The following is a 104,988-nucleotide window of genomic DNA, read 5'->3' on the forward strand; positions in this document are numbered from 1 at the left end:
GTAGTATATACCACAGAATAGATCTGTTAAAACACCAGGCATCAAACCATTAGACATCTTTAAATGTCTCAGCCTAAAAAGCTGCCTTACAGATTATTCCATAGCCAAGGGGCCACCAGCTAGAAGGCCCTTTCCTTGTTGCTGCCCTTCAGGTCTCCCCGAGCTTGTACCTGGAGGAAGACCTCTGACACTGATCATAGTATGCAGGTGGATTGCAGTTGGGAGAGGTGTTCCACCAGCCCTTATAGCCCTAGGCTGTGTGGGGCTTTATAGGTTGAAACCAGGAAGCACACAGGTAGCCAGTGCAGGTTGCCTAGAATTAATATTATGTATTCAGAGCTTATGGTCCCAATCTGACTGATGCATTTTGCTCCAGGTGCCAGCTTCTGAACATTCTTCAAGGGCAGCTCCATCTCTACTAATTTAGAGGTTCACTTGTTTGAAGTAATCTAATTTAGAGATTACCAGTGTAGTTTGCTGCAACCAGGCTATCCCTGCCCAGGTTTGGTGTGAGCAGGGATGGGGGGGCGGGGGGGGGGGTAGTAGAAACTGGTAGAAGGCAGTGGGGCCATTTAAGCCTCAAGAGATGTGGTGGATCAAAGAGAACCTGTTCTTTTAAGAGAGTAGGCTGAACATCTTCTATCTGGTCAGAAAAACCACCCACTAACAGTGTCTGAGTCTTTTCTCAGCTGAGCTTCAGTTTGTTAGCCCTCATCCATTCCATTGTTACCAAGCACCAATTCAGCACATTCACACCCTCACATGGAGATGAAAAGGGAAAGTAGAGCTGCATGTCATGTGTGTACTGATAACAATGCACTCCAAACCTCTGGATGACTCCATTCAGTGGCTTCATGTAGATGTTACATTAAACCAGGCCATCCCTCCAGAGTCTTGTTCCCAGCATAGATCATCATGCAGGACAAAGTTTTTTTCAGTGCCCAGACCTGGCTCAAAATAGATCCAGGCAATGAGTCTCATCCAAGAGTGCTTGGAGCTGGTTGGTCACCACCTATCTGAGAACCTTGCTCAGAAAAGGAACAATCGCTACCTATCTAAAGTTAGCAAGAACTTCCAGATCCAGAATGAGTTTCTTCAGGAGTTGTCTCACTGCTGCCTTTTTCAGGTGCCATGGGATTATTCCTTCTCCCAGGGAGACACTGATTACCTCCCTGGGCCAGCTGGTTGTTCCTTCCCTGCTGACTTTTATAAGGAGGTGATTGCACAGACCTTTCAACATTCTCCAGCTGTACAACTGAAATTAATCCAATACAACAACTAGGTGTTGGTCTGGGTACTTCCCTTGCTTCAACTGTTAAATCCCTCAAGTCTACATCTCAGCAAATGCAAGAGATTTTGTCACAGAAATGCCCAGCAAATACATTACAGTGGGCCTCAGATGGGTCTATGATGCCCTGCTTGTGGGCATATAGTAGCATCTAGTTGCATCTACCGGGAGTTTTTCTCCATCTGCACTCTCCTGCTTTTCATCTCTCTTGGCTCTGGGGTGTACCACAGAGCTGTACTACAGAGAGGAGTGAATATTTCAGCGGGCTGGACCATCTCTGTATGCCACAATCTGGCCAGGGCTTCTTCAGGAGCAGCAGCCATACCAGTCAAAAAATCCCCCAGAGCTCTCTGGAAACAATCTGGCTCCATTAACCCCTGTGGGCAGATCATATTAATAGGTCCTCCACCCTAGCAAAGGAGAAGAGCCATTGTCAGTCTAAAGCTCAGGTGGTTATCTCAACATGCCAAAATCACTAAATCAAAGTCCTTCACTTTCAGAGCTTCTTCCTCATGTCTAGCAGAGAAAACTAAGACTATTGTGAGCCCTGCTAGGTGTATCGGGCCAGTGACAGGATGGAAAAGCCCAGTGGTTATCCAGGAGGTCATGAAAGCCCGAGCTGCCTTAGACAGGGCACTCTCAGCATGAATATTGACACCTGGGGGACCTCAGCATCATATCTAAGACCACCTCTGTCAGCCCAGGTAAGGAATCTGATGGTTTGCACTCCAAACTGTGCAGGTGTCCTAACCCAAGGTGCAAACACCCCAGACTAGTAGTTGGGCACCTAGAGAGAGGGACAGCAACATAGCAACATCCATTCCAAGGCCCCAAGTCTACTGACTCTGTGAGGCACCCTGGTGGGTACAGCTGGGAAAGACAACCTCCTTTTTGTTCACTGACGCGGGACTCTGTTATACATACCAGTTCAGCCACCTCATCTATTCAGTTGTGGAGAAGGGAGGTCATCTTCTGCACTGATCTGGCTTTTAAAAGCAGCATCTTGGAGATGCAAGGGCAAGCTGGGAGGGCAACCACCAAACCTGTAGACACGAGGAGGCTGGAATGCTTTCCCGGAGACTGTTCTGGCGGCATTCTCCGCACCTGGCTAGTCCTCCTCCCAGGACCATTATCTTCCTCTGCCATCACACTGATTCCCCACCCCCCACAAGATACCCCAGTTGGCCCTCATATCCTCCCTCCTCAGTGCATGCTGAGGTTCTATGGACAGGCAACTGCCTCCCCACAGGATTCTGAAAGAGCAGAAAACCCACCAGACTGGCAAGGATGTCTGGGGGTAGCCCTTATCCAAAGGGCTCTTGCCAGCTCACTTGGGCCAGCAGACAAAAGGCCTACTGAGAGTCCAAGCCAGGTGGTAGGGGCCGCAATTAGCCTAGCCTCAGGGGAGTTTCCCTCCTTTTGATGGACACAGGAGCTTCTTCCAGGAGAAGAGCCCAATCCAGCCAGCAACAGCACCAGCCAGGGCAAGGAGGGAGGCAGGCGGTCAGCTAGCATTTTCATCTCCCGCAGAAGTGTCTCAACCTGCCTGTTGGTTGCTTCAGGCCTCTTGCCAGTCTCCCAAACTTGTTAACTGTAACTTTACAGGTAGCTTCCCCCTAGAATTACAGCTCAGACCTTCAAGCTCAAAGTTATCAATGGCATTTAAGTAATGAATGAAGAGTAACCTCCCTTGGTTTGCTCCATTCATGGATGAAGGACACCTGTTCACTAAGCAGTGCAAAACTGGTCTCAAGATCTAGTGTGAGAAATTGGCTTCTAAAGCAGCAGATACTCTGGCTGCACTGAACTGTTCAGCATACCTGCACAGATACTTCCCCCTTACCTGGCCGGGTGGGAGTCCATCTAGCCCAAGTGTGTAGCCTCCATTCAGCACAAGCCCCGAATTCCACTTGGGAGAAGCTCTCCTGGGTGGAGGGTGGGGCTAAAAGAAAAATGGGAGGACCTAAAATGCCTTAAATATCAGCCCACTGTAGTTTAAAGCTCTGACAGTCCTTATACCAGCTTTTTTAGAATGGACGAAAAGCTGCAACAAGGCCAGGAAGTCACAACACATTCAGCAGAGGAAGTGGCTGGTGTTGTCTGGGGTACCCCAAATGACCAGATTTGGACCTTAGGCAGGCATGATTTGGTTAATGAGCCTGAGGTTCATCACCCCTGTTCTACCCAGTCTTTTGTTTCCAACAACAGAAGGCAAGCCTTCTCCGAGATGTTCACAAAGGGCATGGAGGCAACTGGTACCCATTTGCCTCAGTTTCTGGAACTCAAGCAGACGGCTTCTAAACATGCAAGTTAAACTTAGTTCTCATACTCTTTGTTTCTGATAGACGTATTTCTCCATGGATTTTTGTAGTCCTTTTAAATTCATAAGAAAGGAAACCTGTGACCTTCCAGATATTATTGGATAAGAACTCCCATCAACTCCAGCTATAATGGCCAATAGCTGAGGATGATAGAAGCTGGTGGAGGGCTGCAGGTTTCCTTCTGGTTTGAAAAGACCAGTAGCCATCATGCAAAGGTAAATTCTGCAAGTTAATTTGCAGTGGATGAAGTACTTGTCTATCTTAACTGGTTTCACCAGATAACAAGAGTTCCACTATTTAGGGCAGACTTCCTAATCTAGTACCCTCAAGATGTGCTTGATTATAACCCTCATCATCCCCAACTAGCATAGTTCCCCATCCCCAGTTTAGCCGCTCCCCACCCCCCTGCACACTGGAATGACTCTCCAACCTCTTTGTAATTTCGGTAACTTTTCCAGCTGTACCATACCATGTTTGGGGTGACAATAGATATCACTGCAAAGACAGCCACACCACATACCTGGTTTCATTGTCAATCTTTTCCTGAATCATTCCTAACACAGACTTTGCAAATTCTTGCTGAAAGCACATGAGATCGTGTTCAGAAAATTTCCAGCTCTTACCCATAAATCTTTTTTTTTTTTTGGCCAATCACAAGCAAATGTAGACCCTATCAATGTATCAGTATCTTAGAACACATCAAATATTCAGACAGGAGAAGCAGTTGAACCAGTGGCTGTGTGGGTGAGCGAAACTGCTAATTCCATCACCTGTCTAATTGCAGTTTTGAAAAAGTTGGATTGATCAAAGGACCTATCTTGCTTTGAATTCCTTATCGCCCACTAGCAATACAGCAACAACTGCTTGTGCTTTATGGTACAGAAAAAGGCAGAGACTGTTCTTATGGGTTTGTATTTTTTTAAAGATTATTTTACAGTTTGAATCACACGAGAAGGCACTTTTGATCTGTGATTTCCTTACTCTCTTGTTCATTGTTAAAAGATCAATTTGTGGTGAACAGTACATATTGAGAGCCTGAATATTGGGGAGTATCTCCTTCTCCGTACACAGCTGCATGGGGGAACTGAAGCATTAAGGACTAGTAACTTTTATAAAGAGGCTTTCAGGGGAAGAACCTGGTGATCCCCTCTAGTGCTACCTCAGAAAACACAAGAGGACAGTTTGAGCAAGGAGTCTTGGTTGCACTGACTAGTTTGGAAATCTTCCAAGTTCTTTCAAATTGGCACTGAGAGGGCATCAGCTTTTACTTTCCCAATAAAGTGCTGAGATTTCTCAATACTGTATTAGAAAATTCCTGTTTGGATGCTGGCATTGATCCTTTATTTCTCCTCTCCCATTAAAAATAAAAAAGTGGAATAAGGCAACTTGAGGGAGAAAAGAAGGGGGACAAACGCCCTTGGAGGAAAAATGCTTTTGGAGGCTTGCTTGCAACTGTTCAGCAAGTATCACTCTGGGGTAGAAAGGCAGTCTCCACTGCTCCCACTTCCACCCCCTGGAACAAAAGGGGGTAGTGGAAGGAAGCAAGGACAGAAGCAGAGAAAGTTTGCAATGAGAAAGGAAGGCGATAAGGGAAATTTCTTCCTAGGGGTAGCAGCTTTAGGCATTCCTTCTACTATGCAGATGGGGGAAACAAATTAGAGATGGAGACAAGAGCTTGGAGGAGCTTAACCCTTCGCAGAGGCAGCTATTAACACCAAGAGTGTGGAACATGGCAGGGGAGGGGAAGACCACCTTCCTTCCTCTGTTCCAGCGGATGTGTTGCAGAAGGGGGCAAGGGGGGGGGGGCAGCAAGCATTCGGAGAAACGGAGAACTCTCTGAGAAAAGATGTCAACTCATGGGCAAAAACCACTTCCCACCACACTTCCTTTTATACCAGAAAGAACGACAACCCACCAACCACACAAAAATAATTACCCTCTCCCAAGAACACTGTTAAAAAAGACAACTATAAAAATCTTCAGATGGCTTCCCCTCCCTCCCTCCCTCCCTCCCTGTTTTCCCTCACACACACACGCATTATACATATTTATAGCATCTAGAATGTGCCCAGCTAGAATTCCTTCTGCATCCTGTAAAAAAATAAAACCTCCCTGAGTGGAGCTATGGCATGCGGCCACTCCCATTGGGAGGGACCTCAGAAAGGGGGGAATCTGGCCAGCAGGGGCTGATGGATCAGCAGTGGCTCACAGGTCACCCAGGAAGCAATCAGTACTGCCAGAATGGGGGACTCCTGAACCGCCTGGGCACAGGACCCACAGTTTCTTTTGAGAGCGCCATATAAAGGATGGTGGCAGTGGGAGGATCAGGTACGATGTACTTCCCATGGTACAAACTGAGCAAAACTTAGCTACTTCAGTGGAGAAGACTGGGTAGATAGACATTGGTGCTTACGCTGTCTTGAAAAGATGTTTGATCAGGGGAGGGCAGGAGAGAAATCATGCATTCAGTGCAGCTTACTGCAGCACAGGATTGCAGCTTTAATTCCCCACTCACAAGAAAGGTAAATGTGTTAAGTCAATCTTGTAGGGGTCACAAGGCTCTTCATTGAAATAGCCGGAATTAAAAGGTATTGTGGAGTGACCAGGGATATATTTCTGTTCTGTGTCCTTTTTTTATGCTTTTACCCTTAATTCAGCTTTATTTCTACATTCATCTGAAAATTTAAAAGCAAAAATTGCATTAAGATACATATTAAGTGTGCATTTTGTTACTTTTAAACTCATGAGAGCTGTGTGACATTTGGAGATCTGAAAAGACCAGTGGATACCTAAGCTTTGATTTATGTATTAGTTCAAGATCAGCCAATTTCATATGCAAATATGCAAAATTGCTCAAGCTTGTTTAGGAGTGACTGTGGATTTATGGAGTTTCCATGTAGTGTTAGCGATAAATACCAAAGATGTGCAAACAGCAGGGGTGCAGGAAAGAGGTGAGACTAATTAAACAAAAATAAAAACAATGTCTTTCCTTTCTTTCAGCCTTTCTTCTCTGAATTTGGGAGATTTGACATTTGAATGGGGAGGGATTCAGCAGGGGGGTGTTAGGGCAATGCTGTTTTTATTTTTCCATCAAACAACAAAATCTTTAAAAACACAGTAATATTTCAGATTTTTTAAAAAAGGATTGTTTTCATCCACTGCATGAGTTATCTGCAGTTCTCATCACTGCAGGATAACACCAGCTTTGCTGAATTTTAAAAACCAAGACATTATACATTCCTGAAGGATAGATCCAGCAGTAGCTGTGGACAGCTTGTTGCCCACAGATTTTTTTTTGGCCCACAACTCCCATCATCCCTCACCATTAGATTCGCTGGTTAGAGCTGATAGGAGGTATGGGCCAAAACCTCTGGAGGACCACAGGTTGTCCACCCCTGCATCAGGGAACACAACCCCATGCTCAAAAGTTTTCTAAGCATCCTGCATCATTCCCAACAAGAGACAGAGTGTTGTGCTCACTGGATCTTCCATGGTCAGGTCCAGTATGGTAGCAAAGAGGTACATAAACTATTCTCGATTCATTACAACAGTAATTTAGTAAGATGTAATTGTAATAACATACTGGATAGCAAAGAGCACCACAATTACTCCCTGGTAGCAAGGTTCCACGTGGTCCTTTGCTCTGTGTGGTATTAGCAGGCCAGTAAATGAGCCACCACTGAGAGCCATGGCCTGTCCCATCCCTAAGCAACTCCACCCTGAAATGGGCTAAGGCTCTAAAGACCTGCAACATCAGGTCCTTTCTTGTATGGACAGCCAAGGACAAGAGTAAAAGGCACAAGGCTTCCTTGTATCCAATCCCCCCTCCCAAAGAACCCCCCCAAATATTTTAAGGCAAATTCAAGATGGCACTGGAGAAAAACCCAAGGCAAATCCATATCTTGTAGAAAGTGGTTAGGGCAGAGGACCAAGATGATTTCACTCTGGCTCAAGCTTCACTCCTGGTCAAATCAGCTTTCAAAAGATGCTGGGGTGGGAAGAAACATGGTTAATGGGATGGAAGGTCTCCTGAGCAAAAAGCACTTTTGGGAACTGAGCACAGCTGGGTCGTTATCAAAGCCGTGGAAATAGGCTCCATCCACCAGCACTATCTCACAGTCTTTTCTCGCTTCCATTGGTCCCTGCAGGTCCATCACTTCTAAAAGGCACATTTTTTTCCACAAGTCCAGGAAGGATATAGAATTTCAACTATAGCCCCGAGGCTCTGGATCCAATCCAGGAAAGGAGATGGTGGGATCTGAAGGCACTACAGCATAAACAGAGAAAAAACCCACGGCGACAAAGGAAGAGCATCCGGCCTCCCCCTTCTTTCCCTGCCCATCCTCTTTTCACAAGATTTCTGGCCACACTCACAGGGAGGGCAGAGCTAGGACAGAGCTGGAGGGCCAGCCATGGAGAAGCCAAAGGCTGGAGTAGGCAAAGCTCAGGGCTGTTGTGGAACACAGAGAAGCTACGGGGAGGGCAATTTGAGTGTGTCATACTTGGGTTCTGCAGGACCGTATCACCAGCTTCAGTCTTTTAAAAACTGGAACAAACGTGGCTGTTCTAGAGATGATATTGTCCCTCTTTAGTACCGATCGACCAGCTGTGTGAACTTTCCTCTTGGCCACTTCAAGACTGATGCGAACCTCGCTCAAGAACTCGAGAAGCCCCATCTGAGTATCACCCTTAGATGGGTGTCATATCAGGAACGGTTTGTCCCTGCTCCAACCAATCTTGACACCAGTTTGGGTCTGTGCCTCCAGTTAGGAGAAGGGCCGGAATCGAGTTGTGGGGGGGATGTGTGACTGTCCTACCGACGATGACCTCGCTGCTCAGGGCCCCACTGGGTAGGACTAGCAGAGCTCGTGTTTATCTCAAATCTCGGTGAGGAGGAACATCCTCTCCTTCCTGAGGTGAAACATCTCCTGCCACCCTTTTGTCTTGCCACCCATTCAGACAGATAACTGAGTAAAACCAGGGATTCCCTGTCTGTCTCCTTTCCAAATTAGGAGAAGTTGTGAGACAATTTTCCCCACGAAGGGGAAAATTTCAACGAAGAACGAGAAATATATCCAACCCAGGATCTATCCCAAGAGAGATAACTTCCAAGGAAGCTCTCCAATTTAGGAAAGCCGCAGCCCTCAAATGTCAGGAGCAGACCACTCAATTCCTTTTACAGATGCAGCTACGTCCTTCTAAAAGTTTTGTCCCCTTTTGGTATCATTCCAGATACTTTCAACGCCAATTCTCCCCACCCACCCCATCCCCACTTGAGTTCTGACCATTAGGCCTTTTAGGCCTCTTTCTCCAGTTTCTCTTTGCTACGTTCTGCTCGGATTCTCCCAGTCGGCCGGTGATACAGGAGGGGCGGCAGCACCACTCCTGATCCCTACCCAGGAAATCTAGGGCAGCGTTGGTGAAGAAGCTGGGAGCGAACACAGGGCAGTGACAAGATGAACTGGGCACCTGGGACTGGTCCTTGTGGGGCAGCCCAACCTGGTGATGAGGGAATAAGGCAGGGTTCTGGTTTCCCCCTTGGTTAGAGTGGAAAGGACCACTGTTTTGGTCCCACAGTGTGAGGGGGCGGGGGGGCAGAAAGGCTGAGGCCCCATCTCCACAGCCCGTGAAGCAAGGGGAACAAACCATTTAAACACGTCGCGGAGATTTCCCCTGTAGGGTTCAAGGTCACGTCCAGGCACCAGGTTCTGTCCTGGCGCCCCATGGGAACAAGTGCTCTCTGCTGCCCCGTGCAGGACGTTCTGTGCTCTGCACTGCTCGGTGAGGCTGCCAGGGGCTAGGCTGAGGGGAGCAGCAGGCCGTCCTGCTCGACAGGAGGACGCGGCCGAGGTGGGCATACACCCCTCCTTCCCCTGCCCAAAGCCCCTGCGGTCACTAGCTGCTAGTCCGGTGCTGCTTTAGCACTGTATAGACGTCGTCCACTTTGCTGAGTCTTTCAAAGAAGGGCAAGAGGTCAAGAAGCTCCGTGTCAGCCATGTTGTCAAACCACGAAGCCACAGGCACCTGGCGGGGGCGAGAGGGAGGGAGGGAGGGAGCATTTAGGGAAGCACTTCACCACTGACATCAGCCTGAGCAATTCCTAGTAAGAGGTGGCAGAGCGGCAAGGGTGGACTTGTTGCCATCGTTTTCCCTTGCAGGTCCTCCTCTTTTCCATCTGATACTTACTACAGCCCTGTGGGATAAGTTACACCGAGAGTTCGCGACTGGCTCAAAGTCACCCAGCGGGCTTCATGGCCTTCTTGGGCACTAGAACGAGTCCCAGGCCAAAGAGTCTGACCACTATGCCGCACTGGTTCTCTCTGCCTACATGGCCACCGATTCGCTTGTTTCAGGAGATTAAGGGGTTTACGGCCCCCTTTGATACAAAGAGGCACTCCGTCGCAGAGGTGGATGTACTTGCTGGTCTAGGGAGTTTCTGCATATCAGCACCAAGTGAAAGCTCTCTCTTTAAACCTGTGGCCCTCCAGATGTTGGCAGACTACAACTCCCATCCTCACAGACCATGAGCCGTGCTGGAGTGGGAATGGCAGCATCTGGAGGCTGGGAACAGTGTTCCACTGACACTATACTAGAATGGTGGATTCAGACATGGATCTGTCCCAAAAACATACAAATGGGTAGGAGGAATCTTAATCTTACTTAGCCTGTTGTCCTTGTCGAGATACTTGCCTCCTGACTTGGGATCATATACCAGCTGCAGTGTTTGCTACAGGTAGGCAGCAGGAAGGGGGCAGGTAGCTACATCTTCCAAGATGCTCAGGGTGAGGTGACTTAGAGGGTTCTTCCCTAGCACAGCCCCCACCCTGGCTGCCCCCTCCAGGTTGGGCTCCCTTCTCTGCCTGTGCCAATGGAAAACTCTCTCTACTTGTCCTGTTCGCCACCATCACTTTTCACCACCAGAGCGAGCTTGGCAGAGTAAAGTGGAAAAAGTGAGCCTCCCAAACCAAAACCATCACCCCCTCACTCCCCCGCCCCTTCCTGACACTCTCCATCCCACAGAGGTGCCAGTTGTCCAGCTCCCACCTACAGCATTGTCAGGGTGGAAGACATAAGACGCAGGAGAGTTGTCCACAATGATGATGCGCGTCAGGTCGCGGCCCAGGCGACTGAGGTCCTTGACGTAGTTCCCACGGTGGAAGACGCATGACTCGCGGAAGAGGCGGGTGCGGAAGGCGCCCCACTTATCCAGCAGGTCAGCCACGGGATCTGCATACTTGGGGTGCGGGGAGAAAGAGGATGGAGTGAATGGGAAGGAGGCGGCTAGTACAAAGGGCCTCTTGAGACTGTTCTGATCTCCCTTCCTCCCTGCATGCGGAATTCCACTAGTTTCTCTTGTCTGAGCAGGTAAATGTGCCTCTGCCCAGGAATCCTGGGCCATTTCCCTTCCCCAGGCGGGAGGCCTTGCTCTGAGTTTGAGGTGGGCTGGAAGCTCTTCCTCTGTGCAAGTAAGCAGGGGGCCTTCTTTTAGTAAAACAGCAGAGACAGGCCTAGCCTTTTCCCAAGTGCTTTATGATGAGCAATCCACAAACTCAGCAGGATGTCTCTTCCTGATGGCAACATTCGGCTCTGCTCGCTATCAGCAAGTTAACACTTTCTCCTACCACGTACAGTAGGGAAGAGAGGGACACTGGGAGGCGAGATTTCTGGGTCTCACCAGAGCTCACAGTGGAGCAGAAGGCTCATTAGGTGAATGCACTGGTGTGCCCATGCCCCGGGCTCCAGCACTCTCAAGTCCCCCCCGGCTCCAACATGTCCTCCGTGTTGTTCCCTGTGCTCGGTTTCGTAAGGCCAAAGGAAGGCTCTGCGGGATCAGACCAGGGTTCCACCTAGTCCAGCCTTCTGTTACACAGTGGCCGGCCCCCAGTAAGCCCAACAGCTCGCCGGTCTATGTTGCCCCGCAACTGGCAGCCATACTGGCTCTGATGCTAGGGGCAGCATGTAGCCGACAGGACTAGTAGCCATGGATAGCCTTAACCTCAATGAATTTGCCTAATCTCCTTTTAAAGACTTCCAAATGGTGGTAATGAATTCCGTGCTTTAAACAGGCACGGTGTGAAGAAGTCCTTGCTTTTATCAGCCTGAATCTCCCGCCAGTGTGCTTCGTGGGATGCCCCGGCTCTCCCCAAGTGGAGCTCACTGTCCTGGTCAGGGAGGGGATTATTGATGTATTTATTTATTTAAAGTTTTTATATGCTGTCCCAATACTAAAAGTCTCTGGATGGCTTGCAAAAATCAAAAAAGCAAAAAGCAAAGCAACCAAATACAACACACAACACGATCCATCCGTTCAATGATGATAAAAACAAGGATAAAGCCAATTAACTGTTAAAATACTGGGAAAATACCAAAGGTCTTTGCCTGATTCTGAAAAGAAAAGAGCAACGGCACCAGGCAAACCTCCCTGGGGAGCATGGTCCACAGTTGAGGCGCCACTGCTGAAAAGGCACTTCTCCGAGTAGCTACCCTCCTAATTTCCTTCATTCGGAGAAGAGCCTCTGCCTGACAGGATGAAGTGGGAGGAGGAGGAGGGGTGGAGGAGAATCTCACCTTTGCCAGACTAGCAGTGAAGAGCACACACTCAAAGAGCTCACCCATCCGCCTTAGAAACTCATCCACGTGAGGTCGCTTCAGTACATACACCTGGGGGAGTGGATAGAAGAGCACAGGGTGGAATTGTAGGGCACACGGAGCTGCTCACTAGCCCATCTCCAACCTTTTTGGCCACAAAAAACTTGACCCCACAGTACCAAATTGTACAGTTACTCTTTTAAGCAGGTTTGAGAGGCGTAAGAGAAAAGTCCCTCTCCAAAACGGATAAGAAAAGCTGGGTGGCAGAACAACGGGCCTGACAAACATAGGGAGAAAGGAAGGCAGGCTGTATCAGAGCCGACTGTAAGTCCCTCTAGCCCAGAGGTGGGGAACTTGCAGCCCATGACTCTCCCCCTGCTCTGCCAGGGAGCAGCTCTCATCCTTTGCTTGTTATCTGATCCTTCCAGCCTCCACCAGGCACCGAAGCAGGGACCTTCTGTACACAGTGCAGTACAAGAAACTAAAACACAACAAAAAGTCAAATTCTGGTTCTTATCAAAGTGCAAATCATCTATGTATTTTCCAGAATTTATTCCAGTGGCACACTTGGTGGAAATTTGCACAGAATTAGAAGGTTTTGGGCAGGGTGGAAGGGAAGAAAGGAATGTGTTGTTTATGTGGGGGGGCATAAGGGGGAGAAATATATGTGTACATGCAGATCAAAACCAATGAAGGACAGATAGCTTGATATAATAACCAACTGAAGGACCTGTGATCTACCCCCATGCCTTCCGAGCACTTAGGAGAGGCAGCTTCTGCCTTACAGCAATCCCTTTACTTCTGATGTAATGTGTGTTACTCTGTTTTTAAATAAAAATATCAAGGCATTCTCATCTAAAATGGATCTGGAAAGAAGGTAGTGCAGCTGGGTAATTATTGGCCCTAGATTTAATGTTCTTATATGTGTGTCGCTTTAGATGGATGTGTGTATTGCTTCAGTTCTTCTCCTCCCCACAGCCCACTCTGCAGCTACCACCCCCTGCTTTATGGGTGCTTCTACATTACTTACATGCTGCAGCACCTCTGCCCAACTGGCCAACCTGCTTGCCAATCTTGTTTGTTTGACTGATTTATTTTTTTGCAAAGACAACGTGCCGTTTTACATTTTTGGTTCACTTAAATCCTAATTCCATTCTGGCTGCAGGAATCTAACAGCGTTTGCTTCTACTGCCTTGATTCTAAAGAGAGTCACTTGGGAATAAGCACCATTTTGTTGTAGATAATTGAGAAGATATTTTTCAAAGCAAAAATAATACCATGAGTTCCTGTAACTGCACACATGCCCAGTCAACCTGCCCAACTATGAAGAGTTATGAAAACTAGGAAGGAAGGAACGATGCTGCAACATCAGCCCTGGTGGGCCACAGATATGGATGGTGTTGCCTTCTGTTCTCTGGGTGGTCACACGAGAGCCTCATCTTTGGCTCTGGGGTCTAGCACTAGCTGCACCACTGCAGACAGGTAGGTTGTCATTGTCAACCAGGTTGTCATTATCCTGGCTGTAAGCATGATAAAAATCAGAAGCTCGCCACAGCCACAGCAGGAAGAACACAGGTCTGCAAAGGAGGATTCACCATGAATTTTAATAGTAGTTTTCTGTGGTGTCTGGAGAAAGCCAGCAAAAGGGACTGGGGGGACCAAGAACTATTACAGGCCAGAGCAATGTCTGTAAGGGATAGTTTAGGATTAGTGGCAGCAGCCTGGGTTGGGCTGGACTGAGACGCCTTTGCTGGCCTTTGGAGTCCAGCTAGCATCTCATGCAATCGCAAGAGGTACCTTGGAGACATGTCTCTTTCTATAACATCCCAGGTCCACTCAGCACATGGACAAAGTGTCCTCAGAGCATAGGACTGGGGCAAGGGGTTTTTTGGGAGAGGTCACAGCTCTGTGGCAGAGCACCTGCTGCGCATGCAGAAGGCTGCAGGCTTTGTCTCTAGTATCACCAAGCAGGCCTGGAGGAACCCCTGCCCAAAACCCCAGAGAACCACGATCCACCCGTGTTGACAATACTGGGCTAGGCAGACCAAGGGGAGACAAACAGGAGAAGTTGCGGCCCTTCCGTGGCTGGCGGATGCTCGCTTTCCTAGCAGTCCTGGTGGATGCTGCTGGCTGCCTCCAAGGCCAAGTAATCGAGAACAGGCTGACTGTGGTACCCACAGCCTATCCTGGATTACTTGAACCCAGCCACAGCCGACACAAGTGCGACGAGTTCCGGAGAGAGGAAGCAGGGAGGGAGTTCAGGTCTACCTTCCAGCACAGTCAACCCCTGGCTCAGATGGGTGGAGTTGTTCCTCCCATTCCCCAAAGTGCTCCTTTCAGGGGCTACTTTGGCCATTCAAGCTCAGTTGTGAAGTCTGGTTGCCCTTCCAGGACAGCACTGTTAATGCCACACAAGTTGGGCCACAGTCTGTTCCCCGTGACACCCTGCCCTCCCCATGAAAAAAGGCTCATCCATACCTGGTGCATGACCCCATCAATCTCCACTGGGATAATGAAGTCTGCATTGTTCACCGGCTGGAAAAAGGGAAAGGACACTGAGAATCAGGATGCTACATCCTACCACATCAGGTTACTTTGGCACCACTTTTCTGAAATAGGGATGCATACGTCTGGTGAAAGCCTAAAAGATTGCGGTGGGTGGGAACTGGAAAAATGTAGGAATTTATTTTTTCTGATGTTTTCTCCCCAGGATTTGGGGGGGGGGGGAATAAGCTCCCCCCACAAGGTTTCTGTTCATTTCCAGGTTTCTTCCTGGTTTCCCCCAAACATTTCCATTTCTATTCTGGAACAAGGTCAACTTCACAGTTCTGCCCCATTCACAGGTAAACCACCTTCCTCCTGCATTTTGCACTCTCTTAACTGCTTTTGCCTTCTTTGTGATAACTAGAAGCAGTGCACACACCTTTGGCCGTTTGAACTGAGCCTCGATCAGCTCTCATAGAGTTGTGCATTGCGCCTTGCCCTGCTGCTCTAAAAGGACCAATGGCAACTGGGCAACTGCAGCAGCTTAGATGGACTGCAAACTCTGTATAGCCATTTCTGTGCAGAGCAGAAGCAGAGCTTATTTTGCTAGGAAAATGGCAGGACGACTAGTGTAGCGTAGGAGGAAGGGTGAAGGCAAAAAGCAAAGCTAAACAAAAATTCCCCAGTTTTGCAACACATGATTAAGGAAAAGAAAGTTGCACAACCTGCTTAGATCATGGAAATAGATGGCTGAAATAAACAATTACTTAAAATGTTATGCAATTCAGGCAGGCTAAGGGAGCTGCATGGTCTTCCTATGGAATGGCAAATTCTATAGCCAGCTCCAGCCCAGGAGGGACCAAAGAGTGGATTAGTTAGGGGGTGATGTGGTCTATGTCTCTAAACACCATTCCCAAATTTGAAAGGTGCATGAGGGTTAGTCATTAACGGGGTGGAGCTGGGAGTGGAAGGTTCTGGATTTCCACTCTGATTAAGACATTACATTTCTGCATCAACTCCTTAACCTGAGTTTTCTGGGCAACAAACAATTCTACCTGAGAAAGGAAAGGACTAAAATAGGAATTTCTCTCAGATATTACACAATTGCATTCTGCGAGATACTCAGTAGTCACAGAAGCAGGATAGTTGCTGCTTAGTTTCCAACAAACTGCATGCCAAGGTTAGCCCAGCAATAGGGTAGCCTGAAAATGCCCCCAGCCCCAATTGCCTGACAAGACCCGAACGTCTGGCAACACCCACAGCCGACTCCATTGGGCTCTATGTATGCATGTGCGTTTTGATTGCTCTGTGTCACCCGTCAGTTGCCCAAATCCTATCAGGCTCTTAAGATGAGTGGGTGGAAAAATTTTAGATGAGAGGAAGATGGGCCTTCATTTCTCCAGCAACTAAGCTGGCCTCTCCCGTGTGAGCCCCTCTCTCCTGCACTTCCTGATCCATCCACAGTCTCCCTTCTCAGGCCAAAAGTCTTGCTTGCAACAGCAAGAGTTTAGAGGAAGAAGAGGAGCGAGGTGAAGCAGTAGAAAGCAGAACCCAGGGCAGAACAGCCTCTATGGAGCAGCACATGGTTGTAGAGGCAGCGACCTGGCAACCCCTTTGGAGTTCTTAAAGGCCACTTCCCAGCAACCTCAGACAGCATGGCCAAGAATTAGGGATGATGGGGGCTGTATTCTAACAAAATCTGGAGGGATCTAGCTTGCAGAAGGTTGAAATAGTGAAAAGGCAGTAGCAGATACATTCTCTTAGAAATACATTTTGTACCAATGTATTAATATGAGTTGAATCCAGATTGCATCATGCTTAGAGCAGAGCCATTTAAATCAATGGGGTAAGTGAGTCATGACAAACTGCAGTCCCATTGACTGCAATGGGTCTACTCCAAGTATGACTAAATCTGGATCAACCCATTTATCTGTCTGTCCATTCTCTCTCTCTCTCTCTCTCTCTCTCTCTCTCTCTCTCTCTCTCTCTTTCACACACACACACACACACACACACACACACTCACTTCCCTCTACCTGCCTCTGGTGAACTCCGGACATTTCCCAATTCTCATACCAACGGACTGCCTGACATGAGAATCAACAAAGGTCCAGAGCTCACGTGAGCCAGAGAGTGCAAGCTCTGTGTGCATGTAAGCACACGTGTGTACACAGATGAGCTGCGTGTGCATGCTTTTGTTTGGGAAAGGACTGACCTTAAAGGAACTATGTACCAACGTCTCATCCAGGTCGATGACCACACAGATTTTATTGGCATCCTGAGGCTTGATTTCTGGAAGCAAGCACTTGACAGTCGCCTGCAGGGAAACACACACACACACAAGATGAAGCATTGAAAGGGACTGCAGGACAGAGGCAGGTTGTGAGAGGAAAAGCAGGTGCAGAATCAAGCCTGTGATGCAACTAGCATCAGGTTGTGGTGTGTGTTTTTGAAAACATGGGGACACTTCTGCTGTCAACATGCATGGCTTCCTGGCCACTGGCTCTTGCCAGCATGTACAGATGAAGTGGATGTGTGCTCCTTTTTCAGTCTTTGCTGCCTCCAAAGTCCCAAATCAGCATTAAGAGAGGCTGTGCCTAGCATCGAAGCTTTGGTCACGAGCGCTCGAGGGAACAGCAACTAGGAAGCAAGGTTGCACCACCCTGGAGGGACGAGGGGTTGGAGGATCTTTTCCCATTCCACAGGCCCCATCCTATGAACCTGCAGCTGCAAGTTCTGCTTTGGGGGAAGGGGAGCAGCTGGGTGGGGTGGATCACACTCTAACATGGGCTGAGGTGGAAGAGGCAAACAAAAAACAAAGCCAGGCATTTGCAGTTGCATGACTGGGCACTAGATGGCACTAGTGGTGAGGATCAGGCAGCTCGAAAATCCACCCGACTTTCTCTTCTGGTTGGAAAGAAACCGGCAGCTCATCGGCCCAGTGGGATTAAAGACGCTACTGAGCTCCTTGACCTGACCAGCGTCCCAACCTCAGCAGCAGCCTCTGGTATTTGCACTTCACTTGAGTCTTTCATTTTACAAAGGGATGAAAAAGGACGGCTACTTATTAATTGTTGTTTAATGACTGCTCTATTGTTGGTTGTTGTATTATTGTTCTTACTGTTTTGATGGTTTTTGCAACAATTGTCGATTTGTTGATTATGTTGCAAGCTGCCCAGTGAGACTTATGGCTAAGAGGGTGGCATAAAAATTGAATTAAAGAATGAATAAATAAACACATATTTCAGAATCTGTAGGGATCAAGATATAAACCCTGGAGAATGCCAGGACCAGGGAAGGGCCCAAACAAGGATCTGCATGTTGGCTTGATGAGTTGGGGGTCTGCGGGGGGGGGGGGGAGTAAGTAAAAAAAAATGGTTTAGAAACCATTGGCCTCAGATTTAATCACCCTTTCCTGTTTTGTACACCTTAACAGAAATACAGCTTAGGATGCTCACCCTGTCCCACAGTGTACCTTCAAATGCATGAAGGAACACAGGTATTTTATGCTAAGAATTGTCACCTGGACACTGGAGACAGGCTTTTCTTCTCCCTTTGCAGCAAGAGACAAGGCAGTCACAGCTCTTCTGGTCTGTTTCCTCCCCCGTCCTGTCCACTGCCTGCTTCCTTACCTGTGGCACACCTGAGGTTCTTCTGGACACAGCAGGTGAGGGAAGGGGACACATTACAGGGCCAGCAGGTGGGTGGAAGTGGGCTGGCTGGACTGTGCCTGCCTCATCTCCTGCTGCATAGGGGAATTTTAACCACCTCTCCCGGGTGCCTGGGTTGCATGGAGGAAATCCCATCAGTGAGGAATGCGAGCGCCCACGCTACAAACACAAGAGGGCAATTCATGGGCTGCGAAGGGGTAACTAATACATATTCAATGAACTGGAATATGTACTCCAAGTCTCTCCGGCTTCTTGTGAGGCACACAGGGCTTCATGCCACATGACTGAGCCCATTAAGGCTTGTAAGCATTCTCTACTCGGCAGCCTGGTGTGAACAATTTTGGCACTGACAAGATTCGCATCCCATCAAGGGGCTCAGGAATGTGGCCTGGAATAGAAAGTGCCACACAAACAATTGGATGGGGAGAAACCCTTCTGTTAAATTGAGGGTTCCCATCCTTACCAGCGACCCAGCCTCCTCTCAGCTCCTTCAGCTGGGTCCCAGGCAGGCAGGCAGGCAGGCAGGCAGGCAGGCAGGCAGGCAGGCAGGCAGGCAGCCAGCCAGCCAGCCAGCCAGCCAGCCAGCCAGCCAGCCAGCCAGCCAGCAGGGCTTACCTTGGTCACCGAACCGTTTTCCTCCACCAGCAGTGGGGCATTGTTGTTGACTGGGATAGGCTCTGAGTTGTCATGGCACAGGCAGCAAAAGAGGGACTGGAAGATGCTGCGGTTCCTGGGCTTCTTGGAAGGTGATGTGTTTTGAGCACCTGCGGAAGGGTGGGGGGAAAGCACAGAGAACAGAGTCGAGTGGAAATGAAGAGCTCTCCTACAAATTCTGTTTCCACACTAGCACCAGCAGCACGTCAGTTGCAAAGAGGTTTTCTTGGAGCCCCTCCTCCCAGGCAAGTGAAGCAAGGCACTGTTACTCCCATGCATTTCCTTGGCTCTCCTCTGCAAGGGCCACACGTGCTCCTTCCCTTGGCCCTTTCCACGGTCTGGATGTGCCCCTTTCCAAATACAGTAGAGGCAAGGGATGTAACAAGCCACCCTCCTGCCTCAGCCTCTCAACAGGCAGCACCTGACATGAAAGCTGCTTGGCTCAAGGTAGCCTGTTTTTCCTTTGTCTTCACCCAGGCATGATTTTAAAGGTGCGTGCCTGCAGCATATTACACGTACTCATCCAAACAGACTGATGCCTGAAACAAATGGGTCTCCCACACATGCATGAGAAGGGCCATGTGACATCGAACCCTCTTGGCTGTGGCTCCTGCCATGAGGCACACAGTCCAAAGCACCACGTTTCTGCTGAAAAGAATGGCAAGGGGGAAATCATAGCCACAATGCATAAGTTGACACATAATACACTTGTGGTGTTCAATCTCTTTTAGCCTGAGGGCCAAAGTCAACTTAGGAGACACTCCTGGGGGACGTATTCCAGTGGGTGGGGCCAGAGGCAAAGGGGAAGGGCCCAAACACCCGCCTGTTTTAACTTAGCATTGCCAGTAGTTAAGCCTTAAGACACATTCCCACCTTTGAGAAAGTGGGGCACATACATGGTGAGAAGCAATGGCCAACACCAAGGAAAGGAGATGGCCCGGGGACTTGAGTCGTAAGATCCCTACAATATTGCTTTATATAATCCATTTCTACCTAACATTATAGATGTAACTCCAGACTGATTTCAGCATGTATGCACAACCTATTGTTTTTAATCAGGCTATTTCTTTAACATTGTGCATTAAGCACAAAATTACAAATATATAGGAGATTATATGTGTACCATAGTCAGACAGACAGAAGCACTTCATCATCCACTTGATAGATGTTGAAATGAGCCCCCCACGAAAGCATGCCACAGCACTGCCAGCCAAGTACTTAACTCTGGGTGCTCCACAAAGTTATCATGGCTGATAGAAATTGATAGAGCCACTCTCCAAGTGGGAGCAAGGTGGGACCAGGACATCCTAACATGATAGTTCAACTACTCTGGCTAGACAGAGGTGAAGAGAAAGCTATCAAGACAGGAATGGGGTGGGTTGTGCCCTGGATAAAAAGGTCAGTTTGGGGGGAGTGGGGAGAAAGGGGAAATTCCCAGCCCAGTAGGCCTTTGTGTGTGCCTGCAGGTGTAGCTGGGAGGAGGACCAAGATACAGTGTCAAGTGACCCAATGCCATTGCTGGTGGAAGGGAGCCAGAAGGGTAAGTGGGTGTAATGGGGTGTGATGGAGACACAAACAGGACAATGGAGGATCTTGTGGGTGAGCTTGGAGGCAGGAGGGAAACAAAGTTAATATATGCCCTCCTGCCCCCTAAGATCCCTAAGGGCAGAGGCCCTTCTCTGGGAACCCTCCATAAAGGATATTAGGAGGGTGAGTGCTCGAAGGAGGGCTTTCTCTGCGGTGGCGCCCCACCTATGGAATGCGCTCCCCAGAGAGGTCCGCCTGGTGCCGTTCTTATTTGTTTTTCAGCGCCAGGCCAAGACCTTTTTATTTAAATGCTATTTTAACTGTTAATGGTTTATTTGTTGATTTTAAATTGACCAGGCTGTGTCCACTATTTTATTTTATGTATTTTAATTATTTGATGATGATGATTATTTTGTATTTTATGTGGGATTTTATGATTGTAAGCTGCCCCGAGGCTCATGCGGTGGGGCGGCATATAAGTTGTTTAAATAAATGAACAAACAAATGGTTCCCACCGTAGTTAGCAAAATGTGTCTTCCAGTTTCAAAATATTAGTTCATAATTTCTCACGACCTGATCTTTCTCAGAACAATACAAGCCTGGCATTTGTCTATTATAGTTACCCCACTCCCACAACCTGTTTTGAGACAGGTGAAAAATATAGCACAGGCACCACCCCCTCTTTCTTTTGTCACAGGTATGCTCCAAGCACCAGGAGAACTGGAGGCTTAAAAAGAAAAAGAGAAACCATGCACCACCTCCAGGGCTCTGGATTAACTTCACTTTCTCATGTAATCCGTTTGCTGTGAGCAGCTCCTCTGTTCCCTAATCCGGCCCCAGATAATGTGATTCTGGCTGCTCTGGGTCACAGATGCCAAGGAAGGAGGGGCTGTGAATGAGCAACAGGAGAAGCCAGCAAGCGGAAGGCGAAGTGGGACAAGGAGCTGGCAGCTCCATCACCCTCAGCGCTTCTGGTCTAAAGCCACAAACAAGCCCTGTGCAAAGCCCAGCTCCACTGATATCTGCTATGCCTGCCTGCTATTATGCTAGGCTCATTTCCCACTACTCTGCTAGCCCTGGTTTGAGGGGGCAGCTAGATTTTGTTTGCACAGGCAGCAGCTGGAGAGAAACATCACTAGTTCAAGAAGGGATGGGGAGGACGCAAAAATAGGCTGTGGGAACTAACTTTGGGTAAATGGAAACACTTTTATCCAGCCCTTTCCTGGCTATCCCACTCTAAGCTGCACTATTTTACAGTGCAGTCCTTGATATGCCAGCTCATTGAGTTCAATGAGTTATTCCCAAGTAAAAGAAGGACTGCAGCCTTCCTCTCCTAAGAAATGTGAACAGAAAAAATGGATATGCGAGGATAGCAAAAATATGAGGGAGGGGGGAACCACATCTTCCCCCAAATTATTTCCAGGGGCTTTTGAAAAATTTGGGAGGAAATGGTCTGTTTCTGACTGTTTCTGGGGTTTTCCCTGCCCCTCATCTTTCTCTCTCCATTCTCTTCCTGCTGTACCATTCCACCCCTACTTTCAGCAGCCAACCCCATTCTGAAGGCAACTTTGGGGTTTCACCTAACAGCACGAAGCATCAGAACCTCCCTGCTAGAGAAGGTCGAAGGTTCCTCTCACAGCAGCCAAGGAAATAAACTTTGGAAGTTCCCAAACTGGGCTTTCCCCTGACTCCCGATACAGTGCCTTCAACGCTGAGGTTTCACCTAGTTCTCATGGTAAATAGCTGTGGAGAGAACCATTCTCCATGAATTCCTCTAATCTTTAAAGCAAACCATCTAGGTTAATGGCTGTCACCACATCCTGTGGTAATTGTGTCAGAGTTAATTGTGTATGCCAGATTTTGCACTTATCTCTTTGAACTTCACCTCTGACTGACAACACTGATCACAAGACAGTGGCTGCAATGGGACCTTATCCCCATGGACAAGCACAACAGGAGGGTGTCTTAGATCAGTGGGGTGACTGAACCTGGGTATGTAATCACAATGAAACAAAGGAATTTCAGTAGGAATGGGGAAAACAGGAATGCTTGTGTTCTCTAAACTTTTCTTCTTAGCTTGGTTCATCTTGTTCTCATTTTCATTTCTAATCTGTTTCCCTTTCATTTAACTGGGAAAGTGTGCATTAACTAAAGTGTGTAAATAGGAATAGTTTGGAAAATATGCATTTTAACATGCAACTTTTTCCAAATACCAGGGGTTTTTTTTGGAAGGTGAGGTCCAGTTCAAGAATGTGCAAACTCTCCCTGCCCAACTCCAAAACATATGCTCTTGTTCACATTCAGGACTGGCCGCAGAGCAAGGTTCAAAGGATTTGTGAACCCAAACAAAATTCTCATAAATTCCTAGTTATATACAACTGGATCCACTATTCAGCAGAGGTTCTTCTACACATCTTTATAGTGAAGGCCTGCTCTAGTAGCTATTCTACCAGAGCGAGCTCAGTCAAACAAAAGCAGTGTCTCACCAAAGCGGAGGCTAAGACAGGTGGGAGTAGCATACAACTTCAGACTGCAGAAGACTCTCTCTGCAGAAGTCCCTCTTGGCTGCCTGTTTCTCTACTTAACCATGGACTCAACTTGGGCCAGCCACAGACTCTCAGTCCAGCCTACCTCACAAGTTTGATGTTGTGAGGATAGGACTGAGTGGAAGCAGAGAATATGTAAGCTACCTTGAGTTCTCTGGAAGGGAAAAAGGCAGGATAGAAATATAATAAATAAATAAACAAATAAAGGTGTGGATTGAGATCCTATCATAAAGGTAGATACCAAGGTAGAGTTCTAATCTAGTTTTCTGTGCACCGTTGTTTTTCGTACAGATGAGCATCTGGCGATGTCAGCTCCAATCTGCAAAAGTACCCCTCAGTCACAGGTTTATGATCTCCATGTGGGCCAAACTTCGTGCAGAAATGGCCTGTTCTCTGGGTGTACATGATTAAGCATCCCTGTAAATGAGCTCACAAATGGTACTAGCCTGCATATATTTTCAGTAGCTTGCTGTGGGATGGCAGGAGAGGAATGGGGAGCGTCATTCCTGTGCTGAGGATGGAAGCAGCAGCTTGCCTCGGCTAGCAGCCCAGCTGGTTGCAGTGCTGGGAGCAGAAGAGGGACAGAGCACTCCATCCCTCCTCCAGCAGCCCCCTCACTGTCCTCCATGAAATCTCTGGTTAGCTAAGGTGCCCCAGCAAGTGCTTAAGTAAAAGGCGACACAGACAGGCAGGCAGAAGGAAGAGGCACAACCTTGCCCACTTCCACACTCCTCTCCCTGCTCCTGACACCAAGGTTTGTTCAGTTTCACAGTTTCAGTTGCAACCGGGCTGCATTACAAGAACTAATTCTTGCCAGGAGGCAAAAGTACTTTTTACCAAGTGATATAATGTGAAAGGGCGTAGGAGGGTTCTGCTCCCCCTTCCCATCCATGCTGCATTTGAAAATGCCGCCCCCCCCCCCTGCGTGCACACAGTGCAAACTGGCGCTCGGAGCTGCCAGGACCCACGCTGAGCTCGACTGCGCTCATCCCTAGCTGTGGCCTGAAAACTGGCACTAAGATACAGGTGTGGTTCAGATGCCTCAGCCAATCATGGTGTGCATTAACCATGGCTAAGAAGCCATGCTATCCTTTAAGCTTCCAGATATCCAAACAATCTAGGAGTTAGGGCTACTTCTTGCTTTTCATCCTTGACCAGCTCAGAGATGCAATTTCACTCCGGTCTTAGTGATGCTATAGGTGGATCAAGTGGGCTAATTCAGACAGAATTCGGAATTATTCTGGCAGAATTCAAACAGAAAAGAAAATCACAGCAGAAACAGAGATCTGTAAACCAGCTCCAAGCCATAGTCTGGTATTTGGCTTGATGGGCTTTCATAAACCATGAACTGTAAACTGGTATAGGGTCAGATGTAACATCAAACCATGTTTTGGCATTGTCTCTGAATGCAGCCAAGGTCTTTATAATGAGATGGGCTACATACATCCAGGTATCAGAAAGCTGCATGGGACCACACTCCTGCCCCCTGCAGCCAAATTTGCCTGCAAACTGTGGCAGCATAAGTTAAAAAAAACAACACTTGTGATTTTGTTCATTCCCTTGATGCCTTGCTCTAGAGCAAAATCACCACTTTTCTTTGCTACTGTTGCTGCCCTGCCAAGTTTGGGTGGCAATTCAGCAGGATGGGGTGAGTGGGATCCACAAGAATAACTGCAGAGGCAGAAGCGCCCCGTGGGACATGTGTTGCTCACCTCTGCTTTTCATGAAAAAGATCGTCAAAGTCAAGAAGGTAATGGCGGTAGAACAAACAGCATCAAGCTATCCTAGTTGCATAAGGATGAATAAAGTTCATTCATGCCAACTTCCTGCCTTGAGAGCTCTGTATTATGTCAGTTTCCATGCCTGGCTTTGAAAAGTGTTGTGTAAGTTGCCTTTCAGGACAAATGTCAAAAGACAGGGTGGTGATATTGGACGAGTCGATCCAAGGGTGACAGGTTGTCCCAATGCCAGTGTGTCTGCAATCTCAAGAACTGTTTGCTTTGGTACACCCAGTCACCATTTGGCATGTTGCATTGAGCACACCACGTCTTTCGACTGGCAGGTATGCATTAAAATGCACGTGGGGTAAATATCCCTGCCCACATTTAGTCCTCAATCCCCGCTAAAAAGTTGGGGGCTTTTGTTTCTTTGTTTTTCTATTGTCAGGGGTAACATGACATAATATCATCATCATTATTATTATGGTAAATAAAAAAATGTGAATGTCTGCAAACCAAAAGGGTTTGCCGCTTCAGCTAACCACCTATTCAGTGTTAAAAAAAAATACTGAGACACAGGGTGCATTACATGAATACAAAACACCATTCCAAACATTTTCTGGGGCAAAGCATGAATACTGAACAGTTGCTGAAGCCCAAATGCAAGGCAAGGCATTAGTCACTTGCCAAACACTGCAAAACAATCACCAAGGCCAAAATCAACGGCTCTGATACCTCATCCCCGGATGGCACTGAAACAAAATCCCAATGGCACATTTCTAATGCAGAAATAAGAAACAAAATAGTAATCTGATAGACAGTTCACAGAATATCCTGAGACATTTGAGCCCACATCTGATTTGTGCCCAAAGAAGTCCAAACCAACCAAACTAGTTACTGGAATGGGATGATGCACATCCATCGAGCGTGCATAGGGTGGATATCAAATGCACCCGAACGCATCAAATTTGCCACTGAGATACTACAGTAACAAAGGGGTTACAATAGATGAGGTGGCTATCATTCACAGGAGTCTCAACTGTGCACCTCCGTTTTCCCTGGAAAATCAGAATGCCAACACTCTTTGTAACAAGGGTGCAGGGCTTTTTGCTGTCTGGGGGCCAAATTCCATTTTGGAGAAGTTTCAGAGGCTGCATTTTAGCAATGGGTTGGGCCAAGAGCAAAGGAGTGGGGCTAACATTACCAAAATATCAATGTATTTTAGCTTAAAAGGCTTTTCAGCCTTTTAGAATGATGAAAAAACTGCACAACTGCCAGCAAAACAACAAATGATCAGTGAAAGGGAAAGCGTATATCTGAGAAACCCCAGAGTGCTGGTCAGAGTCCCCAGGATGGCCAAATTTTGAAGTTCTGTAGTATGACAGTATGACTTCATAGAATAGTATTATCACAGTATCATTAATATCATTATTTTCCTATTTAATGGCTCAAAAAAAAAAAAAAACACACACCACCAAACAAACCCCACTGGACACCAATAACATGTTAGCCTAAGTTCTCATGTAGCAGCTTCCATCATCACAAGTTCTAAGCGTTTTCAGAAGACCAAAGTAATCAGTGACAAATGTGGCAAGTGGGCATTCAGAGACAATTCAATGCCAGATTTTATACATGTCCAGCAACTTAAATGGCGAGCTGAATAAGGTAGTTTTGCTGCTGCTGAATTACAAAAAGGAACACGATTTCCGGCATTAACACCAACTCGTGTTCCCTTTGCTTCGCGAGGGGCTTAGTGAAACTATTCCAGCCAGGACAGTACAAATTCAGTGGTAGTTTTGCATTGCAGAAATGTGAACTTCCTTCCTTCCTCTCTCTGTTCTTTTTTTACATGCACTCAGGCAACAGCAGGGGCAGGAAAGGAAAACAGAGCTGCCATCAGCCATCTTGAAAAGACAGCTTCATCAGGTTTTGCTTCTCTCCCAACTCTTCCTCCAACAGACAGGAAGCATCATATAAATGCTTGACATGAACAAAATGTAAACAGAGGGATGACACTGGTTTCCCAAAAGCTGGAGCTTTGACTCGTATGGCTTTCAACAATTTTTGAGCTCTGCATGAGAAGATCAAGCACCACTATGATGTTTCATCAGGCCAAGAAGGTGCTGAAACACCCAAATCAACCAAACTCAAGACAATTGGTAGGTTTGCAAGTCACACTAAGCCGCCTTGAGCATCAGCTATGCCATGTGGGTTATTAGCAGAACAACCCACAGGGTGCCTGACAGACAACCAGGATTTCTGTGGGTTGCTGTGCCCCTCCTCCTTCAGTCCTCTAGCGAACTCTGACACGTGTCCTGGTTGCCTCTGCAGCAGAATTCACATCCCAAGACTCCCTGCTCCCTTGCTATGCCAGATTTTTTATTACTGGTCTGCTGCAGGTTGGGGGCATGTTTTGCCTTGACAACTCCCATGGGAAAGTTTTCCTATCCCTCTTGTGCCTCGTGGCTGCTGATACCTGCCTGCATTTCTAATAAACACTGTAAAACTTGCCATGCCCTTTTGTATGTTTTATTAGTGCATGGCTACTTCACCTGCCCATGCTGCTTATTTCATTTATCCGCTCCCTTTCTTCCCTGCTCCCCCATATCTGAAGAGGTTCTTGCTCTCACTCCATGTCCCCTGCTTCAATTCCCAGCTTGTGTTGCAGCCCCCACCCTACCCTGTCTGTTGCTTCAGGCAGGGAAATCTCCTTGAATTTACCATGCCTCCCCTGCCTCCACCCCGTGGCCTGACCTCTCAAGCAGCGTTTTTCCCCGGAAGTCTCCCTGCAACTGCCTCAGTCTATCCCTCCACTCCACCCCACCCCACACAGACTCCAGTTTGTTGCAACTCCAAATAAGATCTTTATTGAGAAACAGGGTTTCAGGAGGCTTCTGTTGCTGCCCTAAGGAGATCCAAAAATCCGCGTATCTTTTCGAGAGTCCTGTGAGACAACATTTGCATGAGGGGAGCTGGTGCAAAATGGGAAAAGCAAGAAGCCAGCCTGCCAGCCTATGCAGTGAGGTGTGATTCCACAGAAATGGTTCTGAGACTACAAGGGGTCTAACATGGCTGTGGCAGAAGTCACAGTTCTTCCATCGGTCCTTCTCAGAGTCCAGTTTGCTGCCAGAAGCTGAAATGCAGCGGTCTGGCCTCCAGGACTGAGGGGGCACATGGGGAGGTCATTTACCATAACCGTGTGGGCTGGTAAAGAAACTGCCTGTGCCTAAGTTTTTGTCAAAGGTGGGCTCTAGAAGATGGTCATGTCATGGCTTCTCTCCCAAGCTCTTGCATAAGTGTCTGTCAATCTCTCTAGGGTCTACGAACACCTGGTTTGATTGAACAATTCAATCATACTTTGGATTTTTGTTTGTTTGTTTGTAAAATGCCTCACCCCACCCAGGAGGAGCTAAAATGCACATCTTTGAGGAATCCGGGTCTCTGCCTGCCTGAAGGAACCCTGTGTTCTTTCTCTCATCCCCCACCTTTATGGCACCAGTGAGGTAGAGATATTCAGCAGGTGACCATCTTTCTCAAGATTTGGCAAGCAAAAGACTTTCCTCCAAAGGCAGCACTGAGGGGGAGGTAATGTTGAAAGCACATTTGCACAAGGTCAGCACAATCTTGTTTTTGACGGATATGGATTTCCACATTACCATGTCTGAATGATGGATTATTAGCCTGATTTCTGATGCTATGATTTCAAAAGTGGACTGGGGCATGTGGAAAATCTGACCTTACCCCAAGAATCCATACCCAGAAGGGATGTCCGTGTGGCTTAGGTGCACGGCAAGACCACCGACAGGCAATAGATGTGTCAGCAGTGAGCTCCGCCACCACAGCAGCAGCGACCTTGGTGTCATGGTCTCCATCCACGAAGGCAGACATTTGCATCCCACTGAACCTTTCTGTATCAGCCTGAACAAGGTTCTTTACGTAGCTGGGCTGAGCCGCCTCACCTCCATCTCCTACATATGGGTGCAGAAAAGCCATCAGGGAATCTACTGCAGGTGCCACGTGATGGCACTCCAGGACCTCAAGCTGCTCATCATGGTGATCAGTATGGTCTCGATTGCAGAAGGAATCAGCACTGCTGCTGCTGTAACTTCCTTCCCTGTAGCTGACTGCTAGAAGAGCAGCTAAACAGGGTGAGGGCAGAGGCACGGGACATCAGCCCTTGAGACTGCCTCTCTAGTGTTGGTCCTAAGGCTGGGGTGGATGGGGGAAAGCCAGTGCCATTAACAATGAAGGGCAGGTGGCGGGGGAAAGGAGGTAGGGCTATGCAGCCGGACAAACGCTCTCCAGGCTGTGCAGCCTCTGAGCTGCAGTGAACTGGTCTTGGTTCATAGACCAAGTTCAGAATTTGTTCGGCTCCGGTTAACTGCAGAGAAGGAGGCACCGCTGCTCAAAAAGTTGAACTTCCATTGTGTTAAGAATGCAGCTTATCTCAGGATGGTGCAGGGGGTGGGGGCAGTGAGTGAAGGAAGCAGAGGCAGAGTGTAAAGAAACAGAAAGAACTGTTTTTGCCTATTTGAGCAGTGACGGCGATTCAAACGCCCTGCCTGAACACACCGTCTCAGTCATACCACAGCAAGTGTTAGAGCACCTTTGTGCCTAAGGCGCCATGTGGATTGAGACTGGCAGGTGATCCTTTGCTTTAAGCAAGCGACTGCACTTCCCTGGCACCCCTACAACCACCCCAGCTTGGTGCCCCGTGCCCCAGCAGAATGCCGAAGGCACAGCAATGTTGCCAATCGCAGCCTGCAACTCTCCTTGTAGCAGGCGCGGCAAAGCAAGCCTGCGCTCCTTTTTATCATGATACCAAAGGAAAGCAAGTCGCCGTGCACTGGGCGAATTAGATGTCGGGTGGGGCTCGTGGGGTGGGAATAAGGGAGCTCCTGAACACCAGCAGCTTCTCCATTCTGACCTTCCTCTTCCATCTGAGCCTACACTGAAGAACGTGGTTGGAGATGACTGGTCTGCGGACGTGGCACAGGGGCTAGGCGCGCCCCTTCCGTGTCTTCCAGTGGTGTGGCTATTTCCTCTCTGGGCCACGGTGTTCAGTTACCAATGGATCCACTGTAAGGCCCATGGACAGACGGGTGGGTGGGGCTCGTTCACATGGAGCAGGGCCTGTGGGGTTAGGGAGGGAAGGCTGTGGCTGTGCTGCCCCACCTGCAGATCGGGCCTCGTGAGACTAGGGCATACTGGGGATGATTATCCATGCAGCAGAGGACTCATCACATCTCAACATGCCTGGGGATGGGGAAGAGGAGTCAGGGCATGGAGACGGCAGCTCTTCACGAGCCCGTATCTCTCTCTGTGAGAGGCTCAAGGGAATCCTGCTGCCAGGGGTATCTCTAGGCATCACGTCCCTCCTACCTAGTAGGGTAGCAGCAACCCTGCCATAGAATGGCACGGTGTGCAGCTCGACCCCTCACTGCTTCTTGCGAGTTGTGGTTGCGTAGACCTTTTCTTTTGCTCATGCAGCTCTTCCATGCTCTGATGGGGGTGCAAGAGTGGCCCCATAGTAACATCTGTGTGGAAAACAGGGGGGCAGATTATTATGCCTGTTGCTCTAGAGGTGTGCTTGGGCTTCTGGACTTTCGATCATGTTTAGTTTGGCCTCCCTTCCAGAAACAAGTCCAAACTCCTACAAGTTGTCTCTGTCCCTCCAATTCAGCTGAGTTTCCAGATGCACTGCAAGCCAACTTCTGCAATGCCTGTGTGGAGGGAGTTTGCAACAAGCGCAGTGAAAAGGACCTGGTGTCCACCTCTTTTGCAGGAACCGTGGTGTCAGATGGGGTGCAACCAGCCCTAGAAAGCAAACCTTCTGGACTGGAACTGCGACAGAATCTGCAGCAACCGTTTCTGGATTGAATACTAGTCTCCCCTGACAGGGCAGGCTGTTGCAGGGGAAAATAAGTTAGTCCCAATACCTAGGGAATCGGCTGTTAGAGGGAAGAATAATTCACCAAAACATGAGTGATGTTAACACTGGTATCTAGCCATTGCACAATGCAAAGCAATTTTACACACATCATGTTAAGAGACTGTGCAATACGAGGTCTCAAACAACTTCCTAAGTTACATTTTCTCAATTAAATGTAGAATTTTTCCGAGAGTATATCCTTCGGGAAACATTGCTGTAGGGGTGTAGAGGAAGGGCAACTTGAAGGCAGAGCTGAAGTTGGCAGGATTACAAGCTCCTTCAAGGTTGCTATGCAGATAACACACAGCCAGAGAAAACTATCTTGCTAGCACGGTGGGGTGGGGGAGAAGACTGCCAAGGAAAGGGCCACAGGCTGTCAAGGCACAGTATGTTGCTAGGGAGACTTGGGGAAGCCAGATTGTTCAGGAGGAGAGGAGGGGGAGTGTTTTTGGATGTTCTTGCCCAAAGGCCCGGTGGCACCTTTGGACAACACATGGCAAAATGGGCCTCCCAAGTTCAGACAACATGACAAGCCATCATGGGAATGAAAATCCCAAGAAAAAGCCATGGGTTGTCAGGGTGGATTGTTCACAAAAATTAAACCACCTTATGGTTCAGACAACACAACAACCCATCCTAGCTAGCTACCTATGATGGATTGTTGTGTTGTGTGTGCCAGGGCAGTTAGTTCAGCATTAAAAAAGAGCTTGTCAGGAGCAAGAATTCAAAACAAGCAGAGCATCCAGCACAGATTTCTTCTCAGAACAATTACACCAGCAAATTATGTCACCGCAGTGAAATATGCAAATCTGTCAATTGTACATTGAGCACAGAATGCAAAATAGGTTACCACAAAGATTTTCTAGAACACAAAGGCTTGTACTTGCTTATCAGCAGAAGTGAGTTTCAAATGAATTGGGGCTCATCTTCGCCACTCATGTTTTGCATTGCAACAGGCCTGCCCAACTTTGGACCCTCCAAGCTAAGCAGAACCCACCGCCCATGGCTGACAGTGCACTGGATCAAGACACTCATTTTGCTCCATTTCCCTGGCATGGCAAAGCCCATTGCTTGGCTGGAGAGACAGGCATTGCACGAGAACAGTCCTACTGGATTCAAAGATGCACCCTCTGCAAATCAGTCCAGTGGCTCATCTAGTCTAGATTAGCCTGTAGATCGGAGCTCCCCACCCCCCCGCCCCGCATGAGATGAAACAAGCCCATGCAAGCATTCAGCTAACCACCAACTTTGGAATTTCTGGCAGTTCCAAGACTTTCTGCAGGACCCCATTTGAGTGCAGTATTAATGTTAAGATAGCATGCCTTTATAAAATGACACAGCCAAACCAGGTGATCAGGCACTTTGATGGGAGAATCCAGGGTGGCCAAATCTTCCATGAACACAAATTTTCTACATGCCTTACACAGTCTGACGCTTTCCTAAACAGGGAACTGACTTGCTGCATGAAACGTGTATTCACATACAGGCACACTTGTGTGATAGTGCAGTTCACAATACTCTCCTGTATACCAAAGAAGAGTTGGGCAATGATGATGTGAAGCAGGCTGTGAAGTGGATAGGCCTACAGTATGGAAATGTGTCACACTTCATCCTGGGCATATTTTTCCTAATGAGAACCTGTGTGGTCTAAGGGTGAGAATGCAGGACTGGGACTCAGGAGATCTGGCTTCTAGTCCCCACCTGGCCGTGAAGCTCACCGGGTGACTTTGGGCCAGGCACTGACGCTCAGTCTTCTGTACCTCACAGAGTCATTAAGAAGACAAAACAGGGTGGATCACATAAACTACTCAGGCTCCTTGCAAGAGGAGAAAAAGTGGCATATAAATAGATAATATATAAACATTAGGGAAAAAATAAGCTGCAGCTTATTCTGAAACAACCACCAATTATGCTTTTCTTTCATGGGTCTAATCCTTCAAGCACACACTCTGACATAGAGCATGCTAATTCAGTGAGTTACTTTTTATTGTAGCAAATCTCACAGCAGAAGTTTAATAATGAAACTCTTCAGAAACAGTGTAGCTGGTGCCAATTAGCTATCAGCTGCATAAGCGATTTAACACTCCAGAGCTAATAACTGTAGCTGGATCAGAGGTCCAGACAAGACAGTTTCCCTGTTGTAAGGTTTGCCACTCGGAATATTGAGCAAGGGCCTTGAAAGAGTCCTGGTAAAACCGCCAAAGTAGCCAAAGACCTAAAATCTCTAACTTAATCTGCACGTGCAAAAATTAAGTCCAATCTCAAAACCTTCACTGGAACCTCCACATGACATGGTCAAGGTTTATCACATCCATGAGTCAAAACAGGTTTCCAAATAAGGCCAGAGTTAAGCCCTCACATGCAGAGTGTTCAACAACCAAAGCTTTAACTTTGAGTCCTTGCACTGCTGGGCCCAGGCACAGGAAAATCCAAGAGTCAGGAATAGTTCAAGCCATCTAGCAGCTCTGCGCTACTGATGACAAAGATCCATAATCCAAGGCAAAGAAGAACTCACATTTTATGAAAAGTGTAATAGGTTCTTAATGATACACATTTCCAGAGTCCATGTGGAAAATGCCCCAGGAGGCTGAGATGGTAGTAACCGAGACTTTTTTGTCTTTACCTTTCAAACGCTACCAGCCAGAGCACTGACTTAAAAGCAAATGTGTCGGTGCAATCCCTTCATCCTGAAGAGCTAACTGACAAGGGAATTAGCCAATCAAAAGCTCGCCCACCCAAACAGGGCACCTCCTTCTGCCCTTCAAGAGTGACACTTCAACCTGTGTGACACTTCCAAAGACCACCCCTCTTCCACTCGGTCCCCTTTCCTGCCAAGGCCAATGCTAGTGGCTGGATGGGAGTAACTTAACTCCGGGAACACTGAGAGAGATAAGCTCACACCAGTTCTGACATTCTGCAGGCTGAGCAGGCCCAAACCCTTCCGGACCACTTCTGATCAGATGATGGCTATACATTATAAGGCTCAATGCAGTTCTGGGGCTGGGCCCCAGTTCCACAAAATCTATCACCAGTGGGAATTCAGCCTGGCACATTAAACAGCACTGAGTGGAACTAACAAATGGTCAAACACAGTGTTGGCACATCTGATCCTTTGATCATGCACGCTGTATTCAGTGTTATCAGAAATGCTGGTCGGGAGCTCAGGACTAGTTGGAAGGGCAGGAGGAAGTGGACAGAGAGGCACAAAGGCAGCTGGCAGGCAAACAGAGCCAAAAGGCTTTCCTCTTGCTGAAGTCTGTGCTGTTCTTGGTTGGTGCGCCATTCCCAAAGAAATGGCAAGAGAGCACAAACGGTGCTTCCCAGGGCAAGCTCAGGACATCTTTACTGCCTGGGGCAGAGCAGTGAATGGCAACTCCTCCCTACAAGTCAAGGTGCATCATATCCCAGGACAGCCAAGTTATTTCACACCTGAGGCCAAGAACGCCCTAAGCACCTCTTTCCTTCAGCGGCAGTAAAAATGCAATCATAATGAATTAATAGCACAATCCCATGCACGTGCAGGCAGAAAAAGGCATACAACTCCCAGCGTTCCCCAACCAGCATTTCCAGTTGGGAAATGCTGGGAACTGTAGGACTTCTTCTGTCTAAACACGCATAGGATTGCTTCCTCAAATAGCTAAAAGTGTGCTGCACTTTCATTACACTCCAAATCAGCTGATTGAGGTGGTCACCTCATGCTGCCTAATAGGGCTGGCTCTGATACATCACTAGTAGCACCTTAAGAGCCACCTTGATTTTGTTCCTCCTCTCCATCCCTGTCTTCCCCTTGACTTTTGGTATTTAGCCATATCACAGGTTCCCAAAGATCCTTTACACAATGGCAACTTTGAGTCCCACAAAATTAATAAAGACATCTCCCCTCTCTTCTCATGGGAACATTCCCATACTTCATGCAAAAGAAGAAACTAGTTTTATGGGACAGTCAAGAACAGCTCAAGTTCTTCGGTCTACCAATTCATTGAGCTGCAGTGCCTATTTTGTCACGAAATACTAGGAATTCATGCCCTACAGCTGGGATTTCTAGCAAAGTTAAGTGTTGCAGAGAAACAGTTTGTGTGCATGCACACATGTACTTATTGTTCTTTGAATTTATAGGGGTCCCCTCCCTTTTCTTATTTATCAAATCTGGAAGGAAATGAGACACCAATACCCCCACCGTTCTGGGTCACAGGATTATCATCCATGCCCAGCCTGACCTCTTCCTGTTCTTTTCTTGCTTTTGAAGAGGGATCTTTAGACTACATGGCACAGTACGAGTTGGGAAACACAAAGGGATGAGATTAAAAAGTGCATTACAAGACCTGAAGGAATGCAGAGGTTTGCAAAGGTCCCACAAGACAATCTATATATTTCCTGCTGCTCTCCCTGCACCTAACGTTAGTGCCACTTCATTCTTTAAATAAGGCACTTCAAATATTCAAGGGGCTTCGTGTAAATTCTCTCATTGACCCTTGCAACCTTTAAAGTGGGAATACGGAACCAAAATAGCACGGCGAGGGGTCCAGTGACCCACTTGCCCAGCTCTTTGTGGGCCTTATGACAGCCACACTGCGGATGGTGGTGGGTACAGCAACACCATCCCAGTGTAATTTGCTCTCCAATCCTTCACCCCACGCTTGGCCCAGGGCAAGGTCTTTGCTGCCTACACACATTCCTGGTGCGAACGCTGAGCTGGATGAGGTCCCTTCACCCCTTTGGCAAAGGGGGTCTCATTCAACTCTCCCTGACCTTTACCTGCCCTGCCTCTTTCTGCTAGAGGGAGAGGATGCAGGGGAATGAAAAAAGTTGGCCAGATCCGCTTCGTGTCCTTGCGGAGCTTCATGAATAGCACGTAGTTTTCAAATGAAGGGTCCAAAACATCAACTTTCCTATGTCATTATTTTTTTATCGGTTGAATGTGGGTGATGGAAGCTGTAGTACAGCACAGCTAGCTGTCTTAGAGGAAGGATTGTATGACCTTGAGCCAAGCAATGCATTATATATAACGGTCAGCTATGCATTCCTTTCCTTCCTCCCAGTTTCTCTCAACTTTTAAGTAAGCACAGAGAGACCAAGCCATATTGGGACCATGTTCTGTTAGTGACCGGCATGCGATTAGACTAACTGCAATCATTGTTTAAATAAAACTTAGACCCTATTTTTCCCCCCCAACAAAGATGAAAGCACTCTCCAGATGTGTTGGACAGCAAACACCCATAAATCCTGGAGGGCACCAGTTGGGGCAGTCTGTCCAAAAAGAAAATATATTTTGCTAGCTGGCATCCAAAAGATGAGAAAAGATCCCTTTTAACCTTTGGTATGCAAAAAGGCTATTATCATATTTGAGCTTAGATGGAAAGGATGTTGACTTCAACATTATCAGATAAAAACAGCTGGAGCAAGTCAGAATTTCCAATTATTCCATACTGGGCCTAGACAAAAATGGGAGTGGGGGTTTTGTTTTTGTTTTGCTCTGTTTTCCTCTGCAAAGATTCACAGGACTCCACTGCACTTCATCATTATGTAGACATGTAAACAGATCCCACAGTTAGGCTGAGAGAAGGAAACTAGCTTCACTGGTTCCTCAATTAAGGATTCGAAACTTCTACTTGCCTAGGGCATTATTTCCAACATGCTGGCTAGAGATGATGGGAGTTTATTACAGTACAGTTGAAGGGCAGTAGTTTGGGGGAAGCTTTCTTAGAGGGAGACATGTGTAACCTAGCATCATAGGTCATATGCAGATGCTAGCAAAGCCTTCCTTTCTATGTTTCTTACTTTAAACTTTAAAGCAGGATGGGGATCCATGCCTGTCATCTCCACTGCCAAAAATGATCTGTTTGTAGCCAGCAGCTACGTCTTCAAAGTAACACGTAATTTGGGTTTCTGTGGGTGGTGCGAGGCTAGCCCTTCCCAGGTTTGACAGCTGTAAAGTGGGCAGCTCTCAAAGGAACTGGACGGCACGCACTGATGTCCTCCCCTGTTTCTCACTCCCTGTCCCTGAGAATAACCTCCAAAGGTACCCTCAGTCCTGAAAAAAATAAATCCTACACCTGAGTATTCAATCCAACCCACTGAACACTGTGAATCTTACTCCTGGGGAAGCAGACCAAAGACGGCAGGTCTAAGTGGTTTTAAGTCTCATCTCCTTCATCGTAGGAAGCTCAGAGCTTGGTTAATTCTCACCCCAAGAGCAGTGGGTCTGTGTTAGATATGGGTTGGATTGCACCCACCGTATACGCTAAGGGAAGGAAGAGGGTACATTAGAATCTATTAGGTAGATCTTGGTGTGATCTGAAGTCAATTTGAAGGCAAGGGCTTCTGACTTACAACAAATTAGGCCGCTGAAATAAAGAAGTAGGGAATAAATCTTTACAGAAAAGTATAGTGAACAACAAAACCATAAAGGACAAGAGACGTATATAGATACATCCCTAATTCAGTTTTTGTGGGTCTTTCATAGAAGTAAGCTTGTGTAGACATCTTTCCTATATTATGGCTTTTTAGAATAACTGAAGGGAGGGGTAATTTAATTTTGAATAATAATAAAACCTTGAAGAATAATATAAGACCTTACCTAGTGTGATAGCAAAATCTTTACTTCAGCTATGAATTTAGTAGGTGGCCTTATCAAACATCATCTTCTCGGCCTCAGCTTCCTCCTCTGGCAGCAACACAAAATAATTATACTGGTCTATCTTATAGGGTTAGTAAAATTATGGCTGCAAAAACTGTAAATGCATCATGTAAAAACTTAAATATCTTAAAGCTTTATTATTTGTATAAATGCCCTTGTGGTTTATGGAGGTTTTTGCAATGCAGGACATTTCTGCCTTATTTTTCACAGAGAACATCAGTGAAACTTCATAGTAGGCTCTGGAATGGAATTTTCCAGGAGTCCTTTCACATTTGATTCAGAATGAAATGGTAGTCTGAGGTAGTGAATCCTAGATGAGAGGTAAGCAACTTCAGAAGCTTTGGACTACAACTCCCATAATTCTCTACCATCAGCCATACTGGCTGGAGCTGATGAGAGTTGTAATTCAAAGCATCTGGAGTGCACCTGGTTGCCTTCTGCGCTGATTTTTTTTTTTTTTAAATTACATTCTCCCTGTTTTCTTTAAGGAACCCAAAGAAACTTACATAATCCTTTTCCTCTTCCTCTCCATTTTATCTTTACAATAACCTTGTGAGGTAGACTAGCTGGTAAAGTGCCCCAAAGTCACCCACTGAGCTCACTGGCTGAGTAGGGCCTCAAATCCACATCTCCCAAGTCCCAGTCACCGACCCCACCACAGCTTTCACTAGTTGGAGGTAGAGAGGTCAATGTGCCCTCCTTGTGGAAGAATCAGGACATGAAGGGAAAAGGTTTTGGCTGTGGTTTTTAAACCTCAGGCTTGTGGGCTAACTCTGGCCAGCCCACTGACCACAGGGGTGGGGGCTTCCCTGTTTCCCGACCAGCAATTGTGAACTATATTTAAACACGGCTCTGAGATGCCTGGAAGTGCAAGACCGGTGCTAGGGTTGTGGACTAGCTTCATTTTGACATGTTAATTTTGATTTTGCATTTTGGTTATTGCATTGTAATGGTGAATTTAGTCTACCGAGTTGTTGATTTTCTCTTATCTGAATCTAATGAGATACTGTGTAATAAATTCCTTAAACATTACACATGCTGATAATATTTATTGTGAGCTGCTTTTGTTACTGGCATGCAAATAAACTAAAAGTTAAACTCACTTAGCTAGTTGCAATCCTTATGTGAACCCTGTTAGTTAAGCCAGCAGTAACTCCATATTGCAGAGAGGGAGACTGAGGCTGAGAAAGAGGGAAACAGGCAGGTGCCATTCTAGTGAGTTCCATGGCGGAAATGAAATATGAACTGGGTGATTCCTGATCCACAGCAAAGTACTAGAATTCCGAGGTGTGCTGCATCTCATTCCTTGTAAAATGCAGAAGAAACTTCAGAAGCTGGATCTGTGGAGAATGGAACCCTATGAAAATTGACCCAAATTACTGAAAAATTAGCTGATCAGTGAGACGGGTTAAGAATGCCAACTTGTTAAGAAAGACTAAGTACCTTCTGAAATGGAGGAAAGGAAAAAGAAAAGAATGCATATCTATCCTGCCCTTGGGTCAAGCAAGAGAAACCAGAGCAGGAACAGAGGACCTTTAGTTATTGGACAGTGCAGAAAACAAACAAACAAACTTGGTGGGATTTTTAAAACAGGAGCACTTCCCAATTATAATCTGCAAACTACTTTATAAATATGAAATAGAATATTTGAGATGCACTGCTAAAGGCTGGGGCGACCTTCAAACAGAGTCCCTTTAGCTCAGTGAGCTTCCAGTTTCATTCACAAAACACACTTGCCTGTCCTGGGATAGACCATGACTAGTTATCTACTCCTCTCTCCTAATCTCACTGCTACAGACTCGGTATGGCCTTACTGGAAACCAGAGTACCATTGGCAGTCCAAGATTGAAAGACACGAGCCTGCAATCAGGGAGGTTTGTTATGTTCTGTATCGTTGAGACATTTAGAGCTAGAGCCAATCCTGTCAAATAGGTAAGAGTTCCCAAAATAAAGAGAGTTTTGCCAACCTCAAGGTAAATAAATACATCCACTCACAATTGTCTGCCATGGGCAAAGTTTGGTTTGGAAGTAGAACTTCCTTTTGAGTCCTTTACCTATGAAATATTCTCTAAACCAGGAGTAGACAAACTGGTCCTTCCCCATGTTTTGGACTACAATTGCCATCAGCCCCAACCAGCATAGCCAATAATAAGAGATTATGAGAGTTCACATCCAAAACATCTGCAGGGCACCAGGCTCAAGAAGGCTACTCTGGGTTCTTCCCTCTATTAAAACATAAACCTGACCCACAGCAGGTTGATCTATCAGCCAATCTAGCACAGTATTGCCTACCCTGATTAGCGGCAGTTCTCCAGAACTGGGTTCAGAAGTGGGAGTTTTCCATTGGCTGCGACCCAGGATCCTTTCAACTAGAGAAACCAGGGGTTAAGCGGTGGGGCTTTCTGTATGAAAAGCAGGCAATCTTACCCTGGTCTATGGTCCACCTCCTTTTGTTCCATTTTTGTGCCACCCCATTCATTTTGGGAAAGGTAGAACACACAGTGGCTGTGCATACAGAAGGTCCCAGGTTCAGTCTTTTGCATGCAGAAAGAACCAGGACTGGCCTATTATTGGGCAGAGTGAAGCAGCAGCTGAAGCAGCAAATCTGAGCACTGCACACAAGGATGCCAATGGTTAATTTATGTATTGCTTGTTGCATTTTAACCACCAGCAAGGGGAAAGGCATTGTGGGATATTCTGTCTCAGGTGCCAAAACAATTTGACAGAGCTTGAGAATTGGGCACGGTGATTTGGGGAGGGGCAGGCACCATTTTCTGCTCTCTTCAGGCAGGGAAATGACTTGTATGAGCTCTGGAAAGACCCCTGTTTGAATCCCTAGAAAGCAGCAGCCTGTGTTGTTGACAGTTCTGAGCTAAATGGACCAAAGGCCTGGTTCAGAATCAGTCGGCTTCCTAGACCTGGCAGCACACTCTCTGTGGGTGAGAACTCTCCTCGCATCTCAAAACTTCACAGGTTCTAGTGTAGCCTTGCAGAGTTTCTGGCTCTCCAAAGCACACACAGTCCAGCGGCCACATACAGACTGGCTGCCTGCTGAGAACCGTACAGTTTAGGTCAGTACTGCCACTAGTCCAGCTTCTCCAAATCTGGTGTCCTCCAGATGTTATGGGTTTCATCTCCCATCACTCTCAGCCAGCATGGGCAATCCTGTGAGTTGCAGTCCAAAACATCTGGAGGGTACCAAGTTGGGGGAGGCCACCCTGCATGAGTGCTAGCTGCCTTCTAAGGTTTTAGAGGGAACTGTTTCAGCCCTGCTGAGAGATGCTGAGGACTGACCCTGGAAGAATGCAATGCATTCACAGGCAGTGCATGCTTCTTCAGCCACTGCCAAGCAAACCTATGGCTGTAACTCTGCTCTTATCACTCTGAAAATCCACCCTGAACTCCAGGGTTAACACAGAAAAGAAGAGAGGCTTCTTCCCCACGGCCATCACAGAGGGCATCCAAAAGCTCATAAAACAGGCTTACCCACCATCAGGGCAGCTTTTGTCTTGGAAAGTTGCACTTTGCTGCATACCTCTATTAGGACATTTCTCAATTTGACTGAGCACCATGATCTCACACACACACACACACAGTGCGAGAGACAGTGAGCGAACATGGAAAGCTGGTGCATACCAAGACATACCATTGGTTAGTCTGGCTCAGGACTGTTTACACTGGATGGTAGCAGCTCTATCTTATCATGGTCTTTCCTACATTCAGTCAGAAAGAATGCCAGCTCCCCCACTCCCTTTACTGGTCTTGTACTGGCATTTTAATGACCTGACATGAAGAAGTCAAGCTGTGGAGATCAAAGTAGGAAAAGCAAACCAGTCTGATTTTTCTGTGTTGGGCTGCTGTTAAAGACAAAGGAGGAGAGCCAGTTAGCAGGATGGCTAAAGGCAGATGAGTCCACATTTGACACAGCAGGCAGAGCAACATTCCTTTCTCCCTCGCCAGTCAAGTATCTGACCTGAGAAAAATCCTGATTTCTTAAGCAAAGCCCTCACATTTCCAAATCCTGCCAGCAAGCTCCTTCCCCAAGATCTCAGGGAAGCAACAGGAAAAAATCTAGGGCTGATAGCAAATCCAGAAATAGCCCCTTTTCTTTTGGCTGACTCTCCATCACACACAATGTGGGACTGCACTGATGTTTACAACTCAGCTGGGACCAAGAGGACAACAAGCAAAGGCAATTTGGCAAAACCACCTCAGGGCAGCTCCTTCACTGTCACACTACAGCACAGATGGGGAACCTCCTGCCTGCAGCCCAATGCAGCCCTCAAGGACTCCTTCCTTATCTGCCCTGCAGGCTTCTTTTGCTCTTATCACCAATCTCAAATAAGAGGGTATTTGAAGGCCATTAAACAGCCTGTCAAGAATCTGTAGCGACTACAGAATGTGCTCACTGGTTTCATCTAAAAAGAAAAAAAAGGGGGGGGGGAGAGTGGTGGGGTGTAACACCAACAGGCAGGAAAGACTTGCTTTTACTCCCACGTCAGAAAGACTTTGGGTTTCCAGCAAGTTAAAAGATCAGCCCCGGGATGCCAAATATCTGTTCTACTGGTAGACCTATCCAACATATGTTTCTCTATCTACTATCTCTTGCTCCACCAGGCAAGCGCCCCCAAGATGTGTTTACTAACACCTGTTTCATCCTGGGTGCAGCATCACTCCCTTCATAGGAGTTATTTTCTGTCTCCACCCCCGCCCCCCATGGCCAAATCCCTGGTAGATGCAATAGGTGTTTCTTTTACAACCTTCCTTCTCCTAAGAGCAGGGAGTGACCAAGAGGGAGATGCATCCAGGATGCACAGAGGACTCAGAAAACTCCTCCTCTCCAATAGAATCTTGCCGAATCCCTCACTCTCTCTCAATGAGATCACATGCAGGGGAGATGAGGAGGGGCAGTGAAGCTGCAGCACCCAAAATATGCACAAAAATAAAGGCAGCGCCCCCCCGCATGTCGTCTTCTTCCTCAGCTCCCTAACCCCGGCAAGGAAATAAGCACTCCAATGAGTTACTCTGCCAGACGAGGCCGTTGGGCAGCCTCCCACGATGGGGTGGGGTTCAATTATTTTGAAAGCATGCATAGACTTTGCACCAGTACCCAGAGACAACACAGACACGCGGGCAAAGCGATGCCCCAACACCTCCGTGCCCCGGGGCAGGGTTAGGCTTCACCCGAATTGCAAGGTGGGTATTTGTCCAACCACACACAGGGCGCGTTGCACGCAAGTATATCCGTGCAGTCGGCCTGTGCAAAAGAGCATGGCTCCGATAAGTGCGCTGGGGAGAGGGCAATTGCTCCGATGCATAGAATAGACACACGTGCTAGAAGAACGGGTCAAGGTTTCCCCCCTCTTTTTCTCCCCACCCCCCGGAATCGGAATCCGAAAAAAAAAAAAGAGTTATACCTTTGCGAAGGGTACGCAAGCGCCCTAAATGCCCCCAGTCCCAGCCCTATCAGAGGCGCGCAAGGCGATCCAGCGCTGCCTTGATCGGCGACCAAGATCTGTCAAGCGGAAGCGGCGCTGCCTCTCTCAAAGAAGTGGATCCCGGGGCCCCCGCCGCCCTTGAGCGAGCGGTGAATTTGAAGGTGTGGGGCGGAGGAATGAGCAAATTCGCTCCCACGCATTTGACCTCAGCTGGGCTGGCGGATGCGGGCCCCAAAGGCATCTCTGTCCCGCGTCGCCGGCGGCGGTGTGTGTGTGTGTGGGGGGGGGGGGGGTTACGCGCGGATCATTACCTTTCTCCTGCAGGGGGGTGTTCACCTCTTCCTTGCTAACCTGGGTGATAATGGACCCGCTGTCCATGAGACCAGAAGTGCGGAGCGCTTTTCTCCCTCCTCCAATTGTCTCTCCGCCGCTTTGGGAGGGGGGGATTTTTTTTCCCTTCTTCTTCCAGGAGTTAACAGATTTTTGCAGATTAAAAAAAGAAGAAAAGAAAGCAAAGAAAGAAAAAGAAAACGGAAGGGGGGAAATAAAAGGGTGGGGGAGGGGCGGGGGGGACGGGGGGGGGGGGGGAAAACAAAACAAAAAGGGGGGGGGAGAAAAAGGCAGTGGCGAAGGAAACTTTGTTACAACATGGAGTTCCCTCTTCACGATTTCTGATACAAACATGGAGCCCAGGCGCGGTTTCAAGCTACCCCTTAAAAGGGCGATGGCTCCAGGCGGCCTGGGATAGCCAGCAGCAGCGTCCTCCTGCGCTCCCCATCGTTACTTGCCACCATCCTTGCGGGGAGGAGTCCGCCCCCCGCCCCACTTCCTACCTCGGGTCATTTGGAGGGAAACGAACCGGATGGGGAAACGGCTCGAGGAGTGGGGAGGCTTTATCTGCGCTTGAGATCTGCCCAGACCCGGCTCCCGCTCCCCTCGAAAAGCTTTGGGGATTCACCAAGTCACGATCTTGCGAGGCGAGCGACGCTTGTCAGCTTCGGATCGGTAGAGCGCAGAGGGTTTCTCCAGACCAATGTGCCCCCTTGCAGGCCCCCTTTTAGACAGGAGGGATAATGGCTTGTGAAGTCCCGCATCTCTTGGGGTTTTCTAGGAAGACTGGGTCAAACCAGGGCTGGCCTAAGGGCACCTGCCAAGCCCCCCCCCCCCATAGGGGGCCGTCCGCGGGGCCAAGACCTTGCGCCCTCCCGCTGCTGTCACCGTAGTGCACCTGCCTTTCCATGCAAGCGGTGGCCAGAGCAGTGCTTTAACGGAGGACAGCTGACCGGAACTGGGAAGCATCAGGTTCTGGCTGAATCAAGGCTAGGAGAAGAAATTGAGAATGTTGCTTATTGCCCAAACTTAGAAGAAAAGGAAATACGCTGGAAGGATAGCCGGTCAAGGAGGCCACAGCAGAAGAGGCACGTGCTGGAGACATCTGGGGATGTTTCTGCAAGCCTTTGAGCCAAAATAGCCTTTGAGTTGGAGTTAAAACCTGGTTTTAAAGGACAGTCTAGCTAGAGTGGGCTTTCGAGAGACTTGGTGGAACAGAGAGGGCCAGTGGAGTACACTCATCTCTGTCTGTAAACACTATAACAAGGACAGGAAAGGGTGTACGGAAGTAGATGGGCCCCAAGAAGGCATAGAGTCCAGCAGACCAGAAATCCAAAAAAAGGGCACTGTTCCACAGATGCATTCTGGGTGACAATACTGGGCTCTGGAACTGATTTAGGGCTAGGGACTAAAATCAGAATGCTCAGGGTGATTTGAGACGGGGAGGGGGAAATCCAAGGAGACCTCCAAATATGGAAGTATTTTAATAATGGGTGATTTATTTTTCAATTTATATCCTGCCTTTTTCCTACAAAGGGCTCAAGGCAGCTCACATCATTCTCCTCCTCCATCTTATCCCCACAAGAACAACCCTGTGAGGTAGGTTGGGCTGAGAGTCTGTGACTGGCCCAAAGTCACCAGTTGGCTCCATGGCCGAGCAGGGACTAGAACCCAGATCGCCTGAGTCCCAGTCCCAGGCTCTTAACCACTGCGCCACACTGGCTCTCAATAATGGGTGACCACATTGACTTGGTAAATGCAGCTTTCAGTCACAACAAAGTAGTTAAATGGATCGATGCCCTAAAGGAGTGTGGCCCAGAGCAGTTGGCCATGGAACCAATCAGAGGGAAGGGAACCCTGGATTTGATCCTAAATAGTTCCACTCAGGGCATGGCATGAAATACAAAACTTGTTGAGGTCTCTGGAAACAGTGACTATGATGGGATCTGACCTAATATATATTTAAATGGGAAATTGTCCAAGGAAGTTCATCTTACTCACATCTGAATTCAAGAAAGAAAACTTTTTAAAAATGGGGAAACTGGAAAAGAGGAAGTTGAAGTGTGGAGTCAAGAGGGTTCAAATGCTTGGAGGTCACTCAAACCCACAGCCATAGACACTCAGCTAGAATGTATGTCACAGGTTAGGAAACATCACACGGAGTCCTAGAGGTCACCAGCATGAATGAAAAACGGTGTCAAAGAAGCCAGTTGTGGAGGGCGGGGGGACCAGCTTCCTTCAGGAAATGGCCAAGAGTAACTATTTTTTTAATGAAATCGGAAGCAAGAACCCAGCTAAGAAACTGACTGGACCTTTGAATGAAGATGGAGTTAAAGTAGTATAAGCAAGGCTAAGGAGATTGTAAAAAGCTGGATGAATTCTTTTAATTTGTCTTCGCTGCAGAGAGTAGAGAACAGATACCTGTGCGTAAATTGAGTTTTTCAGGAAGAGAGTCTGGGGAACAGAAGCAAACATTCTTAACCTTATTGATATATTGAAAGTTAATAAATCACCAGGCCCAAATGCTATTTACCCTACAGTGCTTAAAGAACTCAATTATGAAACTGCTGATCTAACAAAACTATGTAACAAGTTCCTGAGATCAGCCTTTGTATCAGAAGACTAGAGAGTGGTTAATGTAACACCATATTTTACAATGTGATCCAGAAAGGTAGATCCAGGAAATTACAGATTGGTAGTGCAATATCTGGGTAAGTTTGTTGAAAGTATTATTAAACATAACATTTAAGCATATGGAAGGACAAGCCCTGCTGAGAAAGAATTAATATGGCTTCAGCAAATGCAAATCCTGTCTCATTAAACTTTAGAGTTCTTTGGGAGTATTCAGAAATATGTGGGCAGCAGTGATCTGAAAAACATTATTTATTTGGATTTCCAAAGTGTTTTTGACAAAGTTTTTCACCAAGCCTCCTGAGCAAACTTAGCTGTCATGGAATAAGAGAAGAGGTACTCTTATGGATAAGTATATGGTTAAAGAGCAGAAATGAGAGAGTAGAAATAAATGGTAAATTCTCCCAATGAGGTGCTATAAATAGTGGAGTTCCAGGGGGATCTCACTGGACTAGTGCTTTTTAATTTGTTCAAATTAAACTTGGGGGAGCAATACAATTTGCTGCTGAAACCAAATTATTTAGGGAGGTTAAAACCAAAAGGGATTGTGAGAAATTCCATAATGATCTCTTCAGACTGGGAGAAATGGGATCAAAATGGCAAATGTGGTTCAGTGTAAGCAACTGTATGATAAGCCTGTTGGAGAGTAAAATCCTAACTTCCAATATAACTTCATGGTGACTGACCAAGAAAGAGAACTTGTGGTTGTAGCAAAAATCTCAACCCAATGTGTGGCTGCTTTGAAAAATTAAACTCCATACTAGGCATAAATAGGAAAAGAATTTAGAACAAAACCACCACTGTTATATTGCTCTTTTACCAATCTACCATGTGACTGCACTTAGAATATTGTGTATCGGTCTGGCCACTGCACCTAAAAAAGTGTAACATTGAGCTGGAAAAAGTGCAGAAAAGGACAACTGAAATGATCAAGGGGCTGGAGAAAATGCTCTACAAGGAAAGTTACAACAGCTGGGACTGTTTAGCTTATTTTGCTTAGAAAAAAGGCAAGCAAGGGAGACATGATAGAAATATACAAAATTATGCACTGTGTGGAGCGAGTGAATACAGAGACCTCCCAGGGAGCTTTGAAACCACCCAGAGAACTTCAGCTATTGGGTTACATAGAAGTGCATCATCATCATCTTCTTCATCCCTTCTCTCATGATGCTAGAACTTCATGAAGCTGATTGGTGGGAGACTGAGGATGGATAAAAGGAATTACTTCTTTACGTAGCGCATAGTTAAACTATGGAATTCAGTGCCACAGGATGTAGTGATGGCCTCCAATCTGGATGGCCTTAGAAGTGGATTGGACAAATGGGTGCAGAATAAAGCTGTTAAGCCTGTCCCAAAGGCTATATGCTGCTTCCAGTATCAGAGGAACTGAACATAAAATGGCCGTTGAGTGGACAGAATATTGGACGAGATGGACCCTTGCTCTGATCCAGCGTGGCTCTTCTTATGAGACTGAGCACTCTCTGCGCTTGCATCACACGCTTGCACTGGGCTGTGGTCCAGCTGGAGGGCTGGATCATGCTTGCATGGACCCCCACTTGCTGAGTTCACACAGCATGGCAACTGTGCTTGCTGTAGATTAAATGCCCACCATGAGCCTGAATGAGCATATTGCCTGAACTGGTCACTGTCTGATGTCTCTGGACCCAGAAAAGCCAAAAGAACCTTCTGGTATGAATATATTTGGAATGTGGGAGTTGCCCTGGCGGTCCTTCCCCTTACGTAGGGGGAAAAATTATCTGGTTTATTAAGCAGGAAACATGTATGACTTAGCACGGCTTGGAATCACTCTTGACTTAATATAACAAATCATTCAAACAAATTTATAGAGCTGTCAATGTTAGGCCTGCCCCTTCCAGTTTAAACTTCCCCCGTGGGCTCCCCTCTGCCTTGGTGCACCCTATAGCTCCTGACAGAGGGGTTTCCTACACTGTGGTCATGAAGGGGGCTGCCCTATAGTCGGAAGGGGATTTGCCAGGTTGTAACTCTTTCTCTGAAGTTGGACCTCTCTCTCTTTCTTTGTCCTTGGGAATGGAGATCTGACACAGCTGATCCTATGTTCATTAAGACCCTTGCCCAGGAACCACAGGACTGCAGTCTAACGAAGATTCATTTTAACTAGGAGAACATCAGAAATGAAAATAAACTATGTTAGCACACCTGGCTATACATTTGCTAGTCTTGTCTTGCAGTATTAGCTGATCAAGGTGTAGGTTAGAGAAAAGAGGGTTTCCCCCCACAGCCTCTGCCTGATTTGAACTTCAGGTCTAGCTTTTCCGAAGGATCACTTTCATTTCCAGTTGTGGCACTGTAGTATGGTTTCAACAAGAAAGCAAAAGTTTCTTTTGGTGGGCTCAGCCAAATACACATACCTTTTGCATTTCTCATTCAAAGGAGAACAAATTTCATTGACATGCAGAGTGCCTTGGGGCTTCTCTTTGAAGTAAGCATGATACATACAAAGATCTATATATTTTGGAACCACATTACCAAAAACTAAAACTAAAATGAAACCACCAAAAAACCCCCACAACAGCTTCATTTCTGGATGGTTGAAACCAGGGGCCTTTAATACCAAATTCACATGGTTGAGAGGCAGAACAGGCTTTGAAGGCAGAACAGACTTACCCATAAAAAGTGAGGTAATTTCTACATAGTGAAGAAATTTTCCAATGGAAAGGAAATACCCTGAACAGCCTGACAAATGCCTTTGAACATCCAGGCTGCAAGAATGTTGAGATGATGAGCGAGGGGAATTGCAGGATTAACTCGAGGAAAAAATCATGGGTTAACTCTGAGTTGTTAAAACCATGAATGACCCAGAGTTTATGAGTCTGCACTTCAGGAAATGGCCTGAATTAATTCCTAAATTAATTAGAAGCAAAAATAGCTCTTACACTCCACTCATCCCTACAGTTCCTGGGGTAAAAGCTCAAGGATTGCCACCACAATGTACAAACCAGGTCAGAGAAAGAAAGAAAAAGTGGAGGTAGGGAGAAAGAGGGAATTGGCAGGCACGAATGCCTATCAGCTCATGGTAAGTACAGGTTGGCCAGAATAAAGGTTAAGAGGGGAAAACCTCCCCTCTCTTCACTATATGGGGATGGCGACTGGCTGGAGCGGATTGGAATATACTGCAACATCTTGCTGAAGGCTCCACTTCTCATTTTACCACGCAACAAAAGTGTGCTTTTTGTTCATTCAGTTGCATAGCATTTAGAACAGCCTTATGCACAGTTATCTGGGGTTTAGGCACTCTCAAGGAAGCATTTCTGTTTCAGGGATATATTTTCACTTTAAACCGCAATCTGTCATTCCTCAGAAAAAGTAATTACCCTGGAGCTAATGAGCTCCATTTAATGCCACTTGTCTAAGGGATACAGGCACCTATTGGAGAGTACCTGTGACATTACTGATAAAGGAGACACAGAACTCTGTCCTGACATGAATCATATTTTTGTTGTTGTTTCTATACAGTGTTGAATGCATCTCTAAGGTTGAGTATTCTCTAGCTTTACCAGTTGAGTAGGAACCCTCAAAAAGGAGAGGAAAGGAAAAGCAGCATGTGTAAGGTTCTCCCATCCCTTGTCTTGCTGTTCTGCAAACCTCTTAATTTAAAACATTTTCTTGGATAAACATACATCCACACATTCTGACACTCGGCTGTACACATACATCATGGTAAGTACAGTTTATGTTAACCATGGTTTGTTGCATTAGCTGTTGGTTGTCTTGCGGATAAGCAAGCAAGCCAGGTCTTGTTTCCTCTGTGTCAGTTTTGTTTCTCTTCCATCCATTTTGCCAGCCTTCTGAGTAGTTTCACCTTCTGGCTGCTCTTGCTGGATGACTCTGTTTCGGGGTGATCAGCAAGACAAAGAAACAAGGCATAAACCATGGTTCTGGGTTCAGCCATCTGGACAAGCCTTGATTTAAACAAGACAGCTCACTGCCCAACAAAAAATCATGGGTTCTCTTTCTGAGGTCTTGGTTAAACCACGGATTATTCGAAGGGATAGGTTCAGGCACGATGATGAGCTACACTTTGCTTTAGCTTTACGTTCAAACCACATCCTGTGTAAATTTTGTTTTCAAACGTAATGTATTAGACTGTCCCACCTCACAGCATGGCTAATCTCATTCCTTCCCACTGCTCATGTGGGCAGAGTACCTTTTATGTCCTCTTATGGTACTACTGGATAAGCCCTTAAGCTATAAAATGAATCAAGAGGCCATTTTCCCTTATTTTAGTAAAGACAAACCCCCCTCCAAGGCATTGTAGCTGATTATAAAATGACCTTCCCAAGATGCAAACATATTCTGATTCTATTTGGAAAATGTCCTACAGTGTTTGTGAAGACAGATCTATTAACTTTCTAGACATAAACTCAAAGTTTAAGAAATATAAAATAATTCCTTAAACTTCATTAAAACAGTTTGCCTTATATTTATGACATTTTCTCCATCCCTTTAAACAGGCATAGACAACATGTGACCCTTTGGATGTTGCTGGACGTGAGCTCCCATCAGTCCCATCCAGCAGGGCTGATGCTGGAATCTGACAATGTGTGGAGAGCTGCTTTAAAGCATATCAAAGTGGCCATTAAATACAGTTTCACATGTTCAGCAAGTGGTGGGGGGCCAAAAAGCAGGAGTTCTTTGGATCACTCTGCCCTCTTATTTACACTGGCCACACTATTACAGCATCCAATAATTTTATCCATAGCATCCCAAGATTCATGCAGCTGCTCATTTTCCAATGTGATATACACTAGCATTGGACAACAATGCCTTGTTTGTCCTACGTAGAGTGCAATAATGGCAACAAATCTGACATCAGCAATGGCAATGTTCAGAAATTAGTAGGGGAACCTCCAAGAATACTCTATCCATGGACTTAAAGTGAACATTCTTGAATAAAGAGATTCAGAGGCAGATAACAATGTGAAATTGCTGGAGTACAATTCATTAAGGGATTTGACTTAATTTCATATGGCTTGAATAAAGATAAAGTTTTCTTATGTTGTTGTTTTCAAATCACTCAACATATATTAACTGACTCACCTTGCAATGCTGATTGCATCCAAATCACATTTTGCCACTTGGAATTGTTAAGGTAATTGTCACTGTCTGTGCTTTCTGCGTTTTGTAGATCACTTGCTCTGGGGCTTTCTGCATGTTGGGTTGTGTTGTCTGAGTTTCCTGGATAGAACAAGCAATTGTGGTAAGGAAAAGACCCTAGAATAGACCATTGTTTCTTGTCATGGTTCTCAACCATGATAAGTCACAATGGTAAATCACAGTGACAGGGTTTAGACAACATGGCAAATAACGGATAACCATTCAAGTTGCTTGTGCTAAATCTTCCCAGAGACCTAAATTAGCAGAATGGCAGTTGTTTCAGTCTGTTGAGAGGAAAACTGTTTTGTGGCACCTTAAAGACCAACATGTTTATTCTGGCATAAGCCCTTATGGACACCGTTCACTTCATCAGATCCACTCCCAAATAAGAGTGGGGCATGAGGCCATGGATTTGGCTGGGATGCCTAGAGAACGGGCCATCCCAGCATCCTCTCCCACAACCTGTGAGCAAGCTACTCAAGCAGAGACCAGGGGGGGTGAGCCATGAATTTGGTGGGGATGCCCATTCTTGTAGCTTGCCTGCCCAGCCCAGGCCACCCCTTCTCTGCTGCTACTTGAGTGGATCTCTCCCCAGTAGAAGTCAGGAGGGGGGAGTCAGCCTAGTGGGGTTTGTGTGCCCAGCTGATTGCCCCTGCTTGAGCCTGAGAGTGGATCTGGCACCCGCACCTACTCCAGAGGCCTCTGGAGCACGAGGCGAAGGTGCCTGATCAGCTCCGGGTCCCCTCTGCTGTGCTTCAGGGTTTGAGCCCTGTTTGCACAGCAGAGGCTTTTTGAAAGCCACTGGGAGCAGAGCTGGGCTGGAGATCACTGCAGTCCAAGACATGAGCTTCCTTCCTCATCTCTGTGGTGCCTTCTGGGATACTGCCAGGAAGAAAGAGGGGGAAGGAGCAGAGTGGGAGGGTGCAAAGCAAACATGATGACTGCTGTCGGCTGCATTCGGCTCGTCTGCCTTCATCCCCTTCCAGCAGAAGCCCTTTGCTAGGACAACTCTGGGCTGCTGCACTGTCACATGCCCGTCTCCCAGAGAAGTCATGTGCCAAGCAAAGCAGGTCCAAGCAATAGCACTGGGGTGCTACTAATTGTTTTCTGGGGCCCCCATCTCCTTGCCACTGTGGGGTAAGTCCTGGCTGTACAGCAAGCCCACTTGGATAATCACGTGAACACAAAGCTTCTTAGCGAGGTAAAGGATGAGCCTCTTGGTCTGCATTGCAAGCAGTAGGCTTGCATGTCCACAGAAACAGCATCTGGCCTCACATGTGCCTGTAACCCAGGACAACACTTCATGCATCTGACAAAATGAACTTCAGTCCATTAAAAATGTGCCAGAACTGTTAGTCTGAAAAGTCCTGCAAGACTTGTCTTTGTTGCAACAGACTTGATACAGCTAGTCCTCTGGATATTATAATTCTTGTGCTTCCAGCACATGGAATTACATAGTTCTAATTCAGTATGTTTTTTTTTCTTGGACCTGGAATTTGGTGGCCTATGATGGGATCCTTAATGTATTGGGTAAATTGTGCATAGTTCTCACTGGTGTCTTAAGGGTGGCAGCGATAGTATTTTACTGGATTTTTTTTCCTGTTGCAGATGCTTTATGTTTCAGTTTGAGGCTTTTTTTTAGAAAGTTGCCTAAGATATTGAAGAGAGTATGAAGAACCAGTGGAGCGTGGTGTTAGAGCACTGGACTGGGACTTGGCAGAGCCAGGTTTCAGTTCTCACTCCACCACAAAGTTGATGAAGTTGTGTGTGACTCTGGGCCAGTCTCTCAGCCTAACCTACCTCAGAGAGTTGTGAGCATAAAATGGAAAGGAGGCAAACATATCAGTTGTTTCAGGTTCCTTGCAAGTGAGTCAGTGTGGCTTAGTAGAGCGCTGTACCGCGGATTGCAAAATCCAGGTTCTAGTCTGGTCTCAGCTATGAAGCTCTCTGGGAGAATTAGGGCCTGTCGTTAACTTTCAGCCAAGCCTACCTCACAAGGTTGTTGTGAGGATAAAATAAAAAGGAACAGGAGGCTTCTCTAAGTCACCTTGAATTCTTTGCAGGAAAAAAGACAGGAAGTGCATAGAATAAATAAGCTGGCTATAAATATGAGTTGTTAATTTCCTTTTGTCCCAACAGCTATTACATGTCTGTGGGCCCGCTCTTGATTGTGAAGGGGGACGGTGGGAGGAACTAATTCTGTGTTTCACTCCCCAGATGTAGCTCGCTCGTGCTTGCCTGAACACAGTAGCGCCACTTTGCGAAGCTCAAGCTCAAGCTCAAGCTCAAGCTCAAGCTCAAGCTCAAGCTCGCCTGCGGCCGGTCCCTGGCGCAGCAGCCATCGCCCTTTTAAGAGAGGAGAAATTCTTCGCATAAACAAGCTTTTGGGCCTGGAAGCTGGGTGCCCCGTACTCGAGAGATTTCTGAGGGATGGGGGTGGGGAAGGAGAGGCGGGGGAACCACTAGGCGCCGGGCGTGGGGGGATCGAGTCCTGCCCTTCGCAGCAAAAGCCGGCGGTGCACATGCGGAAGGGGCGATCGCGGGGCACAGCTCTCGGGGAACCATTAGAAGTTGCTTTGGAGGGAGGTGCGGGGGGAGGGGGAAGAAGGGGGAGACTTGAAACGGGCAAGGGAGTGTCTTTCAAGAGTGATCTGCAGCTAGGGACGAAATCAATATTTGGGTGGAGAGCAGCACAGACGGGGCTATGGAAGTGGGAAGACCCTGCGCTGGAGAGTGAATTTTCTAGCCAGACGATCCCCGTTAAACACGTGAAAGAGTCTGCCCGGCGCCAATCCTACACGCCCCCGCTTTTTCTTCTGAAAACCGCCGCCACGCTTCCCGACCCCTCGAAATGATATCGAACCGATGTGATCTACGTCTGAAATAGCAGTTATGTCTGCCTTAGGAGCCGCTGAAGTTCCGGAGTTAATAAGACACAGAAATGGGAACATTTCTCTCTCCCTCTCTCAAGTTCAGGCGTGATATTCTTTTGCAGCGGGAAGTGGTGGCGGGTAGGGAGAGGGAGACACGTCGGAATCGTAACCAAATCCCCTGCGGTGCCTGAATAGCACCGCTGCTGGTAAGGGAAGGTACAGCAAGGTCAGGGCACCTCCCGGAAGCCTTTTCCCCTCTCCTTGCTTTGGGTCTGCTTCCATCGGATCCTGCTTCGCTCCGTGGAAGAGTTGCTCTCCACGGCAAGGGATCACATACAAGTTCCTTTCCTTCTTCCCGAGCGCACAATACGACCTTCCAGGCTTTGCTATCGCTTCCCCCACCTTCCCTCAAGCAGGTGATACATTTGAGGCTGCTAGTTCTCCCGCCTTGCAGTGGGAACTAGTGAATGGGCCAGCGCGATTGTATCAATGCTGGTCCTACCTAAAATAGCCTTATTGAAATCAGTGGAACAAGCTACACTAACATTGGAAACAACTCTGTAAGTTCTGTGCAAGCGCCTCTGTGTGCTGCATCCTGTTTAACCTCGGACCCCTCCTTACCTGGGGATAAAAGCTGCAGCACTTTTGATTGACAGGCAACATTCATAGGTTCACACTGTCAATAGAATCAGGCACAATTATTCATATTATTTACAGGTTTATGCATTGTCAGCAAGGGCTCGTTTCCTGGGTATCATGAAGATGTTGATCCAGTGTGTGGCTACCGTGCAAAAGGCAAACCATGTTAGATGTAATTAGGAAAGGAACGGAAAATAAATCTGACAATATCATAAGACTCAGTTGCATCTGTGCATCTGTGATGCAACTACACTTAGAATACTGTATAGAATTCTGCTCACTGCAACCAAAAATGGGATATTCTACCAAATGTAGTGATGGCCACCTTTTTGGAAGGCTCTAAAAAGGGATAAGAGAAATTCATGGAGGAGAAAGCTGCTAGTCCTGATTGATTCTATGCTACCGCCAATATTGGAGTTAGTGTGCCTATGTTCAGCAGTTCCTGCGAAGCATGGGTAGGGGTGATTTTGCATAGATGTCCTGTGAACGGGAAGCCATGAAGAACTGCTTGGCTGCTCCATGAACAGAATGCTGGACTAGATGGGCCTTTGGTCTAAGCCAGCACAGCTCTTATGTTCTTGCTTGCTCCTTGAGACCTAGGGTGGAAGAGCCAGGCTCTTGGGTGTGACATAATTATGGCTGTTGCAGATATCCCTGGAAGCTTTGACTTTTTTAATTGCACAGGTGCTCAGTTCTAGCAATGCTTTTCCTAGACTTGTTGAATAATTGTTTCTTGTAGCAGCCAGTTCCGCCGTCTTTGTAGGGTACCATCTTGAAGTAGCCTTCTTAAAGCTCTTGGATTCACATGGCTATCAAAAATCCCACAATTTATCCCTGTCTGAAAGAGGACAGAAATCAGAGCCAAAACAGCCAACATAGCATGATAGGAAGGCTGGAGGACATTTTTAAAGGTTGTTTCCTCATTTATCTAGCACAATCCAGGTAAATGGATTTACAAGGAACTGGTTTGACAGGTTCCTACCCCAGGGGGCTTGCAATCTAACAATAGACAGGAGGGGGAGGATGCAGATTTAAGCAAGCAAACTTCTCTGCCCCCTCCCCTGAAAATGCTGCACCCCACCCAGGATGAGAGATAACCTGGGGTGTGGCTCTTGATCCTCCCAAACCAGGCTGAGGTACCTTATGTGAGTGGAGTCCTTCTGCCACTGGAATGCAAATTCTGGATCCAACCCAAGAGAAAAGCAAGGAAGGGACGTGAATGGGGTAAACATTATTTAGTTGCATGCACTTGTTTCCACTGGGATTTGGGGGCCAGACAAACATTCCTCAGCATCAGTATCTCTGGATGTTGATGAAAGACTATATTTAAAAAGCCTGTTGCAAAAAGCCTTTTAAAAATTACTGATTTTAAAAATAATCCGGAATTTTCCAAGTGTAGGCCTTTTTGAAGGCTGCCTGTGGCATGTTGAGAACCGTGGGCCTTTTTTCACCTTCTCAACTTGTGTAGGATTGCACTGTGAGTCTAGCTGTGAATCACCCCCACCCAGTGCAACTGAAAAATGCCTTACAAACTTTCAGTTTACCACAACAAAACAAACCCACCTCTAATCATTACCTGCAAATGCTTCCTCCCCATTTAGAGGTCTCAGGAAATCTCTTGAAAGATCACAGGTGAAGTGATAGCAACCTGGAAAATCCAGCCAAGCAAGCCTTTTCCATGTTGTCATGACATACTATAACTCCCATCAGCCACAGTAAGCACAAGCAATTGTGAGGGGTGATGGGAATTGCAGGCTAATAGCTCCTAGAAGGTTTCCTGTTCCCCATTCCTGGGATAAATGACATGTAAAATGCAGCCTGCATAGAAGGGCATCATGATTTCATTCGGCATTTTTTGAATCCATGTGGAATACATTACCTATGAGAGTTCCAAGGCATTTGCAGCTGTATAAATATCCTGTTAAAGGCAGTCTTGGAATACCTTTCTTGAATTCCCTGATGTAGAGTAGAACAGCTAGAATTTTAGGGCTCCTAGTGAGATTGAAAAAAAAATAATACAAAGGCAGCTGTGTTGGCTCTGAGAAAAAAAAAATCCAAAATCCTTTTAGTGCAATTCCTATATTAGGACAACTCAAAGATGAAAAAAACTGCTAGCCTTTGAAATCTCCAGATCTCTTCTTAAGAATATAAGAAGAGCCAGGCAGGGTCAGGCCAAGTGTCCATCTAACCCAGGATCTTTTCACACAGCAGCCAGTCAGCTGCCCTCAGGAAACCCACAAGTGGGCCATCAGCATCCTCTCACCCAGGTTCCACAGCAACTGGTGAGCATAGGCATTCAGCCTCCAGAAAATGCTTTCCCATACTGGAAATCGTGGGATCCCTGCTGTATAGAGGCAGCTGATCACGGCACACCAACTGTGGGGTCTCATTCCTCCTTCAGATCCCTGTAGCTGCTGATGAAGCTGCAGGAGACAGCAAGGCAGTTGCTTGGAGGACTTGCCACAAGGCCTGCCAGTTTGCACTGTTCAATTGTGCTCCATTTCTATTACCCCCCTTTCTTGGTGAGGTCAGTGGGATCACCCTGCATAGCTTCCTGGTTTTCGTAGGGCACTAACAATGCCTCTGGGCTTGTTACAAACAGCAGATTTCACCACCTGGCTCTTTCTTCCCTTTCCAGGGGCTCTTACCTTTCCTGGCCTTTATTCCTCTCTGTATCAAGTTCTTGATTTGCCTTACAATACCTGCATTGTTTCAGTTAGAAGTGCTGCTGGTGCAGTGAGTTAAAAGCTCAATACATTAGATGACCTTAAGAACTTCCCTATGTCTGGAAAAGTTATGGCCAGATTATATATACATGCTCTTGAACCACGTAGCAAGGCTTGAGTGTGCGGTAAGAGAATGAAGAGCAGGCCATCACTTTGAGCTCTAACTGTAGGGTTCACTTATCTTTCATGCTTTTCCATGGAAAAAGTTCCCATGTATAGGCAAATAATGCATCAGAGAGAAAGCTAAGACAAACCTTTCTCCCTCATATGTGCGCCTTTTCTTTTTGCCTATAAAAAACGGGAGACATTTAACAAGATGCTGCATCTGCTTCACTGCTCAATTCTAGTGTATAAACTAGCCCTCAGCCACCTTCATAAAATACGCCAGATCAGTCTAGTGCATCCTTCTTCAATCTGGTGCCCTCCAGCTGTGCTGAACTACAGCTCAGAGCATGGGCTGCACCTGCTTGTTGTCCTCAGCACCTCGCAGGGCTTGCTATTTGCTTCCATTTGTTCTGGCTTCTTGCTGTGGAAGTTTAAAGGACACTGTGAGCCTCAGGATGGACTTCCTGAATAGCCGGTTTCATAAACAGAGGGAAGAGACTAGAGCAGCCTTGGTCAGTCTGGTTATACCCTCAGGCATGTTGGATGAGAGCAGTTACCACCCCTAGCCAGGTTGCCCAGCGGTTGGCTATCTGCTTGTCCTTCACCACCAAAAAAGGTTGCCCCAAAAGGCAAGCATTTTTGTCCATTTCGTTTCCTTGCCTATTGCAAAATGCCATTGCCTGCTGCACTGCTTTGTAAATGCCTGTTCTGGTGCTAGTGCATGGATGTGACCACCTTCAAAAGGAGTTTAGCAAATGGCCGTCAGCGGGAGGAGGTCACAGTTACCTGATAACAAGAATGGGAGAACGAGAAGTGCCGCATTGCCTTCCTTTCGGGGATTGCTTGGGGAAGCAAAGCAGGTGTTGGGGTTTTCTGCGTACTTTGCTTTTGCAGAACTTGTAGCCGTCTGTAGGTACAAGTGGGAGGCTGCAATGGAGCGGAGGATTCCGATCAGGAAAGCGGAATGTGTAAAAAGTCCCCTCCCCTCCCCTTGGAGGCCCTGCCCAAATCACGGAGACCCAGGTCCATCTGATCACAGGCCTCCTGTCAGTCTCATCTAGGTGTGGTCTTATGTAGGCCACTGCTTCAGTCTTATCCTCTTGCACTGGTTCCAACCTTATAAGGCTGTTGTGCAGATTTTCTAAAATAATTTACATGAAATACGTCAATTTTAAAAAATTCTTAATGAACACTCATTTTTTTTGTGCATGTCAGCACTGTGGGAGAGCTGCCTTTGAGTCTCTCTGTGCAATTGTTTGGTTCAAAAAATGTTGCTGGTGTGTCTTCACTTTGCATGAAGAAAGATCTCCAAAGAAGGGTAAGATGGGAGGAGAAGATCAAGGAAGCAACCAGAAGAGTTGAATCCAAAGAAATCTGAGATGTGGGAGAGAAGTCCCATCTGTTGGGATGGGTCTGTGAACTCCCCCCAGTTGCGCTTACATTTGGCACAGGTTTTTCCTGAAAGAAGCACTATGCATTTAAAATCGGAGAGGAAGAAATTCATGAGATACTTTTCTCATTACCCCTCATTGCTTAGCCGTTGAACCAAGGCATTAAAGCAAAGGAGGCAAGGCATTAAACCAAAGGATTAGGAGGCCCATTACCCTGCACATTTGTCCAAGTATGGCAGACAGCGAGTCTAGTGCTTAGAGTGGAAGCCTGTGCGGCAGATTTCCACTTCTGGGGTCCCCAAGTGCCTGCAGTTTAGATACTAATTGGGACCGAGGCATCTCCAGGGGCTGCTAATTCACTTAGACCTGATCTGCACTAGCAAACTGAGGACCTGGGGATTTATAAGTTAAGAATTAGCAACATTCTTGCCAGGAAAGTCTGGCAGAGTGGCCAAAGGAAGAAGATCATTGCAGGACCAAAGTAATCACAGTGCATCAAGGGTGGGCCTACAGTTCCCATCACTCCTGAATGTTGGCCATTCTGGCTGAGGCTGATGGAAGTTGAAGTTCAACAACATCTGGTGGGCCACTGGTTGATCACCCATGTGAATGCAATTAATATGCATATCATTTGTCACGTAATGGGAATTATCTTATGCATATTTAGACAGAAAAAATCCTAGGACTCTGGGAGTTCTGGAAATATTTTTTGCCTAAACGTGAATAAGACTGTGCTATGAATAGCAGGTTGGGCAACCTGTGCACTCAGGAAAGTTGGAGAGAGCAGTTCACAGGGCTTCCCTTGAAACGCAAGTTATCAGTACTGATTTAAAGTATTAATTGATTTATTGTTGTTTGAAAATGCAGGCCCAGTGTCATGGTGAATGGTTTCCTGTTTTAAATCACTGTTCAGTTATTATATTTGAATTGCCTTAAGGAAGTCAATCATTATTTACCTATTATGAAGACAAATGTATTAACTCTAACACACCCTGTACTCTGGAAAGCTGTATAGAATTTTTAAACAGCAATGTGGACTAGTAACTTAATTTTAAATAAGAAAGCTCCCCCTAACACCTGTTTTTCAGCAATCATATCAATGTGCAACTTGATGCACATATCAATGTGCAACTTGATGCACATGTTCCTGGTTCTAGCAAGGTATCTGATTATCTTTTGATCTTACAAATAAAACAAATTCTTGGTTTGTAAAAACTTGTGTTTTAATAGTCACAAAAGCTTAGTTTATATAATTTTTCATATAATTTCCAGTACTTAACTCAGTCTTCCGAAACCTGATGCCTGACAGATGTGTTGGACTACCACTCCCATCAGCCCCATCCAGTATAGCTGATTTATTTTAGGCTGACTTAAAGTGGAAAAACTGAATTCAGGACAAGATTAAGCTGGTCACAGGGCAGAGATAAAATCAGAGGCAGCGGAGACCAGGTAAACAGCCCCCCTTTCTTTTCACATGCTTGTGAGAAGCTCTTTAGATCATTCATTTGGTGATGGCCAGTGTCCCCTGCAGGAGGCAAAAAGGCTGTCATCTGACCAGAAATAAACCAATCAGCTTTTGTGCCACTGTCTGTCAAAATCCACAGATGAAAGTTCTTTGCAGCACAGCTTTAGAATCTGCCACTCATCAAGCCTATCCGGAAGCTGCTACTAGAACGGGCGTGTTGAACTTCAAGGCCATGATCCAAAATTGGCCCAGTATGTCCTCAGCCTGGCCCTCCCCGGTTCCCAATGGCCATGCCCTCTTCCTTGGTCCCATCCCCTTCCCCTCAAAAGCAGACTGTTTGGTAGTTTCCTGGCTTTCATGTCCTTTCTCCTTTCCAAAAGGTTGAATACTCTTCAATTGTTTAGTTCGAAGAATAAATACTAAACTAAAGCATACTATATTTTTGGTCTTTCCCCCTTTGCCCTTGGGCCTGACCTCTGCTGGAGTGCAGCCCAAAGCATTTGAATGCAGCCCTCAGGCTGAAAGAGGCTCAACATCCTTGTTATACAGGGTCCAGGAGCATCCGTGGTGATGGTTTGCAGCTCTTCAGAGGCTGAAGATTCTTTGGAGGTTGCCAGAGAGCCTTCTGCATCCAAAGTATGTGCTCTGCTGCTAAGCCAAAACTTAATCCCATCCTTGGTCAATGGGAGCCGGTATCCTGGGACTTCTGCCTCTTGGCAGACCCAGAAAGACAGCTGCTTCCAGTCTTGGTAGAGGAGGAGTGTGGTGGTTCTTCTAATTAGTGCCGAGAATGTCCTGTCACTGCAGCCCGTAATTGAACTGAGTGTGGGGCCCACGGGCCAGGAATGTAACTCCATGTGAGATGAGGCATGTCCAGATCTAGAATGGAGATGGAGCAAGATACAACTCAGAAAGAAAGAAGAGGCCTTCCAACCACGGCAAACAGTCTTCTGTTTCTCCTACTTTTCCCTTCAACAATAACCCCTCTGGTTCTTTTACCCCTACTCTTTTGGACCGGTTTCTCAGTTCTTTTATAACTGCTGCTCCCCATCCACCCTTCTTGTGACCAAGGCTCTCAGGCACTGTCATCCCCCATCCTGGGACCCCTTGGGCCACAACTCCTATTTGCCCCAGCTTGTGGTTGGGGATGATGGAAGTTACAATCCAAAGCCCATGCAGGGTGCCAGTTTGCCTACCTCTGCTCTGTCAAGAACGATGGTGGGTACCCCGGCATTTTAGTGCTTGAAACAGTCTGGGGCAGGAAGCTAGACAGAGGCAGCAGGACCCAGGCAACACAGTCAGGGTGGCACAAGGCCAGAGTTCAATCCCTAGCTCAAACTGAGTCCAAGTCATACTCCAAAACAAGCCAAGGTCAAAGCTGGGAGTGAACAGAGGAACAGGACAAGGTGTAGTCCAGTAAGCAAGAGCATAGTCAGAGCAGGCCAGAAGTCAGGAGCTGGTAAGTCAACATGAGCGAGGAGGCGCTATAGCACACTGGAGACCAGCATGGCTGAGGCAGCTTCCAGAGGGAAAAGCCACTTCTTAAATGGTGCTCATGAAAGCCCTGGTAGCTGCAGCAGAGTCTGGAACTAGTCCTGCAACTACCAGGCTATGATATTCTGGTATTTGGCCAGCAGGGGGAACCCTGAAGCTGCCCAGGGGCAGTGCTTGGTAGATGCCAGCCATGTTGTAATGCAGGCCACTGCTGGTTATTGTTGGAGGAAACGGGAAGCAAAAGATGATTCACAGGGTTTGGCCTATTCTGGCCACATAATCCCAAGCCACTACTTGGAGAATCATTATTATCCTTTGTGGGGGTGCTGCTGTGATGATAATTTAAGCCCAAGTATCAAGAACCGCCTTAATATATAGTACGAGGGGTCTTCAAAAAGTTTCCGCACTTTTATATTTTATAAATTTATATACTTTCTGCTAATGGCATTAAAATGTTGGTATGATGCTGGGAAAAATGCATCGCAAAGGAAGGTGACAATGTAGAAAAGTGATGCAATTTGTTTTTGAAATTCTTAATAGAGTTTGAAAAATTGTGGAAACTTTTTGAAGAACCCTCATATATAGACTGATATAATTTATTATCCCTGGTGCTATCAAGCCTAATTTGGAATGAGCCTGGCCTGGTGCCACAGATGGAGCCTGATTTATCTGTAATCGTCAGATTCTTAGTACATTTCTATAATGCCAAAATGTGAATCTCTCCTACCAGGTAGCAGACGAAGGCTGCATAGGCAACTAGGACGAACGAGATGACAATGTAGTACACCAACTGGTGCAGGGTCATTATGGTGGTCACCACGAAGTAGAGGTTGATGGCACAGATAAGTCCAGTGATGAGAGTCATGAGGATCTTCCCCATGCTAAGGAGAGCAGAAGAGGATGGTAATGGAGGGTCAGAGACAGAGACCAGGAGAGGGTCATGACTATCAAAGAAAACCCACATCTCCCAGTACCCAAGAACTGCTTAAATCCACCCCTGCCACTTGCACAGAATGTGGAACGCGGAAGCTCCACATCGGAGAGCAAGAGGCTTGTGAAACCATCATCCTGCATTTGTCCCTGCAGCAATTCTCCGCAAGCACACTCTTTTTTCCTCGAGGTTCACCAGGCATCCTACCCCTTCTGATGCTTCTTAATTAAAAATAATAGCAATAACTGGGAAGACAACATGCTGCAAAGTGGAGGACCAACCTCCAGGACCAGGTTCCTGGGCCCTACATAGGTGTCCTGTTTTTCATGGGGCAAATATATGATGATTTGGCATCTGGTACTCTTGTTCTTGGACAAGCCTCAATTTGCTTTCTGTGTAATGGATGCTGGGGCAGAAAACTTGTTGGATCTCCAGCATCAGCTCTGCCTTGTACTTTGGTTCCTAGGCAAGTCACCTTTTGCCTCACCTTCTGGTAAACAGCTGTTTTGTGATTGGACAGGTCCACCATGGCCGCGATTTTGTGAATGGGCAAGCCTTCTCATTTTTTGAGAGCGCTCGTAGCAGTCCTTCAAAATTATAGAAGTTTCAAAAGGATAATGGCCTCTCTTTGGGTGTCAGAAACAAATGAAAGAAGTGTGATGGTAGGGAGATAATCCACGTACATGGAACAAGCTGAGCACACCTTCCCAACTCATATCTTCCTTTAGCTCTTGAAATAGCTCTTGCCTGGTTTATAGTCAATGGAGGAAACAATCTTTTGGGTCCAGATTCAAATGCTACCATCAGCCATGAAACTCACTGGCTGATCTTGGCAAGTCAGCATTTCTCAGCCTAACATACAACCTGTTGAGAGGGTAAATGTGAAGGCAGTGGAGGAATATCATGAATGCCACTGTGAACTCCTTGGAAGAAAGGTGGGATACAAACAAAATGAATCCAAAATAAAATAATAAAATGAAACTGAGCAAAATACTTCCAGTGATACAGTTCAGCTCCCAGTGGCTTGTGCTACTCTAAATGGTACCCAAACAGAATAACACATGAGAGGACCGAGAAGTTCAAGGTAATCATTCTAACTATCAGCATCGTAATTTCTTATGTATAAAGTAATAGAATCATAAGTGCTTAATAGGTACTGAGGGTGGGCGGGGCACGGGGGAGGGGCCCTGCGGCCTTCAAAGCGCTGGTGGCACCTGGGCCGGCCGTGGGATGAGCGGCCCACCACCCCCGCGGTGGTGGAATACTTGATGCAGCCCAGCCTCACCCAGCCTCTACTTCCAGCGGCCCCCAGGTAAGTTGAGTTCGAGACCCCTGTTTTAAAACATTTCTAAGTGATGTGCAGAAAAATCTGGAGGGGAATTGGGAGTGGATTGCAGGCACAGGTACATTCCAAGCACATGCTGGTGTGTGAGCACAACACTGGAGAAGGCGTGCTTTTGTGGGTTGCATTGGGATGAGTTGATAAGAGGGGGAGCTAAGAATTCCGGTTTGTCACTCGCAAGAGATTTGCATCTGCAAGCTGCCTGATCGCCCTCACTGAATGCCTTTTATGAGTGGGGTTGGCTTAACACGGTCTGGGGACCCCAAGCCCCATCAGCCCTAGGCAGCATTACCAATGGTCAGGAATGATGGGAATTTCTGTTCCAGCAACACCTGAAGGGCACTGCTAAACCACCCCTTGGCTAAACTAACCTGACACTAATGAGGAAGCAACAGCTTCCCATTACATCCAAACTAGGATTCCTGGTTTATTGTTCACCTAACAAACCAGTGTCTGAATTTAATGGTTTGTCAAGGGGGTGATAAGCCAGGCTCTGAATGCAGCTTCAACTGCTTTTGCTTCTTCTTTGCTTCTGGATAATTCAGTCACTTCTACTGGCAGGAAAAGCCAAGCAGGGGCTACTGGGCAGCCTGTGCCTATTCTATAATCGTGTGGTGCTTTCAGTACATTCTTCCCTCATGTCTCCTAGTCTTTTGAGAATGCATTGTGTGTACGATAGCCTACAATTCTCGACTGCTCTGGCTTGCTGGTATATCTGAACAGGGTTAAGAAAAATTATGTTCTTAGCCCTTATGTACACAAATGATTGGGATATATGAGGATAGTGTTAAAACTGTCACAAAACTTTTGAGAAAGGTTTCCAGGGATCAGAAAGTGGCAATTCCATAGATTACAGAGAGCTCCCCACTCTGTTCCTTGCCTCTCTCCATCAGTTTAAACCCATGGTCGCCTCCACCCCTGCCCTCAAAATAAATGAATAAATAACTAAAAAGCCAGCAAAACCCTACAGCCTCCCTTTCCTTCCAAATCTTGTAGACAAAATGAGAAATGCCTTCTTTATTTTGAAAACAGAACCACTGTTCCGTTTTAGCAGGCTTTGGACATTTCCTGAGCAGGAAGCCCAAAGGGGAACTTGCCAACATGGAAAGGAAGGCAAACAAGGCCGAGCTGGGCTGTGATAGAAGAGACCAGCTGGGCAGGGTGGAGGAATGTGTGCCCCCCCCCCGCCCCCGCAGCACTCCTGTGCTGCCAAGGGCTGCAATCCACTGATATCTGGTGGGCCAGGGGTGCCCCTCTCCAGGGTTAGGACAAACTGGTGGTGAAGTGCCGGGTTCAGTAATGCCAAGTTAAGGGCTGTGGAGTGTATTATACAGACCAGGAATCTTTCAAAGGAAAGATCACAATGGGGACTTTAGTTTAGTTCCACAGCCATCCCTTCTTATGGAAACATCCCATCACAAACACCAGCTGCTTGTGAAGATCCTTTGCAGGCAGGGCAACTTACATTCCATTAGCAAAGTCATTCATGAGAGGCCGTATGCTGGTGAAGGTGAGAACAGGTATGACAGCAAAGGGGAGCTAGAAACAGGAAGAAGAAAACAGGTTGGGTAGACACACAAAATTAACATTGCACCCCCTCTTGTCTTTTTCTTCTCCTTTTCCATCCTGGAAGCTTCCAAAATATATACTCTATACTCCACAACAGTAGACTAAGGGATCTTTGCCAAGGAATTGTTGCCCATTAACTGGGAATGTAGTTCAGCCTAGCCCTGCCCTGGTATCTCAAGGGGCCCTCGCTGGCCCCATGACATCTCTCCATCCACAGAGGCTACCTGAGCAGGCCAGTAGCACCTCAGAGAACCATGGAGATGGAGGGCGTCTTAAAGCAAACATGGGGAACCTCTGGCTACTGGTCAAATCTGGCCCTCCAGATCACCCTCCCTGGCCTGCAGAGGCCTTGGCTGAGGCCCATCTCCATCCCCAGCCCCAAATCCCACCCTCTCTGAGGACAGAAAAGGAGCTCTCCTGGAGGCTGCAGCCCAGTCAGCCTCTCTCCATACTTCCTTTCGGTGACTGGGGACCATAAGGGCGGCTGCAGCCACAGCCAAAGGAGCCATTCCTCCAGGCACCAGCTGACTTCCATGCTCTGTAACTCCAGTGGGGCGAGGCTGGAGGAAGACCTCTAGGAAGGGAGAGCCCACAGCTTCCCCAGGCACTGGTTCCATTGTTATACTGCTCTTCCCATCGAGAATGTTCTACCACAATCTGCTAGCCTCCAGCTTAAGCCCATTGGTTCTGGTCCTTGCATATGGGGCAGCAGAGAACACGCCTGTGCTCCCTTCTGTGCCTGAACCCTCCAAACATTTGAAGAGCCTCTCTGGAATCCTCCTGTGGGAAGCTAGTCCCTGGATCATTTCAAGGCATGTTTTAATTAAATGCATGAGTTTTGATAGTTATTATGAGCAAAGGAACGATGCCCAGGTTTCTTTTCCTCTGGGGAAGGTGTCAATCCTATCTGCCCACCCCCCCAGCAGGAATGGATGAGAGTTCCACCTGGCTTCAAACCCCCTGGAGGGGGCAAATGGCAGGCTGCAGCCAAGTGGGCAGGCTGGGGACCTCCAGCCCCTTTGGAGGACAATTCCTGCACATCTCAGCCAACGGTTAATGGTCAGGGCCAGAGTCCACTGGCAGAGCCCCTGCTTTGGGTGCAGAAGGTCCTCCATCTGCTCCCCAGCTTCTTCAGACAGGGTTTGGAAGCAGCCCTGTCTGAAACCCTGGCGGTCAGCTGCCAGTCAGTGCTGACAACAATGCGCTGGATGGACCAAGGGTCTGGCTTAGTATAAGGCAGCTTCCGATGTGCCTGTTCTGGGAGTTGTCACCCAGAAGTGTCTGGCAGGCCTCTGCCCTATTGGATGTGGGGCAGGGTGAGAGCCATATGGGACTCTGCAATTGGTCCAGAAACAGTGGCATCCTACAGGTGGAGAGGGGTGCAGTTGCGGAAGAGAAGCTCACCAGGATGCTCTGCAGCACATTGAGAAGGTCATTGAGGCCTGTCAGATCTCCCACGTTCCTGAAAGCAGCAACAAAGACAGTGGGGAGGATGGCAAAAGAACGCGTGAAGACCACCCGGGCAAAGCGGGACCAGCGGAGCTTCAAGAAGCCCTGGAGGAAACCAGACAGCAGTTATTGACATCCCATAGATGCACATGAAGGCATATTTATCAAACCATCACCCCATCCCACCTGGAAGGTCTTCCTTGCAGGAACTGTGCTAGGGACCACAAAGATCTGGGCTCAGAAAAGAAAAGCATACGACCTGTACATACTCATTTACACATGCTTTAAAGTCTTTCTTATGTGTGCCTTTGACTCCGTCTCCTATATGTAAAAAGGGATGTATGGACAGGGGAGAGGAAAGCATCTGATTCCAGGGGGAGCGGGGAACCCTCAGGCAGAAAGATTCAAGGCGGCAAAAGGAGCTGCAGTGCATGTGGGATCAGATGCAACCGCGATCTCGTCAGGGCCCCGACCTTCATTACTGCAAGTGTCCAGGGACAGCCGAGTGCGGGGCAGGTGGTCTCCCAGAGATGCAGGGCTACAAAGGAGGATGCAGGGCTCCAGTCATAGTGGTCTGCCCGCTAACACCACCTTTGCCTCCTCCTCACATTTCTCTTTCTACAACCTTCGCCTTGTAGAAAGAGACCATAAAGGGCAAAGAAATACAGGCACAGCCTATCAGCATGAACTCCACCGGTCTTGAAAGAAGCTGCCACCCAGTGGTGAATATAACTAACTGCAGGAGGGTGAAGGTGTGAACAGCCGATTGTGGGAATAACGTAAGAACTTGTTGAGGTGGAGAGACAGAGAAGAAAGCAAGGGATCATTGCAACAACCCTCTTTAGATCAGGCCATTACCCAGCTGTGCCACCTTCCCCAAAAAAGGCACTGCAGATGTGCTGGACTGCAGCAGGATCCTGTGCTGGCTGGCCATGGTCCGGTCCACATATCTGGAGGACTCCAGACCCAAATTGGTCGTAAGCCAAGTTAAATTTCCCCATAAGGTTCAATGTAAATAAGGTTAATCCATTCTGCAACCATTTTTTTTTAATCAGAAAAATGTGGAGCAAAGTGACAACAGCAAAGATTGCAGCCATCTCCCCCCCGCCCCCCCAGCACGACCGCGACTGTGCCCATCATCCCTACATGCGCCCATCATCCTGGCGTGCTGGGGGGGGAGAGACGGGTGGGATCGCGGGCATACTTGGGGGGAGAGACGGGCACAAATGTGGGCATGCTGGGGGGAAGAGACGGGCGTGAATGCGGGCACGCTGGGGGGGGGAGAAGGGCAAAATCGTGCTGGGGGGATGGCTGAGATCCTGGTTGCACTTGAGAAGGAAAGATGGGCACAATCACGGGTGTGCTTGTGCAGGAAAGATGGGCGTGACCGCGGCCATCTCCCCATTTGGGTGTGGGGAGGGTAGGTGGCCTTGATCACGGTTGCCACCCAACGTGGAGTTTGTGACCTGAGTCAAAATTCTTAGGAAATTTCTGTTTGCGACCCGATCTGGTCGTGCATGGAGGCGTTCGTGAGCCGAGGTACCCCTGCATATGGAAAGCTCACCAGAACCAGGCTTGATCAGACCAGTGCTCTGCCTAGGCCCATATTCTGCTCACCGAGCGGCCAAGCAGCAGGACGATTACAGAAGCAGCCTCCCACCCTGGTTCCCAGCAGCTCGCGTGCATGGACATACGGCCTCTGATACTGGCGGCAGCAGGCAGCTATCAGGACTAGCAGCCACCGAGACTTGAGAGCCTTATTCTCCGTGAATTTGCCCAATCCCCCTTTAAATTGGTGGCCACCTCTACTTCTTCTGGAAGTAGAGGTGGCCTCTACTTCCCACTTCTAATTTATGCTTGCTATTCTGCAAGCTTGGTGAATACTTTTAAAGCAAAGGCGTGCAAAAAATAGATTTCCAGATGGTTAGGACTTTAACTTCTAGAAGCCCTTTTCAGCATGGACTGCCAGGAATGCTGGGAGTTGAAATATAAACAATCTGGCAATCTACTCTCTGTCCATCCCTGTTCTAAGGCAAGAGTTCATTGGCCACCCGTGTTACCCACATTTCTTTTAGTGAATTTTTGTGAGCATCCAGTCCATGTCTAAATATGAGAGAGGATATGTGTCCCCTCCCTACCTTCTGTTTTCTATTGTGGCGCCTATGGAAGAATAGCTGGTGCTGGTCCAGCACAGGATGTGGAAGAAATTTAATTGCAGACTGAGCAAGTCACCCTGGGCAGGATAAGAATGACAGAAATGTTCAGATCCAGCAGTTTTTGTATCAAAGGTGGACTTGCAGTTAGGGTAGATAGGCACTAGATGGCAACATTGCCATAGGAGAAGGCGTATCATATCAGCTTGGGCTGGCAAAGGATGCCCTGAGCGCCAAATTGAAATAAATTTTGAGCTAAAGTGCTTCAGTTTTGAATTGAAAACGAAATCCACATTTGTCTTTTTTCATTTGTTTTTAAACCAACTTCAAATACCAGAGTTAAGAAAAGTAAATACCCCCCACACAGCATTTGTATTTAATACAAATAAATACAAATGTTTTAACAATATAGCAGTGGCGTGCTAATCAATGTATAACTAAATATATACTGAGAGAGAGTATAAGAACTACAGCACTGTAGCCCAAATGTGTTTTGTTATCAGTAGTCATCAGTGGCCTACAAGAAGAGCTGGCCTAAATTTTGGTGACTAAATCTTTGACCAGAGCACTAAATATATCTATCCATGCAACTTGAAAATATGTTCATCCTGGGAAAGCAGTGACTCATGCATGGCCTAAAAACTGTTTCAAGAAAGCAGAGAAGAAAGTTTTTTAATCTAAATTTTTACCTGTTGCAAATTTTTACATTTTGACAAACAGATTATTAAGCAACTGCTTAATTCAGTTTTCATACATTAATTCATAACTGCTATACAGTACACCCCCGTGAAGTCGCGGTTCAGCGTTCATGGCTTCAGTCTTTTGCGGAATTTTTCTCCGAGCGAGTCCAAGCTGATCTCCTTGCAAGTAAGCTGGTGCCTCGCTGTGTGGCAGCTTACTTGCAAGGAGATCGTTTCCTCCAAGTTTGGACTCGCTCAAAGAAAACGATCTCTGTGCATGCCTGCCCCTGTCCCTGCCCCACCACGTGCCTGCTCCCCAGCCCGGCCCGGCCTGCGCCTCCCGCCCGCACTGCCTTGGCAGCTGGCGCCCATCGCCAGCACCAAATTCGAAGTTTTCACAATTCGTGGGTCCTTTAGGAACATAACCCCATGAATTTTGGGGGACTACTATATCATCATAGCACTTGTATTTATTTGTATTGAACAGTATTATTGGGAGGTATATATTTGCTGGGCTGGGCTGAGCTTAGAGGAGAGACCACCTGGGAACTGCATGAGTTCTTCAATGGGAGACATGTGAGATATAAATTCAACAAGCAAACAAAACATTGGCTTTTGTTAAAACAAAAACTAGCAGCCACAATATTCTAAGGCTGTTTATTAAAATAAGGGTCTTAAGTGGTAACCTGGGCCTCCTTGAATCAATCCATCCGGTCCTTGAGTCAATCAAAGCCACAAATAATCAGCGGTGGATCTAGATGTCTCTGGCCAAGGACAGTGCCTGGTCTTGGAAGTCATTTCGGCTAAGAACCTGCATGGGTGTGGGCAAATGGAACCTACAGGATGCAATTACTTCCCGGTGTGAAAAATTAATTGCACATCCCCAGAGAAATCTCTCCTCTGTATCATTATTCATCACCCTTCTTGAAACTGTGGCATTACTGATCTGTGCACCAGCTCCAGGGTATATCTCGAAAGGAACTTATATTAAATTGCATCTAGGAATGGCATCAACCTTTGGACAACTGTTGAAGCCCAGCCTCCATGCAGAGGTGCTGCTACCTTGGGCTCCCATTCAGTGTATCTTTCTTTGGCTCTGAGCCGCATTTTGCAACTGAGTCTGGTCCCTAATTTAATTTCCACAATGCCCAGCATTGCATTGTTTTGAGGCACTGTGGAAAATTCAAATGGCAGCTAGATGGAGCTACCTAGCACTGCTTGGAGCACAGATGACCAGGTAGTTCCATCCAGCCACCATGGCTTAGTTTTGGCTTATACATCACTCTGCCAACCCATGGCTTGTAGTTGGGTTTGTCTGACCTACAATGGGTTCCATCCTGGGTCAAGCCCAGCTGCTAGTGAGCAGCTTGTCAGAAAGGGCAACAAACCCTTGCCACTCTTGCCAAAGGGCTGGGCTAGTAGGCAGCTACCTTTGCCAACTACCCAAAAGTACCCAAGCAGCACGATGAGGCAGCTGACAAAGCTTTTATCCTCCTCAGGAATGCTGCTTGCTGGTATCCCAGAAAACTTTGATTTTTAAAACTAGCTTTGGAGCTTGTGAAAGCTGGTTGCCAAAGCTGCAGGGGCTGCCTGTGGCCACCCCCTTTTTTAAAAGCATTTTACTTCAAAATGTCCAACTAGCAGGGCAGGTTAGCACAGAGGAACCCTGTGGTAAGTCACAGCCAGTGGTGAGCAGTGAGTGGTTCCCCACCCCTTTGCAGTGCCTACCCCAGGCTGAAGTCAGGTGTTTTACCCCTAGGCAAGCCTCTGACAAGTTCAACAGTTCCTGGCCTGTCACCACCTTCTTGGTCTGGGGAGATAATAATTCGTAATAATTTGCAAGGATACTTGCAGGAGGACTGACTGGGGAAGAAAGGGGAGGAGGGAATGTCCCATCCATGATGCCCCAGTCATCTGCCAGGCAGATCTGAAGCATGGTGGCTCATAAGCCACTCTCTGTACCTTGCCCTGCAGTGTGGCTTTTGTGTCGTCCAAACCTTTGGTCTCTCAACACTCGGTATGTGTGGACAGAGCCCCACGCAGTTTCTCACCTCCATGACAAACTGGCCTGCATATGTTCCCGTCATGGTTGAACTTTGACCTGCTGCAAGGATTCCAACAGCCCAAATGTAGAGAGCAATGGGTCCAAAGTAGCATCCCAGGATGAGTCCCTGAACAGAGAGAATAATAACCATGGTGTTAAATGGTTATACATGTAGCTACCACTCACACAAGCTGCCCATGGTACCAAAAACAGACACAGGAAGAGTGTGCCGACTTAGGAAGAATTTTGGAGACTGCCTTGTACTGCATCAGACCCTTGGTCCATCAAGCCTAGTATACTTGACACTGCTTGGCAGCAGCTCTCAGGGCGGGAGTTTTTCTAGCTCACCTGGAGATCCTGTGGATTAGAACCTGGGAGGCTTCTCATGCCAAGCAGGTGCTCTGCCACTGAGCTATGATCCTTCTGCCCTTTTCCACACTCACATGGAAACCATGCAAACATCATCATAATATTATAAAGTAATTGTTGCCCTGCACAAGACCTCAAAGGCAGCTCATAGTCCCAAGTTAAAAACCTAAAATAATTAAAGCATAATAAGACAGCTGAGAACCAGAGCCAGTTAGAAATGACTCACATGAGAAGAGACAGGGGAAACTTTAAATCAACTCAACGTTTCAAAGGGGGGAAAAAAGAGTTCTAAGAAAAGAGCAAAAGGCCTACAAGGAAGGACCAAGTGTGCCTCTGGAGGTAGGATGGTGCACAATTTGGGATTCTCTCACACTGTTTCAACATACCACCTCCTCCAGAAGCCAGCTTAATCCTTCCTATCTTCTTCATAATTAAAACACAAATAACTCTGCAGAACGCAGATCACACCAAGCGTGAAAATGATGGGGAGTTACAGCCCATGGGAGGGGACATTGAAATAGGAGAACTTTCCAATGGAGATTAATCCTCCCCTGTGGAGGTGGACCTGGTGGCTTGGTGCCAACACCAGGAAGTTGGGCAAGAAGCCCAACTTAGAGCACAAGGGGTGGAATGAGGTGTGCTTGTTTCCACAGCGCACCTCCTTCAGGGTTCTGGTGCAGAGGGGTTCATAAGGAGAGTGTTGGGCAGTGAGCAGTAGATAGGGTTCAACATACTACATTGTGCATGCCCAGAGACTGATGTGAATCAATAGAAATTATTAAGCCAAGGAACAGTTGGAGACTGGTGCTGGTTGGAGGGAGAGACACGGCTCCCGATACTGCCTCCCTCTCTTCTGCCTTCAGTCCTCAGTGTAGCCCAAGGGGGCACCGTGGGAGCACTGAGGGGAGAAGGGATGACAGCTGCCCAAAGCGTCCACCATCAGCCTTCATCCCTTTCCACGTCCTGCACCCCTGCTGATGCTGGGAGAATGGGATTGCTCTGGAGCAGTCCTGCCCTCCAAGCATCCACAAAAGCGTGGGGCAGGGAAACTGGAGAGTGGGTGTTTGGCTGAGCCTCTTTCTCGGTAGACCCATCTGAACAGGCTGCCTCTGCCCCTGCCTGCAGCGGCAACCGTCCTGCCATCTCAGCTGCAGTTGAGAGCAGGAGGTGTCATGTGGAGCTGCATCACTTCAGGAAGAGGCCCAGCCAAATGCATCATCCACAGTCTCCTGCCCTTGGCTGGCATGTCAACCAGGGATGGCAGGGCAAGCTGGTGACTGCCATGTGCCCCTCCCCAAGTCCCGAGTGGGCAGGTGGAGGCAGAAACCAGGGGAAAGCCCTCCGTCTCCCTCACGCCAGCAGCACGAAGGGCTCATATTTGCTCTGGCTGATGGGAGGGAGAGGTAGTGCTTTACCTCTCAATTTCCCTGGGGAGACAGAGGAAGGGAGCAGGATCTCTCCACACCCATTCCATTGCCTCAACAGGATACAGAGCTGAAAGGCTTCTTGGCCCACTGCATACCAGCCTCCCAATTTCTGAACAGGGGTTCAGCAGGCAGCACTTGGTGGATCCCCGTGGCCTCAGTGCTGGGAAAACAGGAATGTTGTAAAGAAAACCACTTGTAAATGATACAGTATTGGCAGGAGTGTGGGGGAAAGCTGATGACAGCCACACAAGGTGCCCAAAGAGCTGGGCTGCCATGGACTGGAGCCCTTTGGCTAGAAAGTCAATTGTTTTTGCTGCCCTTGCCAAGGGGCTCTCCAGCTTTTTGGCTTGGCTGTGGCTTAGTGTGCCAGCTGGGTACAGATGCTAAGCCATGGGGGGTTCCCAAAGCCCTCTGCAAGCTCATAAGTGACCTATGGGCACGGGGTTCAGAGTATATGCTACCCCCAGTAGCTTCGTGTGTCACGAGAACCCAAACATTCTCTTCACTGACAGAATACAGTGCATCATTTCTGCAGTCCAAGGGGACAGAGCAGCACTCAAGGAACAAGAGAGCGTGCCCACATGGGAATCTTATAATTCTACATTGGCTTTGCACCCACTGCAATGGGGCTAAGGAAGCTGACATCATTCCACTGGAAACTTACCCCTTGGAAAATGTCCACAGAGACCGTCTCGTTGTTATTAGGAAAGTTGGGGAAAATGCTATGATTGGTGAACATGCTTTGGTTGGCACAGACCTCATGCTGGAATACACCGGCAAAAAGAAAAAAGAAAGAAAAAGAAAAATCAACATCTATGGGGATAAACATCCCAATTATTCACACAGTTAAGGAACCCCTCAGCTGATCCACAGAATGGATTGCCAAGCCAACCGTTCAGAAGGGGGAATGCTGCTGAAACGGTTCATAATGCAGTGCATCCCTTAGAATAAATAACGCCGTTCAGCTTTATTCCTCAGGTATGTTTGTTGCTGTTGCATCATGCACACTCCTTAATTAGCCAGACCTCATCACTCCTCTGCTCTTATGAAGGAGAACTTTCTTCAAATGGAGCTCCTGAATGGAGCACAAAGCTCCTACCTAAGTGTTAGAGGGAGGTTTTTCAGTACTGCTCAGGGCTGGTTCCCCCAAGATAATTTTGTGGCCTAAGACAGGATGGTGCCTTCCTAGACCAAGAATAAAAATCAGCCAGACTGGGAGCTAAAGCTTACTCCTGCTCTGGCAATGGGACAGCATCCTGCACAGTGAGTGAGCTTAAAAGGTGCAGGAGCACTGCCCTCCAACTCCCTGCCACTGCTCATCACCCCCCACGTCTGCCGTCTGAAGCTGCCACCTTATTTTGCCTGGGGCAGGGCTGCTGTGCTTTGCCCCAGTGTTGCTCCTGCCAAATGCATCTCTTCTTCACAGCCACTCAAAGAAAGCTGTTAGAGCAGGGATATACAGGCTGTTGTCTTCTGCAACTCCTCTTAGTCCTAGTAAGCATAGCCAGTGGCCCAGGCCTGTAGAAGCTGCACCCGAAACAACTTGTATGGCCACAGTTAAAAGAAACAGAAAGAAACACGGCATTTCTTCACCCTAGTTTGTCCTTGTTTCTTTGACCTCACCCAACAATTATACAGAGGGCCATTCCTCAAACAGGTTCCAGCAGGAAGCAAAGAGACTGCCAATTCCTGCTTGACTAAATGGAAAATCCACCCTCCTCCTTTCTCTATACCAGTGGTGGCGGACATATGGCACACGTGCCAAAGGGGGAACGAAGAGCACTCTCTGTCGGCAAGTGAGCCAAGTCGTCCCAGCATCACCCCAGCAGCCAAGCATCGGATAACAGCGCACACAGGGGCCATGTGCATGCTAGGAAAGGAGCAGTGGTGCCAGGCGATGATGTCAAAAGCCGTGGCCAGTTATCTGCGAATCGTCCGAGTTTTTGCATGGCTGGTCAGTGTGCTGCCAAGGATGGATGGATGGATAGATGGATGGATGGATGGATGCTTGGACTGGCTGTTTGCAGGTTTTATTGCAGTTCTGGCACTTTGTGATAAATAAGTGGGTTTTGGGTTGCAGTTTGGGCATTCAGTCTCTAAAAAGTTCACCATCACTGGGTAAGGGTTAGAAAAACGAGGTGTCATGGCATGATCTATCTATCTATCTATTTATTTATTTATTTATTTATTTATTTGGAAGGCTTCTATGCCGCCCCATTCGCCGAAGCCTCGGGGCGGCTCACAATAGTAAATAAATAAGAGCAGTATAGAACAAAATAATATAATTTTGATGGTTGGAATGTGTTTAGAATGGGCAGATATCATGAGCTGTGCAGAAAAAGCTACTTTATTAAGGCTTGTTCAAAATTGCATTATTTTCAATGCAACTTTAGCTCTCTATTAGGGTTAGCAGTATGCACCAGGGGTAAGGTAATGGTTAGTGTTAGAAAAACAAGGTGTCCTGGCCAGATTTTGAAGGTTGGAATGCGTTCAGAATGGGCAGAAATGTTGAGCTGCGCAGAAAAAGCTACTCAAGTAAGGCGTTTTCAAAATCGCATTATTTTCAATGGAATTTTCGCCCTATATTAGGGTTAGGGGTGTGCACCAGAATAGGGTTAGGGTTAGAAAAACGAGGTGTCCTGGCATGATTTTGAAGGTTGTAATGCATTTAGAATGGGCAGAAATGATGAGTTTTGCAGAAAAAGCTACTCAGAGAAGGCTTTTACAAAATTGAATTTTCCTTAGCCATGACTCATTTTCTGGTATTATTATTAATATTTTCTTATTTTATTTTCAGGTTTCTGGTTTTAACCCCAGCCGGTTTTGAGTGAGTTCGCCAACCTGTAGGCCAAAAGCATCTCGAGAACTACAACTCCTATGAGGGATTCTCCAGAATTTTTTTGGGCTACAACTCCTATAAGTCCTCCCTATCGGTAATGCTGGCTGGGGCACATGGGAGTTTTAGGCCAGAACATGTCAAGGGCAACAAGGTGCCCACTCCTGGGGGTAAGGGCTTCATAGTTCTTACCACTTCAGAGTTGCTTTTCTGATAGAAAGCCTGCCCAAAGACGGCCATAACAAAGAGATTTATGACGAAGGAGACAAGGAGTGCGATGGTAGACTCTGTCAGGAAGTACATGTTGGCCTCTTTCACAGCCTTCTTGTTTGTGCGATCCACCTCTCGGGTCTGTAAGGAAAGAACAGGGCATCTCACAGCTCTCTCCATCACTCTCCATCGCCTGACCCCTGTCTTCCACGCACACACTGCCAAGGGAAAGATACTGGAGCCAGAGAACATTACAGTAGGGGTTGCTCTTGTGACTATGTGGGTGACTTTGTCTGACGCGCCACTCATCTGTCGTTTGTAAGGAGAAATGGAGAACTTGCTTTTCAAAGTGAGATGGTTACATAGTTACGTTACCTTCCCCATTCCAGCATTATGGACTGGCTGAAAGTCTCTCGCTGGACTTTCAGCACTGCCTTTCAGCAGAAGCAAAGCATTTCCCAGGCAGCTGTCACATTTTCCCTTCTCTAAAATTTGGCTAGATGTTTATTTCAGTCCAGAGACGGGGAACAGCCTGCCTGCCTCCCTCCCTCCACCTGAAATTCAAAACTTAATGAAAGATAGAGATTCATGTTATGAGGTAGGTCCAGGTGGCACAGTGGTCAGTTTTGAAATGCAGGTGCTCATCATGACCATCCCTGTAGCCACACCCTCAAGGCAAGTCCAAAAATTCAGGCAGCTGGACTGATCCATGTCAACAAACCAGTGCTAGGAGTTGCCATCTCCACCAAGAGCAGGCTTTTGAGTACAGTTAATGGCCCTTAACTACTCCTTCAAGACCAAGCCAGGCAAAATACTTCTCATCACAGTTGGGACCAACAGGATTCCTCTTGGGAAATTAATCCCCTCTCCCCTCAAGCCACATACAGATTGTTCAGCGGGAACAGGGAATTCTGCAGGGGACTGGCAGGTGACATCATCACCCTTGCTGATAAAGGAAGCCATGGCACTGTGTCCCAGCAAGCCCTGGCTCCACCACAGCTTGCATCCCAACCCAAGGGTGCTCCCCTAATGCTAATTTGGGGGTCAGAGGGGTGTTGTAGGGGAGGATCAGCAGAAGTGAGCAAGGGCTTATCTTTAGACATGGATCCTTCCTTGCAAATCTTCCACACCTAACTGTTTTTAGTTATTTCCCCCAGCGAGGCCCCCAGTCTGAAAGTAGGCAAGACAGGGTGTGGAGATAGTCTAAAGTGGCTGTTCTGGGGAAGACTCCAGCGATTAAATCGCCTCCCTCTCATTTCATTCACTGCAAGTGCTCCATGGCTTGCATTTGTTGTATGCGGGGGCTCGGTTGTATGGCACAGCCTGTGCTTGGAGAAGCCCCCTGCATGCAGTCCCTGTGATCCACTTTTTGAAAAGCAAACTCGACAAGAGATGGTCGCAGGTGTTGAAGTCCCCTGCCGGATTTATAAAAATCACCTTAATACTTTAGTGTGTGTGGTTGCAGGGGTGGAATTTGATCAGTACAGCATTTAATGGAGAAAATACCAAAGTCTTTCCTAGCAGGCTGTCCATTATGGGTGGGAGGGTGCTGTTGTACCCATGCTCTGGTTGGCCACTGAGTGAACAAAATGCTAGATGGACCCTTGGTCTGATCCAGGGGGCTCTTCTGTGGTTCTTATGTCTGCCTCAAATCATCCCATCCCCAAGATCTTTTCTAACCTGTAAGGAGAAAAATACTTGCTCTAAATCTCTTTTCACCCACCACTTGGGTGGAAGGAGATCTTGAGCCCTCAGAGAAAACATAAACATTCCTTCCCCTTTGCTGCTGCCTGATTTGATTCTGGGCCCCATGAAACTGCGTTACGGATTTCTCTTGTAATGTAGGGAAGCATTTCACATCCCCGCTCCCAGTATTGCTCTAACTGGGCTCTGAGCGCTTCCAAGATGCAATAGCCCAGTTCAGCAAATGCATTGGAGTGGGAAAGTGTGACCTACAGCATAGCCAATGATAAGGATGATGGGTGTTGCAGACCAAAACATGCTGCACTGGGTGAAGGAAGTCAGTGTGCAAAAATTATGCATTCATTGCACAATAAAACCTGCCAGGGGTGATCTGGCATGCCAGCCCAGGGATGCAAAGTATTTCCCCACTAGAGAACATGAGTCCTACCCATGCTCAAGCAAGTGCCACTTCTGTTGGCCTGAGCAAAAGCCTATATTTTGTAGGCTGCTACATGGCAAAACTCTCTCCAGACTGCCTTATCGGACAACTGGGAATGATGATCACCTTCTCTTCTGCTTTTCTTATTCAACAGTGTCCTCTTTCACATTGTGAGGTGCAAGACTACCATAATTCCTAGCCTCCATGAATGACTTTGGAGGTGTGGAAGGCCTTATTTGACTCTAAGACTGGGGAAAGGGTGGTAGCTCAGTGGTGGGGCACCTGCTTTCCATGCACAACTTTGCAGGCTTGATCCCCAGGATCCCCAGGTAAGGCCAGGAAGGAATCCTGCCAGGAACCCTGGAAGCCCAATCAGCTTGGACACTATTGGGACAGATGGACCAGTGGTCAGATCTTAGTACAAGGCAGCTTCACATGCTCCTCTGAAAGTTAACCTGCACCCAGGAATGGAACCCTTCTGTGTTGTGCTAGACACTGACCTTGACAAGAGAAGAGTGCAAGTAGATGTTATGGGGCATGATGATGGCTCCAATGATACCCACAGCCTGCAGGAGTTGCTCGTGCCCACAGCCCTTGCAATAGGGGAGGAACACCCCCTTAACCACATCTGCCTGGTTAGGCCTCACCACCACATACTGCAGAGGGAAGGAAGACTGAAGGTTAGGCAAAGCAGAGAAGGTGAGGCTACCACCCCGTCCATCCGAAATGGGGCCAGCCCATCTTCCCACATTTCTCCCTGCGAGTTGGGCATCTTCAAATGGCCCCCACTAAAAAAAGGGGAAGGGGCCACAAACACACATGGGATCCTGGGGATTGGAATAGGAGAATGCAGGAGAGAGAGAATCAAGAGGATACTAGGTGAGTGAGAGATGGGTTGAGGAGATTTATTCGGGTTCTGCAGGATGGGAAAAGTACGCATGAGATGGACCCAGGAGGAGAAGAAAGACGTGAGAGAACCCGAGAGAGAGAGTATAATGCAGGCATGCCAGGAGTGCCAACAGGGGAACTAAAGTGGCCACACAGCTGTTCTGGAAATACTAGATGAATGAGGGATTGTGCTGCTCTGCACCTCTCTGAGAAGAGGGGAAATTCCCCTTTGACATGGGCCGATTCAGCAGGCAAATACGCTCCACTGTTTGAATGCTTTTTGGCATTGGGCACAAAGAGATTTGTCCAGTGCTTGCCACTTGCACCATTAACTGATGAGCATGTCATCCCTAGATGTGGTGGTGACCTGCATTGTCCTAGATGGCTTTAAAAAAAGACCATTAGACCAGAGCTAGGTAACTTGTGGCCCTCCAGTTGTTTCAACCATCAGCTTTCACCAGGCCTCGCCAGCACAGGCACAGGTAAAGGATGATAGGAGTATTCAGCCAAACATCTGGAGGGCCACAAGGTGCCCACACCCGCATTAAACAAAACCATGGGACATCGTTGCATCATTGGCTCTTCGGCATGACACCTGGTGCGAACCTCATCCTCCATATACAGCAGCACTACCAGGATTCTGCTGGATGCCAAACACTGGGGCAGATGGTACAGCTGGGTGAGGGGAGGGACGGTGCTGCTGCCCCTGCATTCTGCTTCTCACCTTCCTGAAGGCCCTGCCAAGGCTCTTCTTGTGCTCCTGTGCTCCAAGGTTCAACTGAAGACAGCCTGGAGAACAGGGGCATCAAACCTCTCTCAGCCTGAGGGCCTATTTCCACTCTGGAGAACTTTCAGTGGTGGGTGGGGCCAAAAGGGGAAGGGGAGGGGCCAAAGGCAAAAAGGGGCAGGCCAAAAGGCCAAACATGCTAGCAAATTCCAGCTTAAAACTTACTGCCAATAGTGAAGCCTTAGGAGAAGCATTTCAACCTTTTAGAATGAGGAAAATGGAACATTCATAGGTCCACCATAAGTCAGAGATGACTTGATGGCACATAGCAACAACAAAATGCAAAAAAGCTGGAGAACTAACAGTCGATAGGGGGCTGGGTGACAGTATGCATGTGGAATAGGGAACAGAAACTGGTGGCTGGGATTCCAGCAGGCCTGGACTGGGAGAAGGATGAGTGAAAGCGTTCCTGCCGTCCTGTGGGTGGTGGCTGCATGAGTTTACCTCATAGCCAAAGGTCACTGCCATGACTGTAATGAGCAGGCCGAAAAAGGCCTCCAGCTTCCTGAGACCTGGAAGGGAAACAGAAATGAGAGATGCTGTGTCACTGCAGGAGGAACTGGGCCATGAGGCTGCTTCAAACACAGTTAATATGTAACTCCAGCGTTCTTTATAGTGCAATAACTAGGTATGTGCAGAGGTGATCTCCAAGAAGCCATCTTGTGACACAATCTTTGAACAGTCCACTGGCTGAACCCACTCACGAGGAACTCCCCCACCCCGTTCAATACGTACCGTATTTATCTAAGAAGAGGAAGAAGAAAGTGTCCACAATTGTGATCAAGACTCCACCCCATAAAGGAATTCTGCAAAGCAAATACACAGAGGTCACCATCTCCATAAAGGAAGCAATGCCACTTGCAGTACATCACACATCATCACAGCCCCACACACTGGTAGTTTCTCAGGGCAAAACAAGCATTGGCCTTCCCACTGCCACAAACAGGTGCTAAGACTGGAGGGGGAGAGGCCACTTGTCTGTGTGCCCAGAGACAACTGCTTTTTGTGCCAGAACCGGTGCTAACAATTTTTTTCTTTTCTGACAGGATTCCTGTGATCAGGCGGAGATCTACTAGGCGCACCACTGTTAAAAATGAGCCACCCTGGAAGAAAAACAAACAGGGCTGAAACCTTACGAAATTTGAAGAAAACGGTTAGGGCTGATCCACTCCATACATTTAAGGGGTTACAGGAAGTTGCTGAATACTGAACCATAACATTGGTCCATTTCCCTCAGTTTTGCTATCCCGGCTGAAACCACAATGTCTTTCCCAGAGCTATGTGGAGATGCTGGGGAGTCAGCCAGGGGACCATTTCTATACAAAGCGTGTGCCCTTCCACTGGGGCTGTTCACATGATGTGACAGCCCATTGTGCAGCCACCTTATTGCATGTGTAACCCCTGCCTGAGGTTGTGCCAACCTGGCACTATGAGAGGGCTAAGCAGCTCTTGCATAACTGAATGGCCTGTTTTAGGGTTGTGTGAGGGTTTTTTAGTCCTCGCATAACCCACACTTGCCAGGTTTGCATGACGCTACAATTCTCAAATGGGAGTTGCATATTCAACTTGCTGCCTTACAGATTCCACAGCCCACCACAAATTATGGCATGTCATCTGAACCCAGTTACTGAGGTACGGTCAATTCAAGGATTGTCATTTATTCTAGATCCCCACTTATTTTTCTCATTTTGCTTCAGCTACCTTGAAATACGTGGCCAGGAAGAACATAACAGTCCAGGGTAAAGGTGGACAAATTTTGGACTAAAACTTCCATCATCTCCAAATATTGGCCATGCTGACCAGGGCATATGGGAGTTGTAACTCAAATCCCCTAGGAATCACCTAGTTGCCTATCCTGATCTAGGACATGGGAAGCATCCCTCTGCTTGTAATCCATCTGCCCTTAATCTGCAAGCAGGTTGTTCACTATACAGTGGGTAACAATTATGCCTGGTCCCACAAAGGAAGAAAAGAAAGGCAGCACTGGTCCCGCCAACCTTAGCAATATGAAAAGAGTCAGTGGCTCAATCTAGTGTAACATGGGCTTGGTGTTGCCAGATGGTAGCCAGATGGTAATCTGCCATCTCTTTGAGACCTGTTCCCTTCTTTTGCCTGCCTCATGTGTTGCCACTGAAGGATGGAGATAATTACCGTCCAGCAGAAAGGAGGTGGAAGGCGATCGCTGTACCAATCACTTCCTGCATGTCAGAGCCGATTATGGCAATTTCTATCATGATCCATAGCAGCAGACGGGGAAACTGTAGAAAACAGAACCAGAGCCATATTGTAAGAATAACAACAATAGAAATAGATCACAGATGCAGGGAGGAACAGGTCATAAAACACCCCCCACATCCCATTTTGAGCAGCATCCCCTTTGCCTAAAGGAACAACAAGGATTTCAGGATTCCGGGACTAAATCACCACCCAGGGCTGGATATGGAAGAACATTATTCATCGACAAATGTAGTGTCTAAGGTGTGTATAAGGGAACTGTGGTTGACCTAGAGAGATGCAGAGGGAAGGAACAGTGACCCTTAGGCATCTTATTTTTCCTCCAAGTGCTGTTGCTGACCCAGGTCCAAAGGGAGAAGTGAGCAAATGGGGACAGAGGCTGCCCAGGACATGCACCGGGAGCTGAATATTCTGTCAGATGTAGAGGCCCCTCCCTTTAAGGGGGTGTTGCTGGTTGCTGGGAGGCAACACAGGTGGGAGATTCAGTTGCTGGAGCTGCTGGAGGGATGGGGACAGGCGAGGAATGCCAGTGCCTCACCTCTGAGCAAATAACGGAGAAAGTCTCTTAAATGGGACAAAGATTAAGGGGAGGTTCTCCGAGAGGGTTCAACACTTTACTCTGAGTGAACTCAGACATGTTTGACAAAAAGGATGTGAAACAATAAAGCACTGAGAAAAGGAACTCTGAAGCAGTGTGTTTACTTTGGAGAAGGGCCGCACATCACAACAGGGGATGAGTATCAGGGGGCAAAGAGAGGCATACAGATATCTGTGACTTGGCAATTGCTAAGGAAGCCAACTTTTCCCCCACTCAGCAGAAACTGAGAAGCTGCAGCCAGTGCTGGCTATTTGCTGCCTAAATGCACATTTCTCTGTTGTTTAAGTGCTTATACTCACCTTGGGATAGTAGTAATGGCATATCTCTCCCAGGTCCTTGCCTGTAACAACCCCAAGCCGGATGGCCAGTCTTTGGCACAACAAGCCAAGGACTGTGGCCCAGAACAGGACCCAAAGCAGCTGTGGGGAAGAACAAGGGAACATGGTAATGTGGTATTTGGGGTGGGGTCTGCAACAGCACAGCAAAGGACAGAACAAACCTACTTCACAGGGGATTGAACGGATTCATGGAGGAGATGGCTATTAATAGCTACTAGTCCTGATGGCCGCCACCAGTATCAGAGGCAGTGTTTTGATCTCCATCCATTGCAGGAGAACTCAGGCAGCAGGGTATTATTGCACTCATGTCCTGCTTATGGGATCCCGTGGGCAGCTGTTTTGCCCCTCATAAATAGAAAACTGGACTAGATCAACCCTTGGTCTGATCCAGCAAGGCTCAGAAATGTTCTTAATCAGATGTTTTGCTGGTCTTTGAGTTACATGTACAGGCATGTGCACGCATGCATGTACACACACGTGCACACACAGACCAACACAGCTTCTTGGCTCTTCTTATGTTGTTAATATAAACTCAGGTGCAAGTAGGCTGTACGCAGCAGGGTCTGGTGGCTACTTAGCATGGAGAGAATGGACCCCAAACTGCCAAGCCACTCTGAATGAAGAGGAGATGCAGCGAGGATATCTTGCTCGCTCTTGCTCTCTCTGTCTCTCTCTGTCGTGAATGGGTGTTGATTGCCCATTCAAAACTAAGGCACTCCAAAATACTGTGCACTACAAACAAATTGTGAGCTAGCTCACAAAAATAAATTGATGCTGGGAAATTTCATTTCCTTCCCAGCTACTGTGGGGATTGCAGTTAGACCCAGAGAAGCCTGACAGGGCCGGCAGATGCGTCCGGTGTCCCTGCTAGCCAACTCCTTGTTTCTTGATGCAAGGAGAGACCTGCAGCCAGTCCATGGGTCCCACAGGCACCCGCATTGCTCCTATGGCTCGCCCTCCTGCACTTACCTGAAAGCCAGCAACAGCTCCACACTGAAGATCTGACTCAATGTTTCCTGGGTCTAGGTAGGCAATGCTCATGAGGAAGCCGGGCCCCGTGAAAGCCCAGAGCTTTCTAAAACTGAAACCAGACTGTGAAGGGAAAGGGAGAGCGGTCAGTGAAAAGGGGGAAGGGTCATGACCACTTTAATTATCATTTATTAGATTTCTTCAATGGTTTTCTTAAAAAAAGACTAAAGGCATTTTACAAAACACTATATTTAAAACAGCTAAATTGTCCTGGGTCTTAATCAGTGGGCATGGGCAGGATATAAATAACAACAATAACCAATTGTCCACTAAAACCCTGATTGATTAGTTTTTCATTTTACATCAGACCAGTTGCATTCAACTGAGGTAATACTGAGTATCATATTTTGGGAGGTGACGCTCCTCTTTCAATTCGAATGCCACCAGGGAGATGGCTGGGCAGTATGTTAACAAGGCAATCATGCTTCCAGCTTGCAAAATGCAGCTTTTACCGAATGCACAAGTCCCCTTCTCTCCAAATCAATCTTAGCACCCAATCTAGAGTCTTCATCCCAACTCAGTACTTTTTCTCCTTCTTAGCTTTTTGTCACCTCATTCTTTGCCAAATATTTAAAATCCTCCAGAAACTCAGCAATGACAGTCAGGGCAGAGAAATGCACACATTCAAACAATTCTACTGTGCAAATATATAACAGTCGTATGAATTATTCTGAAAGCAAGTTGGCTAAGGTCACTTGGCACAAGACAATCACAATATTTCTGTTTAGTTTCTATAAGCAAGTTCTGTTCCTTGTCTCAGCTACTTAAAAGAGACTGAGTTATTGTCTCCCTTTAAAGACGGAAAGCTGGAGGCTGTAGTCCTATACCCACATATTTAGGAGCAAACCCCATTCAACCCAGTGGGATTAGTCAACATGTGTAGGATTGCTGTATGCAATATACTAAGCATACCTGGAAATCCCTTTAAACCCCTTCTTTCTAACCTCTACCCCAGTTAAACCCCAAGCAAGCCTGCAAGAGCACTCTGCCCACTACATCTGAACAAATGTGATGAATAAAAGTCCTAGAAAACCTTCTGGAATGGCAGAGAAAGTATATTGCAACTGCATTGCATTCAAGTCAGGTCCAAATGTTTGTTGCAGAATCAGTTCCTCATCAGAAGTGAAATGTCTCAGTGCAGGCTTCTTCCCAGCAGCTGCTCTCCAGATGTTTTTGGGCAGACTTCAGTCTGTTTGGGCAAAGGTCAGGTAGGATGGGGGTTGTTTTCCAAAATATCTTGGGGGGGGGGTTCCAGTTTGCAGTTAGCAATATAATGTTTGATGGTCCTCATCCTGTAGCACCCTATCCCATCCAGTTCTACACAAAGGAAAGAGAGCTGTAGCCTTTCCATGTACTACGTTAAACACCTCCCCTTCCCGCAGTGAAGATGTGAGTTCTAGTGCTAGAGAGTGAGAACATGCTGCTTAAAGGGCACCATCCTGTACCTGTTTAGACAGAGCAGAAATCCTACAACCGCCAGCATTCTGCAGCACCATGCCTAAACATGCATGACTGCACTCTAAGAGCACCAAATGACAGGAAATAAACATTGAAGTAATAGACCACAAAATAGTAACCACTTTTTAAGGTGCTATTTTCAGATTACCAGGCCCAGGTTTAGGGCCCCATGCTAGGGGTTTCCTACCTTTTTGGACCCCTGGTCCCATCTGGGTATCTGAGAAACTGCTATGTGCATTGCTGCAAAATGCCTAATCAATGAACCACTGCTTGGGCATCTCTCTGTCATGAATATGGATCTAGTCTGCATCTTATTCAGCAAAATATTTTGATTCATGCCTGTCAGATACTGTAACATCTTTTTATTAAGGGATTGTCTAGTTTGGCTGATTGCTGCTGGTGCAATGAATCAAATGCTTCTTTCAAATATAGATTTTGACTATGTCCAATAATAGCTTCTTCTTGGGTGGATATATATTTTGTATTGGAGCTGCCTTTAATATTCACTGATCTATAATCTCTTTGAAATGGTTTCTCTTCGTCATGGAAACTAATAAGTGGAAGGGGAAATGGATTGGCTCCACCTTGTTGGCAGTTAAAAGGCTGTTATTACAAAACTGGAAGGATAAAACACTCACTTCCTAAAATGCAATCATCAGAGGACCATGCAACAGTTTCAAGAGATGAATGGGTGGCACATGCACGCCTCTTCTCAATGGATACCTATTTGGTCTGACTATGTATAATTGCCAGAAAGATGTTATGGATATATATACACATATGTATGTATATGTAAAAGCATCATAATGGCAATTTAATTTTATAAAACATTTTATATGTGCCTGCAGGTGCCAGACTGGGGACCCCTTCAGGGGCACCATTGCAGGTGGCTGTGGGTGTCATGCTGCCCATGGGTCCTGCACTGAGGACCCCTCCCCTGCAGCCTTTTGGAGTTGCACAGAAGGGAGAATTGGACCAATTATGGTTGGCTTTGTATAGGAACATTGCAAACTGCCTATCAGATCATTTAATGTCTAGCCAAGTTTTGTGTAAGTTGATCTGGAAGAGGTCTTGAGCATTTCCAGGCAGGATTTTCCCCAGATCTAACTGGAGATGCTGGGAATTGAACCTGAACTTGTGCAGGTAAAACAAGTGCTCTCCCAGTGAGCCTTTCCCCCAATCATGTCACTGTGGTAATTGAAGAAGTCAGACCTGGGAGCATTTTCTCTTTTATGGATCTTCTAAATGGTGCAACAGTCTTTTTAGGGTCTTGTTAATTTTGCTAAGTATCCAAACATTTCCAGCAACCAACCATAACCTTCCTCAGCTTTACATACAGAAGCTGGACTTTCCTAGACATCTAAACCATGTATGGACCTTGGATACTTACTAACAGCTAAGTTACTAACACACCTACTTATTAGAAAACATGTTTCTGATATCACACACTAGGATCATTCAGCAACAAACAAGGCCACTGAATGAGTCTTTTGTACCAAGATAGTTTGCCATGGCAAGGAAAAAGTTCCTTCTTCTCTGAATGAGTGTTTAGGCCCATCCAGAATGGCTGACTATATTATTACATAACTATGTCCTTCATAAAGACAACTGATTATTCTGTTTAGGATTGGCCATTTTTCACTTCAGCTCTCCAAATAACAACTTGGAGGAGCTGCTGCTGCTGCAAGAAGAGTTGTTTTTTTGTTTGCTCTTATTAGAAATTCTGGTCTGCCTTGTGTTAAGGCAATGATCAAACTGGTGTAGGAAGTAGTTCAAGATAAGATTAGAGTTTATGCTAGGATGATGGTGTTCACCAGAAAAACATAGAAAGATCTAGGGATTCATCCCAGCCTTCAGTAGGGCCTACATGAACCATGGAAAAAACAAATCACAATTACACAATATGTTAAGAAGCAGGATGGGAAGGAGAGTGAGAATATGCTGTGAAAACCACAGGATGGTTTACTACATATGTCATCTGTGCTGGACTGTTTGGTAGATCTTAAAGGAACATTACAAGACCCCAGGACTTCCAAAGTCTTGATAAATCTGGACTCAGAGCTGGTTCCTGAATAATACTTATCTGCAGTAGAAGAACTGCAGTGGGTGGATAATACTGAGACAATGGACAGCTGAGTTAGCTTGTAATGTTCCAGTCTTAAAATACAAAACAGGGGAAAGAGAGGAAGAAATGTCTAAATTGAAGGATGTTTTCATATGGTTTGTAGGGATCTAACTGTCATTAAAATTTTCCTCCCAGAAAGTAATGGGGTATAAATGACACTGGAGGAGAATTATAAATCCCAAGAGAGAGGTTTTGGGATAAAAGGAAATAACAAAAGCATTGCTCAAGTCAGGACAACAGCCAAGAAATCTTCAAAGACCTCAAACTAATTCTCAAAGGTCCATACTGACATTTTAAAGAAAGAATACAAGCATCGGAAGAAAAGTAAAAATATCAAAAACATAAGAAAGCAGGAGAAAAATGTTCATTCCTGTCAGAAAAAGAGTCTAAAACATTGTTTGAATTTCTAGAATCAAACTCAAATGTAAATACTAAAAAGTTGATGCGGAAAGTCTCTAAGGAAAAAGGGAAAGAGGAAAAAGTATTGGTCAAAGTGGTTAATCTACAGCAGACAAGCCAAAGGAGAAGATCCAACGGAAAGAAGAAGAGTTAATGTTTCTGACATGGAAGCAATGTGGGATCCATGGGCAAACATGCTTGGTACCAGTATTGAAAAGTTGGAGGATGATGTTTGTATTATGCTGAATCACAGCTAGATATTTATTTAAGGAATGATTGGAATTCGATGATGATTTCACAAAAATTAGTATTTGATGATTATCCCAAATCTAAAGATTTTCTTTCTACTACATACCACACAGCTTGCATATCTCGATTTTTTCTCGATTTTTTTAAGGCTCCATGGGCCTTAAAAAACATGGATTTTTAAGGCCCAAGGATATTACTTTTATGCAATATCTGTACTTCAATGAAATTAGAGCTGTGGTTGGATTTGAAGATTGCATATAGCTACTTGTATTTAAAGAGCCAAAGAAATCTTTATAGCAAATGGGATAGGCATACTAAAATTCTTCAAGCATCAGACCCCATCTGTCTCTTTATATTATGCTTCAACACAAGGGTACAAATTGGGAATAGCACTAAAAACCTTACAGACCTAAACTGGACTCAAGGTTCTGTCCCCTGGTACTCCTAGTCTGAGATTATGGGGTCAAACAGGAAAGAACTAGACCTTCCTTATGATTCACAGCAAACTGTTTTTGAAAGTGCTGGAACTTTTATTCCAGAGGAAAAAGCTCTATGGAATTCATTTTGGACATTGCCAAGTAGTGCTCAGGCACAGGTTTGGAAGGATTCAATTTACAGAGAAATTGTTTAATGAAAAAACAGTCTTGGGTAGCAGATGAAATAGCAGGTTTAAAGGTGAGAGAGGAGGGATGCAACCAGCTGATGATGGATGAAATAGGAGCTGGCAATCAAGGAAATTCCAACTGTGTAAGTGTTCTGTGGCTGGTGATCTTATGACTAAAGGGAAAGAAGGAAGAACAGTGCAGGTTCTGGCAGAGAGACATTCCTGAGCGACTGACATGGATCTGAACATAGTTAAGAATCACCACATTATATCAACAAACTATGCAAGAGGGGCCTTCATGGTGGTACAAACTGGCTTGCAATGAGGTATCTGGAAGAAGAAGTTGAGCTGGAAAGTAAAAGGCTTTGCAGTTATCTAGCACAGTCTGGAATAGGCATTGTTAAACCAACATTAGTCAGTTGAGTCCCCTTAAAGATGAACTTGTGTGTCTTGGAGTCACGTGGGGAACAACTATTGGCTCAGCTGGAAAAGTTAGTTAAAATGGAATGACATGATGGGTTGCTTCACATAGGACTGGGGAACTTGCCATTACTTCTCCCCCTGTCAACTCAAACAGATAAGGCTGAGCAATCACAACTATCACCCAGTAGTTTTGAACATCATGCCACAATTTGGAGGTTAAAATTCTTTCGTGGAATGTAGCTGGCTGGAAGACCTGCCATCATGGTCCTGGTTTGATGAAATTTCTGCCTAACGTTGATTTGATTGCTCATCCAAAAGCACAGCTTCCATCTTTAGGGAGAACTTGCTACCAGGGTATAAAACATGGGTTTACTCACTCAGGAAAATCAAAGACAAAGGAGGACTGATAGGTGGCTTCACAACTGTCATTAAAGATGACTTAAGATATGAAGGAGAAATGGTGACAAATCTTGATTGCCCCCAGATTGTATCATAGTCAAGCTAAACACTCCATGCTTAATTTTAATTTGGTGAATACCTATATTTCTCCAGTAAGTTCTCAGTATTATCTTCCTGTTATGTACTGCCCTTTAGGAAACATGACAAAGAATTAAGCATAGGATTTCCTAATGCCCTAATAATTGTGTTGGGTGATCTGAACACTAGAACTGGAGCAATACTCACAAGATTGGAAGAATGGTGAAGAGTCCAGGATGAGTTTTATTAGATGTACTGCTGACTTGTTAGAGACAAGAAAGTAAATAAAACCAGTTGAAGTTTGTTGGGGTTAATAGACTTAGCTGGACCACAGTTCCTAGGACTAAGTGACCATAAATTTGCTTCACAAACCTAACTTCAACTCATCCTAATCAGTTGTGAGAATGTTTCAGGCAAAGATATCACCAGTACTGACCTTTGATGCAGAAATTAGAGCTTTTGTCAATAATAATGAAACTGAAAATGTCCAGAATTGCTTCTTTTGTTCAATTTTAGGAGTGTCAAGATTCACACCAGCTCATGCAAGTGGAACCAAATTTGGAATAAAGGCAGTCTCAGATTGGATCCATCTTAAACTGTTTAAACACTCTTGCAAGCTAGATCAAGTGAGCAATGCAGGGCTCATGCCTAGTGAAGAGGTGCCTCAAACTTTGGAAAATCTTGGTATTACAATTTTGTCAAAATTGTTATTAAGCTATGGTTTTACTATGGGTACTTTAATTACTTCCATTCCCAACATGTGATTTTTTCAAAACAAAGATTACTAGACACCAGAGTGCAGGTGGACATAGCTACCCTGTCAAAGGCTAGATCTATGAAACGGTTGGTGAGGCTAGTAAAACCCAGTTCCAGGAAGAAAAATCTATTATTCCCAATGAAAGGGAATCAATGAACAGCCCTTACCTGTCTGTGATTCAAACAAATAGGTATGATAATGCATCGAGGCAGAAGCCATGGCACAGCAGTGCATGACAGGCTCAGCTTATGCGGCACATCAGAAGTGGAAGATCTGGCCCACTATTTACTGCAATGCAGGTTTTATTCCAGTTCCAGGGAACATTATTTATCTTGGACATATGGGAAATTTGGCAGCTGAGGAGAGGCTGAATTTTCTCTTACTGGGGTCTCATCAGCGTGTGACTGAGGGGTTGCCCTCTTTGTGGTGAAGGCAGCCAGTTTAAGGAAAAAAGGAAAAGGACAAATTGCCTAATTAAATGGGCCATGTAACAGTTTGTTAAATTTATGTCGGGCTTATAAAATCTTATTTTACCGAAAGGCATTTAATATTCTGTCTTAATATTCTATCACTCTTTCAACTTTAGACTTTTCATGTTCATAGTTAATTTTAGAGCCCATGCAGTTATCATTTTTCTTTAATGTTCATTGTGTTTGAAATAGTCTGAAAACTTCTTATATAAATTTGACTTGATTCAACTTGCCTAGTCCTACCCAGTTACATGCATTCAGTCTTTTCTCATTGCACTGTTATCATTCCAAGGAATCCACCCGACATGCCTAGTTCCACAGAACAGGTGAGCAGCTGACTGCCCTGTACATCCCATAGCCAGGCTAAAATGCCCAGGGGAATGACAGAATCATGTGTCAACATCCCAGCCAAATACTTACTTCTGCAACATCTGGAATGGGAATGACTTCATTCAGGTAGGTTTGATCTTGGTCTTCTTGTTGCCGATTTGCTTCTGGTGAATCAGTGGCACCATAATTAGTTTTCTTTCTGATATTACCTCCTGTGAAGAATCAAAGGAAAAGAGAGGCACTTTTAGAGCTTTTCTACATGAGGCATTTATTGTGTGCGTCTCATTCTCTACTCACAGTTGCTTATGGATTCTTTAGAAGACATCATGGCCCTCCAGTTTTGCTTCGATGAGTAAGCAGTGCTTTCTGATTCTTTTATTAATTTTTTAGAGCATGGAAAATGAGGTATTATTTCTATTGGGAAAAGAAAGCATGATTTCCTCTCATGTATTTGCTTCTATTCAGCTATAACATAGAGTCACCTAGAGGTTATGAAGAGGAAATGTGGGAAAGGATATGCTTCTTGTAGATCTCAGATTTTGGTTTTGTGATGAAACAGAAAAGCAGAATGAATGGATTAACAGACCAGTAGGTGAAAAAAAAATACAAACTTTGTTATTCCCACAGCTGAGACCTGACTATTTCCCTGTATCCTTTAAATATAGCTGTTTTTCTTTATGTAACTCCGAAATAGGAAAAGACCTGTACAAACCTCACATCTTGCTAGACTCTTACCCATGGCATGTACAGGTCCTGCACAAGCTCTTCACACGGCGCTCCTACATAGGCCAGATGAGACAGCTGAAATCAAGTTTCATAAGCCAGCTTTCCACACCCCCCTTCGTAGTGAGCAGCTGTCTGGAAAAACCTGCCTGGTGAGTCTTCATTATGTTTTCATTCCGTTCTGTGATGCAATGTGGCTTGCATATTCTAGTGGGGACCTGTGCCAGCAGATTATTGCATGCTCTAAAATGGAAATTACGCTTCCCACGACAGGGTTTGTATTTGTCCTGTGCCGCATCCCTTCCTAAATGTTGTTAAATTGAATTACTGTGGAAAGATCTTCAGCCATTCTGAGCCATTACCCAGGAAACACATAGCTCTGTAGAAATTTGGTGTGCTTGATTTATTTATTCACATTTATATCCACTCTTTCCCCTCTTTGCCGTTTCATCCTCACAACAACCCTGTGAGGTAGGTTAGGCTGAGAGTTGGTGACTGTCACAGTCACCCAATGAGCCTTACGGTCAAGTGGAGATTAGTCCATGTTCAGCCCTGTAACCACTAAACCCAGGCCAAATGAAGGAATGTGCTTTTCCCAGCTCTGGCCAATTCTTAGAGACTGACTGTGAACACATTAAAACAAAAACACTGCATGGCTTTCCTTATGTATATGAACTGGTGCAGATAGCCACTTTTTGCAAGCAACTGCCACCCTAAAATTTAACTTCCTTCAACATCTATAACGATAGAAGTGTCGATGTTTGAAGTCTTCAAATTATTTATATTACTTTTCTTATATCTACCATATACTGTATAGGAGAAGTTACATATGATTGCTGTTATTTTAAATCAGGGAAACTATAGATTGTCAATCTATGGACTATAGATTGTCACACACCTTTATTACCGATTTAAAAGGCACTATGCATATTTTTGTTTAGGTAATATCTGGTTCATTAGGCATTCAGATATTAAAGAAGTACACCACAGGGAACTATGGTGTTTCATGTAATTGAAATAAATAGGAGAAATGTAATGCAATGCACAGATTACATGCCCTGTCCATATCCTTAATTTGTATTGTTTAGTGCACCAAGTAATTTCAGAAAGTATAGCCAAATGTGAGATTTTTACCCAGCATAAGTTTTATATTAGAGGAAAACTGAAGGAGGAGATAATCAAAAGTACAAAATATGTCCGCATGTTACTGAAGTGAAGGATTGAAATTACCACAAAGTACAGTCAAGATTTTAACAACAAAATCCTAACACATTTACTGAAAGGGTTACTGTTACATTTACAATAAAGGGCTACTTTTCCCTGTCAATTTTCTTCAATTGAGTAATTGCCATGGATTTATACTCAGCTCTTCCAATGTCAGCTTAATGCTTAAGAGCAATTTGTAACAGGCTAAAAGCAACAACAAAATCAACCGCAACACATTAAGCAGTGCCACAAAACAATAAAATCAAAGATGAACAGAACAGATGAAATGGTACAAAAGCAATGGCTCAGTTTATTAGAACTCCTCTATCTGGCTGGTCCTATGCCTGCCAGAATAAAGAATCTTAACTAGGCAGTGGAGCAGGGACACGGGGTGGTGGGGCAGATGAGTCTTCTTGGCAGGGAGGCTCATAATCTAGGCACAGATACAAAGAAGGCTCTTTTTTGCATCCCAGCCAGTCACACCTCCATCACTATTGCAAGCTGAGACACGTGGTGCTTCCAGAAGAGGATTTTATTGTGCAATCACCCTGCCTCTTCTACATAACTTTACTGGAGGCCCAGAGGCCATTATGTTCCATTTGTAACCCTCCCATGCTTTTCAAGGCTTCTGCCGTATGTTTTCTTAGGAGGGAAAAAAAACCTGCATGAAGCAAAGGATGGAATAACTGCCTTTTGATTAGGACTGGAGTGGCCAGGTGTCTTGCTTTACAGACAGCAGTCCTCTATCTGAAGGGCCATCAGAGAGGACAGTCCTCTATTTGATAGGGTCCTCTGTTTGGAAAGCTCTCCAGGCTGCTTAAAGAGAAAGCGCCATAAGAAGGGAGATTGGGGCCATCAGTAGGTAGCACCTTGACAGCAAAGTGAGTCCGAGGGACATCGGAAGCTGCCTTATATTGAGCCAGACCTTGGGTTCATCTAGCGCAGTTCTGTGGACACTAAAAGCTGCTGTATACCAGGTGAGTTCCTTGCTCCACCTAGCAGAATATTGTCTATGCTGCCATGGGTCTCCAGGTCTGCAGCCAGAGAGCTTTCCCAGCCCTACCTTGATGCGCCAGGAACCAAAATGGAGACTTTTGGAGCATGGACCAGGAACCAAAATGGAGCATGTAGAACAGATGCTCTGCCAGTGAACTGTTGCCCCTCCAGTCTTCCTCACTATGGTGAAATGAATTACATTTCTATTTAAGTTATAGGTATTATTTTGACATTTGCATGTGAACATATACATTAATGTATTTGCATGCCATGCACACTGGTGGCTTCTTTTCCCCCACTTCAGGTGATGCATTTCCTATCTCTGTCAATGCATAAATGGCCAGCTTAATTGAGAGTGATAGCAACCCTCCATTTGGAAATACTCACAGAGAACTCTTCTCTGCAGATCTTAAAAAGTAGACAAAGAGATCGAAGGACTGGGCATCTTAGCCTTGAGAAGAGAAGACTGAGGAGGGATTTGATAGGCGCCTTCCAACTCTAGTACTCCATGATTCTATGACAAACTCATAACGAAGGAGATGGCCTCCAAGGGATTCACATGCAAGTCATTTAGACCACTAAAGGTCATGACCAACACCTTGAGTTATGCCCAGAAACAAACTGGACACCACTATAGATGCATCCTGCTGAAAGAGTGGAGCCAGATATAATATGCAGCTTTGTGGTTGCTTGGAAGCTGGATGGCTGCTGAACAGGACACTGGGGAAATCCTGATAGATCACAGCTATGTCACAGACTGACTGTATCTCCCTCACCTAGCCGCAGTCCCTGTGATTCATTCTCTTCATTGGGAAAGATCCTTCTGGAGCTCTTCTTAGTCCCTTTTTGTTCTAATCACCCAAAATAGTTTGGTGTCATCAGCAAGTTTGGCCATCTCATCATTTACTCCTAATTCCGGTGCATTTGAATCAAAAAGTTCACACCTCGGAACATATTCTTGTAGGACTTTGCTGTTTCCATCCCTTCACTGGGAGGATCTACCATTCCCTGCACTCTGTTCTGTACCAGTTACTGCTCCATAGCAAGAGCTCCTCTCTTATTCCATGACAGCTATGTTTGCTTTCTGCCATAAAACAGTGAACTGGCAAAGGGCATTGTGGTAATCAAAATTATGGACTTTGGCTGGGAAGACTTGAGATTGCATGAAAAAGAAAAGGAGGGGATGCAATTTGTTCAGAAGTAGCATAATGTTGCCAAGTTTTTCAGGGCTTTCTTTTCCCAGCACCTGGGGGAAGAAGATCAATTTTCCTGAGGGTTACATTTAAGCTGGGAGGGAACAGAGAAGTTGGGGGGGACAGCCCATGATACCACCATTGTGGCTTATCAAAAACTCCTGATGCTTTACCCCTGAAAGCAAATCACACTCCTGGCCCTGCTCTTGTCTGCCTGGGTCTGCTGGCCCACCCCTGGCCTCTGGGCATTGGGCAGAATGCAAGGGCCAGTTGCAGCCATACCTGAGTGGTTCAATCTGGCCAGGATTTTCTGTCCTCTGCCAGTCCCAAAGGTATTACATGGAGTTGAAATGAGTTCCATGGAATGGACAGTTGTGGGACAAAACTTGTAGTCTCTTAACTCCTAGGGAGGATTTTATAGTGGTGCAGGGAGGTCCCTTCATTATATGGCCAGAGATTTTATCATTATATGGCCAGAGATTTGAACGAATGAACTCCTGTCTCCAGGGCTGGGCCAAGACAATTTTTTTTGCCTGAGGTGAAGGATGGGATAGCACTCCTTCCAGCTGCAAGTACAGAAGCCCACTGAACTAGCAGTCCAACAGCAGGACAGACTCGGCATCCTTCAGTGCACCAGAGGGGAAGAGCTGGCTCAGCGGTCACAGTGCACTCAGGCACACAAAAGCCAGAGCTATGTCCGCCGCACCTTGCCACCATCTCCCCCTAACCCAGTTGCTTCACTTCACACAATGGGCAGGCGGGTCCCACCAGCCTCCTTCAAGCAAAGCACTCCATCTCAGCAACAGATGGCTTGATTCCAAAGCAAACCAGCAAGGCACGAACTGAACAGATCAGGGCTTTGAGAGGTAGCAGGCTCACTGGGATCTAATCTTCAATGAGTGAGTGAAGCTCACTGTGGGAGGCTCCCAAAACAGCAGAGAAAATAGCCTTGGGTGCTTGAAAAAAACAGCTTACTATGCTCTGAAGTGTTTCAAAAAGGACTTTCCTTCTGAAGGGCTGTAATTGAAGTGCCACTGAAAAGCATCACAAATGGTTTCGAACACTTCTAAAACGTGTAAACATGTTTAAAAGGTGACAACAAATAACCTTCTAAAAGGCATCCATAATTTACAACCCCTGCAACGCATAACATTATTTTTCTACTTTCAGCTACATTAGAGAAAGTTTCATTTTGCTGCCTTTTCCTATGCTATATGCATCCATGTTTAAATAAAAACAGCTTCCCTTTCATGAGACTGCTTACACACATATTAGATGAATAATCCATTATATTTCCATTATATATGAAAAATTATAGGCAAAATGTTCCAGGTCCTCCCTGCTTGGCAGCCTGAGAGGACAATAACACATTTTATGAGAAGCCCAGGTATGCCTTTGGAAGGGCAAAAGTGCCATGGAACAGTGTGTTTCTCTGTAGCATTTGGCAATTCAAAACATTCAGAATGTGGGACAATTGACTTTTTATAGCATTTATTGACCACATCGCCAATGACAATTTAGGGAAACAACCCTGAAATTATCAGTATTGGAAAATGTATCAGTTTCAGTTAAAGAGGAGGAAATAGAAGATACTATTGATAAGTAAAAAGTAGGGAAAACACCTGGAATAGATGGTTTAGGTCCAGAATTGTCGTGAGGCTGAGACGCTCCTTCTCAACAAAGCCAACAAATCAAACAGTTGAAACTAAAATCCTTTATTCTGCGAAACGTAGATACATTGACAAGAAATGATGGAGATGCTTTTAATGATGATGATAATGGCGAAGTTGTCCTCTCTTTCTGAGAGGGCTCAGATGATGAAATGCTTTTGACTCACCTGGGACGTCCCTCCTTGGGTGGATCAGACAAACTTCTCTCCCTCCTCCTTTCTAAGTCCCTCCACTCCAATTGCCCTAGCCTGCGTATACGTCTCCGAGAGCGAGCATCTTCAAACCCCCTCTGGTCTGGGACAGCGCCAATCGAAGCATTCCCATGGTCGCTATCTGCAACCAGCCCAGCCGCTTCCCCAGCAGTCGCCTGATCGCCCTCCAACCCCATTTCACTATCAGCCTCTGCTTGAGTCCTGCTCTCCCCTGCGTCTTCTTCTCTTTGAAACACTTTGTCAGGGAGTGTGTGTGTGTGTGGGGGGGGCTCTTTGTACAATGGGCACCAGGTACACAACTTCCTGCACCAAGTCCTGGTTCCCATGGGAAGCCTCCTTCTCCTGTACGTGTGCCAGAGACTCCTCTGAGTCGGTGCCCACGACAAGAATATTATAAAACTTTTAAGAAGAAGCTGATTCCTAAATTAAGGTCTTTATTCAATAGTATATTGGAAGGAGGTGAGATGCCAGCATCTTGGAAATACTCTGCAATAATTTTAATCCCAAAACCCAATAAGGATTTGATGGATCCTGGAGTTTGTAAGACCTATATCCCTGATTAATCAAGATGCAAAAAATTTTACAGCAATAGTCGCAAAGAGGATAAGTAGTTTTATTGGTAATTATGTTAATGTGGATCAAAGTGGTTTTATAATAAGCAGGCAGATGGCAGATTTGACTAGAACAGTATTAAGCATAATTGAATATATACACAAGAAAAATGTAAAAGCTGGCATAATTGCATTAGATATTTTTAAAGCCTTTGATTGTGTGGAATGGTCAATAATAGAGATATTAATAGAACTAATGGGATTTGGTACACAATTTAGAAATATATCAGTTATATGCAGGAAACTTTGCAATTTTAATGGTAAATGACGTTGTAACAGATCAAATATCAAATAGGCCAAGGTACTAGACAGGGTTGCCCACTTTCTCCAATTCTGTTTGCTTTAGTTTTAGAACTGCTAGCAAATAGTATTAGGGATGATAATTTAACAGAAGGTATAGGATTTGAGAATAAAATTAAGATTATTTTATTTACAGATGATACATTATTAACAATAAAGGACCCAATTAAGGTTATGGATTGGATTAAAATACATTGCAGAGAATAGACTAAATTTGAAGATAAAATTTCACAGAAAGAAAAACAAGACAATATGTGGATAAGAGGAATGACAAGTAAAATCTACAACATATTACAAGAAGAGGAAGATTGCTATGACCCTTTTAAAGAGTCTTGGGAAATAGCTTTAAAAGGAAATATTAGTGCCAAAGAATGGAATAATATGTGGGATAAGAGAATTTTAAAATGCATGTCAATAAGAATTAAATAAATTTTTTACAAACAGGTTTGGAAATGGTACTTAACTCCAGTTAAATTGAATTACATGAATAATGAATATTCTAGCATGTGTTGGAGATGCAACCAAGAAGTAGGTACATATTTCCATATGTGGTGGAAGTGTAAATATATAAATGAGTTTTGGGAAACGATTTTTAAAGAAATTGGTAAAATATTTAATGTAAATATTGAAGTTGACCCTGGATTAGCATTAGTATTATTATTTAGAGAACAGATGGGACAAAATACTAAAGAATTGATGATAAATCAATAATAGCAAGGAATTGGAAAAGGTAAATATATAGTTGACTGGTATAAAGAAGTCTGGAATATAGGTATTACTGGTAAGTTAACATGATATTAAATGGAAAAGGTTTGACAAGTGAAAATAAATTTGAAAATATTTGGACACCTTTTATTGAATGTGTTTTAATAAAAGTAAAGGGGTGTGAACCACCACAAGAGTCAGTGCAGTTCTGGAAGGGAAGTGGGGCAGCCTTAATGAATACATGATCTTACATTAAGTAATTAGAGTTATTGGTCCTGGTGGAGGAAACACTGATGCTGATGTGTTGCTTGATCGGTGATGTTTAGTCACAATTGTTGTTATTGTGTTAATTGTATTGTTTTTCTTAGTTGTAAAAAATAAAAATAAAATTGAATAAAGCTAAAAAAAAATAAAAGGAAAATGATCAGTTTTGCCATCTGTAAGCATGCCATCTTAAGGGACCATTCATTCAGGGGGGCAGGGGGAAACCAACACCCAGCAATCATGCACTTATCACAAATACACACTCCGTTCACAACTTGGATATTTGGAAAATTGCTAAGTTCAGAGGAAGGAGTCTACAAGATTGTCAAGCATTATGGTGCTTACCCAGCCACTGTGGTTGCAGGTTTGAAAAGTGCAGGCATTCACCACATTTCCAAGTTACAAGGATGTCTTCTTATATTTTCTGATATTTATTATATATTAATTCACCTTTAACTTTACATAATTTATATGTCATAAAATTATGCTGTGGTTTTAACAAATGGGAGTGATCCTGGATGATTTTTTCTTTTTTAAAAATTTGATTTTAAAATTTGTATGGTAATCTTTTTTTAAAAAAAATCAAGTATTAATACGGTGCACTTTATATGGTATTTTAATGAGCTGTTGTAAACAACCCAGAGAACTTCAGTTACTGGACAGTATAGAAAATAAATAAATAAATGAGGAGGATGAGCAGGATGAGCAGGAATTAGGACTGGGCTTGGAGATGCAGTGATGAAAAAGCTGCACATACCAAGGTCACACTATAGCTGTTTACTCAGAAGTAAGTCCCATTGAGTTCTGTGTGGCTTTCCCCCAGGAATTTAGAAAAAGACTTGTGTCTACTGTTGGCAATTTTCAGATAAATTCTGGTAGAAAATTTGCTTGTAAGTGCTTTTATGTTATAAAATCAAACCTGCATCTCTTTCTCACAAAGCACCAGCCTTCCAAGCCAAGTCACTGTTTAGCATTGCTATTGCCTTAAGAAGAAGGCATTCTTAGCTAGACTGAGAAGCTGCTGGAGGCTAACATTATTAGTGAGAAAATACCTGTGTTCTCATCAGCTGCAGAAAAACTGAAACTATGGTGCCCATTTGTTTCGGGACGGACCCACCCAAGCATCTAGTCCACAGAGACAAACCCCTGCTGGATGTGGTTGTCAAACAGATTTCCTGAAAGGTTCCTCCATCAGACACATTTGCATGTTTAAACAGACAGACACTGCTGATCTGAACTGTCAAGAATTTACTAGACTGACCTATCAATACAGCAATCAGTAATGTTTTCCATCCTGTTGTCATCAGTATTTCTGATCCATTTGGAACGTTATGTCATGCCTAAAGACATCAGGATGCTATTGTACTAAGATTATCTGGAAACGTAACACTCTGTATTGGTGTATGTGACTAGCAAGTTATAAAAGTGCCTGTACATGGGCTGTGATTTTGTGGCTGGTGGTGAGAACCACTACCTGGTAGCATGCTGCCGTAAGTAACTGGAGGGGTCCTGGGTGATCTTTCAATAAAACTGCTGAGGCTCAAGGCGAAAGGAGTCTTTCCTAACTGAACCTGGTTATCCTTGCTGTGGCTGCCATCGAGGCTTTCCTGCTACTACCTATCGTGTAGGCTCTGGAAAATGGTCATGGCAGCTCTAATAGTAAAATGTTTCATGGGCAAATCATCTAATCCAGGTGGTGTCCTACAACCCCATTGTCTACAGCCAGCAAGGTAACTGAGGATGGGAGGTACTGGCATCCAGCACATCTGGAGGGCATCAGGCTGAGGAAAGCTGATAGAATGCCACCATGGTAATGAATATATGTTTTAAATCTATCCTTCTGTATGGATACATGGATGCCCCAGGGCAGTGGGAACAAGGAAACTCACACCAGTGAGGAGTCCTATCAAAAGAGGTCCCTGCCATAGCTTTTATCTTACAAGAAAGAAGTAGCAATCTGAACCCTACCTGGTCCTTTTGATCCCATTTAGAAGTTCTTTCTGCCAAAAGTTATCTTCAGTTGGGAGGTAAAACCTGAAATCCACAGATCGTAAGAGTTGGAATGCTGCAGCCTTCCAGAAAACGTAAAACAACAGCTACGAGAATGCAGCTGTTTGACAGTGAGCTCAGCTTGGTCAGTCCAGGATTTCACAAGGAAGTAAAAGGAGGAAGTGCTCCTTACTGTGACAAGTAACAGATAACGAACTCATTTCTTTTTCTTTCTCTCTGCACAGCTCTGTGCATTTTAACTCACAGGGGAGAATGTCTGCCATTTCAGTTTTACCTTTACCAGGTATGGGTTAGTACCTAAGAGCTCAGAAGAGCTTGGCTGTATTTAGATCTAAATTTTAGACAGGCTATGAGTTATTGATCGAGTACATTTCTATGCTGAAGCTCTCTGGTGCAGTTCACAAAACAAAACTTTAAACCCTAAAATACAATAACCTATGATATAATATAAAAAATGAATGACAATTAAAATGAAATAAAGCCAGAGAAAAAAAAGTAAATGTAAAAGCCAGCAGCAATGCAAAGATGCAGCATAATATATTTTAATCTACAGATAGATATTTTTAGATCAATAAAATTTTCTAGGGCGCTTTACATGAGAAGAAAATAAAAAGCACTAATGTGGAAACATACCTATCAACTTCATAATGTTCTTCAAAGGTTTGTACAGAAGATTGAGTGGCTGCCCAACAGATCTCTTCTCTAGAAAAACTTTCTTTAAGGGCTGTGTAGAGGGCCACTACTGTATCTGGAGGCAGCTTATCAGAGCTTTATAGGTCTCCACAATATATCCCCTTAACAATAGGGAAATAATGTATTTGGAGACCTTGTTGCCTATAGAGTTTTCCTGAAAGCACTGGAATGAAAGTTCTGATCATATAATCAGTAAAGTCCTATCTAAGTACAATTGCATTGCCCTTCACACAACTAAGATATAAAATTGCTCCTGAGAATGAACAGGATTTGGGCAGAAAGAAGCTTAGGAAACTTCTCAAAATTTATGGAACAGAGAACAGACTTCTAGAATAAAAAGGGGATTGCCCAGGGGAAAGACACACAGTTGTGGATCTGATGAAAGAATCATCAATGTTGACACTTTCCTGCTGAAGTAATATCAACCAGAAAAATCACTTTTAATGTGAGAAATGTTAAGGAACATGTGGCCACAGACCTCAACGTTGCCTGCATGAAGTCATCAATACCCAATTCAAATTTCAAGCTGGGAGTCTGTGTACTGTTAGTGCATTTAACAACGCCTTTTTAAGGAAGTGCCTATAGTTAAGAGAGGGACATCTTTGTGCCACAGCCCAGGGTGATGTTGAGGGCTGCCTCCTGATGATGCCAATGCAGAGTCAGAAAAAGGCCAGCCATTCTGAAATGATGCTTGCTTGCTGTACCTTGCAGGAAGACCATACACAGACTGTTTCTGTGAGCCAGCGACCGTGGCCACGGCCAGGCCATGGGCCAATGACATCTAGGTAGCCAGCCTTAGCACTAGCTATGAAGCTGCTGAAAGAAGCTCCTGACTTAGGCTCTGTGTGACTAAAGATGCAGATCAGTTAGTCAGTTAGAAGCTAAATTAAGCAAGACACCGAGGTGCTTGGAAAGTAATACTTAGCTTAGTCACCAATGTCAAGGGGAAACAGTTATGTGAAAACCTCTGGTAACTCCAACCACAAATTAGGTCAAAGAGACATCTAGCAAGACCCAAATGTCACAGGAAACAATTCTCAGAAAATACCAGCGAAACACTTAGCCACAAGACCTCACTAATGACTCTCTAAAGATGCCATGACATGGGAAGCCAGGATTGGCCAATCTGGAACTGGAGACCACTGGACATGTTTGGTCTGAACTGCTTGCCAATTTGTAACCTATAAAGCCCTTCTGGAGAAAGAGTCTCTAGTGTTCCCAGACACTGGAGGTCCCAGAATAAAAGATGGCGAGTCCAAGGTGGAGCAGTTAGAATTACCATTTCCCTCATTCATTTGATCTTCTTGAGCATCTGTGCAAGAATCAACATAGGGGTAAGGAGCAAGGAGTAGACCGTCCAGCCTGTGAGATATGAGGGAGTCTATTCCCTCTGCAAAGGGACTGGGAAACTTTGTCATGTATTTGGATACTGGATCATTCTTTTTGGCAGGAAACAAAAACAGGATTCATGATTGGAATCCTGAATCAAGATGTGATTGACCTGAAAATATGTGGATTGAGTATCCATTCTGATTTGCTGATGGCTGTCCTGCCACCTTGTTGAAAGTCATTGCTAAGTATTCTTGTTGTTGTTATTATTATGACATTGCATTTATATGCCACCATTTTTCCTCTTATGAGGAACCCATAGTGGCTTACAGAGCTCCATTTTATCCTCACAACAACAGCCCTATGAGGTAGGTTGGGCTGTGAATCTGTGACTGGACCAAAGTCACTGTGGCAGGCCTGAGTCTGTAGCTCTTCAACATGCTTGCTTCACTTGGCATAACAGTCTAGTTGCTTGCTTACACAATAGAACTTTAGCTAGTGTTTCCTTGACAAAGATGTTTCCCTTTCTGAGATGGAAATGGCACACAATGCACAGACACACTACACATCTAACATTCCTCATCAGGCATTACTTCTGCAGGCAAGAGGTAGTAATGAGCTATGCTTTGATGTTAAACAGAGGTGGAACCTTGGCCATCCAGACAGGAATACTCTTACTAGCTCTCTGCACTTTATTATTGTGTAACATCTTGCAAATAGTAGTATCGAAACTATTCATGTAATCTTATCTTTTAATTATGTAGAATGCTATATGCATGCATTACAATACTGTAAGTCTGTAGTCTATATAAGCTAGCTGCCTTCTTTCTGCTCTGGTTCAGACTACTTTCAAAGGGGATTCTGCTGACTCTGTCTCAAGCCAGCTGATTGGAAACCTACCTTACAGGGGTCCACACTGCCCAGTGTAAGTGGCTTGCTGATAAATGCATTGGAAGTCAAGCTAGCATTTGATATTGTAGAAATAATAAATCATCTTCTTAGTAAACCTGGAGCTGGGGTATCACTTTCTGAGAATCTCAAAAAACCTACTGCCCAATGCTGGGGCAAACGCAGTCACCCGGTGAGCTTTAATGCTGAGTGGGGACTCAAACCTGGATCTTCCCTGTCCACAGTCCAGCATTTTAGCCACTGTACCACACTGGCTCTCTGCTTTGCTAGAGC

The 104,988-nt window shown here is 46.0% G+C and overlaps 2 protein-coding genes across 2 annotated transcripts; both read right to left on the reverse strand.

Moving 5' to 3' along the window:
- Positions 1-4,505: 4,505 nt before the first annotated feature.
- On the reverse strand, positions 4,506-43,317 carry CTDSP1 (CTD small phosphatase 1). The gene is made up of 7 exons (XM_044438107.1): positions 43,117-43,317; positions 18,969-19,117; positions 16,898-16,999; positions 14,677-14,733; positions 12,178-12,270; positions 10,658-10,843; positions 4,506-9,633 (listed from the first exon to the last, which is right to left on the reverse strand). Exons 1-7 carry the CDS (start codon positions 43,181-43,183, stop codon positions 9,505-9,507), a joined length of 783 nt encoding a protein of 260 aa, XP_044294042.1. The 5' UTR covers positions 43,184-43,317; the 3' UTR covers positions 4,506-9,504.
- A 16,522-nt stretch (positions 43,318-59,839) lies between these two features.
- SLC11A1 (solute carrier family 11 member 1) lies at positions 59,840-101,840 on the reverse strand. The gene is made up of 15 exons (XM_044438432.1): positions 101,743-101,840; positions 91,985-92,106; positions 84,543-84,665; positions 83,535-83,654; positions 82,554-82,660; positions 81,138-81,208; positions 80,847-80,914; positions 79,228-79,383; positions 76,588-76,746; positions 74,224-74,322; positions 71,771-71,890; positions 66,842-66,991; positions 65,334-65,407; positions 62,323-62,476; positions 59,840-60,980 (listed from the first exon to the last, which is right to left on the reverse strand). Exons 1-15 carry the CDS (start codon positions 101,759-101,761, stop codon positions 60,900-60,902), a joined length of 1,623 nt encoding a protein of 540 aa, XP_044294367.1. The 5' UTR covers positions 101,762-101,840; the 3' UTR covers positions 59,840-60,899.
- Positions 101,841-104,988: the final 3,148 nt, after the last annotated feature.

The sequence above is a fragment of the Varanus komodoensis genome, unplaced genomic scaffold, assembly GCF_004798865.1.
Source record: "Varanus komodoensis strain SLA01 unplaced genomic scaffold, ASM479886v1 scaffold32, whole genome shotgun sequence".
Classification (NCBI taxonomy): domain Eukaryota; kingdom Metazoa; phylum Chordata; class Lepidosauria; order Squamata; family Varanidae; genus Varanus; species Varanus komodoensis.

Coding starts and splice junctions, on each gene's coding strand:
- CTDSP1 (XM_044438107.1), bottom strand. CDS start 43,183: ATGGACAGCGGGTCCATTATCACCCAGGTTAGCAAGGAAGAGGTGAAC. Junction 17,000..18,968: donor AAAACGGTTCGGTGACCAAG/GTAAGCCCTGCT, acceptor GTTTCCCTGCAG/GCGACTGTCAAGTGCTTGCT. Junction 12,271..14,676: donor TTGATGGGGTCATGCACCAG/GTATGGATGAGC, acceptor CCACTCCCCCAG/GTGTATGTACTGAAGCGACC.
- SLC11A1 (XM_044438432.1), bottom strand. Junction 82,661..83,534: donor GCCATTACTACTATCCCAAG/GTGAGTATAAGC, acceptor TGTTTTCTACAG/TTTCCCCGTCTGCTGCTATG. Junction 80,915..81,137: donor CCTCTTCTTAGATAAATACG/GTACGTATTGAA, acceptor TTTCCCTTCCAG/GTCTCAGGAAGCTGGAGGCC.